Below are 144,179 nucleotides of genomic sequence, written 5' to 3'. Positions count from 1 at the left end.
CAAAAGCAGCACTGCATAATCTTCCCATGTATTTTAGTCAAGCTGACCAATGGAGACTCCCTTTGCTTTAATGCGCATATTTTCACGTTTCCCACAGATCTGCTACTTTTTCGGGCCCTCACTAAACCAGAAATGCATCTGACTTCCAAACAGCCCCTGACTTAGTCAAGTTCCTTCCCATTACTTCATTTTTTCTTTCACACATACATCAACTGATGTTAAACAATGAAGACAACCAAAGCAGAGAGTTTTGGTCACAGGTTATTAAATGACCATTAATCTTTTCCTTTCGTTTTGAAGTTCTCCAAATCACGATGGAGTTGGCCTAAGTTTGGACGTTACACAGTCAGAGATACAGATGTGAGAGCTGGAACAGAGAACACGGCTGCAGCGGTGACCGAGGCGGTGTAGCAAACCAACAGGCATGTTTGCATAACATCACAGCAGCCCCCTGAAAGGCACAACTACAAAACTTGCCAGAGCAAACAGATGGCTACGCAGCATGTGAGAATATATCTCTTTTGCACAAATTCAGCTGAAAGAATATAAAATAACGAGCTGATAGTTAAAGAACAGATGATTAATGCCAGGTAAACAATGAACAGGAAAAATGTGATTAGTCATCTTTAATTTATTTCATTGGGCCTGATATTTTTTCTTACCTAAATCAATAATAAAACTACCCTCAACTGTAGGCAAGAGAGTCTTAAATCCATTGTAGGTACTTATGTCGTGGCAAGCTTCCAGCCGCACCTGCCAACATGTACTTTCACGCACTTGAGCAATTCTTATGGAATTAGCTCAGTTTGTCAGGAATAAGACTATGGGCTTGAAGAAAGAACACAAGCAAAGAAAAGGCAGTGTAATTTCAAATGTCAAAATACTCTTTAAAAATATTCTGAATGTTTAACACAAAGTTTTAAGGCCACCTAGGACATTTGATACCCCGTTCCTACGTTGCTCCTAATTTTTTTAGCAAACACCGCTGCAAGCTGCTGAACAGGAATAGCTGCATTTTCCTGATGGAAGTAAGCCTGTAAACATAGATTGGGGAATTTAGGGCGAAAGACAGAAAGGGAGAGGGCACATGTTAAGGAGAAACAGAGCAAGAGGGGCTTAAAGACCTCAAAGACGAATTCTTGGCTCCGCTGAAGATTATGGGAGTCTAATCAATTATTTCAGCAGGATCACTATGGTAATCGTGGCTGAAGTGCACTTGGATCTTGCACAACAGATTTCGGATCAATGTCAGGTATCGTTAGTCCACATACAGTTAATGAACAGTACTTTCTCAAAATTGCCTTTGTACTTGAAATACATTATCAAATTGCTTAGATAATCGAATTAAAAACCCTTTTCCCATAAAAAAAGCAGGTAAACCATCTCCTCAATAATGTCTTGAACAATTCACTAGCTGTGGCACACTGAATAGAAAGCTGACTGGAAAGCATGAATTGGGTGATGAAAACAAAATAATTTGCTCCCTCCTTCATCAAAAGTTTCAATGACCATTCCAGAAACAAATTTCTGTGATTGAGTAATTACCTCTTCATAATCACATAATCAATGAAATTAAAATAAAATTTACACATATACATGTCTGTGTAGCTAAAGAATGGAAGAGAAAGTAATACAGAGGATATGAAAATATAGAGCAAGAGTCAAGTTAGATCATTATAAAGACTGTGAAGTCCCTTTTAACTAGAAAATACAAAAAGTTATCTGTATTCCTTACAGGAAGTGAATCCATATGGGGAATGGTCACAGAAAGTCTGGATGTAATAATAAGTTCCATGATGCACAGCTGCTGGTCCTGCAAATAACGTCTTAACACCTTTCCCTCCAACTGCGTAACACCTACAGGCCACGTCCTTTCCCTTGAAACAGATTGCTCACATTGCTCCATGCAAACACCTGTCCCTACAGACAGCCTTCTGAAGCTATAAACCTGATCTCATGGGTGAAGAAAATATATGCCTTTACCTTCTCAACGGAGGAACAATTAAAATACTGAGATTTATTTTCCGCAATGACACTTACCATCCACAATACTGGGAAACGTTAACAAATCTTTTCTTTGGACTGTTTTACGTTCAGCTTTCATGACACCTCACCAAGTCTGTCTGAATCCCATTTCCATGCTATTCGTGCCAAACTTGCCGGCAGACCACGCTTTGCACTGTGACAGCTCGGTGTGATGCAAACAGCACCGGGTGGCCGTAACCTGGCAGGCAAGCCGTGGCTCTTCCCGGGAACCCAGGCCCTGCGGCAGGAGCGAAACAAGGCGCTGGGAAGGTATCGTAACAACTGAGATCAACACAGATTAATGAAAAGCAGATCTCGCAGGAAAAGAACTGGCTTAGGTTTACAGGCTGATGTTTTTAGAGCTAGCCTGACACAAAGTGCTTTCTTCGCAGCTGCAATTTCTTTCCTGGTAGCAAATCCCAAACTTCAGCAAAATAATTTTTAAAAAGCCTCATTTCACTTTGCACAAGACAACCGAGCAATACTGCCCAGCTCACACACAAGGGCAATGTTTTTCCCACTTGGAAGTTCAGCTCTAGGGCTCCTGCAAGCGCTGACCGTGTCTGACATGGAGCGTTGGGGGAGCGGAGGGGCTGGGCTATCGCAGCAGAGGGCAGGATGCCGCAGCGGTTATTCAGTAGGTGGCACTTTTCTTTCTGAGGTTCCAGTCTGGCAAGTAGCCCTGGTCAGGCAGACCCCAGACAACAGATATATTGTCCAAAGGTTCCAAAATGGAAAAAAATTTTTTCAGTTGTTGGTTTGTTGGATTATTTTTTTCCCCCCGTGATGCTTTTCACTTGCAGTACATAAACATATGGTAGATTTCAGCTGGGCTGAAACAGAGAGGCGAGGAGCCCATCTGCATGGAGCTGCCCGCCGGACTGACCCTGCCGCTGCTGATTTACCGCAGGCAAAGAACTCAGCCTTGCACATCACTTTGGACCAGGCTGGTGAATATTGTAGCCAAGCCTTGTGTTTGGTGTCTTGACCGAATTCAAATCTGGTCAACATCACTCTGCCGTCCCAAAGTCCCTTTTAGGATTTAATTTGGCCGATCTATTCTTCTCTGCGTGCTTCCTACACACTTCTTCTGTCAACTGTTATTTCTCTAAGAGTGGCTGCTTTCCAGGAACGGAGAAATTGATTTCTGTATGCAATTAAAAGAAAGAGAAAGAGGGAGAGAGGAAAAAAAATCCAACTGAGTTCACGGTGCATCTGACACTGTTGTTAAAAACTCTGAGAGGACACGGTATCAAACCGTGGCCTCCTGAAAATGATTGATCAGGAATTAGATGATACAATAGTTACCTTGCTTTAAGAAAAATTTCTTGAAAGGGTTAATTACGGACCCAAAAAAAGACTAACAAAACAAAACAAAACAAACATGTGGAAGGCATCAAGCCTAAATTCTCAACATCAGCAACACTAATAGACCTTCTCTATAGCCAGGCACAACCCCTGTAATTCTACAAATTAGACTGAGCCCCTGGGAAGTATGTGCCTGCAGCTGCTACGCAGATGTGCAGATAGAAAATGAAGCAGATTCTTCCAAATAGCACTGGATGGTTCTAAGGCTAATAAAGTTACGACTGATCCAGTGGTAACTGACAACTTTCTTATAGAAAAGTTGTATATTTCATCTTATAGCAAAACACATTCAAAGCTGAAAAGTATCCTCCCATGGACGGTCAACAAATCTAATTCTTCTTACTTCAGAGCGAACCCCACCTTGTAAATATTAATTTATTGTTAAATATCTCTCTTTGGGAGTAAGGAAAGTTGTCCATGGTGCTTGTTTGGGAGCAAGAGCTCTTCCTCAGGAAGCTGGTTACTATTTGTCAAGACACACAAATGCACATATGCTCCTGCAAAGTTTTTATCCGACATTTAAACACAAACTTAGTTTCTGCTTTTGGAAGATGAAGGAATCACTCCGGCCAACCTGTGTGCCTGGCTGATTGTCACAAACCACTCAGAACCAAGTTCCGTGCACTGCCTTCCTGCTTTGCCATCATATGACAGCATTCTTCTCTGCTTTTCCTCCACTTTCTGGCTTCTACCATTGATTCATCGTGAAGTTTGGATTCTGCAACAAACACGGAAGCAGAGGTTCTCAACAGAGCTTTGAAAAACGAGGTAACCAAACCCAACTGCACAGCAACAAGCACCGAAGGCAAGCTCCCGCTTCAGGGACGGTTAGACAGCTCAATGGAGCTTCAGAAACCTGGCCTTGAGCGCTTACTTTTGGGCTCTTTTGACAACCAGAGCTCTGAGAGCTTCAGGATCTGATGGTGGCAAGTCTACGGTTGGCCTGGAGTCCACACAGATCCTGCAAAGACCTTTAACAATATGATTTTTAGTCATATGAACTTGAGTGACTAAGAACCTTTTGTACATAAGTCACAGGTGTTCAAGCACTGAACTGACTTCCAACAGCCTTTACAGAAACTCTAATTAACTGGAACACTGACAGCACAGCAAACACTTCAGAATACGACTCCTTGACGAGAGCGTATTCACTCATAGGTAGATCTGAAAGGAGCAGAGTGGAAAGAATTCCCCTGCGTCGGGGGAGGGAGAATCAAAAATAAACAGTGTGATGCTGGATATAGAGGGGGAGGCAAAAAAGGACAAGAAATAGAGCAACCAGAAAGAAAAAGGAGGATGAGGACTGCAAAGAAAGGAAAATGGAGGAAAGCTGAGAGGGAATGTCAGTGATGAGTTCACAGGCAGGCAGCAGGGGCAAGAGATCTTTTACCCATTGGGAAACACAAGGAAATGGGCAGGTGGGAAAGGCAGCAGAGGTATCTGACAGGAATTACTTAAAAAGCAAGCATCTTCCCCTCCCTGTCTCATTTTATTAGAAAAGAAATTCTGCAGAAATGCAGAATAGAAATTAATTTTAATTCATAAGGTTTTTTATATGCTCTTCTTGGAACCTGATCACAGTGCTGTCTCCTTAGTCAACATATTTCTGAAAGCCCCCAAATGTGCCTAAAATATTCCCCTCTGCTGTAACTCTAATGGCCTCCAATCACTTCAAGCTGCGGTCTCCTCAGTTCAGATAAACAACATTGTGCCAACGTCTGGCTGATGAAAACCTCCAGAAACATACCAGGAGCTTAAAAGGGAGACATTGTAATTTTGTAGAGGACACTCCTCCCTGTGAATTACTGTTCTGTTAGCATCCCACCATGCCATTAGGAGACACCACTCCAATACCAGCGGTAGCTGTCCTCGGGCTTGTTTACAACGAAGCGTATTTGCTAAGGCATCACCAGACCAACACAAACTGCTCCCTACCTGCTATCAATCCCTCAGAGCTCTGCGTTACGCACCACAGAACTCCCCGAGACCCCTGCAATCTTCCACAGAAGTGAGCAGTCTAACAGAAGTGCCCGGTGTAGACACTGTTAACAGGTGTCTTAAAAAAGTTCTTCCTACGTAGTTTCCTCAGAGCACAGGGCATCATTCTCATTCACTTCCAGGCCAGTGCTACTTACGTGGACTAAGGGGTCAGTTGCCATTTTCCCCTCTCAGCGGCTGGAAATACTTGCCCATAACACCATATTTTTAAAGTTCTTTTCCGGATAAATATGTGATCATATTTTTAAGGCTGTTTTTCTGTAGCAGTTTAAAACATCACAGACTCTGACACCTACCTCACGGGAAATGCACTCACGGCTGACACCCAAAGCAGCATTCAGGGCAGCATCGCAAGAGATGGTCCCGTTCCTAGTCCCCACCTCACAGATGACCCCCAGCATGTGGCTGATTCTGTGCATCCCCCACCGGAGATGCAGGTCAGGATGAACCTCCTGTCACGTCTGTTGGCACACGCTGAAGGAAGAGACACTAGTCCAGCTGCAGGTTTCACATCCCTGGCTTGGGGATCACTCTCTAGGGGCACTTGGGCATCAACGTGATGCCAGAATATGAGGAGCAGCTGCTACTTCTGCATGTCCCACTCAAGAAGCAAAGGGAGGGAGATACAGCTTCACTCGCTGGCTTTTGGCCCTGCTGTTTCTTTACATGAGAATAACTGGAAGGCTAGATGAGCCAGGGAGTTGGTAATAAGAGATAAAATACCTTTTAGACACTGCATATGCTTCTCATCAGGCTTGCCTGGACAACAGTCCAGGACTGTCATCCCTGCAGAACAAGGCTGCTTTATTTTTGTTTATTATTGGTAATGTGGAGGCAGCTCATGGCCCCAGCCAAAAGTCAGGACCACACTGTATCACACGCTGCTCTGTAAAACTGTCAGTAAAAATGTTTGTCCTCAAAAGCTTGTATGGGAGACAGGCAGTGGAAGGAAGGAAACGATATCTCTGTTTTACTATGGCAACTCATGTACCGGGACGTTTGTGCGGGGTCACATCGGAAATCTGTAGCAAAGCCAGAACCTGAACCTACATCTTCTGCATGCAATTAGAGCAGTAGCGCAACAAGTCCTTCCTTCCTCTCAAACGTTTGTTGTCTGACTTCTAGCTGGAAGCTTGAACCCAAGAGCATCAGCATGGAAAACAAGCCTTAAACAGTCGCATGGAGAAAGCAACGCCATCAGCAATAGGCAGCTGAAAATTCCAACGACGCTTGCAGATCAGGAGAGACAGCAGTCGTTCCACCAGCAGCTGTAGTCAGGCACAGCCTGGCTTTGTAAGGCTTCACATCACATGTTCCAGGAGGCACCTTTCTGAGCCAAGTCTGAAAGCCATCCACGAGGCAAAACTGCAAAGCTTGTTTCCCTGCTGTACCACTGCGCTGTGGAGGTGTGAACACAGTGCCAGGGGATGCCAATTCTGACCTACCCCTGCTGGGACATAGCCCCAGCTATTGTTCAACATCTCTCCTGGTTCCCTGTTCACTGCTAGTAGCTTTTTTTTCATCAAGGAGGCCTAAATAAGGTCTCCAGATATTACTGGCTCTTCCCTAGAACGCCATGGCAGTCGCAGCCGTGTGTGGGAAGGTCTGCAGACACACCATTGTCAGAACTAATGTCTTTTGACCGATGTTAAGCTTGTACAGAGCAGGTTGCCAGTTCACAGAGCAAGCACAGCAACAGAAAAGACAAAGAGCAGAAAGGGAAAAGCAAGGAAACTGATAGCAGCAGATACTGTGAAACCAATAGCCTTAATTTACTGCCTATCCTTTGCAGAAGTTATGGTAATGGAATGTTTAATTTCATTTATTCACAGCTGTGAACGAGAAAAAGTATGTGGGCTGACTAACAGGACAAATCCTAGTACTAGCCATAAACTAGCATAGCAAGTTCTACTTCTGAAATTTAGGTTCAAGTGCACCTTGCACTATTTCTCCCCAGCTGGTTACTGCTGCATGTCTCTCACATTCAAGACTTCCAGTTTACACCATTTTGGGGGGAAATTTTCCAGGTATCTGACAAAGTACATACATATGATGAAACGCTAATTCTTTCCTGAAACTAAACTGTTAACTGCACATGCAGCTTTGTGGCCTGCTGGCCTGGGAACCCAGAGGCTTTAACAAAACGGCATTTCAGAGCTGCTCAGTGGCCGTCAGAGCTTTCCAGACCTCCCCGTTCCCTTCCTGCTTCAGCCGGGACCCTTGGCCCACCCCAGGCCATGGGCTTCTGAGTTCTTGCCTCCTGCACAACCCTGGCAATGCAGCTTCTATGGCTTGGGAAGGTCACCTACCGTTCAGAGTGACCTGGCGATGGAGGAGCTGGACAGAGAAAGGGGCCAGAGACCATTAGAAACCTGCCTGACAGGCAGTGTTTCACTGGAGTTGTGCTGCTGGTTAAAAACCCCCTTCGTTTCTTCCAAAATCCACCTTATTCCAGAAAGTTACCCAACAGGTAGCAGCCCACACTCTCATTCTGTCAACAGTGACTGGGAACAGCTAAATGACCAAAGATGTTGATCTGATTTGTTGATCTGCCCAGCACGACAGATTTCAAAAGCTGGTTGCATTGTAAAGCAAAATCCTCAAAAGGATGGATGACGGGAATGTGGATTCACTGATTCTCCTGGATGCACTCCCGGAATTTTTTAAGGTGACTCAAGAAACCAAATTTTTTATGATTAAAAGGTGGTAGAAAGGTTTATGGGAACAAACAAGCTGTAGTGTACGAAGCACTGTACAGAGCTTCCAGCCAGAAGGATGGAACAGGGGATAACATGGTTAACGAAAAATCAAAACTGATAAATAGTGGAGTACTCTCTGTGGACCCACAAGATGTTCCCTGGAAGGGAAAGGAAAGGGTGTCTGAGGATGAAAGGATACATTTCTATACCGCTTGCCAAAGTCTTTCCTAACATACCAGGTCATCGGGAGGTTTTACATAACCCGTTAAAATGCCTTTTCTTCAGCTATTTTTGAGATGTCTTTCCATTAATGTAAGTGGGAATTGCAGGCAAATTAAACTAGTGCCCTCGGGCTACCGTGAGGCATGTCCCTGCCGCTTCCACCACTGGCTCAGCTCCACCCACCACAAAACCTGTAGCTGGAAAACTGGAGGGAAGAGACTATCAGCGACCTTGTGCACACTGCATCACCTAAATCAGAACATGCAAGGATCTGCTGCTCAAGGCTAGGGAGCCCAGTGGCTCTCTGTTAGTCAGAGCCCGATTTACTGCCAACACTTCCAGCATGGTTCCCTGGAGGTTAGCAAGCCTAGGAAATACGCGGGACTTTACGGAGCAAAGCAACTGGCAGCAAGGAAGGTGCACCGGCGGCTTCCACCACATCCCCCTCACTCATGACACAGGCCAACATCTGACTGCACATGTGCTCATGCCGTTCTGTGCTACTCAACTCCAAAATCAAAAGTGAGACTTTATCTTCCCAGTCTGATTTTTCACCAACATTTTACCAGTTTGCACACACTAACTCTTGAAACAATTACTGCGAGCCACATGTTGATACACTCAGCAGTGCAAACAGCCCCACTGGAGCCAGCAAACAGCCCCACTGGAGCCAGCAAACAGCCCCACTGGAGCTGCAGGGCACCAATATCCAACGCCAGAATGCAAAGCAAATCCCATCCTTAAATCTCAAGTGTTAAAACAGGAGGAAAAACTACCCATGGTTTTTAGTTACTATAAGACACTTTACCTTTAGAACTGCTTCTCATAATTGTAATCAATTAAGTGACTGGTTAAAAATCACTACATAAACCAAGTGCTGGAGAATTTGCTATAGTAATACTAAGATTTTTATACTGCAAACTGTATTACTACTCAGTAATTGTCCTCTTTATTGTGAGTATAAAAAAAATTACCTTTTAACAGTAGCAGAACTGCTATTAGAACTGAGAAAAGACTTGTTAAAGCATGAACTTTTGGAACTATTTGTTTCAAAGTTAGAAAAACCAGCTGGACAGCTGTAGCTATAGGATACAGTCTAACTAGGAGTAATCCTTAGATCCAGTAAAATTAAGCCCTAAACCTAGGGATTTCACCTGAATAATAAAGGAGATTAGGCTTTGATCCCATGTCCCCGAAGTTAATTTGTCACCCCACATTGCCTGGTGGTAAACAATTACGGGCCAATCCTGGAAGGCTGATGGGAGTCGAGGGAACTCCATGCCCATCAAAGATAAGGAAAGTCTATTGTTTCCTGTTTACACTGGACATGAGCTTTATACAATTATCCCACCAGTTAGGATTAACTGGGCAATTATCCTGGCAGACAATGGGACATTGATGACAGCAAAACAAAGGCATCTCAGAGCAGCTCCTTTGTCAGCGCTGCTGCCAGCCGGAGCCCCCGGACCGCCTCGGTCCTGGCTGCCATCCCAGCACTATCAGTCTCCAACAAGGGCTGCACAGTTACAGGGGGAGCAGCAAGGGAAACAGTTTTCCTAACCTGTCAGCCTCTAAGAACTCAAACATTTTTCCTTGCCACAAAAGGGGTTGAAAATTTGGAGGGAAAAACATCCGCAAACTATGCAGGATGAACAGATCGGCTGGAGAGAGCAGCTTTGCTTCCCATGCTTTTGAAATGTTTCCTTCAGATTTTGACCTCCTTTATCTGAGCAAAAGCAGCATTTCAACACCGGAATAGAAAAAAGAGAAAATGTCAGAATGGCAACGTCAAAGGGCCTTTTTAAATTGTTGGGGTTTTTTTCTTGGGTTTTTGGGGGTTTTTTTAACCCAAAGATCCTCTAAGCAGGAGACTCCTCTAGCTGAATCTTTCTTGGTAACAATTCCAGTTCAGTGAATCGACTCATTTTGTCAGAAACTTTCTAACCAGCAATAGCCCGTGGTTCATACAAGACAAAAGAATAGAACAACCCTGCCATTCCCATGACTATTTCTAGCACAGGGGACCCTGCTCATGGCCTGGCATAGCAGGCACCGTGCTCTGTGGTCGCATTCCCACATCCCTTGCCATGCTAGACCTAAACTAAGCCTGAGCTGTGGAAGGCAATCACTGTGAGTGCTGATTCTAGTATTAAACAAACCTTCAAAGTTACCCAACCTGAGCAGCTGTACAACACAATTTATAGAAATTAAACTATTCCCAATTTTGACACTGAATGTATACTTTTTCAGCAAGACATCTGAAGACTGCTTCAACACGCAGAGGTGCCTGCTGGCCCCTTGTTACCCCCAGAATCCCAAGACACCAGAAGTTTAGACTCAATTCATCATCTGGCCCATTATCTTTAGCCCTAATATTTTCTCTCCTGTACAGAGAAAAGGGAAAATCCACTTTTCTGAACGCAAATCAAGAGGATCGAGTCTATAGAACACCTCACACTAAATCTTTAAATACTACAAACTTAAATACTTAAAAACAAGAATCTTTAGAGATTCAATACCTATGGCAAAATAGAACTTTAAAATCCTCAGTATTCAAGTATTGCAAACATTCTTTTTCTAGAGCAGTGTTTATAGCCACCATCACAAAGGAAATCAGAGCTGGGAATATCTATTAGTTATCCAAATTCCAGATTTTGCAAGACCAGCCGAACCGCCCCGCTGGAGCTGGTGCTGTGTAATTGTGCCCAGTGCTTATTTCAGTCTGGATCAGCTCGCTTCCTCACTGGGGCTTAAGTAAAACCTCCAGCAAAATAAACTTGTGCCTCAACCATATTACAAAAGGGGACAATTCTCAGTGTGAGTTGATCCTGGTCAAAAATAAAGTCTAAAACTCCATGACTTCTAGAATTCAGGTTGCTTTTATTCCTCCTATTTTGTCCTGGAGACCCATAACCACAGACTCCTCAGCCACTGCAAATATACACTATGCAAATGGAAGTTCCCTTCAGCTTAAGGAAACTAGTCCCACAGGTACCTATCCCTTCCCGAAACTGAAGACAGCTATGAGAAGATAGGATGGTGTCTCTTATCTCCTTTTGCCTTTTTGTGTTTCATTTTTGGTGGAATTCTCTTAAGGTGAAGACAAACCACGAGAAGATAGGAAAAAAAATCATTTGGAATTGGCGCGGGTTAACAAAATACACTGGAGAAAACAAGAGAAAGGGTCTTTGTACTTTCATACCGCCAAGCAGGAAAAAAGCAGAAGATAAACACTTCTTAATGAACGTGACACTACTTTCACATCCCCGTTCTCTCTGGAGACTTCTATGTACTTTTAAGTTTTGCCTGATAACAAATAATAGCTTTCCTGCCACTAACAACAAGGTACCTCTCTCCCCTCCCAGCTTCACGGGCTCTGTCCAAGGGATCCGGCCCTTCATACACAAGGGCTCATTCGCTCAGAGCCCCTGCAGAGGCGTGCTGAAAGCACACACAAAAATATTTCTTCTGCTTTCTTCCTGAACTTCTTAAACTCTAGGTGACCCAGAGTAAAATCCATTTTAATGGGGCCTTAGTTAAATCAGTCAACTTTTGAGTCCTTGTTAAACTAGGCAACACTACGCAGAAATAAAAAAAAATAATGAGAAAAAGACATTCTTTTGGGAATCTTGGTTCTTACTTTCCTTAGACAGCAAGGAAATATTTATGTTCCTGTAGTTCTAGTCCTCATTTCACTGTGGAGCTCTCATCAGCAATATTCAGATGGTGCAGCTACTGTTCGTTACACAGCAGTGCCCTCGGGTTCAGGGCAGCACTCCTCCAGCGCCACCGCAGACGAGCTCCTGTTACTCTGCTCAACCATTTGACACACGCTACTGGTTTTCACTCAGTAATTCCCTCTGATGGTGACACAAGTCCAACGAGCAACAGTCAGGACTGAGAATTGGTAAGGAACACATCCAAGCTGTTGTTAACGTACAAAGTAAAAAAGACTACATCTCTGTATTTGGCCAGGACAGCAACTTTTTCATCTCTAATTTCAGTCTGATACTGCAATGAGAGAAGCTAAAGATGTTAATTACTTTAGATAATTTAGATAATAACAAAGATATTACAATAGATGTACTACTTGATCTCTGTTGTGCTCTTCTCCGGAGCAGAAGCTGTATCATGTTTAAGTGTATGGCTACTCCAACCATTTTAAGACAAGTGCGTAGAGTAAATCCAAGAGACGTCAGATGTCTTCAAAAATTTATGCTCTTGTTATTATAAACTATGAGTGGATCTTCACACATCCAACCTCCTGGAAGTACCATGAATCTACAATACCAAAACAGTGCATTATTGAATCAAGTTTTCATGTGGATTAGAGTAACAGCGACAAAAGAGGCAAATTTTGCCACAAACACAAATCTTGGCTGTTGATATTGTTATGTGTATTTAAACAAAATTAGTTACACGAAAACAAAGCCAGTCAAGAACACACCTTCCCTGGAGCACGAGCACCAAGTACAAGGGGGTGTAGGAGACAGCGGAGAGACCCTTCTCATGAACCATTTCTGCCTTTCATCGACCTCCGGGCGTGCTCCTGTGAGACACGAACCAGCCACGAGCATCAGGGCAGCAGCATCAACCTTCTGTTGAGTGATTTGTCCCGCAGAATACGAAAAGCTTAAATAAACCCCGCCACACCCACCAGTCTTTCAGGACTACACATCCACAGTTCCTCACACAATTGCGCGTTCTCTGGATTTACGTGTATGTAACGCTCCTCCTTATGACTGAAAGACCTAAGCACACATTCCTTCAGGTCTCCCTTGCCTTCTAAGGTTTCTGCATCAGCAGCCAGACAGAGTCACTACCGAACCACAGCTACACAAAATACGCTTCTTTCAGGCTGGCCTTTCATTCTGTTTTCAAAAGCATTTTTAGGAATGAGGCCGAGGCAAATAAATTTTCTGAAGTATTAAGCAGTTCCTGGTTTTGAAAAAAATCTTACCACATCATTTAGACGGCCAGCCTATAAGCCCCAAAGCAAATTTCCAGTACTGAGACAACAGAGAAGACACACACTCCTTTTAATACTACTAGTACTTGATCATTTAAACAGCCACATACATTTTGAAATGCAGTCCCTGGAATTTTTACTCTACCCCCCAGGCACTCTTTAAACAAAGGGTGCCTACATTTGCTGCACAGGTCTTTATACAGAGGTTAGGAAAAACTTCTTACAGTAAAAACCACAGAAACAAGGAAAACACTAGTTTAAATGATGAGCCACAGCTGGGGATCAAACGGTCAGCATTTTCACCAGAAGGGAATCCCTCTTCCATTCCTTGTATTATTTATCAAACTAATTACTGGACTTGACTTCAACGAAGAGCACTGTTTCTCTCACATTTGGCCTCTAAATTTCAAATTATTTAGCAACAGTTGGTCCAAGTAATAAAGCTGGTAAGGGCTACTACAAAACTAACTGCCTCTATTTTCCTTCTGCCTCTCCCCTACCCCATAACCCACATGAAGTTTTGCTCTCCCCGTTACCCGTAACTTAGATACACTATATTTAGATTAAACAGCCACAGTCCTTAGAACAAGATGCTTATCTCCTTTCAACTGCTCCAGTCTAAAAGCAATCACAGCCCTCAGTCTTTGCGAACTTTACCACTTGTTGGATTTTTCTTGTAATGTGTCTATTCTTAAAAGCCAAACCCATGGAAAAATAACTGAAACCAAATGCCATGTGATCAGGGCCAACCATAACACATGAGAGCCCTAAAATAACAGGAGAGATACTGCGGTAATGCCTGACCTTCTGAACCGCGCATATGGGTTGAAGCAAAACAGCCCATGTTCACGTCTTAAATGGTGCATGCTAATAGTTTATTTGTAATGCAGAAGAACCCAGTTTACAGAGCCACGATTTTAAAGCTTCAAGGACTCACTTTAGATGCCAGAAATGACTTCACTTTTGGAATAAGCTTAAACAGCGTTCACAGTTGAACTTTATTAGCTTATATGGTCAAAATCAGTTCAGCAGGCAGTGTCAATGGCTGCAGGCATTCCCTCTTTCTCCTATCGCGTTTGCACCTCAAAAAGGAAGGTGCTTTAGCAGATTTTCTCTTCTAAACATCTTTGAAATATGGAGTTATTCTGGCTGGCCTGAAACTAGCAGTTCAAAAACTTTTATTCAAACTGTACAGGCAACACAGTTTCAACAAGAAGTTTCTTACAGAGATGTTATCAACATGTTCAGAATCTGCACCCAGCCCTTAGCTGAAGTGATATTATCCATTACACTCCAATTATCACTGTAGAAACAGAGTATGTGTAATCCCAGTAACCTAAACTGCAGGTTATATGGCTGCTGATGAAGATGACCGGACCCTTTCCTATACATCTATATGCAGAGCATAATGCCACCAGGATACCTATTGAGAAGAAATAGTGATCTTTGCAAAGATAAACAAAGGTGGCATGATATGCCAATACACACTAACTTGAGGCAACAAAGCTATGGCAGCGTGGGGACGATGGCCACGGCTATCTGAATTACACGTACACTCCGTCAGGATGTTCAGTAGCTGTTACCAGCCCAGTCAAAGTTCTGTCCAAACTATGAGTGCCAACGGCACCCTCTATCCAAACTAAATGGTCGAGATGGCCAGGCCAAACCGAACCACAGACACATCACCTACACGCCGAAGAAAGTGTACTCAGGTTTGCTCAGGAATTAGTAGAGGCGTTTCCCGGGAAATATTCTAACAGGGTGTGCAACTGTGACACCAGGACAGGAAAAAGCCAGGGGGAAAAGGACAGCTGCATCAAAGATGACAACATCTAGGCAGTTGCCAAAGTCGTGGCAGTGTGAATAAAAGGGAAAAACTTTGATAAAGTTGCTGGGTCTGGTGCTAGCTGAATGAGGGTGACAGCTGAAAGCAAGGCAACCTTTGGTTATTACTCTTACCCTGTTTGCAGGAAAACCAGTTGTCCTACTTTCCATGTAAATGAATGGGATCGCCTTATAGACTCCTCAATCCACAGCCATTCTGTCTTCCCTGCAGGAAAAATTTGTAACACCCTTGGCCTTCCAGACAGGCACACAGTCAGAAAAGTCAATTTTGTTGCCCCCTAACACCGTTGGTGCTACCTACAGCCTTTGTGCTACAGACGTACACGGAAATCCGGATCCCATCCTAGCTGAAAGCCCTACCGCTGGCAGCAACACTAACAAGATTTTCTTTTTAAACATACCTTTACTTCATTAGAAGGTTTGAATAAAGAGAAATGAATGAATAAAGATAAAAGCATGACAAGAACTATGTAAGGTAGTTTTTCTTTCCCTCTTCCTAGGTCTTGAGCACATACGTACCTACATAGCTATGCTTACACGACTCTTCCAGCAGAAGCTACCAAAGATCCTGGCAGAGGTGGGCAAATCAACAGGTAAAAGACACCAAACCTGTGTGCACTTTGCCATGCTCTGCTGGATAGGTCTTTATCTGAAGCAAACAGTTTTAACAGCGAAGGTGAGATTTGGCAGCCGGACCACAGAGGCAAGGAGGAGAACAGTAAAATGTCTCTTAATGCATGAAGAATTCAAGCATAAAAATGAAAGCACTTGTTATGCACAGATATAGAGTGGCCAGAGGATGAACCGTTACAACAGTTGGTTTTGGCACAGTATCATACTTCGCTGTACTGCTTCCTTCAGGTCAACTCCTGCCAGGAATACTGCTGGGCAGGATCCAGGCTCATCTGACCAGAATCACTGAGCACAAGCAGAGGCCATTCAAACCGAACCCCAGAGAAGGGGTTAAAAGTATAAACCACCACTTCCTACAGGCCTCAGCAAACAGGATCACCATAAAGACATACCTTCTTTGAACGACCTCACTTTAAATCCACGCAAGTCAGTGGACTGGATGCTTCTGTTAACAGGGATAGCTTGGTGTTTTGGTTCTGGATTTCAGTATCATCCACCCAGAATATTGATTTCTTTCTTCTCTGTTGGTGACACCCGCAAAACAGAAGCCGAATGCACAGAGCTAACCACGGCTCACACGAGGAGGCGCAGACCGTACGGCAGGCTGACCCCAGCTGATGGCCCCTTGTACCAACACGCTGCTTCACCATCTCGTACTGCATCTCCCGCTGGCAGCGTTGACGATGCTGCCAGCGTAACACTGCTCAGCGTTATTTCACAGAAACACAACTCTGCAGGGAAACAGAAAGAACAGTTGCTGCAATGTATTTCTTCTGAAGTCAGTAATTATAATAGAAAACCCAGTTATTTAACACGATCAGGACAGAAATCCTTCACCTCTGACATCTACCCAGCCCTATAACATGAAGGATGATGCTGATCTTTCCAAAACCATTCATTCATGTGTCTCCTCTCCCATCCCATCAAACCACGGAGCTGTTCTCAAACACTTGTACAAAAGGGAAAAGGAAACCGAACTAAGATGCTCCTCTTCAGAACGGAGGTAGTTCCCCTGCGCTGTATCATTTTCTCCCTTTGGAGTCCTGATGAAGTACAAAACGTAACAACACACAAAAGTTCTGCTCAACCCTAATTTTTAACGTTCAAGTTTAATTCATAGCTTCAGCAAAGGGATCTTACTCCAGAATTTTGAATTATCTACACAAGACTTTAAAAGCTGTAATTTCTGATTTTAGCAAAATATTTTAGTTCTGTATACTGTGGCCTCTTTCTAAAATTAATCTCAGTTTCCTGTCTTAAAAAAATCTGCCTTCAGACACAGAAAAATGATAATTTGGAAAATTTTTCCTTTATTCATCTGATGCTTTCTTAAGTGCTAGAGGGCAACAAATAACAGTGCCACTCTTCATAACAATTTTGATTATATCAGTATCCTGTGAACTAAAAATTAACCGTAATGCAGAGAAGTCATGCAATGTACCCTATTAACAAACAACACATACTACCTTTATACATGTCCCGGGTGGGACATCACTGAACAAGACAGGTCAGGGAAGGAAAGGCAACTCCGGTTTAGCCTGGTTAAGAAACATTTACTGAAATTTGGCACAGTTATGCTTTTTCCCAATAGATACAGCACTCCTTGGAGCAGAGGTACACGATACTGTGCCAGCATCTGGCTTTGTTAGCTGCATTTGAAGGCAGCCTTGTGCTTACAGAAGCTGCCCTGGAACAGTATTGGCTCATACCTACAATAGCATCTCAGTCCTCTCCATTGGCAGCTGGCTTTCTCTTGCCCTACTGGCGTACCTCTTTTTATGTAGATTGGTAGAATTGTCTGGCTGTTAGACCCAAATCACCTGGAATGAGGCTTTTATTAACCTGTAGCATCTGAATGAGCTTGTCAAGAATGGGCCCCGTGGGACCCTGCAGTGCAGAAGTGCAAGGGCAGAGCCCATTGCAAAGCATCTGGTTCCCCTGAAATGCAAAATTTCAGAACAGACACCTGCCGTCTCTTACATGAATCTCCCCTTTGCTGAGGAACTTGGATCTCAGGAACCATGCACGTTCCTCCTCCCTCCAGTATCAAATATAAAGATGTGCTGACAGCAGTGTCAAAGAGAAAAAAAAATCTTCCTTTCACTCTGACAAGTTATCTTTTTAGTAACAGCATGTTCTTCTATGGATTTTTGTATGTCTCATGACAACAGCTGGAAAACAGAGCAAGAAATGCACAAAGCAAGCCAGAAGAAATGCTGAGGGCTGACAGTGACCCAAGAATTCAGGGAGCACAATAAAGGGCTGCACGTCTGTAGCTCCTTTTGCTCATTCTATCAAGTAAACCATCACCCAAAGAACATTTTCCAAAGGTTCCATTCACCTGGATTTTGTGAGCTTTGCAGCCATTGAGCTCTTCCAGGGAGCTACAGCATGTAGCCACAGGAGCAGAGGATGCTGCAGAGCCCTGGCTAACCCTACAGTGCTGAGTGGGGTAAGTCTCCTGCCCTCTGTTACCTGAGTGTGTGTGCCAGAGGCTAGATCCCCAACTCCACAGCATGGTTTTCATTCTTAGAGACAGTGAGCACCCTTCCGAGTGATGGCAATGCAAGATGAGGATTTACATTTTAAAAACATGACAAACAATTAACGCCTATGTTAACATGTTCAAGTTTTTACAAGCTGGAGCCTGAATATTTGTGATCTAAGGACAAATGTAAAAATTTAGACATGAGATTTGACATTTTACCTTCATCGTGCTGATCTAATGCACAGAATGTAAATTCTTATCTTTCACATGTATATCATATATGTGAGATACACTTTGGAAAATACAGCCAGATCCTTTGCCAGATATTGAACTGCTCTCCTCAGCTGCTTTTAATTTTTCCGAACCTGTTTAAAATGTGCAGATTAGCTCTTTTGTAAATACTTAGCCAGGCATAAACATTCAGCATTATGAAGAACAGTAAGGTCAAATTCTTGCTTTCCATAGCAGTTTATTCTTTCCACATTTTATAAAATATTTTGTGAAAATCAAGCATCTGACAATCTAATTAAATATCAACTCTCTCTGCCTTTGTTAGATTAAAACACACAGACTAAGATTTATGCAAACAATGAAAGGAACCTCGTGCAAGACTGAAGAGTTGCCTCCTTAGTCTGAAGAAGTCGGGAAAAGTTTTGTTGAAAGAATGTATATCGACACAAAACTTTATATGCAACGTCTCTGAGAAGCATACTACCTTCCTGAATAAATCAAAAGCAAACCCATAACTGTATTCATTATATATGTAGTTAAGACCGTGCCAAACTCGTTCTTATCTCATGACTGACTGTACATTAATTGTTGCACCCCTCCTTTACACTGGTCTGGTGATACAGGGACAAAAGGTAAGTCCTCATATTCCCTTACCTTCCTGTAACATCAAGACTTCCTTGGGGGAGGAGAAATAAGAGATAAAGAAAATATGATTAAGGGGTTAAGAAGTCAAGTCCACAAGAGAAGTCCTGGAAGGCAGGCAATATGCTGCGTCCTGAAGATGAAACATTTGCTTTTCAAAGCAGTTGAGGAGAATGAGCTTCCAACACTGACAAGAGAACGTAAAGATCCATTAGGACCTAGAGTTCAACTAGATGAAAGAGAAGTCACACTCATTTCTATCAGTATTTCCATCTAAACAGAATATATTGAAAATCTCTTTAGAGTCAAACTCCTTGACGTTTGCCTAATGCACTGATTAACCGATATTTTCTTTGCATCATTTGCTTTGCAATCTTTTTATTATCTAAATCAAGCTGAACCATTACGTATTATAAAAACCTAAAGCTAATGGGAGCAGTAACATTAATCTTCCACTGGATTCAGAACCGGACAAACATTGCAGAGCTTGCATTGATGCGAGGATTGTTTGGTTTGCCAGAATCATTCTCAGATTCAAAAAGTATGCATTCCTTCCTAAAAAGCAAAATTACTGCTACATGGTACAATTGTGTAGCCATATCCCCCATCACAGAACAGGCAATGACGAACATACATTCTAGATCCTAAATCCAGAAAAGGTTCTCAGGTGGGTGGGACTTGGGCTAACAAGTATGGTTCCAAAAAATTCAACTATCTTGGTATGTCTCAGGTTCTTTTTCAAGACTCAGTTTACCAAGAATCATACCACGTCCGGAATATTACAGAGCATCAAGACATCTAGTGCATGAAAAACATATTGCAAGTAAAATAACATTACGCAAACAAAACAGTGTTGAGTTTAGTTATTAGATAAGTGAAGTCTCCAGGATCACTGCTAGAACAGCATCATTACCATACAATTTCTTCACTGTATGTTTACAATTCCTAAAGTTCTCAGGAAAAGAAACAAGCGGAAAGGTGTTCCATCAAACCCCACCTGTGGGGGATCTCAGACACCCAGCTGTATCCATATCCTGCATTCCACTCAGCAATGAAAGGAAAAACTCCAGTTCCACTAGGAAATGCGTACCTCAGCTGGTGCTTCTGCAGCTGCCCCTTCCCCTGACACAGAGAAGGTAAACCCTTTAATCGATGGCTCTGGGTGGTGTTCGAAGTTTGATTCTGTAATGTTTCTAATCGTGGAGGCTTGTAGCATTGCAGTGTTCTGGTCTTTTAGCAGGTTCTTGGTTTAGTTAAGACCTGGTTCCATAAGAAGAGAGAAATAATGTTTACTGGTTTGGCTGACAGCACAGGTCAGGCATTACATCCCACCCATTAAACAGACACCCGACACATTTGTCACTACAGACCACACTTACTGCAATAAAAATTCAGAAACTGTGATGAAGCACATGGCACAAGATGCCTGAACCTTCCTTTCTTTTTAAAGGAAACACAAGTTTTCCGCAACTGTATTGACAAAAAGAAAAAATACAAAAACCTGGAACAGCTGAATCCCTGAATCAATAAAAAATCAAGCTAATTATTTTCCCTATGGGCCTGGCAAACACAGTTCAAGCAATCTACTATCATCAGCTTCAAATAGATCAAACCTGCTTCTTGGGGATAATAAAACAAAGAGCAAGCAAATTAGTTCAGAGAACAGAACTCCTGACATTCTGCCAGAAAACCATGTGTGGAAGAATACGTAGGAAAGACGTAACAGCGACACATTCATCACATTTGAGAAACAGAAACGTACCCTTTCAAATCACAGTTGAAATTATCAAATTATCATAACCAAAAATGGAGATTAAAAAAAAATATCAATATATTGCTTTGATTATATATAAATCAAAATATAATCAAAATCAAAATTAAAATATATATTTTATATATATAAAAAAATAAAAAATCAAGGTTTGCTATAAATTGCAAGGGTTGGTAACGATAAGAAACATTCAGATTCCTCAGAACTGGAAAATGAGTCAGACTTATTTACATAATTGTCTTTATAAATTCCTTTTTTTTCTTTTAAACAAATTCACATCCACCTTTCTACACAATATGTAGCATATATTGAACATACAAAGGGAAACAAATGTAATGTCGTGTATCTTCCATGAAGAAGAAATACTCTTTAACAAAGGAGCAGTGGGGCAGGATTTTTTAGATTTTTTCCATGCAAGAAATTCAGGGGGAAAAAAAAAAAAAAAAAAAAAAAAAGGTGTTTTCCAACCACATAATTCTTGTTATGTTCAAGACTGTCTATGTTAGTAGGGGAGGAAAGGCTTAGAAGGAATTTCTGTTTGTCAGAACCCCTTGAAAACAGACCCCTCGGTCTTTCCGCCTACACTTTATGCAGCCGTCTGCTGAGTCAGAGACAGCCCTGCATTACCCATTGGCTGGCCTTTTTGCTGGGTCAGGCATCCTTGACCTACTAAACTGCTTAGGTTTTAATTGCTTAGGTTTAATTGCTTACGTTTGACCTGGTAGTTTCAGATTTTTTGGTATGTGAACTTCGCTTTTTGTGATGTTGTGAGAAAATTTTGGGTTGAAAGAAAAGGAAATCCCGTAAATCTCGAGTTGAGACTTCAGTTGTCTATGAGTTTCTTCTTCACATTGATTAGGATTCCATCATTAGTTATGGTTACATATCAAATTACTTCTGACAAATCTCTTGTATCGCAGCCCAGCCAGAGGCTCCTAACCCAGGGTTTCGCAGAAATTCCCAATCATTTCACTAGTTGCAGCATGTCTGGATTTTTAAAGGTGTTCACACAGCTGCTGGAAAGTGTGAGGAGATGGATAGTTAGGTAATCTAGTAGGATTGGTGAGTAACAGTCCTGGTGATGGTGAACAAAACCAAGGGTGATATACAGGGTATTGTACCGCTGCTGTCAAAGATATCTCTTTTATAAGTAGGTTAATTAGGTTTCATAACAACCCTTCTGTTTTTTCACATATGACAACTCTCAATACTGCACTATCATCAGTAAACTATATGCTGACAATTTATGCATGTCATCAGCAACCTACCTCATCGTCACAACTGCACGAGCTTCACGAGTCTCATACAGATTTCTTGACAACAATAATCTTCCAAACTCCTTTTACAGACAATTTGCAGGGTGTGCAATTTTACAGAGTAAAGAGGAGACACTTTTTTGTTTCTTCTCTTTGTTATGTTGCTTTTCTTGCAACATACAATGCTGCTGGCCTCATTATGCACAATCCGTACTGTTCATTGATTTGTGACAAATTTGCGTCCTGCTCAAAGTGATGCTGAAAACTCCATAAGGACTGAGCATATGGGGCTGTTAGCAACTCTTCTGTCCTACCAGAAACCTCCACAACCACTTAGGCAAATTATGTCTTCATACTTCTAAGACCTGCTCCATGGCTGTCTCCATCTGACAGCGCAAATGACAGCTATGAGACCCAGTAACAGCTACAATCTGATAGACTGGTGCAATTTAGGTCTGGGAGGAACTGGCACCCAAACAAACAGAGATTTAGTTTGGATTGACTAGTAGCACTGCTCACCAAAAAGCGCAAAATGTGTGAGTTGATTCTCAGTAAAGTATTGGGGCATTAGTTTAGAAATCATACCACCAAGCTTCCTCTGTTCTCATACTATTTTGAGGTGGTGGTGGTGTTTTTTTTTAAATGAACATGAGATTATAATTCAATACGGGATTTTAATGAAAAAATACCGAAACCAAGACTCGTAATGAAGTTGTGACAGTGACAGTAATCAGACACAGTTTATCTCAAGTCTCAGCTAATGCTACAGCACCTGTGAGCTGAAATGGCACAGGTAGGATAAACCTGACCAAGAGGCAGAGACCTCCGTGGTAGATACCCTCCAAGACAGTAGCTATACACACAATGGAAAGAAACAGACACTTAGAGAGATTAATTTGCCTTTTTCAGAGACCATTGCTGGACCCTAAGCATGCTAACATGCATTCGTTGATATAAAAGAACATAGTGGGAGTAGTTTACCAGGCAGGTGTCTAAAGTTAGGTGAGGTGAAACTGGAACCAAGTATGTTCGCTTTTCCTTTGTCTCCGATTACTTGAGATAAATTTTAGGAAATGTACATCCGATTTAAACTGATGAGCAATTTCTCAAAATTCACCCACTTTGAGGCATATCAAAAGTCGATCACCTGAGGAAAAAACCAGCACTTAAGCCCACTCCTGAATGCACACAGCGCTGTGACCTATCCTTGACGTTGTAAATCAAGTTGCATTGGAAATCCATGACACAGACTTTCATCTCTCCCCTCCCTTCTGCAGCAACAGGAAGAACTTGTCTTTCCATAAAAGCTGGATTCTAAACTATGCCTCAGGCTGCAGTGAGTCAAGGTTTCATATGGGATTGGTTGAGCGGTTCTTTCTTTTTTGCCTTGTGGTTTTTGTTTTTTCTTTCTCTAAAAAACTACCAAAGGGATTTGGGGTGGACTTAAAAGTTTAGAAAAGTTACCATGTTTTATAACTGGTGAGAGACAGGAAAACTTTTACTAAGTAATAACTGTTCTGTATGTAGCACTTATTTGTGTGGTATTGGACATACAATTGGTTATAATTTCCTTGGTTGCCAAAGGTGGGTGGTTTCTGGGTTTTTGGGGTTTTGTTTGTGTTTTTTTGTTTTGTTTTGTTTTGCTTTGGTTTTGGTTTTTTGTTTTTTTGGGGGTTTTTGTTGTTGGTTTTTTTTTTTTTTTTTATGTCCAGCACTTCTGGCTTAGAAACACAATTAAAACAGTCATGGAAAACACGTAGTGATCTGGTTTCTAGATAATATTTAATTGCATCTGTTTGAGACAGTGCCTCTTATAGCAATGGATCATCAGTGCAGTTAAAGTACTACTGTACATGCCAGCCATTATAAAATAAGCCAGACAATTGGAAGTCTCCTTTATCACTCAGCTATTCCAGCCTCCTACACCCTGTTTTATATGTGTGTTTTTACCTGGCAATCAAAAGTGCTAATTTATGAAAGCTAGTATCTTTCAGACATGCTCTGACTTTGGCAGAGAGGAGTTACTTAGCTTGTCCTAGATCTAACAAAGAGTCAGAGTCAGATATATAACTCAGGAGTTTTAAATCAAGTTCTTTGATTTCATCACAAGACAGCATTATTTACCCACTGTATATTGTCTTGTTAATTAAAGAGTATACTATGTAATTCTACACACTATGCGCACCTAGACAAGAATTATTTTTTGAGATCATGATTCAAAAGCTTATAATTATTCATTTTACTTCCCTTTTGTGTTAAGAAACCAAAGCAACACTAAAACTCCGCCAAATGTTTTTCATATATATAAAAATACACGTACTATATATATATATTAAGACTCCAAGAGAAGTACATTTGAAATCTTTATGCAAATAAAAGTATAATTTCATACATGTTTCTACTCTTGAACAAGTCTCAAGATAAAACAGAACCAAAATGCTCCATAATATTAGAAGGAAGAAGAAAACAAACCAACCCCTGGATACACTTTGTAGATCGTATCATTAACTTGTGAGGCGTGGTTTTTGTTTACCAGCAATTTGGTCTAGAAAGTCTAGATTGCAAACTCTTTTTATGCAGGACTGAAACATAATTTACGCCTGAACATACACAAAATTAAAAGGGAATAGCAGCACAGTATTGCAATACCTTTATTGCAAATAAAGTCCAAATGCTAATTAATCCTATTTCTCTTCCTAGGTAGCCTCTCTGCTGGCCACACAGGGAAACACAAGATGCAGTGCACAGATATGAGTCACCCTCCATGCATTCATACCCTGCCAGCCAACTATGTCCAGCAAAACCATAACTGTAACTTAGATGCTAAGGGACAGAGTTTAAAAAATAATGCGGGTTTTAGTATTAGTAGTGGAACCGTATTTTCCCACCTCAGTCCTTTCCCCAAAGTATCATTCAAACTGCATCCACACACAAGCTAAAACTGCCCTGATCAAGATCAAAACCCTAGAATATTGTCCACCCAACATTAAACTTCTGACATAAACCAATTTTTGTTACTATAAATAAAATATAAGACAATTAAATGAGATTTTTCACAAAACCTCTGGGAAACAAGTCAAAACACTTTATTTCCCAATGTTCAGCACTTACCAGTGAATTCCAGTCATTTCTCCCATGAGTATTCAGCTAACTGACCTAGTGGCCAAAGGAGAATATATTACCTGGAGATGTTTAATCCCTTCTGCTGGAAATATTTTAGGTTGCATACAAAACATAAAATTTCATTGACCAGAGACCGAAACATATCTTATTTTATAGGCCAATGGCTCTGGCATCATTAATACTTTTAAGTTATTCAACAAAAAACACAAGAGTTTCAACAGAAATGGCCGAGGGAGGTCAAATTCTGTGAATTTCTGGCAAGGACACCAAATTAACCATAAATCACCATTCAAAACACTGAACGAGGCACGAAGTAGATTAATATTTTAAGTGACTATACCAAACATTTGAATTGCTTTACAAGGAGTTTATGCTTTAAAAGTATCAAAGGCTTAAGGGTAAGTTGAAAGGTGCAATGCCACTTTTCAATAATTTTAAAAGGCATAATGTTGAAGCCTAGTTGCCTTACTCCTGTTTAAGCATTTTAATCCTGAAATATTATACCTCTGAAGCAGTCTGAGAAGAACCCTAACAATTTTATGTATGAGCAACACACCCAGACCACCTGAAATAACAAAAAAGCAGGGAGGTTTTTTCAAAGATTTGTTTGTGTTGGAATCTCATGAAACATGACCAGTGCGTCCACTACATTCAGGAGATTACATAAAATCTTATCAATTTTCAAAGCTGTTCAGCTTAACCAATATGACAGTGAAAATAGTTCCATGGTCAACATTTAACGGATTAACATTTAACACAGACTTTACAAATAGTTTGATAACAACTTCAGCTTAAAAAACAGGAAGGAAAAAACAAACAAACAAACAAACAAAAAGATAAAAACATCAGCAGCACCTGGATCAGAGTTTCTTCAAATCATAGTTCCTGTAACTTTTTGTATTATTAACAGATTAAACCAGTAAGAAAACACTTTCCTTGCTAAATTCATTGGGGTTATATTAACCACTTCTCTACACCAAGAACCTTGGTACAGATAAACAGACTCACCCTTCCATTTTCCTTCCTGACGAGTACAAGAATTTGGATATGAAACAGCACCAAGTTCTGGCAAGCCAGCTGAGGATGAAGTACACACCAGGAAACCAGTAAGTTTCGTACAGTTTATGTCAGCTGCAGTAGCCTGGAACATTATAAACAAGCGCTAACCAGAAGGTTGAATATCCCACCCTGTATCAGCGCAGCAGCTTTGGCTTAATAAATATCACACTGCCTAGATTCTACTGATGAGGTATTTCAAGCTGTTGTCAGTCACGCTTGGCTTGGGATAATTTTGATACACCTCTAACAAACTGTGCATAGCATGGCTTAGAAGAGAGTGCTGGATGAGCACCATCACCCACTTGATCCCGTTCAACATTGTGTACATTTCTATGTCATGCAAAATAAATAATGCAACATAGGTATCATATTCTGCCCATTCACAGCTGCAGCCTCAGTTGCCATCTGCCTTTCATCTTGGTTTCCTGCATCCCCGGCAGTTCCATCTGCTATGGAAATTGTTTTTGCAGACTTCGCATGTCCTTTTATACATTTGTCATCGCTTAACCCAACAGGCTGTGAGGTACGCTCAATTGGAACAGACATCCTAACAGAGCGAGAAATGGCTTCTGAGCAGTGGAAATACAAGACCATGCTGTTAGCCCTTTAAACCAGGGCACTCGCTTGCAAGAACACCACAGGAATTCCTGGGACCCATCCTCTAAATCTTGATTCACAGTTTTGCTAGCAAAGGCTGAAGTGTGGATCTACACTGGTATCTTTGAAGGGCTCTGAACTCAGGCATACCAGTCATCCTGCTTTCCTCCTGGGTACTGATAAATACTCTACATAGCTTTCAGTAACTATTACTTTAAGACGGATGCACGTGTCAATGTAAAGGGGAAACCGAAAAGCTTTTTTCTTACCCTGATCACCACCTCAACAAAAAGGACCTATAAATTATTGATTTCATACCTGTGCTGTCACATACAGTGGCATTGCATAATAAAAGTTGTAGGGTGTTTTTGCTTTTAGAATAATGTTATTGTGCCATGGTAATTTTAACACTGAGCTCAGAGGTCAGCAGTGTCAAAGAAAGCATGAATATCTATAAGAATAAAGGCAACACCGCTCAATCAAAATGCCCTCTTTCCCATCTGTACCTGTCATCTACAGGTTATATGTGTAAGTCCAAGTCTCAGGCAAGTCCAACACCAAGTACCTTCCCTACCCGCCCATTCAAACTCTGACTCTGACGGCTCTACAAGCTGACAGAAAGGATGCCACGCTGTTGTCCCTCTCGTCATCTCTTATGGGAGTGCTGAGGGTTGTGATTTTTACAACACATAGAGAACATTTGGCCTTAGTTAGCACAGGTAGAAAGACATACGAATGCAAAAGGGAGTCAGACTCAAGTTATGGAGAACACACTCTAGCATCCATTAACATTTCGGCATTGCTGGGTTACTTATTAACAACTTGTTGCCTTAATCCCAAAACACACACCCTTGCATTGTTTAAACAAGTGAAAGTCAAAAGACCCACCTTTCACAGAAGCTATACACAAAAGCACCTATTATGATATTTTTCTAGCTGGGTTAACCACTTACCATTGTTTAGCACTAATAATACTGAAATAATTTCAGTCGGGACTTCAGTAAAAGAAAGAAAGTCTGAGTCCTTTGTAACAATATCATCACCATTAACATAATCGAATCCACCCTTGCATCTGCCCACAGCACAGGAAAATAGATTTTGACATTAATAGCTTCAAGTATCTTACTTTTCAAATCACCCACCCTGCCAGTTTTCTGTAAATTCAAATTTGCCTGCGAATTAAACATTTCCAATTCCTGTTTGAGGCACCAAGTTAGACCAAGCAAACATTTAAGACCAGATATTAAGAAAAAAAAAAAAAAGTCTTCACATTTTGCAAAAAATGTACTCTTACTTAGCTACCACTTTAGAGAAATGTCTAATAGATCATTATAAAATGAGTAACGTGTGAAAACATGGGCATAGCACTATATAGCTGAATTGGAAGCTATGCTAACTGAATAGGCTTTAGGTCCTAGGCCTCAATCCAGGAAAGCATGACCACTTCAGCCCTGCTTTATCAATGATCTCTCTAACACATTCATACTCAATCAAATGTTTATACACTTTACTAGATCAGGGTGCTCAGATTTCCTTTTCATTACTGAATTTAAACACAGCTCACGATGTTGCCCAGGGCGCAGCAGGCTGGAACGCTCACCTTTTGACCACAGTAATAAAGTGTGAAATCTTCCGTATTTACTCACAAAAATCTCAGAGAGAAAATTATATCAGGACTACTGACTGCTCTTCGATATGGTTTTCAAAATGACAGATTAAGAAATAATTTTTGCAATTATACATTACACTAACAAGCACATTAGTAGAATCTGATGCAAGTATTGGGTTCAGGTGAAGCCTTGGCTCCTCACCAGAACCAGTAACAAAGCTTTCAACAGTGAAGTTGTATTACGTTACATTAACAGAACTACTTCCTAAGGATGCAAGGCTGACTACAGTAACAGTGGCCTCTTGCTGGTCATACGCTCTTCTTTGACATCTTACTGCTCACAGTCTTCCAACCCCAAAACATCTGTGTGAAGGTGTCAGTTACTGGAAAGCCACGCTACCTTACAGAGCGCCTATACAGTAATTTTCAAAACCTGTAAAAGCGCACAGGGGATGTAATCCTTCACAGTGAGGTTGAGCACGGCACTATTTATGACTGACATACAGGGAGGAGGAAAGGTCGCGAATCCTACAAGGATGCAGCAGCCAGGATTTTGAAGTGGTCTATGAATTCTTATAGCCACAAGTTCTGCAAAAACAAGATGAAAATCAGCTGGGGTTAAGTCTCATATTATTTTAGCAGCATGGACATCAAGATGCAAGATCTTGGACTGTTTCTAGTGAGTAATTTGAGATTCTGCAACTCGATCTACTGTGAAGTTTCATGAGCAGAGAAATTCAGGAGAGCACTTCATGAAAGGCTAGAGAACGTTGTTTAAGCTACAAAAAAATGTTAAGATTTTATCTTTCTAACATCTGAGAAAGAATGGTGTAAATTATTTGCCACAACAGCATGAAATGATGGCTTTCTGCAGCACACAGTCTTAAATTATGCTACAAGGCCAGACCATTTTACCGTGTGGTTGAAATCCTGTTGGAAAAAAATACAAACAATATTTGTCCTCTTTGCTCAGCAAAACCATCATGTTGATTGAATCAGAGCCAACGTGTACACTCATGAGGTATCTTGCCTTAACCTTATTTGTAATTGTAATTTGTAATTGTAAATTTGTATTTACAATGCTGTAGATAAGCTAAAGCAACAGCCTCATCTTAAATCTGCTATTTTAGGGGTCGTAAGTCCACTTGAAGCTGGCTGTCTTCAAATGAAATGTTGCTCTGATTCTGAAGACAGGATAAACCTTTCCACAGAAAATTTGGTGGTGGAAAAAACCCACTATCTTTGGTTGGCAGAAAAAAAGAATAAATGGCTTTGGATACTTATAAGTATTTTCTAATATCTCTAAACCAGAATTCCAACAAGTAGTTCAACTTTTCTGGCTGAAGCATCTGCAAGAAAACTACTTCGCTTCAACATTTACTGCTATACTCCCATTCCTGAACCAAATACACGTTTAAGATCTATTTAGCCCTTCACCCTGGGTGCAGACATGCAATCCTGACGGACAACTCTATTTGGGTTAGCATAGGAACCCCTGTTAAATTGCCGTTTATCACTGTTCAAGCCAACAGATATCTTGTCAACAATGTGTTACAGCAGAATCAAGCCACAGATTTTTTCATACTCTGTTAATATAAATGTTATCAATGCTTATCTTCCTTTAAAGGGCTATTTTATGTCACTACAAGCAAATAAATGCTAAAACATATACAAAGTCATAAACAGACACTCAGGTAATTACACCAACATACCTATACTGGTGGCCACATGCTATTTCAGAAAAACTATTACAGAACATACTAACATGATTGTACATGGCTCTTCAACTAAATCACAGTCTCAAGAAACCTCTGTCAGCTAATTCAGAATTAATCATTTACATTACGGTAAAATGCTGTCCCTTCATCTAAACACTAATGAGCTTCTGGTAGCCTATACAACTGTCAGACTTCTGACTCTCACTAGACATCTCATCTCTACATGGCAAGGTCAGCCGGAGAGATTAACAGCTAATCCATTAAACCGCTACTTTCACACCAATCCATCATGGAGGTCCTTATAGAAAAAGCCAGACACAGAGTTCTATATCCTCAAGATAATGTTCTGACGACTTCTGTGAAGCCCATGTTCTCCTGCTTAACATAGTTTGACACTCCAGATATTTTATGGAGTTCAGACTTCTCTTAAGTGTGTATAGTAAAATTAATATCGAATAAACACCAGAACAGAATAGCATACAAACCATTAAAATTATTGCTGCCTTAAAAAAAAAAAAAAAGAAACAAAACCCAAAAAACCCTAAAACCAACACCACAACCTGCAGCGAACCAAAAGCTTCACATACTTTAGAATACGGAAATAACCTATAAGCAGCATTAAAAGAACATTCTGTCAAGTCACGGCAGGGGCCTTGCTCGGGGTTTTTTATTGTCTGTCATGAGAGCTCTGTTAGGTGTCTTTGTTTTATTTACAAATTAGAATAACAGGAAAATAAACTGTTAAGTAAATACAGCATTAAAAAACAAGTTTCTACTCTATATGCCCTATGACAAATACTAGGCTTCAGAAAACCAGGTGGTCTTAACAGACATCCATTAACTAATATAATGATAACCCATGTTGTGTATTCAATATGCATGAACATGTTTGGCACCTGATTTACACCCTGTTACAGAAGTAACAAGAACAGACCTGTCACTGACACTATGGAGCCTAGATAACTTAGTGACAGCATAAGTGAAATGCATCAGATCAGCCTGTGCACCCACCATATATGAATATACTTGTACTAGCTGTTCTCTTTTTGGTCAGCTTAAACGATAGATCTTCAAATAGTAAAACAGGCTTCTGTTTGTATTTAAAACTGTAGTATACAGCAGTCCTGATTTCAGTTATTTTTAGCCACTATTATAATAAAATGACAGAACTGACTTGAAGAAGAAGAATAGATTGCTCTTCAAAGCATTTTTGCTTTCTTTTCATTCTGATGAATGTTTTATGTTTTATGTTCATGACTTCACAATGTAAAATGAAAAATTAAACTCAATTGCATAATGTCCTTTGCACTGCTTTAATAGGTGAATGTGAAGTACTTTGTGAAAGTCTAAGTATGTGAGGCTTCACACTAATTCATATCATAAACTACTGACAAATATAAACCAAATAAACTATTAAGATTAACTACTGAGAGATGTTGCAGTCTTGTTAGCATTTGGTATTATCTAGAAAGAACAATCATAGGCATATTGTATAAACTGAATCACTCCGAGTAAGGGCACAAGGAATGTTTTAAGTATAAATTTGACACAAGGTAGTTCAGTATTTTTCACTATTTGCTGTGAAGAAATTAAAACCGATTAGGATTAGAAGCAGAATTGATATATTAGAAAACTTACATGCCAAAATGTGGCACGTGGCAGTGACCCCGCATTTCTCCCAATTTCCCTTTTGCAAATGATATGCCTACAGAAGACCTTCTTGTTGCTTTTCACATCCCCCACTGGTTTCAGATCTAGATAGGCTTTGGCTTTCCTATTCCCATCCCAGCACACTTGGACAGCGTTCCTATATTCCATCAGGGTCACCTGTTCCTGCTGTCCCCTTCTGTATGCTTTCTTTTTGTATTTACATTTAGTCTGGAGTTCATTGTTCATCTACACAAGCTTTTTTGCCACTCTTCCTTGACCTTCTGTTCCTTGGGATAGACCATCCTCGAGCTTGGAGGAAGCAAACCTTGAAAATCACCAGCTTTCCTGGACTCTTCTTCTCTCCCTGACCATACTCTATGGGATTTTTGCAAGCAGGATCCTGAACAGAACAAAATCTGCTCTTCTCTCTCCAGTTCAGGGTTGTGATCCTGCTACTTGTTCCAAGATCCTGAATCCACCATCCAACGGTCATTATAGCAAGGCTGCCCCCAACCTTCACGTCCCGGGCCAGTTCTCCCATGTTTGTACATCATATCAGGTTCTGTGAAGAGCCTCCCCTTGTCAGCTCCTCTACCAGCTACGTCAGGAAGTTCAGGAAGGTACCAATGCTCTCCAGAAACTCCCTTTGACTGCTTGCGCCCTGCTGTGTTGCCTTTCCAGCAGATTTCAGGGTGGTTCAAGTCTCCCTGAAACTCTGGGATAGAAGCCTAAGGCTTTTTCCAACTGCCTGAATCATGTCACACACTTCTTCCTGATCAGGTGGTCTGTAGCAGATGCTCAGTCCAACATTGGTCTCCCTTTGTAATCTTAATTCATTAGGTTTCAGCTGGCTAATGATCGGTCCTCAGGCAACACTTCATGCGTTCTTCCTGGTCTCCCTCCTCCTCACTGTGCCAGCCTGTGCTTCCTCAAAGAGCCTGCAACCATCCATTGCAGCACTCCAGTGATGTAAGCTATCCCACTATATCCCTGCAATATGAATGACATTACAGCCCTGCAACTGCATGCAGGCCTTGAATCCCTTCCACATTAAGAATTGTTTTAAAGTCTGTTATAAGTTAGCATCTTTAAAATAACCAAGTAATACTTTGCCCAAAAGAATAATCACATACACAAAAAAACTCCTTCACCAACAAAAGAGGAGGAAAGGAAGAAATAATCTTGTGCGTTTTATTAGTATTGAGATACAGTCCCATTACGATTGGCTAAATATGCCTTTTTTTTTTTACTAAAATGCAACATATTAAAAAACCATATAAAAAAGCTGATCAGTCAGTTAGCTGTAAACACAAAACCTGTTCACAGAAATAATAATAAGAAAGCAGCCTGTTTTGGACATATAATTGCATATAACTTCACATTTATGGCACAGTTCACTCAAGATCATAATAGTTTTGTTTGCTGTACTATAACTGCTTTCTGCACAAGGATCCAACACAAGGGTTGCTCTTGTGCTTATAAATTACCATAGGCGAAGATGCATGTGACTGACATGATACAGGTCTCTTACTCTTCTTCACTGTAAGAACTCTGTCTTCCTTTGGAGAAGGCACATGTACAGGTTTCCAAGGAATGGGGTTACAATATGTTGGAGCTGGATATGAGTTTCCATCAGCACACCCTAAAACATTTAGAAATTACACATAATTAAAAAGGAATACTTACACTACAAGCTTCACAATGCAAGCAGTTATAATTATCTGGACTAAAAAAGATACATCATCTTGAGAGGAAGACAGCATAGGCACATCACAATTTAAATGATTCAAAGTAATAAATCTTCCACTTTTTTTTTTTTTAAACCAACAACTCACATATTCTTCACCTCTATTTAAAACAAGCAGCAGGTTGAATGCTGTGTAACATACAGAATGCTCAGTCCTTTCTATACTTAAAAGCTGTAAATGTCTACCAATTGGCTAGTTAGCATTATTTCAAAGCATTTATTAATAAAATTTCCTGTCACTGCATAGTCAAAGCTCACATTTTTCCATCTTTGCTTAATCGTTATTCTTCATTTTATCAAGGAGAACAATACACCAATTATGCACATACATTAATAATCTGCAGTTAAAAACCTAGGGCCCATAAAGCAATATCAGAAAGCCTAAAATGCAACAGAAGGCACATGCTGCCCTATCAGTCATTTGTCTGTAGTGACATTTCAGTGAATACATTACATGGTTGAGTAAAACAAAGTCTGTAATATATTCCATTGCACTAACACAAATGAGTAAAGAAATATTTTTCAAAAATCACTTAAAGAAGTGATTGCAGCTGTGGGGAAGCAATGGAGGTCTAAAACAAAAGGCAAAGTGTATTACCGTCTATAAACAGCTGTAAGCAAAAGAGCAAAGGTTGTTCACCCGCTTTACGCATTTTTCCTTAAACATTCAGAGCCTGGAATTTAGGTCCCAAAATATTTTCTGTTGCTAATTCAAGTAACAATGATTTTAGTTTGATGAAAATATATATATTTATATATATTTGAAGAAAATTTAATTAAGCACTCAAATGTAAAATGCAATACTATTTCTTACTGCTCTCCTCATTTTGTACCATGGGGGATGACAAAAAGAAACCCCAAAATAAAGTGAGACTCACAAAACACCACACTATCAACGGCATTCCCTTTAACACTTCCCTTTGAAACAAAAAAGGAATAGGATTACAGAAGCCAAGAAGGTGTGATGCAGGTGTACAGTTAAATAAAAAGGAAATCTTAGCTCAGAACACAGGTTGATTCCCACATCTCCTTTTTCAGACAGGACTTCTGTCAGCCTCTTCAAATCTCTGCATCTCAAAAACCCACCTCTTTTCTAAGGAGGATTCAGGTGTGGTAAGGTGGCACACACCTTCTGTAACACAAACACTAACTTTACAGGGATGCTAACGTAACTGATTTCCTTCACAGGAACCAGTAATTTGCTCTAGTCATTCCTATGCCCGAGAAGGAAAATGAGATCAAAATCAGTTATAATTTGGCATGCCACATTACTCTCTCAAATATAATTTTCGTCCCAAATAACACAAAGGCCTACAAAAAATGCACAAAGGGTCTGAGAGTAAAAGCTTCTCTTGACTTGTATCATACGAGATACTCATTCCAATGTGCCAAAATCAGACACTGGATGAAAACCTTAAACAGGCTTCATTTTACACTAAAAGATTAGAGGGAAGGAACCACAGACTGAGTCACTACATACGTGTAGTAGAAGTACAAACCTGCAGACTTCCCATATGGGAAGCCGTAACCATTTAAAGCAGGGCGTGGTTTATTTCTAGCATTTTGTAGCCATTCCTTAAAGATCTTCTCTGATCTTGCTTTCTTCTCCTGTAGCTCAGCTTCCCTTTCTTTTTCTTTTTCCTAAGAATACAACAAAAATTAAAAATCTAAGACACTTACAGACAAATCTCTGTACAATATACACAAAATGCTAAATAAATCTTTTGTAGATTGCCAGACTACTGGATGTATTTAAAATATGTTTACAAAAGCAAATACATTTTCCTGCCAATAGAAAAGTTGCACATTTTACTTTAAGTCTAAAAAAAAAAGAAAATAATCAACCTCCACATTAATCCAGTGTTTCTCTGAGAAAAAAGCTCTCAGAAATCTTTTGGAAGGCTACACGTAGAAGATATTCTGAACATAATGGGCAGGTGACCAGAACCCACTGTGCTGCAGTTAGCCTAAAGAGGCTATTGCATCTGGGACAGCTGTCCACTCTTCTCATTTATCCATATTCATCCAGCCCTCTATCAGCCATGACTGGGTGGCCTCCAAGCCTGCCAGCAGGCTTGGGGAACCATTAATCAGAAGTAAACCAGTATGTTTAGGCATGGCATTTGGATTTCAACTAAGTTGAATCAATACTGTGAGCATAGCTTATAAGAACCTGCATAATGAAGATGTGACTAAAAGAATGCATGTGGTTAAAATCTGCCTGATAACTTTCATTTTCTTGGCTTCCAAAGTCCTCGTGCTGTGTTTTTTAGAGGCTCGGAGGACTTTCAGAGAAATTCTGGACAACTCCTGCAAGTGCTGCCTTGTTAGACCATTTGTTCTAGTGAACTAGAGGACCTCAAAGCCCATACTTTTGGCAGCTTACAGTAAGAGGTCTTCTGAAGCTCACTATAAAAATACATAGGTGATTGATATGAAATAACATTTATATTAGAACTCCCAGCATGAGATTGGTACAGCCAGAGATGAAGAAAAATGTGTTTAATTAGAAATATGTACAAGTTTAATAAGAATATAATGGTGGTGCTGGGAGAAAAAAGCACTTAACGCCACATGCTGTCTCTGTGTGTCACCCTGCCACGGACCGACTAATAAAGGTGCACCGTGTGGTTTGTGTTTCTCTTTCTCCGACCATATCACAATTGCAGTGGGTTTGCAAAGACTTACCAAAAATGCATTAATATCCATCTTGCTTTGCTGACCATACATCGATGTCTGCAATGCACTAACATTAAAAATTTTGAAATTTTTTGTCAAGTACAACACTGTCATTTGACAAATTCTAATTGATTTACCCAATATATTTAACATCAGTTGCAGATTAGGTAACCTCATCCAAATAAATGATTACTTGATCAATACCTTTTCTTTCTTCTTCTTTTCTGCCTCTTCAGCTCTCTTCTTTTTTAACCACTCTTTATATTTTACTTCAGCCTTTTCTTGTAACTGCATTTTTTCTAGTTCCCTTGTGGCTTTTTCTGCCATTTCTTTGCTCAGCTTTCGTTCCCTTTCCCTTCTTTCCTACATGAAACAGATCAAAAAGACAGAGTAGAAACGCTTCAGTGTATTTCAATGGGAAATTCTTTTGCAGAATACAGTTAATTTTGTCATGCAATTACAAATAAAGTTATCGTAACCCCGAAAAATAAAATCATATTGTAAGCTTTTTGAAGACAGAACTATTCATCGCCATCCAGATAAAATAGTTTTAAACACATAAACCTGTCACAAAACATGATTAAAAAAATTACTTTCAGGACTCCGTATGCTATCGCGTTTGCTACTCCGTTTAATTTATTCAGATGCTTTTACACCACTTCAGACACTTCTCAATATTTCTTAGGAAGAAATATATTTTGCATTTCTTGACAATGGTTTTAAAAGTTTAAATTTTCAGTGAATCCAGAGCAAACTACAGTTCCAAAGAGAGGTGAGGCCAACCACCCTCTTTTAAGTGTCATTGAGATGTGCAGATTGATCAGCACTTGAGCACAACTGATACAACAATAAGAAGTTCACATGAGAATCCAGTTCATATTTTGTGGTGTTCTCTACATTTTTTATATTTTTATTTTATTCACACACGGACTTCTATGAATCAATCTATGCATTTCTCCGAAAACACATTCTAAGGCAGACAAAAAGTGGTAACGGAATGCAAAGTGAAATTGCTGCCTGCATAATTTGGAAGATACAATACACAGAGGTGTTGTTCACTTCTACGTCTTTTCAGTGTGTGTGTATCTAAGAGTACAAACACTGTTTTGGGAACCATTCTTTAAGTGAGAAAGCACTACTGATGGCCTTTTCATGATCTGGAGAGGAGGTATTTTCATCTGAAGAATAACACTAGCTCTCACTTCTATTCCCTGTAACATTTATGAAATGTCTGGGATTCTACTGATTCAGTGCCACTTCTGCTTATTTTGCTTAGCTCTGAAGAACATGCATACACACGTAGAATCAAAAATCTTTGCCAGAAAAGCTGTGTGCATGACTTGGAGGACAAGCATTAGACTTGAGATTAGATTTCACTTTATAAAAAAAACACTGTTGAATAAAAACGTTGTTTTTCTTTTTATAAATCTTTTTCTTGTATGCTCCCTCGCATACTCCCCTTGAACAAAGATGTGTAGTTTAGCAGGAAATTATGCTGACTCAGAATCACTAGTTGGCTGTATGGGTGTCAAATGCCTAGAATTACAACTGCAAAGTACAATAAATAAATGGGAAAGAGGAAAAGCACATTTACAAGAACAGGAATATACTTGCCTTTCCATTTTACCTCTTATAAGCACAAAAAGGCAGAAAAATGGACCTATGCCCTGCTCCCCCCATGGGTCCCTCCTCTGCCTTTTCTCCAGATTTATTGCCCTTCTGGAAAATCCAATTATGCATAATGAAGCAGAAGGCATAATACTGGCGCTGACAACCAGCACAATCCTCTCAGCCTGGCCTAAATAGGGTATCTGCTAGTTCAGTCTTTGTCCCCCATAACTACACTTACCCATATACTAATAAAGTAGTACCATACAGAATAAAAACTTCAGCTTATATTGCCCTGCAAAACATTAACTCATTTCTGCCATTTATTGGATGAGATGAGGAGGTGCAAATACAGGGCCATTAAAGAGAAAATACAATGCTTTCACGTTAAAACATTTGGTAATTTTTTGCAAGAAATACTACGGGATAATAAATGCTTTCATGTCTGAATCCTTATCCACGCTACATGACATAGCGATAAAGAAGTCATTCTAAGCATAATCTTAGCTTATGCTTGGCATTCACCTTTTCTGAACATGTCATAATGCTAAACTGCAGACTTCTTATCAGAAGCCAGTTGACAGAACTGCTTGAGTTGGTGTGTCCCATTCTGTGTCAACACTGGAAGCGTTACTACAATTTTAACATCAGCAGCTAAATTATGCATTAATTGTAGCGTTTCCCCCCCCCCCCCCACTCCTTTTACAAGCTATGCCTTATTAACTGTATTTACCATAACCTCCGAGATAAACTTTCTTCATCTAAACCATGACGATACCTTCAGCACCACTGTTTTGGTATACTCTTGGCAAATAGTCTCATCTGATGACAAACAGTTATTTGCGTGCACACTGCACACCATTTCACAAAACAATTAGCTATTAATTAGTATTTTTTCATTGGTTTGGGGTGGGGGGGTGGGGGTGGTTGGTGTGCTTTCCCTTTTTTTTACTTCTAATATATTCCAGCAAACATCAGCTGAATCTGTTCTGTAGGGAAAAGGTCAGATATGAATACACTCCATTTCCAAGCATATTCTGGAATGTAAAACTCCACAGAAATACAAATACAAAATAATGGATGTCATAAACAATATCATTTCACAACACTGTAAGGCCTGTACAGGTGATACAATTACTATTTACAGTTAAAACCAATGAAAAAAAGAACTTCATTCCAGAAAAAAGAAGTTGAGATTCTGAAATATTTTTGTACTAGTGAAGAATGGAAACAAGATGTTTCCTTACATGAAACAAACCCTTCCATGCTTAAATACATTAAAAAGGAAAAATAATCTATTTTTGGCAAATTATGCAGATCTTAAGTATCACCTGCCTGAAAAACCAATAACCAATTGTCTAAGCTTCTCCTCCTCCTCAGTCTAAAATTCATCCTAATCTCTTCTTCAGAGCTGTTCCTCTGTCCCTTCATTACCAAATATCCCCCACGTGCATCTCTCAACAACTCCTGTTTCAAGACAGTGGTAGTCCGGGGCACATAAAAAGCATTAATTCAGATGAGAAAGAGATGCTAAAACAGTGAGTTAAAACCATTGGCAAAGGTGGCTTACAAAGATTCAGATCTTTTGCTGTTTGCTGGCTTATCTCTGTTGTACATGAAAGCAAGTTACAAAACTAAGGATCTTTCAAAGCTACAGTCCTTAGCTAAGGGTCTTATTACATAACAGGCATGAAAATAAGTATAGGAGAAAACAGGAAAAAATGGGCCCCTTCCATACCTAGGGGAATTGTTCAATAATGGACAACAATTATAAGCAGAAAATAGACTAAAAACCTTTCTAAAGGCTGTAGTTAAAAGGCAGTTTCTGAAATTATGTATCTTTAATCACAATACTTCAGACGAGTTCAGCTACTATCTAGGCTGACCCAAAGTTAAATCAAGGTCCTATGTAAACAATAATATGCCATGCACACTACCATGAAAGCCACAACTATTGCTAAGTTTTACTTCCAACGAGACATCCTTGAGACGGAGAGACTCCCCGCAGAATTGCAGACTTTGCAGCTGCCTAGAAATTATTCTGCAGACAAATCAGAAATGCTTCCTCTTTCTCTCACGCACAGAACAGCACTTTCCTTCACAAAGTTAGTGTATACCACATTCCCAGCTGCTTTAATAACCTGTTTCATGTCAAGCTCCTGTCACCCTGGCCTTCCCAGCTTCCCCTCATCCTCATTACTTTCCCTTATGTAAGTCTATCAAAAATGCTAGGAATGTGCATATTAATGTATATGTTCTTCAATCCTCCTTCCACATATATATGGGGGGAGGGAAATTACATAATTTATTTATGCTTGGTGTTGTCAGATTGGGTTTTAAAAATTCTCTTTGATCCTGTGTTCAAAATAGACATGACCTATTCACTAAACCACTTGCATACTTACATACTTAAAAAAATATGATTACAGGTATTACATAAATTAAGGTATTGATTGTAAAACATCCAATTACTACTCCTGGCAAGAAAGGCTTGCTCTCCCTCCACCCCACCCAAGCACATTATTAAGGAGAAAGGATACAAATCTACCCTGCGGGTTCACTGCTCTGGGATGTGATCCTATCAAGGCTCGGAACCTAATGAAGCCTGGGCTGGGTCAGTTCTTGGAAATCCCCCACCCAAAACATACCCAGCCGTCCCACAAAGCCGTGATGGTGACTCAGTAGGCTGCATGTGTCTCACTGAGTCAGTACCAAACCAATGTCTCATCAACAGGACTACTAACATTTCAAGAAAAATCAGACCTATGTACATGTGGAGAACTGTCAAAGGAATTTGAAATTTGAAGCATCCCACTCTTCCCACTAGAAGGTAGAAATATTAAATAACTGTCCAGACAGAAAAAAGCCCAACTGCCACTGAAACAGAGACACTATATCCAACTGGAAGAAAATTAATAAAATATGTATTTCTGTATTTTTATATCAATGATTAAATGAAAGGCTGGAAAGGGTATAGTGCAGAGCTGCTTTCTGTTCTGCATTTTCTATGTAGATTGTCACTGAGTAGAAATATTATGGTTTATATAATAGAATATATGGTTTATGTTTTTAAGATACTTCTCACAGCAATCCTTCCCCTTTTTCTGGTTTGCAGAATGTGACAACATTTTCTTTTCAGAGATAACTGATGGTTCTATTTCACAGCTGTTTGCTTTAACATCTTAGCTACCATATTCCAGCATAATTTTTTGCTGACTGATAGCAAAATATAGGAAAAGTCCACACTGCCAACAGCAGAACATACGTCCAAATTTCCTCATTTATCCTCATAGTAATCCTGAACGTCCATCACATTTAGCTGCCTCAGAAATCTGGGTTGTTTGGCCAATTGTTGTTATCTTTTCAATTTAGCCCTATTTACACAGCTCAGTCACCAAGCCTAGCCCACCCACAAAAATACTTCTTTAATCTCTCCAGAACCGACATGTAAAAGAACAAGAGCCTAGAAAGGAGGTCAGCGAAACAACATTGGACTGCAGCTGCCTACTGACAGGCAGGTTTATAACTACTGCTGAAGTTCACACAAAGTCAATGCAGACCCCATTGCAGTCTAGTAATTGGAGAATTTTAAGATGGTTGCATACGTGGATCTTTGTCCCTTATTGTGTTCCTTTCATGTGGGTACTCAACGTAAATGACAAGCAGAAAGTCTTCGTGTACTTGTCCCTGAACACTCTCGGGGTCTTCAAAAGAACACAGACTTCATGAACGCTGCTGACTTACACCAGCACTCATATTTTAATCATCTGCCACCCTGAATTCCTCCTCCACAAGTCTATCTAAAACTCATTCTAACACTGAGAAATTAGTGCATTCTACTTACAGAAATCTAAGGGTAAGTCTGGAAACAATTAAGATTCAGATACAACCTAAAATTGTAACCATGGTATTGGCTGCGCATGACCTGACAGAAAAGTTTTGTGTAAAGATGTATCAACACTGTGCTAGGAAAAAAAAATAAAAAGCCTCCTGGTCTAGATGCTGACAAAACCACAACAGACAGAAAAATCCCTTAAGAAATTAAGCCCAGAGTTACAGAAAAAGTTTACATATCTCAAGACAGACTTGGGCGTGTCAACGTAAAATTTGAATTCTGAAACGTAGGTTCTCAAGATTGGAAAGTCTTTATGCCAGATATTTAAGCTTCCCTCACAAATGCATTTCTTAAAAGGGTTCAGTCCTGAAAAAAGTGAACACCTCAGCACCTCTTTCAAGTCTAAACTGTCAGCAAAAACCACAGCACATCAGGCTTTACATAAAACCAGGCAGCAACCACTGCTTTGAGTCAGAACAATAGTTCAGCTGTTAGAACATTAACCTAGGACTGGGAAGATCCGGATTTCATTACCTCTCTGCCCGAGGGGATTCAAACTAACACATCCCACTGCGGAGAGAAGACTCCGTCTACCATGCTGCAGGCTGGGATGACAGGATTCTCCACCCGTTCTGCTGAAGCTGTCCCACTCCTCACGAAATAATTAACAGTTCATTGGATGAAGGAAAATGAGCAAGAGCGAGCATAACTTTTTAACTTGAAAGCCATGCTCAAGCTGCTGAACAATTTGTGTCTTAACAGTGATGAGATAAAGTATGCATTGAACAAAAAGTCTTTGGAATAAGTTGGAATCTAGGCCTCTCTTCTGGGAGGAATCACGCCGCACACCAAGAAAGGCAAGTCTGCTCCAAGAACATTGTCTTTCACCATTTTATAGCATGTTGGTTCTAGGGCTTCATATTTCTTACTTTTTTTCTTCTTATAAAGAATATCAGCCAATAGAAACATCATTGTTAGAACAAAGTTTTCAATTACAAAGCAAACCATAATTTTCCCATCCTGTACCCGTTTCTCTGTTAAAATTGTATTTTTTCAGTATGTAATGGGGACCTAATGAAAGAAAACATGAACAACAAAATAAAAAGTTGAACACCAAGGTTCTATGATTAATGCCTGCTTCGCTCATATTTACTTTTAAGAAAAAAAAAATAATGCCTTAATATCTATTCAACAATGCAGAAAGTATTAGCAACGCCACAGTCAAATTAGGACTGGTATTAGCATAATTCATTTTTCCAATGTAAAATGTGTAACTTTACTACTTGTACTCTTACAGCTTTGCTAGGTATCACATTAACGTAGCATTAAGTATTACATGCAAATTAAAGACTAAAGGATGCTAAGAAGATGAGTTTCAGAATTACAATTATTTTGGGATGCAAGCATTCTGCTTTTGAGATTTCAGTTATTGTTGCAAATACACGTATTACATACATGTACTGAGTTTTGGCTGGGACGGAGTTCATTTCCTTCATAGCAGCTCCTGCGATGCTATGTTTTGGATCTGCAACCAAAACAGCATTGATAACACAACAGTGGTTTAGTTATTGTTCAGCAGCGCTTACACTGGGTTCAGACAACAGCTTACATATTTTTGAAAACAGAAGAGAAGCTTTTGTCTAGCATCTCCAGAAACTTCCATTAAGTAGAACACAGTAAATTATCAGGCAGTGGAACAAGCGCCTGGTCACACTCTGAAGGACCTTGAAACTGAACCATACTAGAAAAATTCTAAATAGTGGTGGTCTTCAAAGGAAGCACTACAAAACAAAGTATAAATGAACCATCGACTCTGAACATCTACGACCTCACCACTCACCTTTTTTTTCCTTTTTTCTTTTTCCCATAATTCATACCCAGCCAGAGTTTTATCATCACATATTAATCCATCAGAATTTAGATGAGAGAAAAATATCCTTGGCAGGTACCGGAAACGTGATACCCAAATATAGATCTTAAGCAGTACTTTTTCTCTTCCTCCTTAAACTGTAATTTACCCAAGTCTGTAAACAGTCTACATACCACCTACAGCCTGCTAAGCCAAAGAGTCACAAAACTTTTGTTTGTTAAGCAAGAATGCATTTGACAAGACACAAATCACAAAGATGCCACTATGGAGAGAAGACTTTTAAAATGTATCACGTATGTAGGTCCCTCAATTCCAATAACGACAAGACACAGTTTAGGGGGATAAGATGAGAGATCGGTTGGCTGTTCTTTGTTGCTTTAAACTTACTCGGTGGAGAACAATGACCGAAGTTAAGACCTGTTCAGTATCTACAGGGCATCACACAAACATGAAGTGATAGACCTTGAAGGTCTCTTTTTTTTTTTTTTTTTTTTTTTTTTTTAAATGATAAATTCTAGCTATTCTTTACCTTTTGGTTTAATTTTCAATAAAATACTTCATTTCATTAAGAATGGATCCTTTCTTGGTCACACCCCAAAAAAAGAAAACACACACATAAAGTGCCAGAATGAGCAGACGTGGAGAAAACCAGCCTTCACAAACAATTTTAACCTAAAGAAATGTGACAGTAGTTAGTTTTCAACACCTATTCAAAGTTTAGTTCTATGATGAGATGGGGATTGAAGATATCAATTCCTTTTCTTTTTAAGCTTCGCAATTCAGCTCTGAGTTATTGACACAGAGCTCCTTACCGAACTGGAGTTTACCAACTCCAACCACACCGGAGTTGAACTGCTTAAGTACAGCAATTAGAAATCAAGCACACATTTCAACATTCCAGAAAGATTAAGACAGATTCTAATGGCTTTGCTGATCTATATCCAGTTCTGCATTCCACTTAAATCAAGACTCATTTAATAATGAGAACAGAACACTAAACACCAGCTTTGCTTGCTCAGCATATATAATCATACCCACCTCATTTTTATCAATAAATTTAACAGTAACTCAGAAATAAAAGTTTTGGTTACATACAAAATCATGTTGTGTTCAAGCAAATTTTCTTCTGAAATCAAAAGCAGCTTTGAAGATATTTTAAAATACTTTGATTGATACTCCTGTGACTTGTTAAAAAATAGAGCTGTATTACACCTAAAACAAGTCAAACAGGCAATTTACTATTTGCCCACAAAATGACTCAACCTTAGGAGAAACTAAAAGCATTTTTCTCCAGCAGAGATCTGGTATGTTAGTGAAAATTGTAAAGGCAGGGGTAGCACCTCACAGTTGATTTTATTAAGCTTTTAATTCCCAGTGAGCTGCAAAATTTTGCCATATTTGGGTAAACCCATTTCACAGCTTAGAATGTTCTTTGACAGCTCATATTTCAAGGTATTACTTCTAGTTCATTTACAACCTTTAAAATCACAAAAGCTATTTATATAGAAGAATAATAAATCGTTATGATTCCTTTACTTTGCAAAATAGTTTATGTAAAATGATTGGAAGCATAAACAACCTGCACAGCATATAGTTTTAAACATATATTAAACAACAAAAAAAACACAAACCTGCCAGTGAAGAAAAACAGTACTTGAGCTTTGCTCCCTAACCTGACCCTAAAGGACTGTACTTGAGAGTAAGAACATCACAACTGACACTGTCATGCAACGAAACGCAAGAAAGGTGGCTTGGCATACAAAAAAACAGCAGAATTCTTCTATGCACATACAAACATTCTACTTCTGACAGAAGTGTCTCTCATATTCATGGTATGAAGATTCTTCCAGCAGCATCTGCTGGTGCTGGATGCTCAAGATGATGGAAAAAGTTTAACGTACACTCAACCATGCTTACGTCCTTCGTCAGTACAGTGTTCAGCAATGGGAAAGGATACAGACTTGTGGAGATCATAGAGTTAACATCCCTGAAAGTACTGCTTCTTGTCAAGTAAAGTATTTTCTGCAGTTTACACAAAGGGGCTCAGAATCAGTAAATAGATATGAAAAAGGCGAGTGCTTCACGCACATTTCAGTGAAGAATACTCTGAGTTTTGCCTTAAGGAGCACCTTTTCATGCTTCTAGGAGGAAATGACGTGAGCTTTCCCATGTATGAGATGTATATACGCTCCCCAAGAAAATCACAGCAACAGTAAGTGCTCACGAATCTGACCTTAAACTTCATGTGAAACCTTCACACGATTTTAAACACCTTCTTAGTCACTGGATTGGCATACTTACCCTTCAGTCAGTGTCCAGATCCACAAATAAGCTTGTGGAAACTTGAAGTGGTAAGGTCTGTGCAGCACAAATGTTAATATCCTAAAGGCAGCTAAGCTTTCCAGTTCAGTTTGTTCCTGATTTGAGTGTGGTTTACAGAAAAGACTAGCCAATGAATCATCTGATTTAAATGAAAATCAGATTACTTTTGGTAAAAGCTTGGGACATGGCCTAAGGATGACCTTATCCTTCCAAAATATAATATGATAAAGTCCAGACACAAATATGTTTTCTCCTCTGTCCTCTGGGGTAATATGATTACTATAAAAAAAGACCTATTCCCACTGACAATAGAAAAGAAATTAATCATTAAATCCACAAAGGCAAAGGTCCAAGGAGGACCCAAATAAGTAGAATTTTAAAGAAGCTGAAGGTGGGTGCGGGGTGTGTGTGTGTGTGTGCGTGTAGGACAGGGAGGGCACAGACCAGGAGTAGAGAGCATGAGAATTTCTACTGTTTTGAACTGTGAACAATTTTATCTGGCAGCCCAAACCCCTTCAAGGCAATGAATAGTTACAGACACCTATAATTTAATTTGTGTTTTAGAAGAGGAAAACTGCATTGTTTGTGCTGAATTAAGTCTTCCACTTTTTGCTGTGTACTTTACTAAGGAAAAATCCTTTCTACATCACAATAAATGCTTAGAGCAGGATTGGTTTTGGGGTGGGTTTATGGCAATCGTCCAGTCAGCATTGAAGCTAAGCATAATTAGGTTAGATCCAAACACAGATTATTCTAGTGCTTCCAGACTGAATCTGAAGGAGGAGTGAAATGGTAAAGACAAATGTGTTAGGTCTGGATATTTAGCCCAACTAGTGCCATTGTGATATTTTTAATCAATTTTAATTTGATTTTTTTCAAACCAGAAGTACAGAACGGTAAGTAACTGGTATTGCTACAGACTGTAAGACAATGAACACATATGCCCACGAACTACCAGGGGCTGAACAAGCCCAAGCCTCCCAAACGTTCCCATTTCTGCTTCCCAGGACACATGCTTGTTCCGTGTGACACAGAGCTGTACAGTACGCCCTGCTGAGATCAGGATTCTGTCTGCTTTGGTCTCAAGCATCCCTCTCATGATAACTTAAACAATTTTTGGGTCCCACTCAGAAATGACATTTTGGATGAAGAAATGAATTCCCAGTTGCTAACTGTGGTCTACTGAGAATTTCCTGAATCTGGCCTCACACCTCAATTATCCCTCTAAACTCTACCATACTATTTGCCTGTCCACAATGGTACTTAAGTAAATCCTTCTTCTAGCTCTACTTGGTGTACAAGACACTGCATACAGTCAAGATGTACGCTTCACCCAAAATGCTTGGGCATTGATCCTAGGAAGTCAGAAAGAGTAGGGTATACTGAAGACCAGAACCCCAGCTATAATTGGCAGAAGGCTACTGCACAAGATGCAAGCCAATTGTCAGTTATCTGACTACTCAGAAAACAGAAGAAACCTCTTTATACCTTCGAGAGGGGAAAAAAAAAATATCAGTCTTGGAAAAACGTTTATATGTGTTGGCATGGTTTTATAATTTTCAATTGAAACCGACATTCATTCAGGAAACTAAAAACACGGTTGTCCGAACAGTCTAAGTAAACTTTACATCGGTTTACTTAAGCGTGGAACGCACTAGAATATTTGTGGCCAAAGCAATATTTACCGCTTCTCTTTTTTTTTGGACCCATTCCTTGTGCTTCTCTTCAGCTATCCTTCTCCTCCTTTCATATTCTTGCTTTTCCTTCATCTTCTCAAGCTGCATACGTATTTCCTAATTGAAGAAAAAGTATACAACTTAAACCTGTGATGACCATCTACACCAATACACTCAATACTGGAAACAGTGCTGCAGTTAAAACAATGTAAGCATTAGATTTTGATATTTTTCCTTCATTAAGATTCTGGAAAAGACTGATGACAGTCAACACAGAAACATTATTTCACGCAATCAATGGAAATGTATCGTTTTTAGAATATGAACTGGAAACATGTATTTTAATTAGGCTTTGGAAACAATTCAACACAACCAAACACTCCTCAGCTTATCTAAATGCCCTTTCAGTCAGTGCAAGCTTAAATTTGCAGCAGTACTTTTCTACAACACTTACACTTTACATGGTGTCCTGCTCTGCATTCAGGAAGGCATCAAAGGCTAAGTGTAGTATTACTCACTTGTGATTTTTAGTACCAAACTACTAGAACTTCAGGGCTTAACCCAAAGCTTATTAAAAGACAAAATTATTGCAGATTTTAGCAAATCTGGAAACTGGAAATTTATTTTGAAGATGAGAGAAGAAATTCCAACGTATCTTTATAGGACATCCAGCGTTTATGCAACCACTTATACCTCTCCAAGGAAATGAACCGATACAGAAGAAACACGACCAAGACAACAATTTGAGATGTCTGGCTTCTCTAACAGTATCATTAGCACAAAGTGCTGTTTTCCAATGAAAGTTCACGCCTTCAAACATAGATAGATGGAATTATTTCCATGAAACTGACTTTATGGTCCCTACACTGCAGTCAGTTTCAGAGAGAACCCTCTCTCCATATGACAATGAATTTAAATTTAGTAAGACATCAAGAAAAAGCAGGAGCCTACAGACAGCACAAAGAAAACACAATACAGACGTAGTTTGAAAATACAGTTGTTGCTATACTGAGGCAAATTTACAGCATCTAACACCTCCTTTCAGTTCTGGGACATCTCTATTGCAGGGATCCTGGTTTCTGCATAAGGTGATGGCACTGTAAGTACCTTAGAACACCCCATCCGCTATCCACTCCAAGCATTTACCCACATTTCTGACATTCAGGGCAGACTTAGTGCTGCTGTGAGCAAAAGACAGTATCAGAGAATAATTTAGGTTAGAAAAGATTTTCAAAGATCTGGGACTTCACAGCTGTTTCTTAGGATATCAGTTTAGCATACTTTTATATGCAAAGATAGTAATACATTTTAATACCACAATCACATACTTTGTTCTCTTCTGGCATCCTACAAAAAAGGTTGATTGTATTTTTCTCCCTGATATAAGCTATTTTTGTTGCCTACATTGCAGTTTAACGTCTAATATACTCAAAATCTTATGAATTAAAAATAAAACAATTACCTATTTCACTGATTTCTACATGGCTTTAAGTAATGCTTGTCCTTTGACTGCTTTTAATGTATCATTGAGATACAGTACTAAATATAATGTAGAAGTTATGAACACTATTGTGTGATACACAGAAGTAAATTGCTTTGGTTCCTCATCAAGACCACATGAGAAGTTCATATACAAACCACATTTTCTACACGACACCAGAAATTACTTTGGCTCATTTTTCTTATATTTAAGTATCAAAACAGACAGATGATTGCAGAATCAGAATCTAAAGGGGAAGTCATGAAACGTGTGGTGAATATTAACAGAACAAAACATATTCCTCAAGTTCAACAAACTATTTTGGTCTTATGCTGACCTCCAAAAGACTGTTCCAGAACCTTCCAGCAGTGGGTCTTTTATAAACAACATGAGATAGCCCACATAAAACAGCTGTATGTTATGTTCACTTTGCAGATAAAGTGAATCACAGAAAGATTAAGACACTGCTCAAGGTCAAATAGTAAATCAGTAACTAAAGTGAGAAATACTCTAACTTGGATGTGATTATTCTAACCACTACCCAATATTTCCAATTTGATTTTAAACAACAGCTTCATTTAATCAACTGCAACTACAAACACATTAATCAAGAAAACATATAGCGTTCTTACTTAATTCTGCCCAAGCCCCAGTATTCAAGAACTGTTCATTGGCAAGGGGGCAAAAGATAGGAGGGGAAAAAAAGCTGGGACAGGGAAACCTATCCTGGGAAAGGACACCTAACAGTTGCATAATTACACACTAAGTGGGTAACAACACTGTGCCTCATATCTAACCAAGTAGCTTGGCATACTTACGCCCAGCACACACCCTGTCATGTTTTAATACCTACATGCAGGCCTATGTACCCATGATGAAAATCAAGGTACCAATTATATCAATATGTTTTAATCCTTTAAACTTGAAACATTACCTGACAGTTGGATAAGCAAAATATTATACAGCACCACTTCAATGAAACATTCAGCAAAAGAGAATGCACATACCATGAATCACTTCAGCATGGTCAACCACACACTACGGAGGCCCAAGACACTAAAAGATAGTGGATGAAGCTACTGGTGTTCCCACAACCATTTAAGAAAAAAAAATAATTCCTGTCCTTGCTATCTTTGATTAGACTTAACATCAAGCCTATTAGATGCATTCACCTCTGCAGCTCTAGCTTGTAAGCGGGCACGCAGTTCCTTCTCCTTGCCAATGAACCATTCTTCCCATGGTGAAAGGTTGTCTTTCAAAGGTGACTCTTTTTTTCCCCCTGCTATTTCAGAGTCTTCAGCCTTCCTGAATTAAAAATGAGAAATGTAGATAAACATTTGATGTGATATATTTAATTGAAAAGTTAGGCAGTGCCACTGCCTTGAAAAATTACGTTTCTTTTATGGCAGATTGTGACAATAAGGACATACTTTTATTGCTTGCTTAGTTATCTCCAGAATGGATAAATGGCACTTATAGTGTACCTGTGACCATCCCCTTTACATTCTACTTATTAAATTCTAACTTGTTCATTTCCACCACCCCCCCCCCCCCACTTTTAAACTGAGGAACAGATTCAAACACTACCTTTTATGAACTAAACAAAAAACATGAAACATCAGTGTCGCCTTCCTTCTCACGTATGGAAACTGAGGGAAATCAGAGATTTAACATTAGCATCCTGTCCTTGGTCACAGAGCGGTTCCATGTATCAAGTGGCCTTTAGCATGAGCAAAGGATAATAGAGAATATTTTTTTTCTTCTTTCGAGTCCTACAGAATTGGATTCATGATAGCACGCAACCTCAGCATTAAGAATCCATTCACTCTAACAGGTAGTCTTCCACTCTAAAAAGCTTTCACAGGAAACCTACTTTAGAAATACAGCTTGCATACAGTACTTGCTGATATTATACAAGGTTCTGTTGGGCTTTTAATAGGATACTTGCATAACACACACGTAACTTCTTTACTCATGAATAATGCAGCAATCCTAGCCCCAGGCCAGAAATATCTTTTTAATATTCTATACGTGTACCATCTCAAACGTAAAGCAGTATATTAGGCTCGGCATCAACAAAAATTGAAAACATGCCAATAGATTTCTTTATAATATTTCCTCTCTCTTATAGACTTTTTTTTTTTCTTAACAACAGGACAATGTAAAACAACAAATTAGACTTCACTTTAGTATTTTATATGGATGTATGGGCTCTGGAAATACCCACCTACTTTACGACAGTGAGTAATTCTATTTGCTGAATTCAAGCTACAGAAGAGGCATCCAACCAAGCCTATTATGTTAATGCTCCTGAAATAAATCTTTTCAGCATAAGATATCTGGTTTTTATCAATATGGAAGTATTACACATTCACAAGGAAGAGCAACACCCTGTTGCAAAATGGTTTATGTCTCAGAAATCTTTAGAATAGATCTCCGTGATACAAAGCATTTGGGGACAATGTCAGTGCTAGGGAGCCCTACGCTCCTCCGTTGCTGTTACCCACATGTGTGTGCACTGATGTGAGCGTTTGCTGGTCAAGCCATGACACGTCCAAGGGAACAGATTCATGCTGAAACGAACCTGGAAAAGGGTTGGGGTTTTTTCCCCCCCACGCAGCTTCAGCCTGCAACCCTCTTTATACTGTGCTGCCACAGAGACATAGAACAACAGAACTGACAGGACACCCTGACACACAGGCAATGCGTGGGCAGAAGCAGCACAGGCCAAGCACACCCAAGCCCAGCACTGTCCAACATGTTCTGTGGCACCCTAGGGCTTTTATGGTACAGTGTTAATAAAGACCAAAATGTAAGAGAGAGGTTTTAAACAGGTACATATAATAAGGGATGCAACCTGAGAATGCACAGTAACACATTTTGTTAGAAAACAACTCTCTTAAAGTTTATGAAAGATAAGGATAAAAGTATTACACATTCAAATTCGGGAAACCAACGCAACTTTGTCCAGACTTGACGTTTGGGGCAGAGATACTTCCTCAATACATTCTTTTGCTGTGCACAATTTGCATTATGGCACCTTGTACTAGAATAATGCTGACATATTAGACCAACCTGAGGAAAAGTACTAGTAAAAGGAATGAATTAAGAAAAAAATTATTTACTATGTGTTTTCCTATATCAGTACTTGTAAAGTTCAAGCTGTTAACTTCTAAAAAAAATTAATGCACAGTAATAAATTAAAAACTTACTGTATACAAGTAAAAAATAACAGAAAATTGAGTTTAAACGGAGGAAAACACAAGCTCAATATGAAGAGCTGTTGGGAGAAACGTTTCTCCTTTTCTGTAGCAGTGTGCCTGAAGCTCTCAGGTTGCACCAGAGCACAGACTGGAACACAACCCTTCCTAGTGTGCATCCCAGCCACGAGCTGCATTCTCCCTGACACACTTATTACCTATCTTGAGCCACAGAGACCTTGAATTTCATGGGACCATTTTCTGAAATGCTAGCATGTTCACAGCTATGACCTTCCTCAGAATAATTAAAGTAACAGGCTTCTTGAAAGTACCGCATTCTGAAGCACACATTTGTTTTTAAACTAGTAAATCAGATACATCTGGCATTAGAACTGAAGCCTGATTAATAGAAAACAGCGATTATCATTCACCATATATTCACTTAAGTCGTGCCATCAAATATAACACTGATCCATAATGAAAGTATGAAAATGCCTACCGCCATTACACAAGGCCTTGTTTTCAGCCTTTCTCTTTTGCAAATATTGCATTTCCCACATTAAATGTCTGCCTCCAGCTGATTTTTGTGCAGTTTTAAGAGGACAACAACAACAAAAAGACTCTTTGAGACAGCATGTGCACATGTGTGTGGGGGTAGTGGCTGTATAAGAAGGTTTTTTATTATTATACTACTGAGATCTTGGCAGTTATACACGGAAGCTGCTGTAAGAACATTTGGTAGACGCTTATTACAACACAGCAACAGCATTATTCAGATGCAATGTCTGCATGAGTGAAGTATGTATTGTGCCTGCAGAGCTTAATGAGATTGTTCCAACTCGGGCCCTAACAGAGGTCGTCTTCAGTTGCATTTTACCGCTGCCAGGGAATACCGCAGCAACAGGCCCAAAAACTGAGCGCTGTTTCAAGTCGCATCTCAAGCTGCAAAGACATGTAGTAGTCAGAAATGAGTGCTTCAAGAACTTCAATGTACACGAACAAAGTTGCTTACTGGGAAGCAGTAAAAGGAGAGATAACAGAAAACCTCAAACAGGAAGAACCATAAACCGGCTAATAGCCTTTTCACTCTGAAGCTTCTATTTCTGACTATATTTGAACACTTTCCCTGGACTTTCAGCACCTTCTTTGTGAAATGCTTCTAAGAAAAGTTCAGTGTGGTCCATATTCCTTCACTGCTCTCCATGGAAGTTTGGGAACCGCACTAGAACCCTGCACCCCTGTGAAGCTCAGCTGTCCCTCCCTTACCCCACTGGCACCTCTGGCTCACTTCAGTCTGGCTAGTTACACCCATCCGTTTCTGCACAACTCCGTGAAGTTTCCACTGCAAAGGTTGTATTCCAGAATAAGGCAGATGCTGCCTGCTTTCCCCCCTTCCTTTTAAAGGAAGGAATAAGAATCACTTATTCTCCTGTCAGGCAGAGGAGAATCCAAAGGAAAGAAGACACATTAAATTGCATATAACGAAACAGGAATGACATTAAGCCACAGGAAGAAGAACTGTGCAATGCACAAAGGTAAGACTGACTCTGAGTATAGCTATATGCACTAGGCCAAACAGCCCTTTAGTCTCTAAGAACATTTTAGAGATGACAGGAATGGCTGTACCTTTTTAACTTGCAAAGACCTTGAGCCTCAGGTCAACAGCTTAAAGGTATTTTACGAACCCACAAAAATACCCAACTACCTGTAGAAAAGACTGCTGTAACCTGCAATGTCCCAAAGCATCACAAAAAGGGAACAAGGTGCCTAAAGTGCTTATCTACACAAATAAATCTATTTTTATGTGAAATAACGTCCTGTCCCCAGCAAAGGCCTCACGCGGAGAGAGACAAGGACAGAGGCCAGCACCCCACACAGGGGCAGCCCCGAGCTCCTGCCCCAGGCGTTACCTATGGCCTCGCCGGCTTCGGGAGCACGCCGCCCCCTCCTCCTCCTCCTCCTCCTCCTCGCCGCTCGGGGAGCTGGGGCGGGCCGCGGGGGACAGCGGGGAGCAGCCGGAAGAACTGAGGGGCTCCTCGCCCTCGGAGCTGGAGGAGGACGGCGGGGCGAGGCGGGCGGCCCTCCTCAACCTCCTCCTCCTGCCGCCGCTGCTCATGGCGGCGGGCGGCACCTGAGGGAGAGGCGGCGGGTAACGGCCGCTCACAGCTGCGGCCCCCGGCTGGCGCCACCGGCACGGCGCGGCCCGCGCTCCCGGCGGCCCCCGCGCTCCCCCGGCCCCTCCCGCCGCCATGGCAACCTGGACGCCGCCCGCCCCGCCAGTGGCCGCGGCGCGCCCCGCCTCCCCTCCGCGGCGGCCACCGCCCTCCGCGCCTGCGCGCGCCTCGCCTCAGCTGCCGCCGGCCGAACGCGCGGCCTGCCCCGCGGGGCCCGGCCCGGGCCGCCCGCCCCACGGCCCGCCTGACCTGCCGCCACCGCTCCCCCGCCGTGTCCGCAGCCAGCCGCCTGGGGAGAGACACCGGGAAAGCACGGGGTCAGAACCGGCTGCCGTTGGCCTGTGGGCCGGCAAAGCCCCCCCAGCACATGCTGTCCCGGAGGCGGGGAGCAGCCCGGCCAAGGCAGGCGGCGGGCACTGCAGCTGGGCCCCGGGCAGCGCCATGGCCACCACGGACACTGTGTGTGCGCTGATTTGCATAACTCTTGGCAGTTTTTCTTTCTTTACAGTTTGGCACGTTTACTCATTCAGTAACCTGGAACCAGCAACCTCATCCACAGATGATGATTCCAGTACATCAGAGGGTGGCGTAGCATTTCCCATCAGCAGAGTCAAAGTCTGTAACCTACCGCATCCCATTTTGCAACATCCCACTTCAGTCCCCACAATCAGAAACTTGTTCCTGATTTAAAGTTCTAAAGACTAGGTTTTCATAAACCTCTGCCAGGCTAATGGTTTCCTTTCCTTTTCCTCCTATCAGGTATTTCCCTGTCCTCCCATCAGTTAATTCTCCACTGAGTCTACAACTATTTGTTCTAAGTAAAACATACATAAATATATTTAACATGTTCTTGTCCTTTCTTGCTTGCTAATAGATACTTTGTCAACATTTCTTCCTGGTTCCAAATCCCAAGAGTGCACTCCCCTCCTTCTTTCTTCACTGCCAACGCTGGGCCACCGGCCACTTTTTGAGCTGAATTTTTAAGCAGGATCAGCAATAATCATATGTGTATCACTGAAGCTTTTCATTGCCTTCAAATCTCATCGACCAAGAAGGTAACCACTGACTAGCAGTGGGTAGCTTTTTAGAACTTCATGGAGTTAGTTAGCTGTGACAGACTAAGCAGAAGCCTTGCTGATATTAACATGAGACATAGAAGTTTGAAAATGCTTATAAATTTGGTTGCTGTAATGATATAATTGTTATTGCCAAGATTCTCCAGGTAGGCAAGTTTAACAAGAAATATATTTTTAGTTGGACTGGCAAACTGAAAAATAAGCAACAGTAATAAAAATGCTTTGTCTAAAATGGGAAAGTAATTTGTGACTTTCGAGGCAACTATCTTGCTTATAGCAAATTGAATTTCACTGGCTCAATGATATAAAAAGGCCAAACCTATACAGCCATTAGGTGTGCCTAGACATCATCAAAAGTAAGTGCCATGAGGTGGGAAACATTTCAACAGCATCATTAACAACCCCAAAGAATGCCCAAACGATCATACTTGGGAATTTTAAAATGGGCTACTTGGTGCTTGGGCTGCACATTTATGGGCACTCCAGTCCATCATTTTTCTACCAAAAAAAGGGTCGCATCTCTCCTGACTCTCAGAAGCATGTTCTTCCCCCTCCCTCTTCTCACTGGACCCTTCACCGAGCCCCATTGCCTTACTGATGTAGAAGAAAACCATCCAACTCTTTGACCCCCCATCAGCTTGTGATCTGAGCAAGTTAAAGCCTGACAAGCGCTGAGGCCCAAACAAGGTGAGTGCCAGGAGCGTGCGGCCACAAAGCGGAAGGAAGGGAGAGTCAGAGGTGAGGTGTGAGTGATTTCCCCCTTCCAGTGGTGGAGCTTCTTAGTTTGGCTTACCATCTCATGGGAACTGCAGTTTTGGCAGCTGGGAGAAATACCACTATGGTTCCTGTAAAGAAAAAACAAATGTTACCCTATTGCTGATAACCAGCTGATCATCTGGAACGGTTTTCCAGCAAGCTGAAAAATAAAAAAAATAAAAAAAAAAAAGCCTGAATGCATCCCTGATCTAAGCAATCCTACAATATTGACTGCATCACTATGCAGCAAATTGATATTCATGATGTAAAAATAACTCTAGCCACTTGTGGTCAATTGTTGAGCTGATCATCATCAAATAAAGGTTCAAGTAGTCCTAGCTAGCGTTTAACAGACAACAAACCACACATGTTAAATTAATTGAAGCTGATGATTTGAGTATTGGAGACATCAGAGTATCACGAGAACCTAAATTTCATACCGACTAAAGTTAGACAAGAAAATTTCAAATCTGACTGAATTCTTAGGATACAAGGTACACAATGCAATGCCTCAGCTCTGCTAAACACAAACTGCCGGTGATTTTACATGAACATTTGCCTATGTGCTGCAAGCAGCTAAGAAGTGAAGTTGTTTACTGCTTGGCTAAACAAGCTCTGTGAGCAAAGCTCCACGTCATGGCCAGCATGAATACTTTTAAGTATTTCAACAGGCTGCAGACCAAAGTAATTTCAAAACATCTTAGGAAGGCTTGAACATCTCCCCCAACCTTAAAGCCCATCTCATGGTGAAGATCAGCAACAGTCTTGGATAGAAAAAAAATAAAAAAAAAAAAAAAGAAACACACAACCCCATCCTGTCTCAGTGATTTGAGGAACTTGGGCGCTTGCTGCATTGGGCATCTCTCACTTCTGATGAAGCCCCACAGCTGCTCATCTGGGATGGCCAGAAACTACGAAATGGATATGTCAAGGCAAGGCAGCAGCCAGCTGTAATCTTGGCAACGACACAAACATTAAGAGTCTTTTCTTCCCTCCCTATATTGTTATACAGCATAAGATAATTCTTTGGGAATTCAAGAACAGGAATTTGTTAAATAGCTTATGTTAACAAACCTTAGTATTGTGAGAAGGTACCACATTTTATGCATCAAGACTTCCTACACAGAGGGAGGCAAAAGCCAGTTCACCTTTTGGGGAATTACGGCTTCATTACTGGAATGGCAGAAGCATCCAACTTTGAAGGAAAGTGAAAGATAAAATAATACTATTGTTATTTCTCTTTCTACCCTCCTCTGCTAGCTTGTCAAGCCAACCCCACAGCCATTGTGCCCAAATTAATACAGGCAAGTTAAAAGAGCCCAGACAACATAATTTTGTAAAACACTAAGGACTGAAACAACAATCCTGCATGTTCAGGTACACAACTCTATGGCTACGGGCACGCTGACAAGCAGACAAATAGCACATTACAAGGACATGCTTCGTAGCAAAACCTTAATTCTGTGAACTTGGCGCTGTAATAGGAAAGACTGCCTCTAAAAACACCTGCCCTCGCAGGAATTAAACAGCAGTGCTGCTGAAGTCTACGGGCAAAATGAACCTGACACAATGAAGTACAAAAGTTGCCACAAACCGAACTGAGCATAGCAAATAAGTACATATATACGCACACCCCTACGGTTGTTACCCATTATGAAAAACCAGCCTAACTTCTCACCAAACAAGTGACAAAACCAAAACTCAGTCTTTCAGTGCAAACTGAACCAACACCATCACAAACTACGGAGCAAGTACTTGAAGCTACCTAGCAACAGGGAGATAATTCAGGGTAAACAGAGCGATATACTTGCAGACCTATACTTTGTCTGTTCAGTCAGCGTGTCTGAACATCCAAATGCTCCTGACAAATTGCTCACAAGTAATCCCTAATTGCCATGAACAGTATTAAAAAAAAAACATTTTACATAGAAAATTATGTCAAGAAAGCAATTTCACAGGAAACATAGGAATGAATTAAATTTAGGCATAAATCAACCACCTTGAATCACTAACCACCCTGCCTTGACAGTGCTATGAAATACTTCCATTTGCCAACTCTTCTTTATGAAATAGTTGAATTTTAGAAAATTAAACTGTAATCTGATCAGCTCGGTCTCCAAAAGCATATAAGCCATCAGAAGGAAACCTCTCAGTTCAACTTGATTAATACTAGCCAGATTTCATGAAAAGAATCAGGCAAGATTGCTTTCAGATGTAATGTCTAGCTCCACTTGCATTCAGAAACACAGAAAAAGCATGAAAACAATCCAGCTGAAAAAACCCTTACTAAATTAAGGCACAAACTAAGGCTTAGGCAACATGCCTTAAGCTTGAAGAAAAGAACGTGTATCTTAATTTTACTTGCAACCTGGGGGAAAAAAAATACTATTTCAACCAAATACAGTAAAATTTAAGAAGTCTTCCCAAGTCTTCAGATTTTCCAGCGTGGGGAAAAATGGTCCAGCAGCCACCGAAGCGAGGAAGAAAGCTACTCGGCTCACACCCTGTGTCAGAGCTGAATGAGCGCTGCCTATACTTGTCTACTAGCTATTTTTATACCTGCATTTGTATTTCTTGATTAGAGGCTGTGAAATCTGAGAGGTCTTGGATTGCTTCAGTTTGCCTTCCCGGTACGGTGTATTCTCATCTTTGCCATACACTGTACCCACTGCTAGTCCCCGTCTGGATTCTGCTGGCTGCAGATACGGAGCCATCTGCTTTCAGGGAGCGCAGCCCTGAGATGAGAATTTCTCTCTCGTTTAGGGAAATGTGCAAGAACTCTGTGCAACACATTTATATAAAAATCCCATCTTTTTGAATCAATAGCAGGCTTCCGACTCAGTTGTTTTATTAGTTGGAGATCATAGCCACCCTGCTTTTTTAACGGCCTTTGCTTCTTTAGCTACTTTACACTTCTGCACTAAACTTTTCTCTCTTTTACAGCGTCAGTTAGTAACCAATTTACCTGCTCAGTTTTGGGCTGAAATTTCCAAGATGCTTACAGGTTATGCTTTTGTTACTGGAAAGCAGCGAGACACCTCATGTTTTGTTACCCTTAAATCTAAATAATTTCCCTATAGCAGATGCCACAGTGACCATTAACTAGTATTTCTTAAGTAAAATCTAAACGGTATTTTACAGTAGTGTACTGCCACAAATACAACATCTGAAATGTGCCTATTTGCCCTCCAAGTTCTTACAGTATACAACAGTAAAGAAAACAGTAATTCGTGATGTATTATCCCCCTTCAGATTTCATTTCCTTACTTACTCAATCATCTTCAACTGAACTCTAGTGCTCAGAGTGGATCAGTCAGACTCTACGATATGTACACAGTAATATTACAAAAATCTCTTGCTAAAAATAAACTTATTATGCTAGCTGTAAAAGATCAAAAGCATCTATGTAATTAAAAATTATTAAATTGAGAGTACATATGAAACGAACTCTGCATTGTGCTTTTAATTAAAAATATTACCCTGTAAATTAAAACTGAAGGCTTAAAAACAGTAATTAAGCTGGAAAGAATTATTGGAGAAAAGGATCTTTGTATAACTTTGAAATCTCTGAGTAAATTTACGATTAAACACAGGAAATTCTACTGGAAAGAAATGAAAAAGGGCAAAACGGGTCTAGACGAAAGAAGTTGCTAAGTAGACGCATTACTTTTGTAAGAGAATAAAAAGGCGCCATTTCAAATTAAGAGATCTCACCAGCACGCCGCCTCAGAGCAGGCTAATAGCTGTCTGTAAGAAATTACATTTAATAGGGGGGAAAGGCAGGGAATGCTTTAGTAACAACCTGGGCAATTTTGTTTGTGACTCTGTCGCCCTGCAGCAAGCTGCTTCTCATCAACAGAAGGAAAAAACCCAGCAACGCTCCTGTTGCCCCAAATTTTCCTTTAAATCAAGTCAACATCGAGTTCTTTTCCTGCTAAATCCAGCATTGGAGCTCAGTACAACAGTTGTTCAGAAGGGTCTGGAAGCAAGGTACGTGACATTGTCACTGTAAGAACAGTTTCAGCTAGCTTTAGGCTCTAGAAAAATCAGAGGATGTATTTCCCATGGACACCCCAGAAGGGTGTAGCTGGTGAGGTTTCAGTCTCCCAACTGACCTTGGTGACCTTGGGAAGCTTTGCCTAGTTGAGAAGGAGACTGCCTGGGTGACAGCGCAGAAAGCCACTTGTATAGAGGTAACGGAAAAAATCACACACACACACCCCCTACTAACACAGCACAGCTTTAAGGCAATTCGGCCCCATCTATCTGACCCTGCTTTTGGAGTCGGGGGAGAGGGAGCGAGTTCCCAGGAGGGGCTTTCCCACTCAGCTGTGAACATCTGAACATCACGTTACACCCTGGTACCGAGATCAGCTTGCCCAGCAGACACAACAAAGGAGGCACTAAGTACCTGGTGGCTGGATTTCTCTGGGTTCTCCTTACTTCACCGTCCAGAGGTGTCAGGCACATGGCGATGCTGAGACAGGCAGGGTTTGCAGCACTGTTTCTTGACAAGTTGGTTTGAGTAGCTACTGCCTGTATTCTTCCACTCCACCAGCAGATAAAACCCGCACGTGTTGGAAGACACTGGGCTGACTGCATCGAAAGTTAACCGTTAGCATAACCGTAAGTCCAAAAACATCATGATGTACAGTGAAATACTAGAACTCCAGATGGATCACATCTAACCATTTTAATAGCATTTCAGCAAAGACTCATTTGTACAACAGAAGGAGAAATAAATCCATACTCGAGAACATTGTTTGAAAATACAACGGGCTTTCTGGAAGCTTGATGGCTGGATTTCCTTCCCTACAGATTATGGAAGAGTAGCTGACATGTACTGTCCTTTTTGAGAAGCGTTCTTGTTAGACATATTCTCGTTACCTGCGACTGGTGGGCCAACAGAAGGACTGTGGAATAGACTGGGACTGTTACAAAATTAAGGCTTAAAAAAAAAAACAACAACAAAACAACAAAAAAACCCAACCATAACTCTCAGCACAGCAATAGTATCAAAACCACAATAATAATCCGTATGATTTTCCAAGCCATACTAAAAACATTTCAACTCAAACACAGTACATATAACGTCTTTATTAAAGAGATTGTTTTGTATGAGGGCAAACACTTCTCTGAAAGTTTTAACCTTTTGCATGCCAAGAGTCAGCATTAGTCCGAGATCATAAATCCACCTGTAAATTGGCAACTTCCTTATTCTCCGAGCAATTCTTTCCCAAAAATCTCACCTCGTGTAGCAGAGAGCAGATGACACATTATTCATGCTCAGTAATTTTAGATGTGTACTGTTCTCAGCCTCAACTTTTGAAAAACAGAGATAAATAACAATCAATAGTCACGTGCCCTTTATTTGCTTTCAGTGTAACATTCCATGCTAATTGCAGATGTAATATTAATGAGTGTAAATATAAGAATTAACAACTCTGGGTTGGTTTTCTTCTCTTTTGTTTTTACATACGAGTATTTTGGCTTACAAAATTAACAGCATACAGTAAATAATCCTCCCATACTTTGTACAAACTACATGATTTTGATATACAAGGATTCTGTTTTTATTACAGTGACAATATACAACCATGTCTATTTACAATGCAAAAAAGTATATAAACCACATTTAAAACATTCTGCTACTGGCAGCCACTATTGTTTAGGAGGTAGCTTTAATTAACAAAATGAACTGAAGCCACATTTCCCATCATGTGTTCTATCAAATAATTTACAATACAAAGATAAAAATTCATTGTATGAACAGTATATACAGTTTAATTCTCAAAACAGCAATCTACCTTTAAATCCTACCGAGAATGTCTCCAGAGTAACTGGGATGGCAGTGGATTTGCTCTTGATTTAGCGTATTGTTCAAGAAACATACATAATTACTTAATCATGCATTCCTAACTTCGTATCGATCAGATTTCAAACTAAATATAGATAAGCAGATCACTGATTGTACTTAGAACATTTGGGTCTCAGGACTCGAATGGTTTAAAATCGTTACACTGATTTACATGAGAATCAGTGACTTTGCACAGTGTACTTCACTCTCAGTAAAATAATTGGAAAAACGCTTTTCTTTATTGCAAGATTGCTTTCTCTTTTCCCTCCATTTGCTAAAATGTCAGTCTATTCATAGCTGTTATTGGGGCGGTGTAACATTCAACAGGCTGCAGGGTATTAGCCAGTCTTTCTGCAAAGACACAAGCCCTACACACTGACAGCACTGCTCACACCCCCAACACATTGATATTCCTTCCGATAGTGTGACCAAACTGCGTAATACTGAAGAAAGTTGCTGTGGTTCACCTGAAGTAACACATCATCACTGGAAAAATGTGTTCAACCCTCTTATTCCTGACAGCTGTCAATATTATCATTTCATAAGTCTACAGGTATTGTGGATTACAAGTGCTTTACTGTAACAAAAACTTTAAAAAATTGAACGTTGGCTTGAAATACAAAACAAACATGATATTCCTATATTGCTGTCACAGTTACGTATGGGAGAATTAATCCCTTTTTTGGCCCTGCAGTAAAATTCATCCTGAGATTCAATGGTGAATACACTATACAAAGCTAGCAAGAGAGGGGTTTTTAGCTTAATTATAGAAAAGTCACATTTAAAAATAATTTCTTTAATATTAAACAGCTGTCCTTTATATTGTGCTTTGGCAGAAAAAGAAAAAAAAAAAGCCAAAAACCAACAGAACTTACCTCGCCAACAGCAGAAGCAAAGTACAACTGGAGTACAACACGGAAACACACCACTAGGTAAAAAACCAAAACTGTATAAAAGAAACCACTGTTGCGTGGAAAGAGTAAAAACATAGGGTAACAAATCTGGTTTACCAATTATTTACAGTCAGGGCAATCAATTTATTTATTTATTTTTAAAATGTATGGCTCAAGAAGTTACTGCCCGCTTCCCTTCTTTACAAACGACACTAAACGATGATTACAAAAGTGCTTCCTGCTCAAAAGGTCAACACAGGCACCAGCACACCAAGCCTTGTACCTCTATGCCAGAACAGCTGATGGCAAAATGCCTTTTTCAGTCTTTAATTCTTGGTATGTTGTAGGCGTAACGCACCAAAGGGAACCCTCGGCTTTGGTAGAAACAGGCACGGCCACAGGCCTGCACTTGGTCTGAGCTGTCCGACACAAAGGAGTCGTCCTCATCCGCATAGTCGGAGTGGGCAGACTGGGTGCCGCAGTCCAACCAGTAGCCATCCGGCCGTTGGCAAGGCACCACCGCCAGCGCCGGGCAGCTGTGTGACTTTATTAAATGTTTACAGGGCATGGGCTTGGATAAAAGGAGCGATTCGCAACATTCGCACACGGTGATGTTACCCTGCAAGTGGGTGTAGACGCCACAGTCGTAGTAAAAATCCTGCGTCACGCAGCCCCCTTGAGCGTTGACAGCAATCGCTACCGCTCCGTTCTTCCTGGTCAGGTGGCGCCTGAGCAACTTCCAGTCTTCCTTGAACTTTGGGTTGAAGAATACGTACAGCACAGGATTCAGGCAAGCAGGTAATGGGAAAAATATCAAAGTAACAGACTTCATGATTTCAGGGCTGATAGAAATCGCAGTGATCAACGGTGCAAATGAGAAGAATGCAACGGGGCAGAAAAAGATGCAGTTCGTGAAGATTAACCAAGCGACATGCTTAATCATGCTGGACTGTGAGTTTTCGGAGAGGTCCTCTTTTTCCAAGTTGCAATACAGTTTCGTGTAGATAATAGCCATTAGCAAAAATGCTAATGAATTCAGGAGCACTAAAGTTACTGTGAAACCTAACGAAGGCGTTTCTCCAGTGGGGAAGGGCAAGCAAAGGGGTGACGCCGAGTACTCCGCTTTGTAAAAAAGTGGTAAGCATCCTGCTACCACAGCACACAGGAAAGCAAAAACTGCCGCAATCTGAAATTGTTTTTGGTGATTGCTTTTCCCCTTTTTCATGATCTCCTTCGCAGAGAAGCTCCGTTCAACAGCTGCCAACATCAGGAAAAAAATGGCACTTTCTGATGAAAAGACTGCAAGAAACCCAGCAACTCTGCAGCCACTGCCAGTCTCCCACCATATGCCAAATTCAGCAAATCTTCCCCAAGAGACAGCATCCAAGAAAGTTAAAATACCAGTATAGACTCCCATAAATAAGTTAGAGACAGATATCAGGCCTATGAACAGTTTGGCTGATGGCAATGGAGTACAGGATGCAAATATCGTTAACATCACAAGCAGGTTGAAGAACAAAGCAACCAAAAAAATAAACCAGACAGTAAGTCGAATCATCCAGCTCCCCAATAAATATTCACAAGGCTTAAAAGCACCTAGAAGAAAAAAACCAAACAAACAGAAAGACAACCAATTTAGGAAAAAATCATGCCTTAATAAGCAAGATTTTCAAAAGGTATTACAAGAGCACTCCTCATTAATTCATGAATAGAGTACACAGCTGAATTGCTGAATAGGTCAGCTAAAGTAAACGATTCTGCTGAAACTATTTACTAATTAATTATGCTTGAAATAATAATTACTGCAATGAATGGTCACTTGAGAATACTTCGTATAAACAAACTAGCTAAACAAACTTAATTACCTTTCAGCTACTCAAAATAGCTTTTATTAGTGCCACCTGAATACTTTTTTATTTTCCTTAGATTTCATACTTCATTAAAAAAGCTGGTAACAAAATCAAAGCAAATGTTCACAACCAACTTGTAAGGGGAAAGAATTTTTTAGAAGTAACATATTCTCTCAAAAAAGTATTCACAAACGTGCCCTCTGGAGTAACTTTTGGACACAAGAAAAGTCTGTAAACCAGCCCACAAGTTCAATTTAATCAGCTTTAACACAGACAGGAATTCAGTGCAACCCCTCTCCCACAGCCTCGTCACCGAAAGGCACCATGAGCTTGGAAAGTCGTATAGGGAAAACTATTCTTTTTCTTCTTTTGCCACTTAAAAATACTCAAATCATAAAAACAGTCCAACAAGCAAAATGATATCAGGTGAGATAAGGAAAAAAGGTCACTGCTACTGCTTACCCTTCTAATCCTTCTAATTGGTATTTATTCCATAGGGAAATCCTACCGATTTTAAGTAACAATTAGAAGAGTTTAACCTCTCCTACATCCCCATTAGGCATTGCTAATTGTCCGAAGCGCAGCAGCTGGGGATCCCTCCCTGTGACCAGGCACTCCGGGGGCCGAGGGCAGAGCAGCAGGACGCCAGCCTGGGCCCCCACCTCGGGCTGGAGCTTCCACACCGCGTCCAGCCCCGCTCGTGCCCTCCCTTGAGGCAGGGGAACGGGCAGTACAAGCCAGCCCTAACGCGGGCTGCAACGGCAGCTGCGCACAACTGTTAAACGCCAGTGCAAGGATCTCCCAAGGCCTAAGGCAACTTCCAGAAATTACTGAACTGACAAGTCAAAAAAGAATCTTTTTGTTTCTTTAAAGAGAGCAAGCTTCGTTCCTGGGCAAGAACTAATGGTGTTAACTGGATTATCAAGCAGTCAATTCAGCAGGAAAATCATTTTTTTTTTTTTCTTTTTTTTTTCTTTTTTTTTTTCCCCCCCAGGTATTCCCAAGTACAACATCCTCACCACAGTAATTATTTTTACAGTACATTCCTGTGATGCAACAATACCTACTAATCTCAATCTACATGAAATAGAAACAACTTCCTACTTCGGAAATTTTAAAATGTCTATGCTGCACATCCAAAACCAGCCTGTACTCTGTTTTCTAGTACCTATACAGCGTGATATCCTTAGACAGATAAAACCCACCACACTTTCCTGTCTTTCTCCCAAAGTCTACCTATCCTTCAAGTTAAAAGCTAATATTCCCAGCCCACCGGGGGAAATCCATGCTCAGAAGCGTGAATTACACGGCTTTCAGTGCTATGCCACTGGAGTGCCACCGTTCAGCGATCCATTCCTGCCATTAGGCAAAGCAGAAAGTGGATCTACGAGATGAGCAATGATTCAGACCTTACACGGTGGGTGGAGTGTCCTACTTATGACCAGACGACAGCACGGCACAGAAAACAAGCTGTTAGTATGGGAGGGACTGGTGAAAAACAAGGCAAATGGTGAACTTGTAAAACAAGCTCTTCCTTGCTTTTAGAGCTGCAGCATCTCTGGCATGGGCAAAAAGAGAGTGCTAAAGGCTTTCAAGATTTAACCCATGTAACACACTACCCGAATTCTCAGTCTGTGATCAGGAGATCAAAAGTAAATAAGCAGCACCGGTCAAATTAATTCTCAGGTCACGTACAGTTACATTAATAATATATTTGACTTTCTGACCACCATTTTTTTTTTTGGCCGTGATCAAGAAATCCTTGTGATGTTCTGTATACTAAGACTAGAGCTAGCCCAAAAGATGAAAAACAAACAGATTTCCATAATGGATATAAAATACCCCTTTAGGAGAAGGGAATGAAACAAGACTTGGAAAGCCTTTGCTCATCCAAAAGTAACTTCACTGGAAGCGTGCTGTTCCCCCCATCTACGTGTTCCTGTTTATGCAGACAGGAGGGTACGAGACATGTAGAAGGAATCCTCTGGAGAGCCCATGGCAAAGGCAAGGAAGTCAGAGGCACCACAGCAAGTGCTTTAGGAGCTGCGTGGATCTGTGTGTGGAAATTTTCAGTTTGAGGAAGAAAAGCAGAAGGGCAGCACCGAAGCTGCCTAGAATGCAAGTATTCGTTTGCAAGATCAAAGACTTTCAACACTCCTGGACTGTTCAAGCCTGAATTGGAGTAGTTCTGGTGTGCCAGTAAGACTACTCATCACACAAATATCTGCAGCAGTTTACGATGCTACTGCGTGTTCCAGCTACTTGTAACAGCCTTCTGCTGTCAGTTAATGCGGCTGTAGGAGGGCTGGGGAACACATCACGTGAGCGTTCCTCATCCTCTCTCCTGCAGAGACATCAAGCTTAGTTCAAACCACCAATGAGAGCAGTTTGAGTTAAGCTTTTAAACCACAGGCTGACTTCTCGCTGCAACAGATGAGCATTTGTACAGTCTGCTCCGCAGACATTGCTTTGGCAGGAGTAGCGCAGAATTAGGGGGCAGTACATTAAAGACAGCAGGATCTAAATACAAGCATTACAGTCTCGATTGTTCTGCTTACAGAAACAAACTTCTGTTTTTCTCCTAGCGTAGTTCTCCAATACAGGGCTACGTGTCTAAAGCAGAGCCAAATCTTTGTGACTGCTCATCCAAATCAACACTGAAATCAAATGAAGTTTCACCCAAGCATTGTAGAATTTAATCTTCTGTGTACAGAATGACTACGAGGAATGAAAGATGTAATTCTGCAGACAGCTATTTGCATAACACCATGCCTGAAGTTCACAGTGTGACTAAAGGACATTATAAAATTTACCTGTTGCTGGTGTACAGTGAATAATAGTCTGTCCCAGTTCCTCATTTTCCTCATTTCTCAGAGCATCTGCATCGGCTGTATCCAAGCAAAAATGAAAAACAGGTCAGTTGTAGGAAGGGGGAAAAAACAACCAGTGAAATGCAGTGAAGTGAAGCTGCCTAGGATCGAAGTAGCCCTGTGAAGGATCAAAGGCCTAACACTTCACCAGCATTCAAGCCTTTAATGAGTGGAGCTGTCTGGTTTGCCACGTAAGGTTGAATGCCTTGTGCAGAAAAATTGCTGCAGCGGTTTGAGTTAGCGCTGCCTGTCCCAGCTACTCATGATGCTTTATAACAATGCAGCAACATCCTTCATCACCGGGGAAAGATCTATGGGCCCTGAAGCAGAGTGTGGAAGGACAAGCTCTTTCTGAACAGGAAAGTCGGAATACTGAGAACCATAAAATATTTTCTGCTCTGGCAGAAAAAATACCGGCAGTTTAGAACTTTTTAAAAAATGGATTTTTTTTTTTATTACTTTTATTTTTAAAAACAGGCACATCTGACACTGTCAGGATAAGTCCATTTCACCGATTTAGGAGGAACACGGCACTGCCATTCTGTAAGCAACTGTGCTAATCACTTTCAGAGACAGCTTTTGTATCCCAATGAAGATTTACATTTTCCCAGTTTCCTTATCCAAAACCAACATGCACCGTGTTATTTGGTCTAGTCTGGCCCAGAATAATACTGCCGGTTTACCACAACGAGGCACTTACCCTTCTCACGATCCATCGAGGCACCTTGATCTTGGTGACTGGAATCTTCAGCATTAGAGTTTAAATAGGAATCGCAACCCCAAAACGCACAGCACTGGTAAGCATATGGTACTGAGAGTGACCTGCAATACAGGCAGAACAAAGAGTGCTACCCACTGTAAGCAACGTTAAGACTACCGTCTATTATAAATATTTAAGTGGTGCATTCCAGTGCTAAAACTGAACCTTGTTTTTGTCACAGTCGCTAACAAAAGCCTATTTCAAATTGGATCAGTTGTAACCATTTCTGATGAACTTTTGCAGTGAGATAAAGGATAGATGATGCACCCAATTCTTGTCTGCTGCAAGGAGTACAATGAAAATTCTGTGATGTTTAGCTCTCTTTCCTACTCTTTCTACTCCATACACAAACCAAATTCTGATCTGTGGTTAAACTGAAAACTACTAAGGCAAATTAAAGAGTAACTGTTTTGTAAGAAAGTTAATCCCCAGATAACCAGAGTGTTAAAAATTACTTCTTTCCTCCTCAATCTTCATTTTGTGGCCCCAAAATAAGATGTTTTGGTTTGGGTTTGGGGTGGTGGTTTTTTTGCTATTTTTTTGTGTGTGTTCGACAGAAATGGTACACACTGTTAATCCTGGTAGAGAAGTATTACAGCTGCATACAGAGTTTTAAGAAGTCCACATAAACAATGAGATAATAGCAGACCAGAAGCTAATTTTTTCTGACTCAAGACTACAGTATCAACTATCTGCAGTATTGTTCCCGAATTCTGTTCTTGTAAATATTGAGAAGGATCGTCAGTCTAAAGGATCCTACAACGGATTAGTTCTGAAGCACAGATCAAAACCTAAAAACCAGGCTGCTGTTTCCACAGGACTGCTGAGGCATGATTCTAAAAGCAACATGGATTCCTTTGCTGGCCTTGGGCAAATTAACAGTATCTTCATCTCCATTTTTTCCATCGCATAGTACAGGAAATAATTTTTAACTGCTTCTTTTTAATGTGCAGCAAGATCTTTGAAAACGCAAAGCAGTTCATCACTGTCTGATCCACCTCCCACTGAAATCAGTACCAGGTTTCCATTTGAATGATTACTGTTGCTCTTATCATTTGTCTCCAAGAATCAACAGCGTACGTATAAAGCGAGGCGGTTACGGAATCAGACACCTGTGCATCTGCTCCCATTTTCCACACTGAAAGACAGATGTGCTCAGTTCAATAACAAATGGAATCCAACCAAACCACTATCGCAAAGTCAGATGGTATCTGCCTGAAAAGTGGTGGAGGGAGAATATAAAAGGTTCCCAGAAAATTATCTGCAAATAGCTTCTGAACCACAAGCGTCAGATGCTCTTTCATATATGCCAACATTAGGGCACTACAGCACTCGGCAAAGGGCCAGATCACAAGTGTTGTGGAAACTGGCTTCATTTAGTGTCACATCCCTCGTTACTATCAAAATAAGTGATGTGCTCTGTGGTGTTATTTACCAACGTACCGGAGCTTTGCAAAGTTCTTCGCTGCCAAAGCTTCTTTCAGCTCAGAATTGCCCGCAAGTTTAAGCTGGTTCAGTCCACTCAACCCATCCGTTGGAACTGAAGTGAGTTCATTGAAACTGAGGTCTCTGAAATGTGAATATTAAAACAGCTTTACAACAAAGTAAGTTTGAAGACCCTATAGCATACATTTCATTGAAGTAGGAAGGCTTTGCAAAGTCTCACACCGAGGCTGTGGTTTGGCAAACACCTGTCCGTGCAGCAGTATTTTTTTAAATTTAAACTTTAAAGCAGCATGCCCTGCACCTGTTCAGCTAGCGAGAGGTTTCGAGATTCACAGAGATGAAATGCACGATAGGCACATATCAATTTTAAGCTGACAATATTATTAAATACCTCAGCAGTTGCATGACAGAGAGAGGAGGTCACTGCACAGAATAGCCTACCACTTACAGGTTAACGATAGCTCCAACAGTGGTGAAGGCTTCCTTGTGGATCTGATGGATCCGATTTCTGCTGAGATCGCTGCAATGAATGCCAAAGGAGATTATTATTTTAGCAGTTTCAGAAACTGCATACCAGCCACTGTACTAAAGAAAAAAGCTAAGGTGACAAATACATTATGCCTCTGTTGGAAAAGCTAAATGACCGACCCTTCCATCTCCCCTGTCCTCAGCCAGCCAGGTGCAGTAGCAGCCAAATCCCTTGATAAGGCAGCTGTATCCCACTTCACCTCGCCCCCACAGCAGAATCCACCTCGCATTCCTGCTCCATTCCCCCCGTCCTTCTTGGCACCAGCAGCCCAGCCTGCGCTGCCAGCAGAGCACCCATTCCCGCGCCGAAGGTGCCAGGACAATCCCTCTGCTGACAGCCGCACCTGCGGCAGGGCTGGGGGAAGATGAGAGAATAACAAGCAGAAGGGCATCTGCTTTGCTGGATTTCAAAATCCAGCTCCCGCTCCTGCTGCGCCACCATGACTTATGATATAAACATTTCAAAATTAAGATTAATAATAATAAATCAAAATGTAAACCACTTGTCAATTGGTGGATTATTTTCTTCCTGATAATTTCAGTGTTCCTAGATCACCTTCATATAGCTAGAGATGTAAGGGGGGGGATAATTCTGCTTGCTGGTCTGCTCCTCCTGAGGAAAACAGATAGGATCTGTCCAAAAAATATTATATAACAGAATAATATGGCATAATATAATGCAAAATAGTGGACTACTGAAAAATAATCTCCCTGTTTACCTCCTTATGTATACACACACACATATATATACATGAAAATATCTTTATAGGCTAGAAAAACAGAAATGGAGACTAGAAAAGGATGGGACTGAAACTGGCTGCTGCTAACGTATCTTGTACATGCTCCACCTTAGGATGCAGCATAGCTGGCCTTTTGCATCAATCAGATTTATAACACCACACCCTGACATCAGTTTACACGGGAAACAAAAACATCGTTTTACTCAGTATGCAGCTACGTACACTTACAGGATACGAAGGGAGGACAGTCCTTGGAAGGTATCCTCTGTGATTTCATGGATTTGATTATGCTGTAAGGAACTGCAAAGTGAAGAAGCAGAAACAGAGCTTTATGGGCTGGCTGAGCTGATTTCCAACCAAGGGGTAGCTTGGTGCCTGCTAACACATAGACATAGTTTACCAATGGCTAGATTTTTCTCTTTTCCCCTTGTGAAATGCTTGAACAGTTTGCCTGCATTAGCCACGTTAATATAACCAGAAGCTCTTTCCCAGCACCTCTGCCCAATGCCAGCTCACAACTCAATTTAGAGGACACTTAAGGGTGGACTGAATTATTTCCAAGCTGAAAGTAACACCTTGTGAACTTCGAAGAGTCACACAGATTTAAAACAAACCTGCTCCATTCTGCAGGGAACCTTTAGGCACATTCTAACCCTGGGAACACTTTCATTTCTCTAAATACAGATTTAGGAAAGGAAAATGTTGAGAAACATTTCAGAAGCTAATGGGTAGATTACACTTCCAGTTGACTAGCTCCCTCTACAATGAGCCCTAAGATGCCAATAGCGTAACAGTAAAGGCCTGTGAGAGTCTATTTGCCCCACTCCGGTTAAGGGGAAAGAAGCTTGAATGCAGCAGAGGTAGAAGGAGAAGGAAGAACATCTGCAGGTGGAAAAATTGTGTAGGGTCAGGAAATTAAGCTTAAGAAGCTTTGAAGCAATGAAGTAAGGAAAAGCGAAGGTGGGTTTTTAATGTGTCTTACAGGGGCTAGAGGAAAATACATTTTACACAAGCGTGGGCTGATGGTTAGAGGAAACTGGAGAACAGCAGAAGAGGTAAGAGGCGGGAAGGAAAAGACATAAATGCTCATTCCATTTGCATGTATAGCAGTAATACCATGAAACTCAAGATGATGTCATCTTCCATTCTTTTTTGTGCCATAGGAACATCTAAACCTTAGCTAATTAAGGAAAACACAAGCGGCTGAATTCTCTGTCCAGCACATTCCTCACATGTGATGGTCACGTTATCTCTCTCTGTCCTTAACCTTAGAAACTTATGATCAAACACAAGGCAAAAAAGTTTCTAGAGACTTGGACTCAGCATACTAAGGAGGTAATAAAACAACAGGTACTTCTACTTACATTTCTTCCAAGGAGTGGCAACCCTTAAAACTTGGGAGGTCCTTAATATTGTTATAAGACAAGTCCCTTCAAAAAAGAAAACAGAAGAAAGGTGCTTAGTTGAACTCTTCTACTTGAAACATCTCATCACTTGTAACCACTAAATGGAGTGGCAGAAAAATCTTCCTGTTAGTAACATTCTGCAGAAAAACTAAGGCCATTTTAGAGAAAATCATGAAGGGAATTGCAAGTGCAATCTCTCCACAGTCATCCTAACTAGCCCCGCTATGCACTTTGATTATACATATATACACCCAAAGATGCAGAAAGACTAACTCCTATGTCAAGCTTGCAACAGCCAGCAAATAGCAGAAATAAAGTTGTCTACGTAACTCTGCAAAATGTTGATTCGTTGCCTTACATTCACCATATTCATGTAACCTTTTCAAAAACTGCATTTCTCCCCCCCGCCCCGTTTTGCCTCTGAGTTCAGTGAACAATTTATTTTTTCACTTCCCAAAATATTCAGCCAGTGATGTAAAGCGAGCATTACAAAAACTTCATCCCAAAACTCTATCTGACAAGCTTTAACAACTGAAACTAGTACTCTGTAATTGAAAAGTAATGGAGGAATAGGGCATGCCTTTGTACTGATTTCCACAGCTCATGAGATCCCCCCCAGCCAGACTTTTGATTCTTTATTCTATTTCTATATTACTGCTTTCAGCCCTGCATCTGGATAAACACATATCCCCAAAACACTCTGTACAAATTCCCTGAAATCCGAGAGTTGTCACCTGAAAATGTTTAATGATAATCCACTTTTTTAGAATACACGGGATGGATGGCATGCAATGCAGAAATTCGGTGAAAGTTTTGTTATAGTGTGCTGGTCCCTCCCTAAACAGAGGTAGGAAAGTTCAGAACTTTCTGTGAAACTGTGCAGCAAAGAAGGGAACTAGGAACTTGAAAACCATCTTCAAATTTCTGTTCAAAAAATAAACTGACATTTGAAAATAAATCCTGCCTCACCGTTCTTTTTTCCCAGTTTTTCTTCTGTAAAATCTTCCTGCGTGTATCCTTTGTAAACAGGGCTTTGCTTCTCCCCTCCCAATGGTTTCATTTACCTGCTCAGGGCTTTCCTGCATTTATTTTAACATATCCTTACTGGTTTTCCTATCTCGCCTTTGCATTACTAACCCCTTCCTAATCCTCACCTCCATTTCTCTTGGACCCTGATGCTCTCTCCTACATTCCCAAACACAAAAAGTCAAAGCACTGTACCTGAACTGTTCCTCAACCTCCGAACATAGATGACTACTGTTGTGTTAAGAATGAATGGTGGCGGAGGGAATCTGAAGGTGCAAAGACCGTTCTGCAGCACCACCTTTCACGTCTTTTATAACACATGAAAGAAATACAGCATATCCCTATAAAGGGGGGCCTGTTTCAGGAATATAAGGCATTATAATTACATCAACTCTGCCATGAGTCTTGAAGAATCAAGAAACCAGAATCACATTTCCAACTTCCAGAGAACTACTTGGATGAGAAACTCCAAGCAATACTGTTGCTTGAAGGTAGATTTACATTGCTTTCGAAACATTTTGATTCGGATGAAAATAGAAGTATAATGTGTATACTTACAAAGTTCGTAGCACCTTTTGCTCTTGGCATAAATTCACAGGAATACTGTTTATCTTGGTCCCTGTTAGAGTTCTGCAGGGAAAAAAAAAACAACAAAAAACCACCATCTATAAATGTTTGCATTGTTGATGGTACATGGCATAACAAGCATATGTAAGAGCAGAATAAGGATGGTGTCTCAGCTATCGGGATGATAGATTCACCCAGCAACACTGGTTTTGGTTTGGCTTTTTGGAAAAGGCCAACCTTTCTGGTTTTGAGTTCTGTGAGGGGTGAGTTTAGTATCAATAGCCTTATCATAGTCTGTTGTCAGCCTACCCTGTTAAAAGAAAAAAGTAAGAGGCACCCAGGTATCACAGAAAGTAGAGCTACATAATTACATTTATTGGCAGAAAGAGAGCATATATCCACTTGCTGGATCCACTAATCATGCTTCGATCACTTCCCAAGAGGCAAAACCAGAAAATTAGTGGAAATTACTTCTGTATAAGATACTTACAAGCTCTCCAGATAAACAGTTCCCGTCAAATTAGGAAACCACTGCACCATGCTGGCACCCCGAATGACCCTAAAAAAATCCCCATGAAAATCAGCTGTAAGCTATTACACAAATGAATTGTGACATCCAATCCTGCTATCATAGATATTTTCACTAAGAAGACTTGCTAACGTTCTTACTGCTTTTGTTGAAATTTTACACTTGAATAGTGTGTAGGAGAATTTTTTTCACTGCTTCTTATACTAGTAATTTGCTTAATAAATTACCCCTCCATTAGCAAACAACTGGAATTCATCAAGCTGGAAAGAGTCCTATCAATGCACATATAAAAAGGGCATAAACTCATAGGTAGTTTGTAGTTCAAAGTTTGAAGTCTCACTCTGTTTCCCTTACTCGTCACCCCCAGATCTGATAACTTTTGAGAGCATGCATGCACCAACCTGCAAAACATTCTCACAATGTACATCCCTGTTCAAAAACCACCGAGGACATATTGCAGTTTAAGTAAGAACCTGAGCATTTGGCCTGAGGTTATGTGTCTTATGCAAGGTAATGAAGATTTAAAAAAAAAAAAAGAAGTTGCTAGAGCTTCTTAAGAAACTAGATATTCCCAACACAAACCAGTGTTTCTTAAAGCTTACTACAAGAAAACTGTAAGGTAAAAGTCAGTCACAAAATTTAGTTACTCCGAGTTCTTTGCCACAACATTTCACATCCATTTGTTGTACTAAATAGTTGAGAGGATACTTACAGGGAATGCAGATCTGACAGATTCTGAAATGCTGAGTTCCCCACAAAAGACAAAGGATTATCATACAAATGTCTGCAGAATGAAAAACATGTTTCAGTCGTCGTTTTTACAGTCACTGTCTGCTAAAAGCTAAAAATAGATGCATGAAAATTACTTACATCGTTCTTAGAAGGGGGTTTCCTGCAAATGCACCATCGGGAATTATGGAAATGTAGTTACTGTGAAATCCCCTAAAGATATTAGCAAAGAAGAAAACCAACATTCAAAAACGTACTGGCAGTAGATTCAACCAATAGACATTTTCTTCACACCTACTCAATTCCCAATCCTGCCAAAACCAGGATTGTAGTTAAATAGGAGTAAGTCAAACTGTAGGAATAACTTTGAAGGTACAATCTGTCTACTGCACATCAACTAAACCGAAAATACTTCATTAGAAGGAAGCTATTCTGTCCAAAACATGATCTTGTGCTTTCTTCTCCTCTTCATCCTCTCTTAAGGAGGGGACAAGGAAAACATGTGTGATCAGTGAATACTTAATTCTGCTACTGGAGGCCAAAACAAGCTCGTGATTAAGATCTATGCTAATGATTCTCCTGAATAAATTGCGTGCTTATATAACTCCAAAATAATTTTCAATAGGTTCCCTCTCTAGCTGATTATTATATTTTCCTTTAATTATAGCCTCACTTAGCATAACTTAATCTGATTTAAGTTGCTGCATAATGAGACAAGCATTCTTAAACTCAGGAATTTCTTCTCTTTTTATTTATGGAAAGGAAAAAGAGAACTGCTAAAAAGGGAGAATAAGGAATACTCACAACTCCTTTAGACTTGGGAGTGCTTTTATGGCTTCAGGGAACTCCACCATGTTATTATAATTCAAATCCCTGGAAGAAATAAAGCAGGAAAATTATAAAATTCTTAGTAGTGTTCAGCAATTGTCAAAATAGTTTTTGTTTAAGACAATTCCATGATAGTAAAAAGTTCTCAGAACTTCTTTAACTAGACCATAGAATAACTTTTAACTTAGATTCAGTCTTCTGATGTTCTACATGCTTTATAACCAGCTAATAGCTTAGGTAAGATATTAAATATTATGCAGATTATTCATATTAAGTTAAATGGCATTTCCTTACAGCAAAGTTCAGTATTTTTCAACACCTCATAGATCTTTCTTCAACAGAATTTACATGGAAATGAACTAAGATTTCAAAGCTTTTTTTTTTTTTTTAAAAAAAAAAAAGTAGACACAAATGACTACTCTTTATGAGCTTACAAAGAAAACATTTCTTTCAGGTTTTATGAAATCACTAAGTAATAGCAGACCTTATAGCAAAACCGGTTAAAAATACTGAACAGAAAGAAGCAGAGGGAAATATCACACTGATTCAATCCACATCGGTGATGGGGGATCTGCTGAAATCTTGGTTAACCTGTCACCATTCTAGCCGTAATGCCAGGACCGGCCACAGTCTTTTTTCTGCAAAAGGGACTCCTTATGAGCAGCAAAAACATTTTGAGAGTCTTACATCAGCTGTGTGTATTTACATAGCAACTCGTTATTACTTAATTGAGGTTCTAAGAGAATGACAAGGTAGTCAGAGTAAGCAGCATTCCTGGACTCATCCTCGTGTTAACAGAGGCTGTCACTGGCTTGCCCCTGCCTTCCTTCATTTGCATTATTTATTTAGCATTCTCCTAAGTGTAACAAAGTGTGCCACTGAAGGAGATACCACCTATTAGACATGCACTGAGTGAGCCGAAGGGAAATGGGGAACATAACCCAAGCGGCTGGAAGCCATTCCTCTCCAAGGAGGCACTCTGGATGTTGAGGAGCACCATGGAGCCGCAATGCAGCCACCACGGACACCCAGTTCTGCAAAGAGTTCAAGTTGTCAGCGGGGACCACAGACATGGGGAGAGGGGAAGGTGAAGCTTCTCACCCCCATCCCCTGTTTTCTGTCCAAAGGAACATAAGGCTCACCGTTTCACAGAGTCATGGAGTGGTTTGGGTTGGAAGGGACCTTAAAAATCATTCTGTTCCAAGCCCCCTGCCATGGGCAGGGACACCTTCCACTGGTTTCAGATCAACCAGTTCATCATCTTAGTATGTGTCAGTATTTGGAGTAAGGTCAGGTGAATCTCTTGTATGAGAGGCTGGGAACAAGGAGCTGGGCTGTTTTCTACCAGCTTGCAGAGAACGGGGTCAGGAGGTGTGGGGACACATGAGCGACATTCTCCTTGGCAGGCACTGGAGCACATCCAGGAACGGAGGAACAGCGAAGAAACAGCCCACTGGGACCCTTGGAGAAACCTCCGACTGTCACACTGCAGTTTTAGCTGTCTATCTTAGCATATGCTGAATCCTACAGTAAATCTGAGAAACAAGTATTGGACCCTTATCACTCACAGGACCACTCAAACACTTCTGATACATCCACCTGACTGAGTGGAGTGCTATGTGAAGACACACCAGCTACACCAGGGCTAGGAACATCAGAGCCACTTCATCCAGCCTGACATTTCACCCAGGCTATTACCTACCTGCTTCTCAACATCATTCATTAGTTTTGGTGGAGCACTGCACTGGTACTAGCCTTCAGTTCCAAAACCTGAGATGGACCTAAGTGTTGGTAGTATGTATTGTGTGGTGCACACGTGCATTATTTGCAAAACCTTTACCATACCAGTCAGGTAACCTTAATTAAACTGGGAATGACACAAACACCGAACAACGAACTACTTCAAGAAGCATACTTACAAAGTTTCAAGGTTGTCTAATCCATCAAAACAGTGTTTTCCTATAGTTTTTATTTTATTATTATGAAGATGTCTAAAAAGCAAAAGAAGTACGAAAACAAGTGAATGACTTCATATAAGTTAACTAAGTAGCAGATATTTCTATGAAATCAAGACAGTTAAATGGTTTAGAAAAAACATTGCATGGGGTGAATTTTGCAGAAGAATGTCTTTCACTTCCAGACAGAAATATTTCATCCTCGCATGGGAACAGCACAGACTGCCTGCAGTCAAGACAAACTATTTTAAACCTTTACTCACTGTCCAGAAGTGTGATAAAGATATGACTTAAACATATAAATCAAACTAGTTCTTCATATTCAAGCATGGAGATATTTACGACTACACAAGAACAGGTCTGTAACAGATAATATTTTCTTCTTTTAATATCTCTGAAAGCTTTCTCTGACAACGATTGGTTTGATATATTCATCACTAAAACAAGATGGCAGGAAAATATATGCCAATATCACTACCCACAGCCTGTTTAACTTTCCATTTAGGAGTGAGTCTTTAGCAATCCTTCAGCGGGTTGCCCAGTTGTACACGGTATCATCTCATGTCAGCAGTGTAGGCTCTCACCAGACAACTGAGCCAAAACACAGCAACGTGCCATTTGCAAAGCCATCCCAAATTAACCACAACGGTAACCAAGGAGAGAATCAGCGACCTACGAAACGCAGTGATAAGTACTCACAGAACAACAAGACTTGAAAGGTTTGTAAATGCATAGTCAGGAATGTGCGTTATTTTGTTGAGCGCCAGCGTCAACGCCTGCAGAGAGGGGAGGTTGCTGAGCGGGTAGATGGGAACTTCTGTCAGACTGTTGTCATCCAACCAAAGGTGACGCAACTGCACCAGACCCTCAAAACTGTCTTCTGGTATGGCGGTAATATGGTTAGCATCTAAACGCCTATATTAAAACAGAAAGAATTCAACAGTCAACTCACAAATTACAGGTAAGTAAAAGTATCAACTGAAGTCCTCTTACTCCTGAGTATTTTTTTAAAGCTTAAATATGCTTTACTGATATAATTTAATTTTGGAAAGGCTGCATGTTTACTCAATGTTGTATGAGCACTTTTTCAAGGAAGAGCCCGTACAAGAAAGCTTCGTAAAAAAATTCTGGTCAGACATTTTTAATAAAATATTTTAACAAATTCCTATGCTTATAATCAACTTAAACGGAATTGATAAGTCTACAGACATTGCCCCAGCCAACCCCCAGCTGCTAATAGCGGAACAAGTCTTTAAATTGGCAGTTTGATGGTGTATGCAAGATTGCAGAGGCATTTGAACTGACCATCCCTACAGCTACCTTATGTGTATATATATATATATATATACACACACACACACAGAGCACATATACTGTTACGTGCTACGTGGTACTGCTATACACCCTAGGTGACTACTTTGGAGAACAAGATTATTAAAAGCAGTTCTTGAACAAAGTCAGAGTTATGAATTATCCTGACAAATAAAATTGTATCAGCAACCGAGAAATTTCTTTCACTCTTGTACCTGATCCTTTCTTACACACTCCACAACAAAACGCAAAATGACATGTTAGCATTGCTGACTACTGTACGTGATTGGATTTGCCATCACACTTTTCCACTGAATGACCTCCTATCACAAACATTAGTGGTAGTAACACACGTGGAAAGCGATTATACCGTCTTTCATATAGGAAGTCAAACCATGTGCAACAATTAGTTCTGCTACAGTCACTGGCTCACCTACACTGTGGGGTTTCACCACTTCATGTTTCAAAGCAATAAAAAAAACAAAAAAACCCCACACAACCAAAAAAACCCCACTCCACACCTGGAAACCTAAGAGGCTAAAATGCACACCCTCAGCTCCGGCTCCAGATGTGAAGCCCTCACAACAGGAGGTGCAGGTGTTACTGTCAGAGTCTCGCCCAGAATCCTGATCCACGACAGCTGACAAACCTGATACTGCAACTCCTTCTCTGATGGCTTTGGCAGCCACAACAGAAACTCTCAGGCAAAATGACACATGCTTTTTCTTCATGCAATACGCTCTGAACCGATTTGTTTTTTTCATCTTCCTCCACTAGCAGCGCAGTTATTTGACCAGCATCGCTGGCCACCAGGGCAGGCAAAAGACAGACACGGGGACCAGTTCAGGTCTGTCAACACTGCACCACGTAACCAGATGTGTTAGGGACAAAATGGAAGCCCCAGGAATGGGCAGCAGCAAAGGATGACCAGGATTACGCAAAACAGTAACAAAGTGCTGTTCTTCACACGGGGATGAGAGGGCAGGTCAGCAGTGATAGCCAATGAGATGGAAAAAAAATGGATTTTAACTGATGCAAGCCAGCACAGGGCTAAGAGCAACAGGCAGTGTTTGACCATCCTCCGACCTAGAGGCTGTCTTCTCTAGCTCAGTGCACAACTGAACCACGGTGACTTGGCTGCAAACATGGAAGAAAACACCTTGCATAACCGCTTTGAAATGCCTGGTCTACCAGCCACGGTACGTATGCTGCTGTCCAGGCAGCCAAAATACATACACCCTCCTCCATCAGCATCGATGCTCATTACGATACTAATCAGCACAGGTTTTGAGTTACATTAAGCATTCACTGTGCTTCTAAAGCCATGATCAGACATGCTCTTGAAAGTCTAGCTGGGTTACTTTAAGAAGTCATTGCCTCTGGCCATTCGCCCCATCCCTCCCTGGGCTGGCAGAGCCGACCAAGTGACTGTGCTGCATTTGTCCCGGGGAACAGTCAAACAGCTTCATCGGTCATGGAAGTGCTTCTGGACCCCAATACTTGGAAGACATTCTGAATTTAAAGGGAAAAAACAGGCTTGATCAATAATTAATGCACTTAATCTACCTCCATCAAAGTGTTTTGTTGTGATTTACATGGTTTACGTATTTCAAATTATTAGGAAAAAAAGTCAGCAGCCGAATTTCCATGTAATAAAAAGTGAAGAAATCCATCACATTAGGCAGCAAATACACCAATACAAGTGAAAAGTTACAAAACTATCTGCAGTCAGAGGCTCTCTCATAAGATGAGTGAATGCCATGAGCTGCAAATCTATACATCAAAGACCTAATTCCTATGGCTCACATACTGGCATCCCCTTATCATTTGCCCCATGGTCTGACAGGTGTGTACACCATTCTGTTTGAACACTTTTAGGCTGCACTGAGACTGGAACAATTCAGAGAAATTAAACACCTGATAATAGAGGGGGAAAAAAAAAAAGGGGGGGGGTGTGCGGCAGCGAGGAAAAAAGCCTGCAGCTCTGCTTCAGAAAAAAAAAAAAACAAAACAAAACTAGAAATTACCTGTCTTTCTTCTCTCTCCTAAATTCACACACCTCCCAGAAGATCAAAAGAATTGTTTTCTAGTGGAATAAACATATCCGAGTTTTCTGCAACTCATTTCTCCCTGCTCCCCCCATTTTTATTTTTTTTGTCTTTTTGGCGGGGGGAGGTGGTAGTGGTGGGGGTTTTTTGGTAAAAGCAAGCAGCAGCATACTCCAGAGGCAGGCCTCAGTCCTTGTGACTACTTGCCTATACCTATGTTTGTACTTTCACTGCGCTCCTTGCTCAATCCCATTCTCTCTGGCCGACTCCGTGAAGCAAAACCACAGTGAAGCCTCACGCCCTGCTCCTCCTCTCCCACCCTTAAAGTCGACCATGACCAGGGGAAGAATGGATGCATGCAATGAGGGAGTCAAACTCCCAGCCAGGGAGAACAAAGAAGGTCACGGAGAAGGTGATGGACCCTCCATCCCCAGCTTGCTTTGCCAAGACCTCCATCCCCCAGCGCAGGCGGATTGAGTACCCAAGTAACTCCGCATGTTGAAGCGATGGCTCTCCGCAGCCGTCCAGCCTTGCTGTGTTCATCATCTCCTGCCCACGGCAGCAAAACTGAGGCAGGGGAAGGAGAACACCACCCACCAACTGTCACTGAGCTCGGAGGGCGAAAGAGGGTGCTTTTCTGGCTCTCGTCACTTCTTTGCAAACTTTTGGCATCATCTTAAGAAAGGCTATGTCTGAATAGAGCTGAAAGTAATTTCCAATGCCAAATCATAAAGCTGAAGTCCAGCAGAGAGGACATCATGCTGTGATTACTTGTGTGTCTCCCATTCTGTGTTTACATAGCGACTTCCTGATCTCTGCGGCTGAAGATCTCTGTGCCAGCCCAAGATTTCCCCAGAGGCCAACGAATATATCAGTAAAAAAGCTGAAAATAGACGGTTTGCCCAGAGTTTTCATTGACCTGCATTTATAGTTTTAAAGGGAAAACCTGTGATTTACAAATGCTATAGCAACAAGCACAGCATCAACAGAACCAAAGTAATTGTTACTATGATTGCACAAAAATATTTATTGGTGCTGGATTTCTGTTATTAGTTGTCATACCTCAAGACTTATTTCGAACTCATTTGGCCAGTTCCATCTCATCCACATTTTCTTGTGTCCCTCTACACCTCTTGGTGCAAGCCTGCTGTGCCACAGTTACTTTTTCTTACCTCTTCCAAACAGTCACAGGTTATCACAGCTGAAATGCTTCTGTTTAGTGTGAAGCACACATAATAGAGTACTTTGTGAAACAACTGAAATGCAAACCTAAAATATTTAACTACTTCCACGAATTATTATACCTCAGGACCACACCTTGTCTTTGAGATAGGATAAGGGAGTATTCACTAGCTCAAATAACTAGCAAAGTATAAGCAATGCTCTTCACTCGGACCGAACTTTTACAAAGACCGTCCTTTTCCATTAAAGTGTTAAAGATAAGACTCTGCTCTTTAGAGCTTGCAGCGCGTACTTAAATTCCTTAATCCTTCAGAAGCTACTCCAATTCCAGCTTCCCTATAGGCATTGGCTTGTGAGAGACCTTTACAATTTAGTCTATAAATTACAGTTCACTTGCAGAGCTGTCATCTTCACTTTTAGTACCTGTCAGGTTCCCTCCTCACATGAACTCCAGCTCCACAAGAAGAAAGAGCATGAGGATGACAGAAACCTATACATTCAACAGCCCTTGTATCAGTATTTGACATCGTTAAAACAAGTAAAGAACACAGCAACTTAAAGGTCTTCAGACAATCGACTCTGCTCAAAGGAAATTGTAAAACCAATATGAACTCCTACCTCAATCCGAGTGAATAAAAGTTCCAAAGTCTAAACACATGCATGTATTGTTGATTTTTAATATTTATTTATATGGTAATAGAAATGCACACAAAAATATCATTCTGACTCCAGCACATTTCAAGTTTTCATAAAGCTTTTCGCTACAAATCCTGGGCTGTGCCTGCCATGCGTAGGCTGGTGTACGGAGAGCAGACAGCTGGCACTGCACAGACCTGGCTCTTGAAATGCATTGCACTGGGGATGGGCAGGGAGAGTCAGGAAAACACATTGCTACGTTTATTCATTTCTGGAGCACTGGGAGCTTAAGAGAAGTGTCAGCGCATGTCCTGTTTCCCCAGGACCTCCCCGGAGGCAGCCAAGCCCCTCCTGCACCGCACCAAAGTGCAGCAGCAGCCCTGCTCGCCAATGGAGCGGGCACAGCAGCGCTGGTACGGGGTACAGTGCCCACTTATGGGGTTAGCAAGGCTCAACGGCCAGGTGACCACCCAGGAAAGGATAGTGGTGGCCCCTTTTGGGCTGCCCAGCAGCACGGCTGAGGACAGGTGCCCTACAGCCTGTGTCCCCAGCAGGTAGCACCAGGGAGGCCTCCGGGACCACACTGACACATCTCCTCCAGCTGCCCTGGGCAGCACCGGAGGAACATCTGGTTTATTCTTTCCCCATCCTCCCGAAGGGCCACACAGGCAGGGTCACTGTGCAGCCAGGCTGCCAGATCTGCAGCTCTGTGTGACCCCCGCTGGCCCAGAGGGCTCAGGAAGGCAAGGGGCAGAGCCGGGCACTAAGCTTGTAAGGGGAGAACCAAAAAAAGGTCTTTTGCTCTCATCCTGCCGTCCCTCCAGGCTCTCCTGGGACAAGCCACCATCGCTGTAGAGGCTCCCCAAGGAGCCAGCCATGCACCTCGCCGCAAAACGCACCTGGGTGTTGTGGATGCAAGATACATCTCGTAAACGTCACCTTCGTAATAATATTCGTAATGAACGTACTGCCACACACCGTGTTAATGCTCTGTGCCTGGGAAGAGGAGACCGTCGCAGATTTGTTCTCAGCTCCTATGCCAGCCTCACTAGCTCTCACCTGCGACCACGCGCAGCCTTCCAGGCTTCAGCCACTAGGAAATTTTAACAGCCTTGTACTTAGTAGCAGGAGTTTAACATTGGCGTTCATGAAAAGAAAATCACTCCCAACTCATGTTAAACCACTTCGGCTCAATGGCAATCGTTAAACAACTTTGCTCTTTTTAAGTGCTCCTTCAAAAACCACAAAGAAATCACTCAAATAACAGTGGAGTAGATTTTTAGGTTTTGAAGTTGAGTACTGATAAGCCTGGTACCTAGGAAATTCTGCTACAATGCGAGGCAATAAACCCACAGTGTTAACAGAGGTACTTTAAAATACTCGGCACGTTTGCTCGCTTTATCAAGCGGCAGCTCTCTGTACGTTAGGTGTTGAGAACATCAATACAAGGATTTGCTTTATTCAAAGACAAATTTACAGCAGCTCTCAGACACAAATGATACATGCCAGAGCTACTGCAGCCACCGGTACTGACGTGCCAGCCCATTTATTTCTCCAATTTAAATGTTTAAGATGGTACCAGTCAGAGATCATACAAAGTTTGCTGCAAATTACTCATAGAGGATTCAGCTGATCTTTACCTACCTGCTGTGTAACTTGCACTGATTATTCTGTTCCTAAATAATTTCCTGATTTTTATTTAAACATTAGCAATTCCTGAAGCAAGCCCAGACAACTGGAGAGTGCGTGGGGAGAGGGAGCTACAAAAATCCCAGAGATTCCTGATGCTCACAAGAAATGCCCCTACCTCACTTTCAAGAAACCAGAACAGCTTCTAAAAGTGAACATGGCGCAGAAAAATGAGGCTCTTGTCATTCAGCAAGTTCATAAAGTTCATGAAGCAGTATACTTAAAGTGCTGCATATTTAAAGATTTTTCAGCACAATCAATTATGCTTAGGAGAGCTCTTATACATACTTTACTTGAAAATAAAAAATGCAAGGGAGAACAGCATATTCAGCATATTTAAGTTTGCCTTGGTTCTGCAGGTGAAAAGAAAATGTGTGTGAACTTCTTCCTTTCCCATTCTGGTGCCAATAGTTTAATCCTGTAGCTTAAGGCAGACTCACTTGAGGGCTGGTCCGCTTTAACCTTTTAATAACAGCAAAGCACAGAACTAAAAAATCCTCTGAAGACAACTCATTAAAAGTTGGGTTAGTTGAAAAACCACCTGCCACTGTTAAAGCTGCACACTACATGCAAGACCATATAACACTTCTTAACTTCATTTAGCCACTGCTGTTAATTAACATCTTCCACATCTCCCTGACAAGACCATCCTCCCAGATACCCCTGTCTTTCAAAACTCTATAATCCAGAATCACAAAAAAAGTCACAAAACACTCTTAAAAAAATTAGCAGAATTGGAAAAGGACTGTGTATTTTTCTGATACAAGACAGCGTTTGCACAGTCCTCTTCAAATTCAGGGATCTTCCGTTCTGACACCTTTCAACGTACTTATGGTTTATGCTACTAAAATTGTCACCAAAGTTAATTACCGCCTAGAGCCGTGCAGTTTCATTACGGTACTAGCAGAGTGTTTCTAAATTAGATTTGGGTTTGGGTTTTTTGTTAATAAAAACAGATGTAACTTGATCAGTGTAAGAAATCCTTCCTGAAATTAGGAAAAGCTAGAAATGCAAGGCTGTAGCACATATGTGCTACAGCACATATTTTAAATGTCCTGACTGACTGCAATAACGCCTCCATCCTCTGTCCCCACCCTTCTACTGTACATCTTTACCCTGCAAAGCAAGGTCTTGCTCTCGCTCCTTTCAATCCCACAGCAGGACCACAGTCTTCCCTGCCTGGGCCAAGCCAATTGCCTCTCCCAGAAAATATAATCACATCCCAGTTTAGCATGTTCGTGTCTCCTGCCTCATCCTGCCTCCAGCCTGCTCCAGCCTTCTGAGATAGGAAGGCAGACTGCAAAACTGGTTATGATGCCGCAGCGGCGGCAAGCAGACCAGGCTCGGGAGCCAGAACTGCTACCGGGCACCGCAGAAAATGACTGCTGACCACATGCATGAAGACACTTACCCTGCAGCTCAGGTGAACACCCACACGAAGAGAAAGGCTGGAGCTATCGCTGTTGAGTACCACACTGGCAGCATCCCAATACCCGCAGTTTGGGAATCTGGCATAACAGCGTAGCTGCAGCACTTTGAACTGCTGCTGCAGAATGCCTTCATATTGTCTGTGTGCGGGCATGTGCGCACATGTGCAGGGACAGTAACTCGGTGATTCCTGAATACAATTAGCATAAATCATCTTCAATAGCTCCGATAGCAGCTATTGACAGGCTTTCAAAAACGACTCCTGGATTTGATGGCAAATGCTTGCTAAAATTAGTGGCAATTAGGGTTTTTTTTGAATTTAAATGGAATACAACACTCCTTTCCAAAGCATGTAGAAGTCTTTAAGTAACATAGTTCTAGTATTAGTCACACACTGAGGACTGCGCTAGAATATTCTGTGCTACGACTCAGAATTCATAGCTGGGTTTCTGGGTGAATTAGAGCAACCCTAGAAGTTACTGTAGTTTACAGAACCATTTTACAAATCCCCGCATTCTGGGTCAAAGCTCAGAAAGAACAAGCAGCGTTAACGAAGTCAGTCACCACCAGTCAAATACGCTAAGGCACTTAAAGCCGTGACCCTCTGAAAAGGCTTCCTGGTCCTTTCAGGCTCTGCCCAGGCTGCTGGAGCAGCACACCGCTTCCCTACCTCCGGCTCTCCCTGTGACCCTTGGGTCGCCGATAAACTTCACCGACACCACTTCCAAATCTAAAGTACAAAGTACGCCACTTCGTTACCTTGCGATAGCAAAACCTCACCTTCAATGCTTTGCAGGAATTGAAATGCATCAAAGACTACTGTTTATAGTTGCGAAGCTCCTTATTTGTCAGGTTTTTCTGCTACCCAAAGCCAGGGGCACAAGCCAGGCAACCAGTGCCTTCTGCCTCAGTCATGCAGTCCCACAGCCCCAGGTATCACGGCGTCTCACAACGTGAGAATACATCCCATCAGATAAATTTTTCTGGGGTGCTAGACAGTGAGCTTCCACTCCGTAAAACTCATTTTGCTAGATTTCACCTCAATAAAAAAAACCACCTCTATTCCAACTCTCCTTCGGAGGCCAAAGCTGGGAAAATATCCCATGTAAACAGAAAAATAAAGAGCTATCATTTAGTATTCTGAACCAGAGTGGCTACTCGCCAGCTATCATATAAACATCACAGATCATGAAGCTCCTGTAACCATCTTCTTAATTTCCACCCAGCTATGTTTACGGGGCTTGTTAATACATACAGTGTGGCAACCGTCTTCCTACACAGCTAGGAATTGGAGCACATTAAGAGAGAAATTGCAGAGTTCTACAGGGGCTGCAAACCAAATGATTATCAATATACTATGAAGTTTTATGAGCAAGTAATTTGTGCCTTCACCAAGAAAAAAAAAAATCCCCCTAAAGATGCTTCAGAGCAAACTGGGAAACTGCCAAGACAGAGTTTGTTAAGTGATGTTTAAACTTGCAGGTTTTGGAAGGAGATTATCTATTAAAAAGGTAGAAGCAGGTTTTCTAACATATATTCTGCAGAGTTGTTGGGTTTAGAAGAAGGTCACAGGAGCTCAGTAGCTTGAAATTCATTTTTGACACAAATTCCTTTGGAGGAAAATAACTAACTCACTGTTTCCTCCTCTTTTTTTTTTTTTCTCTCCTTCTTTTGAAATTAATAAAGCAGCATGCTGACACTTAGGTTACCATGCTCACACACAAAATTCAGAGGACCAGCCTGACTTTCCTTTGCCAGAAGGCGCTCCTGACATTAGCAGGGGATATGCATAATTACACTGTAAGTTTATGAGCGAGGCAATAAACTGAGAGTTTTCCTGAATTTTCTTAAAATGACAGAAGTGCATTCTGGTGAAAATTGCATGGGAATTCAAACAAATTGCATGGGAAAAAAGCTTTACCTTTCTCATTATACTTGTCTCAAAACACCAATTTATTCTCAAATTGCTGCCATTTTGAACAAGTTACGGAGATCTTGCAATACAGACAGATATCCTTCTCAGGAACAGAGAGAGGCAAAACGCAAAGCCTGATCCACAGCAGTGGGAGGAGGAAAAAAAAAAAATCTTCCAGAGCTTCCGACACTGATGACTTCCAGTTTGATTTACCCACCGTATTTATAACACCTATTCTGAAATCTCAATTTTGTTTTCCTCAGAGTTGATACAGTTTATCATTTGCCTGTGAAAAATGAAGCTCCCAGAAAGGGAAACCTCACCAAGCTTTAAATTGTTACTATTGTATTTAAATTACAATAATGTTCTGTCAAGTGCTTATACTGGTTACATTATACAGTATTACACAATCATTCCGTTAATTTTTCCAACAACTGTCTGCTTTTTTTTTAAATGGCTCTAACATCACCTTCTTTCCAATCATTAAAAAACAAAAAAAAGAACGTAAAAGAGAGTGGTGCTGGTTTAATTTATATACTCATTATTTTTCCCTTATTTTTGTCCCTTCCGCACATAAAATTATCAGCAAACCAGCAACTGGAGATTTACTGTTTTAAACTTTAATTAGGGAACAAACATTACTGTACATAAGTAGAGAAAAGGCAAGTTCATTGAAAACGAAATGGATGATTTGTAGACAACAAAAGTATTTTTTAAAGTAGCTTGTTTTTCTTTTTTTTTGGCATCACAGAAGTGCTGGAAGCCAGGAAGGAGTTTTGTTTTTTTAAATAATTACAAAAGGGTTATTTCACATCAAGTAATTTGAAGGATTTTTATTACAATGCACTAGTATTTGCACTAAGCAGACCGCAGCCCTCAAGACCAAGCTACTCCCTCTGCTACACAACGCACTACAGCAAGAGGGAAACGTGGACATTAAATTTGAATGTGGCTGCAAATGGAAACCTGTATCTATCCTACTCTTGAATCGAAAAACCTGGACAAGTCCATGCCAGCTGGTGGCATCCAACCTCACCACTCTCTCCTGCTGCGAGCCGTGACGTGTGGGAGGTCCTGGCTGGTAAGCAGCCCAGCAGAAGTGGGGCCGCGGCTGCGCTGGGGGGTGGCACGTCCCTGCACTGCGCAGGCTCCCGGGATAACCTGCGGCCAATCCTAGCCTGCCGCGTGCTCTGCTTACCCTGCTTTCTTTAGATGGAAAAGGCGGGAATACCTGAGCAACTATGAGAAGAGGCGGCCAACATCCAACTTCAGAGAAGGCAGAAAGCACCTTTACAAAAGCTGTGCAACAGTTTGTGAAGTTATTTTGCAAAACTTTTTTTTTTTTTTTCCCAAAACTATTCCATAATCTGATGCAACACTGAAAGCAACAGGATCTTAGGCCAGGAACCTGAATTTTGGCACCGAGAGAACAGATAATCTGCCCTCTCTCTCTGTAGGCAAGCAGAAAGGAGGAAAAATTTTGAAGCCCTTCCCCGCTCCGCCTCTTCATCACAGTGATAAGCATCTACCACCTAGACAGCTGTAACTAACTATTAAGGTCTGATTAAGATGCTTTATAAAATATAATAAGCCATAAGATAGTATAAGCACATATGAAATATCTTATGAGCAACTAGCAATAATGGCTGAGGTATTCATAACTGTCTGTCTGATTTCAACACCTTCCCATAAAACCAATACTATGCGTGTCTCAAGCAATACTCCTTCCCAGAAACCCCTTTTCCCCGTCCAGATACAAAAGACTTGGGCACGATTCACTTTTGCACAACATTTTAAAATTGCTTAAACACCTCAGGACATGCAAGAAGGATGATAAATGTTTAACTCCACCGCCAGTGCATTTATACAGCAATCTTGTACCTTTGCGTTTGGGTTTTGAAAGAGTTTGGATTTGGGTCACCCCACCAAAGGTGACTAATAAAATTCTTCATGGACTTCAGTTGGGTAAGTTTGCTCCAGTTGAAAGTGCAGTATCAGAAAGTCCAGGTATGGCATTACACATACATGGTTACACTTCAAAACTCTACAGAATGAAGCAAACGGGTACAAAGGGACTGAAAGTGGAACCTGGAGAAGAATACAAGAACAAAAGCAAAGTAAAAAAAACTTACAGGGACTGTAAACCACTTAATCCTCTGATGGCCTCATTCGGTACAGTCTTCAGCTGGTTGTTCTGTAGTGTTCTGCAAAAAGCCACTGTGTCAGTAAAGCAGAATTTGACAATAATCTTTATCAACAGTAAAGGTGACAGAAGAGCCCATGGTCCTGTTAAGGTTTCACAGACTTCTAGCATACTCAAAAGCACGCAGAATTATCCAGACCAGATACCCAAAGGCAACGATGAAACAAAAAAATGGCCTATTTCAGTTTTATTTACAACTCATTAATTAACTGCATTAATTTGCAGAGAACAAGCCTCTGACATAACACACTGAAATTCCCCTGGGAACTCACTGAAGAGGTTGAACAACTTAACACTAGTACAAATTTGCTACAATGAATGATATTTTATTATTTTCTTGTGAAATCACCCTATACATGCTACAAAATACACAAACCTCTAATTTTTCTTCAAGCCGCATCAATACACAGTGCATTAACAATTAATTTACAAAGTGTGTTCACAACAAAGCACCTCTGGGCACAACATTAAAAAGACACAGAATGAAACTAGAGCCAAGCTGAATTACGTTAGGCTGGGGTTTTGTCTTTTAAGAACTTCTCTTATGGGACAACATATTACTGCATGATGAACTCTTTTTTTATAAAGAGAATGTAAATGACTGAGATCTCGCACATTATAAATCTTACTAGATTTTGGGGCATACTGGTGTAAAATGCAAATGGACAAGTTAACAATTAATATCCAAGTCCCAAATTTTTCAAGAGCTGCTAGAATTTCGGGCATTTCTAGTGCCGAGCATCCTGACGGATGTACCTTCAAGAGCCTTGACATTCTGCATTCAATTTACAAATCATCATAAGTAGTATTGCAGATGGGCAGTTTCCTCATCCATACCCCACTTATGCTGTCTCTTTGTGCTTCTTCTGTTACAACTTCTGGGTCCTTTTACACTTTTTTTTTTAACTATCTGTTTAATTAACTATCTGTTACCCTACTAGCAACTGAAAATATTTACATCAGCATAAATGCTACCATTTCTGGAGAGAGGTTTTCAAAATCCCCAACAACAGAAAGCTCTTTTTATCCTTAGCTATGGAAAAACAGTTGAAATTAATATCCTTATCTCAGAAAGGAAAACAAGATATGGGAAACAGGGCACACAATTCTAATCTTTTTTTTTTTTTTTTTTTTTCCTAGTAGTCATTTTCACCTACAGAAGCATCAAATGATAGGACTTATTTCTTATCAGTGGTATGGGATGGTTTAAAGGTCAAACAGTGTTTTAAATCTCTGTAGATACTAGTACTACCTGTTAATGTCTGGGCACCTGTAAGTGTAAGTCATAGTAAGATGAGGGGGTGGAGGAGAAAAAGCTTTACATACACCTTTTAGGATTCTTCTGCTACAAAATATACTTCAGAAGCAAGTAACTGTTCTAATTAAACACAATAACTACAGTTTAGTCAAGTTCACCACTGCTCATCATCACCACTTACAGCAGGCTTTGTAACAACAACAACAACAAAAAAGTAGTGCTATAATTTGGCGGGGGGAGCCAAGAAAAATTTTCCTCCAGCCTACCAGTAAAGAGGTTGGCTGTGCACTAAGCAAGCATACAGCTAGCTACGAAGCTCTAAAACCCGATTACTTACAGAACTTTGAGTTCTTTCAACCCAGACAAGGCCTTTGGATGGATAAAAGAAAGGTCATTGCCAGCCAGTCGCCTGGAAAAAAATTGCAATAATAATTTCAGTCACAAAATACAGTACTTCTACAACCATCTAACAAGGAAAATCACCAATATATCAAATCTTGCAAGCAACTAGCATTTTGCATTCAGTTATGCCATATTCATGATCTTCCAAGTTTGCAACAGTTATTTTAGCCACTGCACATTTTTCATGACAAGAATGCATTACTCTGCCTCAGGGATACACTTTTGCAAACATCCTAGGAAAAAAAACACAACCCAGAATGATTAAAAAAAAAAAATCTTCTTATGGTACTAGGTTTGCAAAGTGCATTTACCAACTATTAACGTGATCCTCCGGCTCTGAGCATTGCTCTGCTGAAACACATGCTCTGGTACCCATGTGTTTTTAATTTATAGTTTTTAATCTATAGCAGTTTCTAAAGCAACTATGCAGTTCAGTACAAATGGCTAGATGCTAGCACAAGGCAGGGGAAAGTTTCTACGAGAATCACAAATGTGAAGATGATATTCACATGCAGGCAGTACGTTCACAGTGCTGACAATTGACAGGATGCCTGCTGACAATACCAAGACGTAATCTTGGTAATATTTCATCTTTTTGGTCAGCTATTTGGACAAAGTTTTTCAAGAAAGAAAACTGTTTTGGGGGAGGGAGAAAGGGAACAGGATCCTCAGCCGTGCTCTCTCACGCTCTCTCTCAGGATGTGGCCTGTTTCTAACTTAAGACTGCTCAACACAAACACAAAGTAAATTGCGAAAACCCCCACGATATTGAAAGTAATAAATACAGGAGACACTGCAGAACACAAAGCAGAGAGCAGCTAGAACAGCTGCTTTCAGACAACTCATTCCCCCTTCCCCCGCTCTTTTTTTTCCTTCAATCTTTTTACCCTTTCCCTGACCGGCAGACCTTGTGTGGTCCAGCCTTTGTTGAGCGGCTAATAGTTGTGACACAAGGTATTTTTTTAAGGGTAAAAGACAATAATGCAGAACACCTGGCAATCCATAGCTGCCAAAAGATGCCATCGCTTCAGCCAAAGTATCTGCTTTCAGACTTGGTTCCATATCCCAGCTAAGCAAGAGCAATGGTGGAGAAGGTCGTGCAATGAAATCATCTCGTGGAAATGCTCCGTACAATGCAGGAAGTGTTAATAATTAAAAACCAGTCGATGTGCAAAGGTTACAGAATATCAAACCCCACCTCTGCTGCTACAGGGTGCTGTGAAGCAAGCCAGCCACACTAAGGGGAAAATACTATTTCAAAGAGGCAAGTGAAAGAACTAATAAGAGCATCATCTCAAGTACCAGCGTGCCAGAACATAGGAACATTATTAAGTTTTTATTTTAGTCCCTATTTCTAACTACCTAAGAGGTTACCCAAAGTATTTGATGCCTACATAAAGGTGCTTGCAACACAGCAAATGACTTAATAACATGCTGCCTGATACAAAGGATGCTAGTTATGTTGATCAAATCTATTTGTCAAAGGTAGATTGCTTTATTTATAAGCCAAGGGAGCAGAGGATGGCTTCTTGTGAACGGGAAGGTGACCACAGCAGCAGATACTATTCCACTTTAGAAAACTGTGTTACTGTTATTTGTTAAAGTAGACCTTGCTAATTAGCCTTTGTATTCTTACGCCCACTCCAATCACTACAGCTATGGCTCCAACATTCCAAGCTTAAATCTCAGCGTCCTCTCCTAAAAAAAAAAAAAAAAAAGACACCTCCTGACTGCTGAGAAAAAGGTTGTCTGCATGGCTTGTGTATAACCAAACAGCTCTGAAGCCAGAAGAAAAATTAAAAGAATCAATTTATACTTATTCTTGAAATCTCCTGTCTGCAAACAACCTCAGGATTTCAGGGCTGTAACATTTTTCAAATACTTCGAATTTTTAACAGGACAGAAAAATTCTGGATGGCAACTCAACACTCCCCTAAAACCCATTTTGTTGTCAGTAGCTGCCAAAATCAACTGTATTAACTTTATTGGGAGGGATGTGGAGGGAAGTTTGCAGCATTTAATGGCTTTCTTTCCCAAGAAGTTCACTGTAAACAGAAATACTAGTGGCACATGCTGGGTCCCTACACCAGAGCACCACTAATCTAAAAATAAACACCTGTTTTGCAGAAGTGTTCAAAAACATCAAAATAGAAATCCTTAAATCAAGCAAAATTTAACAGAGGGTATAGCACCAAATTATTTTGGCACTCAGACACTACTAGTTGATGTTGATTACCTACCACAGGATTCCAGAAGCAGCAGCTCTGGTAAAGGCTTCAGGCAGCTCTGGCTGCAGCTCTGCCGAGACTCCCCGTTAACTGGGCCGGCGGGTGGCTCGGCAGGCATCTGCTGGAACTTCTCCCTCCCCCCGAAGAGGTGGGGGATTACAATTTGTTTTAAAAGAGCTAAACTAAATCCAGTTGAATGGCCTCCCCCAACCTCACAGAGTGTCACTAACATGAGCTACAGAGCACTGGAAACAAATTACAGCTGAGCCACAGCAAGGCTTGCTTGACTTCAAATGGCAAGACTTTGCCTACCTCAAGGCAACTCCTGTTTATTCAGCCTTTTTGCAACCAACCAACAGAAAAAAAAACCCCAACACACAAAACCAACCAACCCTTGCAATACATTACATTTCCGTTCCTCCTCCATCTGGCAACCTTCCAGGAAACAGGATACAACTAGCCAAGTGTGCAAAGGCTTTACTAATCAGTTTGCCAAACATACATTTATCATTCAGGCCCTAGCCTTGGGGAGAGTGGCTGCTTGTTCCACTGCAGCTCTCCAGCAGGCGAAGCCCAACGCATCACGCGCCGCTCTCAGCGCGCTTCCCTCTGCCGCGGCATGCAGCACCCGAGAGGATGGAAAGATCTCTTTACCTAACCAGGTTTGTTTTACAAGAGAGAAATGAAAAAATATGAGCATGCAATATAGCACACGTACAACATGCAAATTAAGACATCACTGAAATCGTCCAGTCAGGTTTTCCACATTACCCCCTTTCAGCATGCCTCAAAAATAGTTGCATTCAGATTTTCAAATATCATGTATAAACCAAGTGTTTTAAAAGGCCCCCTGTTTCTCTCTCTCTCTCACACACACACACAGAGTAAACAGGCTAAGGATAATCACAGCTTCACCAAGCCCCAAAGGCCAGCACAACAGAAAAGCAGCAACTTTCCTCGCTGCAAGACTCACTAACCTGCTCAGGACCAGCTCTGGAAACTTCTTCTCTGTGGTGGGACAACTTCATACCACCACGAAGCGGCACCCGAAGGCAGCCCTACATTCATGCAGCAAAAGCGATGTAACCATCCCTCTCTTCATCCCGAGTGGAAACAGGTTCAGAGACCTGGTCCAAAAGTCCATGTACTGTTATTGAGTCCAGGCACATCCCCGTTAGTTAGAGCTCCTTCTCCAGAAGGGAGAGGACTGGAAAACAGGTTCACCCACAGAGACACTACAGGCAGCACAGACCACTGTCAAGAGCCCTGCTACGCTACAAAAACTTCATTTGCTGTCTCTTCTCCAGGCATCACCTGAAGTGGGGTGTAAATGGGTATCTCACTGGACAGGAGCTTTCCTGCTACCTCAATCCTGACTCCCCTCATTTGGAAACTCTGCCCAGGAGCACAGGTATCCTGAATTAGTGGATCTGAGTTACACCCTGGAGGTTTCTGCAGCGGAATCACAGCTGTAACCTACAACTACATTCCGTACCTTCCTTCTAGGTCAGCAATCTCCTTGTAAAAGCCTAGTATTGAACACTGTAGTCCTCTATTTTTACTTTAAAAAACTGAGTGTTCCAATGGGACAAAATTTCTGTGAGTTTGGACAAATTCAAATAGACAGAATCTCTTTCAACACAGCAGGACAACAGAGTAGGACATACAGGGGACAAAATACTTCCGCTATCCCATCATATACAGGTGAGCAATAGCCTCTACTCATTATTTTAAGTGACACGGCCAGTGGTCTCCAGCTGCAGAGGTCACTGTTGTTACTACAGAAATCATGATACAGTCTGGCTGGGGCATTATTTTCCATGGTATCTCATTCCCAGAATACGGAGCAAACATAACGTTTTGCACTGAAAGTCTTCTGAAAGCAGCAAAGACTGCCTTCTCTCTTCTGGGAACTTAAAACTTCTGCAACTATGAATCTGGCAACCCGGCTGCATGTTAACCAAGCCAAGTTGATCACTGATGTCACGCCAAAATCAGGGAGGATGTCCCAGGGATACATTTTTGTCTCTAACAATTAAAACCATCACTCTCGTTTTGATAGGATGAAATACAAGCTACCTGGAAACCTCTCTTCTTGTCTTGCATGCCAGATGGCGGTGAACGTCAGGTTACTTGAACAAAGAATTAGGTCTCCTTCTGTCCTTCCGGGTATCTCATGCACATACACAAAGTGGTTTTGCTGTGTTGTTTTTTGGGGGTTTTTTGGGGGGTTTGGGTTTTTTTTTTTTCCCCTCCTGGTGGTATTCTGGGATCCTCCTAACCTTATCTGTCCATCTTGTCTCTGGTAATAATACACTGTCTACTTTTTCCATGGATCAACTGTAATCGTACTTCAATGAAAACTCGTATTAAGGACAGAGATTGCAATCCTGGCGTGTCATAGTAAGTCACCTGATTTATTATTTTTATTTGTACATCAGCTGCTTTCTGGTAAGACCTAAGACTCCTAATTCAAGATCAAGTCAAGGCTGAGCTTTCCACATCCCTTACAGACCATGCACCACTGCCCCTCTGCCCACTCAGGATCTTTTTAGCTCTCCAACTTTTACCTACCTATTTTCATCCCACTGGAAAGTATTTCATTGCTTCTCCACTTGCACTTTTGCGATTTCTCTAGGGTTTTGCTGACTTCAAGCTATTCTGCCATCCTCACATGCCTGTCCCTAACATCACCATTTTCAGGGTTCTTTGTGCTTCCGACACCAACTTGAATTTTACTTCATGCTCTCCTGAAACAAAAGTAACCTTTGAAAATGCCTCAGACACACCGGCTGGGGATCATGGATTCAATTTTCTCAAACTTAAGGAAAGAGCTTCAGGTTCCACCTATTCCAGAAAAGCAGCCACTGCGGAACAGATTTTGGTTTCCTTAAGAGGTGATGCACAGTTAGTTACGTGCCACCATTTATTCATCAAAGATTGAAGCTTTACGTGAGAGGTACGGTCATCTGCAGGAGAAGAGCAGGGGCTCACCACATCCCCCGAGCCGAGACCCCCTTCCCGGCCAGGGCGCATGCCTGCGCTGACGGCTCCCACCCAAGCTGGGCAGCTGTGCAAGGGGCCGGGCTGGTCAATGGAAGCCGTTATCATCGGACTAAACTTCGTTTTGCTTATCTGCGATTAGCAAACAGCCCCTTTGGGACTTTTGTCAGCTGCAGCCTGCTACACTGCTGTGAAGCCATCAATAACCTACAGACTACTACTCCCAATTTTTCCACGCCAGTTTAACTAAATGGATACTTTATTCTGCTGCTGCTAATGGAAAATGCATTTGTATCCTTCTCCTTTGCTTGCAGTACTTTCAGTATTATACAACCTCACCCACTATTTATAAAATCATGAGTACAGAAGCCAAGATGCATCAGGACCGAAAAAGAAAGCGATTAACTACAACCAGCACTGAAACTGCACCAACTCCATCCAGCTGAGTAGGCACTTCTCCTCCTGAGCTTTTCCTTTCCAGCATTTACAGCCCTCTCACAGTTATACTGGACTTCAGGGTAATAACTTGTTTTCAAAATGCATTCCTTGTCTAAAAAATTTAAAATGTCTAAGTAAACCGAACTGATAGATTAAAAGCAGTCTAAAGCTTGTCCATAAATTCTACTGTTAAACTGTCAGCAAGTCGCCAGCACCCACTGCAAGACAAAAACATGGCTCTATGATATTGCTTTTCAGGGATTATCAAAGAATATTTATAATTATATTATTTTCTTGTTAACAGGGACATAAATTATGATGGATTTTGAAGAAAGCAAGCATTCCCATCCATGCAAAACATGCTCTATTTTTGAATTTGCAAGTGGTATCTGCATTTGGGCAAGACCTCCTTGAAGCAGAGCCCCCAGGCTACACCACATTATGTGCTGAAGGAAATACATATAACCTAAAACAATTATACAATCAGAGCTGTTGAAGCAAGCTGCCTTTGTGGTCCCAGCTAGTATTCTCCAGCAAAAAAACCACACGTTTGTACAAATTTTCTAACAAGGACATGTCTTAAACAATCAACAACACCATGTCTTGAAAATTGGAAGCAACTCATCTACAGCAGTAATGACAAGTTGTTCCAGCAAGCAACTTCGATTTTTCTCACCTCCAAAGCAGAAAGCAAACTACATTTTTTTTTTTTATAAAATGTGCCACCATCTCCCTAATTGCCTTTGCACATGTTGCCCTGTGGTAGCCCTTTCCCTCCATAGCTACCTCAAGGCGCTCGGGTGAGCCTCCATATGCTGATGATACAGGTTCTGCCGCTCTGGATTTCCATCTCCCTCTAATTTCTCACTGCACAATCATCAATCATTACAGACATCACCGTGTTTACTCGAGAAAGAGCTAACTGAGACAAACATTCCATGTTTCTCACCATGACGCCCAAACTTAAGCACTTCAGTGGCAGAGTAGGGGGGAGGCGGCTGGTTTTCAGGATTTTATTTCTTCTTCCCATCCCCTCAAAAAGCCATATCTAATATTAAAATTTCTGCTTTTCAGGGTGGATGCTGAGAGATCAGGGGCACTTCGCAGTGCTGTAAGAGCAACCTCCACAGCAGTGCGCTGCTGCGAAAGCAGAGGGGAATCTGTAGTGGACAGATCCAGTTCAGAGGAGTCCGGCACTCAGAGATCTGTGGATTCGACACCAGCCTCATCACGAGCAGCACAGAGGGCAGCACATGAGGGAGACGGGCTCTCTGCTGCCCGTACGGACCAGCAGATGGGCTGCTACACTGCACTGACAGGAGCTCTTCCAGCATCAACACGCTCCTTCCAAATGATAAATAACATTTCACTTACCTAGTCTGTACAGCAGAGACACAGAGATGAAAGCAACCAAGCTCGGCCTTGATCAACTAGGAAAAAAACTGAATCAACTACAGATTTGTGCTTTTAGCAGAGAGTGCTATTTAGAAGTTCAGAAGATTTCCAAGATCACGAAATACGCTGATCGTTAGACACGAGAGTGTGAGAAAATGACTGCTGAGATAGTAAATCCACAAAGTTGCTCCAATCTTTCCGTACCATCTCTTGCCTTGGTATTTATTGGCTTTCCAGGCATGGGATCTTTTGCACAGCTATGCATCTAGCAAGTGACACTGCAAAATGTGGAAGCGGATCAAATCTACGTGTATTTGGCAATTAATCCTCTGTTACCAGTTTTCTAACCACTTCAGATACATACTGGGTAAATACAAGCCCCAGGTTTTGTTGACAGCTTCACAATGAATGACCATAAAGAAATGGGAGTAATTTTCAGTATGATTCTTTGTTTCAGACTTAAGTCAATTGTTAACCTTCTCTCAGCTGGGGGGAAAAAAATTAATATCAGAATCATCTAGAATTTTATTTTAATATAGAAGGCCAAGAAAAGAACTTTACGTGAGTACTGTTACTACTTCCATGCCAGGACAAGATCTGCCAATGCTAATTAGGCAAGAGTACCTCAGTACTCACAAAAAACTTAACAAAATATAACCACCCAAGAGGAGGGGAGGAAAGAAGGTAAAAACAATTACTTTATTCCTTATCATGCCTTCTTACGGTGACGTACAGTGTTGCACCACGACACTATGATGACAGAATGCACCCAATTACTTTCTCAGAGCACAGGGGCAATGCATTTACCTCCAACATACAGGATTTTTTTTTTCCCCTGCTTTTCCATCTATCTAAGGTTTTTGCGGAGCTACATGTGACTCTTTTTGAGGCCTGAGCCTGGAACCGGCCACCTGCTTGCCTGCACACGTACATCTTTTGTCCCACACTCAAATTCCTGCACCCAAAAGGTGGAGGTAGACTGCATGGGACGAGCACTCTTTGGGGGACCCTACCTGGACAGACGCAGCATGAGAGCTTCTGAGGCGACTGCTCAGCCTCCAGAGGTTTCTTATCTGGTTTATACGTTTTGACAGCCCCAACCTGGCAGCTCAGGCAGCATAATAAATTCAGGCTCGTAAGACAGGTCTTGAAGCATAACACCACCACAAAATTCAGCCTCCAGGCCATTTAGCCAAGCCAGCTCCTGTGTGCATGCGCATGTGCAAATAACGCTGAACGCTGAAACTCGAAGACGACAGATAAGGAAAAAGTTTCGATTCCCTCTAAAAGTACTTGCAGCAGAATAACCAGCGTTGGGAACCTTACACACAACCATGCCAACATTCGAAATTAACATGTAGAAACAGAAACTGGAAAGAAACTTCCTCATCTTCTAAAACCAATGGAATTTACTCAACCTACTAGCATCTGTCCCCACAAACAGGAAAAATATGCAACTGTTAGACACAGTAAGAACCTTCCAAGCTACAGAAATAACATTCTTGTATCAGAAAGATTGAAACTCATCCAGAATCAAACTGATTTAGGACTTGCACGGTAAGAAAACACTAATTAAACACAGGTTGCCCAACATGTTTTTAAACATCATTTAGCATCTAGTGCAGACCAAGTAGGTGAAGTTTAAAAATATCTTAGCTGACTGTGGTTAATTCTACTTGGGAGTCTTTGCCTAAAGGTTTGTCTTGACTAGAATTCGAAGGTGCAAGTTACAACACGCACTTTCTGAAGCTCCGGTGCACACAAGGCAGCAAACATCTCTAATGTATGCTAGCTGGTCAAGTCAAAGCTTAGGCTTTAAACTTGCTACCACACGTGAAACCTACACCTTGCATTTTCTTCATTAAAACGTTACCTCTCGGAATTCAAGCTGAAGTAACTGAGGAAATTACCTCCTCCAGCTGTTCAAATATTCGGAGCTGGCAGATGGATGAAGAGCACTCATCGGCTTCCAACCCAACGTCACCCGGCTATTTTTGAAATATCAACAGAGGACGTCTACGCTGGCTGCCTTTGTAACACAGCAGCTGAAGAGAGCTCTCGTCTCGTTCCTCAGTCTCTGCTAGTGGGGCTGAATAGCCAGATATGGGGTGGTAACGTCTCCAATTGTACCAACTAGTTTCACAGGAGAGTGTTTAACCACAGCCTCAGTTCCCACACATCAGCTAGCTAACACAAGGCATCAGGACAACTTTCCTCATGAAGATCCATCATTACCTTTTCTACTCAAAACAAGCCCTTCGTCTCCATTCAGCTTCCAATGACAAATCCTGAATGACTCGTGTTTATGATAGGGAGAGAAACTGCACCATCTCATCAACATTCACATGCCACCTTCAAGACACTATGCTGAAGGACAGAAAAAAGCCTCCTTCCACCAGACGTTCCAGAGCCGGGTGAGGAAAGACACTGCATCCCAAACTAACAGCTCAGCCTTGGTGGCCTTGGCTTAACTCCAAAACACGTCTTATTCATAAAACCAAAGTAATAAAAAATGACAGACACTCCCCCTCCCTCCCCAAGGATAATACAAGTTGGTGCCGATGCAGGTATTAGAAGGAAGGGGACCATCTAAATTACACACTGAAACAGATACTACAAAAGCAAGCAGCTGTGACATTTCAGCCAGGTGGTCATCTTCAGCTGCAGAGAAGAGGAAAAATAACTCTAGACATTTCCCTTGCAGATATTCCCTGATTACAACCTTATGACAAAAACACCTCATTTTCACTGCCAGTATGCATTTTAATTAATCCTTAGGTTCTTAAAACATGCTTTGTCAATTAAAAGCTGTGATCAGAGACTCTCGCTGAGGGTGGTGGTGGTGAGGGGGGAAGGTAAGATGTTTAAGCAGGACCTCTTAGTGCTGTAATCAGCATGGATATAATTAAATAGTCAAGCAAATGCTCAATTGCACTATTTCTTTCCCTGAAAAGTCACAGTTGCATGCGTGCGGTCTCTCACTTGCCATTTATTCACCTCTCCAAAAGCAGATTAGCATTGTCTTTCAGAAAAGCGAAAACTTTCTTCCTTTTATCACTTGATTTCCCTAACCATTCTCACCAACCATTAAATAAAGATCTCCATGAAGTTCTTCCCTTGACTGGAAAAAAAAAAAAAAAAAAAAAATGTATCTCTGAAGGTAGCGTCACAGAAGCGAAACTATGAACAAAACCCAGAAACGCAGCAGACCCTGGCATCAGCACACATCTCGAAGGTAACTGAGCACTGCTGCCTCTTGATGCTTTTCAGGAGGGATTATTTTCCTCGCAGTATTACTGGGCACAATACGGTCTTCAAGACCACAACAGTCAGAGAGCATCCTCCCTAACCCTTGCTGGAGAAGGTCACAGCGCTGGCCCAGGACTGACCGGTTGCGGGGTGACCAGGGCTCCCCTTTGGACAACCATGTGCTTCTGTCACGGACACCCCACTGACAGAGAGCAGGACAGCTTGCTGCCCTCTGCCTCCCCACCGCCTCGCACGTGGACCAACAGCCAGACAAGCCAAACCCTCATCATCTAAACCTTTCCCGCCAGCGCATAGCAAGTAATACAACAATATTTTTAAAGGGTTAAGAGTGGAAATCATAACAAGGGTAAAAAGTCATTAACTCAGGGAGACTTTCGCCTTATTCAAGTGGTTCGACTGTCTGAAGCTAGACTGGAAAACTGGCCAAAAATAAAAATAATTTTGATTTGCGTTCCTTGATGGGAGAGTGTCTTTTTAGGGATTATCATAGAGTTCAAATCCTTCGGATTACTTTAGAAAACAATATTAGAAGGAACTGCAACCATTTAGAAAAGCATCAAAACATAACACAGCCTGGCTCTCCTAGTTAAAAATTCACACTGGAAACTGGTTTCTGCTCTCCAAAAAAACCCCATTATCTAACTATATTTCCCTCTTCTAGCTTTCTATAAATACTTTAAGGTGTGGTTAGAAAACTGTGGCCAAGTTCTTCAAGGATTTTTAGTTTCCATATCAAGTTCAGGGCTGCAGCATATTTATGTTAGCATTTTCTGGAGAATACACTTCATTAACTGCTGTGGCAAAACTGTTGGTGGTCTGCTCCTTGCTGACTCTGACCATTGCTGTTTCAATCACTTGCAAATTACTTCCAGATGGGTATCAGTTACACAGAGATGGAGAATTTTTATAACAATTATAAATAGTGCAAGGATCCTACAGACATATGATAAGCGTGCTACACGGTGACACGCACGGCGAGGCTGAGAGCAAGTAGGGCACTTTCTCAAAGGTACAAGAAGTGAGATTATACTGCAAATTTGGTATTTCTCAGGGGAGTCAGTTCCCTAAACATGGCTATTTAGCTCCATTTCAGTTGTCCTCTTCCACCTGGCCCCCAGATTAACCCAGCACATCTAAAAACAGGACAGGATGCGTAAGTCGAAGCGCCCAGGTCGCTCCCCCTTTGGTGACATAGAAGGCACCTTTTAATTGAGCAGCCAGCTTTTACAAGTCTGGTACGCTGCTTCTTTCCTTTTATTTGCTAGTGTTCACTTTAGGATTTGGAAAAGCATCCTCTGAAGTCTCTTCAGACTACCAAATAATTCATTGCATTAAGGAAATGACAAACCCCTTTTTAAATGGCTCCTACTATGATTTTTTAATCCCATCCTCTTTATATGTGCTCTGTGTAAGACTCAGTTGCCTACATAATACATCTAATTGCCTCCCATTTACATTCAATTAAATTCTGCGATACTATTTTGCAATATTAATTAACTAACTCTGCCAGGGACTAACCTCCCGCAGCATTTGACAAACGGCAAGGCTAAAGCACGGAATAAAGGGAAAGGTATCCGGGGCTGTCTTCTGGACAAATCGCTTCTCCAGTCCATAGTGGTGTGGGTACTTAACTGCATTCCCATTAGTTCGTGGGATTTTCATTTGCTTTAGACATGCAATTCTGGGGAAAAGCTCCAGATGGAAAAGTCACTTCTAGCACAGATTTCAACACCACTTTGCGTTAACTATGTCTCTTTTTCTTTGGTGTGGAGACTCACACCCAGGTTTCTGTGCTGAAAAAGCAACTTTTCCTAGTGCCTGGCAGTCAGAATCTGGATCAGTTCAACTATAAATAAAAGCCAGGAAAAAAGTTTGCAATCATCTTTAGAGTGGAGAGGGAAAACTGTGCTTGTACCGTAAGAAGTACGACAGTTTGGGGTTTTCTGTCCACAACCAGCAAAAATAAAGACCCTGAAACTTCCGTGCCCTGTCCCACAGAGAAAAAAAAATGGGCAGAATATAGCAAAAATGTGTCCGGTACTGGTGAAGGGAAGCTGCTTTTGTTTCAATCTACTTTGTAATATTCCCTCTAGGAAGAACATTAATTGAAGCAAGGGAACCTGGAGTTTACTTGTGCATGGATGACCATAACCAGGTCTTTAAAGAAAAGGAAGAAACCTTCCTCATTTCGCTCTTGATGGGCATGGCCAGAGCCTCTGCAAAGAGGCTTCTCATTTAACGCAGGCTGCTGCTGCAAAACGTCACTAACAGCTCACAAGTCTCGGTTACCGGCTTTCAATTGAAAAGTACCACACACAGATACTGGCTACTCACAGCTCTGCTCTCACGGTCACTTTCCTGTCTTTCTGCATCTGTGAGAGCTGTTGAATTGGAGAGTTTTTCTTTTTAATCTTCCTGGAGATTCTCCTACCTCTGCAGCTGCAGGAGCTAACTCGAACATTAAATGAAAACTGTATTTTTTTCTTATTGTACTAAGGAATGATCATCAACTCAAATAAGTCTAAACATTTGGCAAGTATTATTTTTACTGTAGAGTGGTTGGGGTTTTGTTTTAGTTGCTTTAACATAACAAGTAAGCGTGCTAGAAATGATTTAAAACTTCTGGGTGTTCACAGATAATTCTGAGCTTAATGCTAGCCTGTTTTTTTCACAAACCAAAATACCAGAATTTAGGGGGACAATGAGGTACACGTAGCAAATGGCTCTTAGGCAACAAGCACAATAGGCGATGGCTGAAGGCTCTGCCATTTCTATTTACCTCCTGACACACCCCAGGGTTTATGGAAGTTACACAACATGCACGCTCACCAGTTAGGTTTTATTGCTTAATTACTTATAGGGAAGAAATGAAATCTCCCAGTCATCTGGAGTTGGGAAAACGGAATTCTTTGGGTTTTTCAACTTTCAGTGTAAGCCTAACTATGAAGAACTTGGAAAAAAACTGGACTACAAATGCAGTCTAACAAAACATACAGACATACGGCAGCTTTATAAAGCACGTAGGGAATGCTGGCTAGTGTATATTCTGAGCCAAGCAAGCCTTCCCAGGCTTCCATTTCTTTTTTTTTTTTTTTTTCAAATTAAGTATTCAAGCCATAGAGCCTTTCTTAAAATTGTGTCCTTTACATACATGCAGCATCTGAAATCCTAGATCTACTTTCTTTCATGAGATATTTTCAACTATATCTCAAGTTTAAATAATACCCAAGACCAGAGGGAATAAACCAGAACCTGTTAAGCATGAAATAAGGTATCACAGACAATTCATCTGACATAAATAAGCTCAACTGCACTTCACAATTGTACTGACCCAAGTCTAAACTACTTAAGAGCCAGGGAAAACACAGTTATTTAAATGAATTAGTAATGGTAGTTGCTACATTATCAGGATACGAGACACCAAAATTGTGAAGGAGAGGTAGCACACCCTACTAGACTAACTAGCATAGCTGGAGTGCAAGGAAGAAAAACAGAGCAGCTTTCAGGAACGCAAGCCTTTCTTCAGGAGCAAGTGATCCATCTCTTACCAATTTCTCAGTATCTTTGTTCCAATGAGGTGCAGTGGTTGTACTGGTTACAGCAAATAATCAGAGTCAAAAGGCTTTATTTGCCATTTTGCTATGGGGTTAATTTATCCTGTTGCCCTCTACAAATGGCTTAATTTCTTTGCTTGAGTTTCCTCACCTGTCAAGTTGGAAGAATGCTTCCCTACTTCCTAAGGGTTTGTCTCTTTAGGGACACGAGCTGTTCCTTCCCCAAGGTGCTTTTATTGAAAGATCTCTCAACACAGCATTCATAGCTCCAGTGTAGCCAAACTCACAAATAAAGACAGCTTTACTTTATATTTTAAATGCCCTTTGATATGAAAAATGCCGACACTGAAAATTCAAGAGAAGCAGAGCAAACTGCAATGGTGATGGCTTATGTCCTGCTTATTACTGGAAGTTCTCAACACTCTCTGGCAAAGGTTGAACCATTACCCTCTCCTCATAGATAAGGAAACTAAGGCACACAGAAGTCACTTGTCACATAGTAGTACTTACTGAAGTAATTAAAAGTCAAAGCCTTCTCCCTGTTCACTGACTCTGAAACCCATCTAATTCAGGGCGATGCTCTGAAAGGGTGCTTCACCTCTGCAAAGGCATCTCAGTTACCACTTCAGCAGAACACCAGGCATGTGAGCCTCAGTGCAGCTCAAGGATTCACAAGTCCAAGTATCACCTAAGTAAGATCTTAAAAAAAAACTAAAAACAGAGCAGGACAAGAGGGAGATGGGAACTGGAGAAATAATTTCTGCCCGAGAAGCTGGAAACAAGCAGCCCTGTACCAACAGAGCTTCAATTTCTGACATCGGTCAGGATGGGCTTGCGAGCACTGCAGCTGCAGCCTACGGGGGCAAGGAAAGCAAGCTGTTCAGTAAATGATTGTTTTCTCAGTAAATGTTCAGTAAATTTTATGGAACTTATGCAACAGCTATACTGTAGCTCCTTCGGAAACAATGGTAATTACACACCTCTTGTGTTATCTTTGGATAACACCGTAATTACTATGTGTCATCGCTCTAGCCATGATTAAAATAATTACCGTAAAAAGTCCCTTGTAAGTAGCATTTACTGTTCCGGTTTCCAAACATGTACAGGATTTTCATTTTTTTTTTTTCAAGTATATAATTGCTTTTCTCTGTTCACAGCTCAACTCAACACTATTTCCCCACCCACCTTCCACTTCACGCAGCCATCTGATGTTGCAGCAAAACTCTAACATGTGTGAAATACTTACAGCTCTTCCAAGTAGGGAAAGTTCTTGAAGGCATCCTCTGGTAGCCTTGTGATGTTGTTCATGCTGATATCTCTGGAGAAGAAGAAACATAAATTTATCAAAAAACAGTAAGGGAATTTTACACTCTAGGAAAAGAAGGAGAGAAAAAGAAATCCCAAGCAGAAGGTATGATAACAGAAAAAAAAATATTCTAGCATCACATGGTAATCTCTCTTTCTAGAAATACGCATGCTCAACTTTCAGAGCACAGTAATTTGAGAATCCAGTCGCAACAAAAGACCTACATAATGGGAAGCTGATATAAAAGTTTGCTGACACCTTTAAGCAAAGTAATTCACTGTGAAACTACAGGGTATGCATGTTTGGAAGAGGATCTACAGTACAGTTATCCCCAGCATTATTTTTTACCAACTTACACATGCATACAATTTTAACACAGATTATTAAGACCGCTCTAAAACCACAGCATATGAAAAAATTAAAAAAATAAAAAAAAAGATTGTGACCACCCACAACGCAAATTTCCATCCCACAATGTCTTTAAAAAAAATAATAATAATGCATGCATTGGGTCTTAATAAAGAGCTTCTGGCAACATGGCTTCTGGAGCAACTGACAAGAATAGCAGAAACATGTCCTAGCTCTACCACAGTCATCTTTTTTCTACAAAACCTACAGAAGTCCTCGAGGTAATAGTTTTAAGCAGATTTCACTCAGTCCATGAGCAGAGACAGGCCAGCAGCAAGTGCTTACATGATAGGTATGCAGACCTGTTCAGCCTTTTTTCTTTCCGAAGGAGCAGTAAGTGGCAAAACTTGGTGCCATCACCTCAGCTCACACCTACATAACCATCACAGATAATCTAGTCCTCAAGCAAGTTATTACTCAACGTGAGTAAAAGTAGCAAGAAAACAATTCAGTTTGATAATTAAACTCATAACTGCCTAACAATTCATGACATAACCCAAGTTCTTTCTACTTGGTTACTGGTTTGGTTTTTTTTTTTTAACATGTTGTTTAACAAGCAATTCAGTGAGACTCCTTAGTACAGCCCTGTGATTCCTTCTGCTTGTCATCTTCCACACATTGTTCTCTAGCATCCACATGCCACCTCCCCACATATTTTGGGTCAAAAGCAAACAAACCAAACCAAACCACCCCTTCCATCTCACTGACTGTCAACCAGTACCACTGAAGAACCTGCATGAACACTTGGAGGGCTGGTGACTGCATGCAGGACAGCAGATTTTGTTTGCCACCTAAAAAGCTCGGCCAGCCCTCATCTACTGCTGGGGCATATGTTCTTCACTCATCCATAGCCACCGCTAGTTTTCAAACATCTGCCTCAACTGGAATTACCACTTCTGATGAGGCAGAGAAAGGTTAATTTAAACTCTTCTCGCTATACCAGAAGGGCACAAATCCTTGAAGAATTCTGTAGCAGCAAGAACAACCCCCCTTGACAAATTAAGGAGTTCACATTCAGGGTACCTTCCACGGCCCCCATCCGTGACAGGACTCGGCACCGACCCTCAGTCAGGCCCTGAAGGGGAGCAAGGAGCACTGGGGTGGTAGGGGTGGTGCTGCTGCTTCTGAGGAGATGGTGTCGCAGGACATTTGTGCCTTCTTTCATGCTGTGACAAACCAAATGCCACGTCAGTACCACAGAACCTACCAAAACTGTTGCAGCAGCTGATTAAACCACTTTTTGCAAGGAGTGCCCAGGTTGTTCCTCCAGTTGCCAGACCATAATGTCTAACACAGCTCATTAAAATAGGTTTCCTTATTTACACTAACAACACAAGGCACTGTATTTAAAAAAACCAACATAGTTACTGGGGAAGAAAAAAATAAAAAAAAAATTCCCCCACAGCAGTTCACAATGTCAATGAGGCCAGTGAGTTTGTGTTGAGATTAACCGTAACTAGTAACTGGTCTGCTGCCCCCAGCACAGCAGCACAGGACCCCAGCACCACTGACACGAACGCTGCACTTCTACATTAAACCTAGATGCAGTTGTTTCTTTAAACTTAATGTTTGTTGAAGAGCAGGCCAAAACTTCATTCCTCATACCGCAGTGTAAACCAAGGGAGCCATTCCTCAGCAGCTGTAAAGAGTATACTAGCGTACCGCAAGAGCGGTGGAGATCAAAATAAGGCTGGCTCAGCACATCCAAAACAAACCCACTTGTGAGAGAATACCAAGAAAATCCAGGATGGCACAACAGACAACTTCTCTAAGCTTCAGAAGGACCTGAACTGGAGATGATTTATTACTGAACTCCACAGCCCGCCTGCTTTAAGCGGTGCTTTGTGTCTCAGCAGCAGCTTGGGTACCGTGAGATGCTGCAGTTGCTGGGGGGACAGGACATTTTTCTTGTGCAGGAAAGTAAATAAAGGTATCAGATACATGAATCGTCAGCTGTCTGCTCCACGGGAGACTGCAACTTTTATCCTCCCTACCCCTCAACATACATTTTTCAAATTGTCACAAAGATATGCATTTCACACATTCAGGGTAGTCGGCTCCTCTCCGGAGGACCACACATCCTCTTCCCAGTACTAACTGGGAAGAGCTGATGAATAGGGCAGAAGGGTAAGGAGGGAGCAGAGACCCTACGTGAATCCTAAGAAACAGCAACTTGTGCAAGAAAATCACAACTCTCTCAAAAGACTGTCCAGGGGATATAAAACCCTATCATCGTATATATGTATTAAATGGTGGTAGTAAAAATAAGTCAATGGTATGTGTCATCAGAAAGCACTTTATGAATGGCTGTACATCACTTTGTCAAGGATTTTACTGCAACCACATCTGTTACAGTATGTGATGGCTCTTTAGGACAGAAGAGGAAATCACATCCGTCTGAAACCAATGGTCTTTAAGTTTTTAGAGCTATAAACACCTGATTTTCCAAGCGTCATGTGCAATCCTAAACAAAACGAATGGAAACGATGTAGGTACGCAGCATGGCCGACATCCAAATTCTACGTAATTTCAGCTTTCTCTGGGATCTGAAATTAGCAAAGAATCTTTTTTGCCTGTAGCTCCAAGTGTCAGCATCTACCATTTTAGTATGGTGAATAGACTCTTCAGATATAAGCACATAACAGAAGACCTTAACAATGAAGATCTGAGAGGCATCATCGATATCCACAGATTCTATTGACATCTATTTTCAGTGAAACTGCGTTTATTACAAGAACAGGCACAAAGACGCTTTGCAATTCTGTCTTTAGCATTATTGTGTGAATCTGCAGGGACTGCTTATCATGATTTCTTGCTAAAAAGCTGCAACTACTACACAGTTTCTGTATTTGCCTTCATTACATGTGATAGTAACTCCTACTCAGTAAATAAGTCAATCTTCATAGCAACAGTTCCCAGACTCTGAGGAACATCCAGCCACCAACTATCAAAGTTTCTTAATGATTGCCATACAAGTTTTAGAATAATTTTTTTGTTTAATTAAAAACATTACGTAAAAGCAGTTTTGCTGCAGAAATTACAAACTGATTGCCAGTGCTTCACCAATCAACAGACTTGGGTAGATCATGCTTTGAAAAACTGCCAAAAAGAACCATTTTAATGTAGTAGAAGATTAGTGTGTTTTCACCTTCTCATATCTCAAGCGCACTTTCAGCAAAAGAAGCAACAGATATAGAAGGGGAAAACCACAAGGAATTGTAGAAGCTGAAATCAGACATTTGGGTTTTTACACAATATCTGCTTGGGGGTTTTTCACACACAAGTTTATTTTCTTTTCATTTCACTCTACAAAATATCCTCAGTCAAAGAATGAGTTCATGGGCACTATTTGCTGGTTATGAAATATTAAGTAGTTCATAAGCTTCAGTGGAAGAATTTACAAACAATATTAGCAAACACCCACGTTACTAAAATTAGATGAATTAACAACTCTCTAAAAAGTTTACTCAGTTAATGTCAAAGATACTTTTAACAAGGCATAATGTATACAATTACAATAAAAATGGACTAGCACCATATATTAAGACAAAATAATGGCAAACGTTCCCCCCAAAACCACTGTCCAAAAAAAATAGTTCTTGCCAATTTTCTACTGCTTTCAGTTTAGAAAATATTTACTATTCCTAAAATTTGAAACAAATCAGTTTATGCAGAATCAAGAAGGCTGTCCATGTAACAAAGATAAAATCTTGGTATAGATCTTGGATATGTCCAAGAAATCTCCACTGAGAAGCTGCCCTACCTACTCCACTGTACCAGAAAGGCTTATGAGCCCAGAGCTCAATTAAGGTCCTAATACATAAAATGAAGATCTATGAATGAACAAAACAAACACCAAACAGTAGTTTCCCAGCCTCTAGCAGTGTCCACAGGAATAATGCTATCACCCAACCGAGGGATCACATCAGCAGTCGCCTAATGCCCCATTTCAGCAGGACTAAGCTGAAGGAGCCATTCTGGATTGGCTTGTTAAATCCAGGCATAAGTTCCCTAAAAACAGCCCAACACCCACAAGCCTTTTAAATTGCTAACAACAAAACCCCCTAAAAACAACAAATAAAACAAAACACAAGAAAACCCCACATACGTCCTAAATTTTAACGGTACGCTGAAGTTCAGACGCAGTATCTGAAAGGCTTATCTTAAATTTCTTTTTCTTTCATCACTTGCAAGCATGATCTGTCAGCCCCAGCAACCTACAGCTCTGTCTTGAAATTAAACTCAGCCCCATGCTTATATTTGGGGCATTTTCCCTGAGAAGCACAGAAATGACACAACAGCTTTAACAGGGAAAAGAAGGTGGCAGCGATGCCATCGTTTTACACCATAGATCTGTCAGGAAAACGAAGGGGAAGCTGGGGTAGACCTGCACCTCCCAGCAGTTAGCCATGAACCAGCCTTATCCGTACTCAGCAGCCAGGCTTCAGCCAAGGCAGAGAGGTGGTAGATGCCCCATCCCTGGAAACATTCAAGGGCATGATCGGGCAACGAGCTGGCATCGGAACTAAAACGATGAGCAGCCAAAGGTGGTAACCTCTTTAGCAAGAAGAGGCTGCATCTTGGGGATCACATGAATCACAGCCTTACGGTTACGCCATTTCAGGTAGAAGAGATGTAACACCAGAATATAGACGCAACCAAGCTCCCTCCCGCAGCACTGTTGCTGCTGTCGCTGCAGTTCTGAATCATAAATAAGGCTCTTGCAGTCAGTCAGAAGTTTTGTCCTTCCAGGAAGGTACTACCAAAAAAAAGAAAAGGCAAAAAAACCCCACAACCAACCACCAAACCCCAACTAAAACAAGTAGCTTGAACAAACCTACTGAAGATGTTATTCAGCATCCCAGGTGACACCATCACCATCTGCAGAGACTGATTTTTACAGGCCAAAGGTGAAACATCAAGCCACAGTACTCCAGCAGTCACTTGCTGTTTTCAGCCTGCTTCAGTAGATCCCTTCAGGTTATTCTGACAACGACTTCAGTCTTTATTTCCAGCTTAGTTTAGCGAGGTCCCCTGCTTCCACCTAACACAGAAACACTTCTAAGTCTTTAAAACTACTTGTATGTATACTAACCAGTAAGGACGCTAAAATCTAGAAGAAACTCTGTCTGTTGAAAATGGGCATCAAATGAGATAAATCAGTTGGGGAGAGGAAAGCACCTTTGGTGGACACAGTAAAAACACTTAGCACCACATCTCCTCTCTGAATAAAGCAGATTTGAACCATCTCTTAAAGCAACCAGCAGCAGAGACTTCAGAAACCTGAACCAGGCAATAGAACGTACTTAAACTTTGTTATTTTACTCCTCCTGTGCAAGAATTCCAGTTCCTGATGGAAAGTTTTGGTTGGGTTATTGGGTTGGGTTTTTTTAAGGATTCTTTATTCTACCACTAACCGAAGTCAAGCTTTCCTAGGCTTCAGGATGAGCAGAAATACTTTGTATCTTGAATGGCAAGTTACTAATTCTCTCACTTTTTAAAATTAGAAACTCTTATTTATCTTTAGAAAGTGGCCTCAGTCACAGCTTTCATCAGTGGTACCACGCAAAAGAAAATTAGATAAAATGCACAGCGTGTCACAGCATCTCCAGCAGGGCACAGATAGCTTTCTGTCTCATTTTATAGTACTGCCTCTACCATAAAGCAGCCTGACCCTTGCTGGATTTATCCTACATGTCTGTCTTACCGATTACCAGAGCAGCATTCTAGCTAGAAAGGACAGTTGACTGGAGATGATGGAAACAGAGGAGGGGGACAATAATTCTTGCACGAGAAGAAAAGCTGCAACAACAAAAAGGGACCACAAAATGGGAAACACAGGCTTCCTGTAGAGGGGTACAGAAAGGACAGGCAAAAATGATAAACAAATTAGCTCAAGATATAGGCAGAGAATGGAAGCTAACGACCCACAGTAACCAATGGGCACTGAAAGGAAAGCGATGCCCGTCTCTTTGGACTGAGGGCCATTTAGCTGCAACAGGGTTTTTTTGGTTTGTTCCCACCCCACCCCCCACCCCAACAATACCTACTGCATCTCCCCAGCCAAAAGGTGTGCACATTTTAGGCACAGAAACCTTCCTCACTACCCAGCTCTGGTGTGCTGGCACATCTACAACTCACAAGAAACGCTGGTGATATGCTTTCTATCCTGCGTTGCAGCCCCAGCTGTTAATGCCTGGATCTGCACTGAACTGGGGGCACACGGACCTTCCCACCGCATTTGTACATGGCATCCTAGTACAGAAGGCACGCTGATGACTTAAAATACTCCACTTTGTAAAAAAGCTGGAAAAACATGAAGTATCTAGTAAAGAGAAGGAAAATTACATCTCAGCCAAACCCAACTGAGATTGGCCATTTCAAAAATAAAATCCAAACACTCCCCTGTGCTTCCCTGCACTTCATTAATAGCTAACTTCTTTCTGGCTCTCCACCTAACCTCTATCTTTTGTGAAATTTAGAAGGGGAGAAGGAGAGGGGGGAGTGTTTGTTGAAGAAAAGAAGATCATGTTTCAACAAGGCACCTTTAAAATCCTATAAAATACTCCCTCTGAGCAAGCTTAACCTGTTTGCTGATAGATAATAGCATGTAATACTGTAGGCTCCATTCAGTCTTTTCCAAGGTCTGGGCCCTCTGCCACTGAGTTATTTAATTATAACACTTACAAAATGATTTAGGCAGAGCTATCTGTATTTGAATAAAGCCCTCCTACCTACTTGTACAAAACCATTAGGTAAAAGGTCTTAATCTCATGTAAAATTCCCCAGGTAGTATAACCCTGATCCAGCTTCAGTAGTACGAAGAAAAGCTGGAGCTGTTAATATTTTTAGAAACTACATTAGATAAGCCAGGTTATTGCAAATGCAAGTCAATGTGACACCAGAAAATGCTGAGGAACAACTAGCCACCCATTACCACTGGGACCATTGATACATAAATCATGTCCTGATTATGTTAGCATCAGTGAAGGTCAACAAGACAAAACAACAGACATTTTCCTTAGTATGCCAGACCAGTAAGTCTTTGCTGCTTATCCAAAATAAAATAAAATTTAAAAAAAGAAAAAAGGGACAGAATTATATGTAGCTCTATGGTAATGCTCAGTGCTTTGAATTTGGTCCAGGTCACCTCTGCCAGGTGTTGTGGCAGCAGGGAGAGGCAGAGTTCCTGAAGAGTGGGCAGCGCGGAGAGGATAAATCAGGGAAGCTCGAGGTTAGACCGATCTAAGATGTACTGCGGTGCTACGGTCTTGAAGAAACACATTCAGTGCAGAACTCCTTGTAGGAACACGCTCACATGTTGAAAAGCAATGTAATTTTCAACCAAATCACACACCTCAGCAGCCAGTCCCAGGGGAGACCACGAGCTGAATTACATCCCTGGGTCAGACCTACTTTCCTATTGAGCCAGTTCCTTCAGGTTGAACATAAAACCACTGAAGGGACGGAGTAAATGAGTTTGCGTTAATACTGTCCTACTTCTTCATCTTACTCTATATGTAATGAAAGCACAGAAAGCCTAGAGGATCAGCAAGGAAATTCTAATTAAACTCATTCAACCAAAAAGAAAAAAAAAAGCTTGGTTTCTTGTTTGCGTTTTATTTTACTCTATCTTCCTTATAACAAGAAGCAAAGGATTCTTCTCCCAGAAGCACCACCTCACAACTGCTGCTTCGAAGGGTAATCGCCTGCACCGTGAATCCAATGAACACAGCTGAAATCCCAGGAAAACCCAAACAGCAGGCAAACGAGTATCAGGCTAAGGAAAGATGATGTTTAGAGAGGAGCCTACACTCGGAAAGTATTTGAGCTATAAAAGAGTTAGAAGTAATACGCTAAGTAATTAATTTCATACCTTTTATGGACTACCGCCATCTATTACTGCAAGGTTTGGCTACCTCAGCCCATACTATTAGCTAACATGTATATATTAATAGGACACCGATGCCCCAATTAGCTAGACTGGTGTTGTATTTAAAATTTATGCTCTCCCCGTTGGCGACAAGGCCTGCACAAGTACAGTTGCCCATTTCCCAGAGGGAAGGTCCCAGCCTGAGGGCCCCTCTGGGTATGCCAGTAGCTGGGACTCCGCAGGATTAACGATCCCATATCTCCAATCCTTACTGCCACGGCCCAACGCATCTCTCCTTCTCTTATTCATCTGCTGTTCCTTTGAACACCAACAACGTTGTTAATGATAAAACAAAATGGAAGATTTAAACCCATTTTTGCATTAATGTGGATTTTTCTCCTTGGAATTCCTTCTCTCCCCAACTATCTGAAGTGTGGTCCTACTACCTCTGACACAGTCACACAGACCTGCAGCACTTCAAAATCACAGAAACCTGTTCTGTATTCACAGCCATTTCGCAGTCACGAAAAGCCTTTTTTTCATTTATGAGCATGTTTCCTTGTCCACATCTTCCAGGAAACATTCTTGTAAGAAAGGAAACGTCCAAATACTTAAAGCCTTAGTCAACATGGGCTGTGACTAGCTAAGACACAGGTCGAATTCCCACCCAGCAAATACATTACCATTTCCTAAGTACTCCTGCTATCTCTCTAAGGAGCACAGGTCTTATCATCTCCTGTTTGTATTGCAACAAGAAGCTAAGGGCCCTAGTTCAACATGTCAGCATGATTGGCCTGTACAAATACAGTTGGAGACACTCCTCACCTAGAGGAGTTTGCTGCTTAAAGGGCCAAGACAAACAGCCCAGGAGGGAAAGCAAGCAGGCAGCGGTGCAGTAACCTGCCCAACATCACCAGCAGAGCCTGGAGCCCCCTCCAGCTGCCCCACGTTGGTCCCATTTTCTATGCCCACCTACCAGTCACGTTCTTTTCAAATCAAATTTACAACCTTTATTTCTCCTTTTTGGTAGCAGAAAAACAGGACAGGAGACTGTTCTGACAGTTCCCTGTTCACTAGATATGTAGCTTCACGCCATTTGGTAGCCAGGAGCTCCAGAAAGGAATGGCGCTCCAAGAGCTCCGCAAGCAGCTGGCATGCAACATCTGAAGCAACTTTTCTGTGGCTCAAACTAACGTTTGTGTGACCGCTCCCTTGGGGATGAAGCACTCAACCTACTTTTTCATGGAAGCAATCAAACTTCAGGCTACCCACCAACCCTGGCTATTAGAGGGGATCGAGATATTCAGAGGTTTTAGGAAATAAGGGTATACAGAGCCCTTTTTCAGTGCAAATACCAAAAAAAAGCATATAAACCCTGACGATTCCAGTAAGCTTTCAGCATTTTGCTGAAGCAGGACCTACGACATTTTCACTGACAGCCACAGAAAGGCTGAAAAATTTCAGACAGGTCTGTTCCCGCAAGAGAAGTAACATCCCCCTCTTTCTCCCACCATATTTATAAGTTATTTCTCCTGCCTCCTCCTTCCCATGTCACATCAACCTGTTGTGTTTTTTTTCCCTTCCAACATGATGTCTTAGCTTTCTTTCAGACACAGTAACTAGCTCTAATGTACCCTATTCATGTGCCAATCAAGCCATCATCAAGATCTTAGAGAGAACAATACTTGTATGCAAAGACCTATTTTGAACTGGTATTTGAGTCACTGCAGGCCAGCCATTAAGCAATCACACATACTGTTAATGGCCTATGTTGACACATGGTGGGGAATTAACCCAGAACAAAAAATTCCACTGCATTATTATGAAAGAGATTGTATCCCGGAATAGGAATATAGCAGCACAAGTTAACGTGCTCTTCAGTTAATTTTTAAGAGCCACATGTTTGGTGCACATTACAGGCTGAAGGAAGGGCTCGCTGTAAACTGGAGGAAGAAACAAGATGTCTTTCAATGCAAGAGTATTTTTCTTACATAGCTAGAGATTATTTGCAGCAGATATAAAACTATGAATAATGCATAATTTTCCTAATTATTTACTCCCTGGCATACAGTAACACCAGGGAATTGAGTACAAAAATCAGGCTGTGTGACAGGCACGTTACATGGACAATAGCACACTCCAACATCCCCTTTCCCCCTCCCGCACCCCAAAGCAGTCTGAGGGCAAGCCTGTACCAAGACACCCGTCCTACACCTGTGAGTATCCATCACAAAAGTGAATAACCAACCTGTGCAAGACCATGAAGAAGTCCACAGACAAAACCGAGTGGGAACTTGGATTATCCACCTCCCTAACCTGTACCCAACCTCACATGTCCTGCTACCATCCAACATCCTGGTAGGGAAGCTCTCGGCATAGTTCCGTCACAACCACCCTCTGCCTTGGAAGTTTTTTAAAATCCTTTATAAGTAGTAACATAGTTATCCAAGACTCCAAGAGTAACTACAAATTAAAATGATAGAGAAGTCATGAAGTATTTGGCAACAATCCCCTCCGATTCATAGCCACTGGAGGTGACACAGACTACAGGGGGACTTCAGGAGAGCAGCAGAGCAGTTAATACCTGTTAAAGGTCCAACGTTTTTCGAAGGACCACTGCAAAGCATCTTCGCCTGGCAGACTCATCATGCCCTGCAGTTGTTGAGGGGGATCAAATCTAACAACGTAATTATTTTATGCTGATGGCATCTTCTGCACTTCTTCCAGCTTGCCTCCTGCCTCCGGACAGCACGGCTCGGGCTAAAGGCAAAGCCATGGCAGTCAAGCCTTTAGGTTGCAAGTGTTCAAAATGCTGTCCTCCTGTTAGGTGATACTCTTGTATTTCACCAACATGCCTTCCAGGTATGGGAAACTGTGAGGAATACTTTCATGTCTTCATGCCATTTAACAGTAGTCCCAGTAAACTGGCCAGAATAACAGCTCTCGAGGTAAGGGGCTTGAACCTGAGATCATCTTAGCCAAAAACATGTGTGTCTAAGCCATCGTTTTTGGTGAGACTGGGGATTATTTGTAAAAACCAGTAAAGGTAAGTAGAAGAGGTTTTTTTGTTGTTTGTTTTTTTTTTTTTTTTATAATACATAGGTCTCCACACATAAAGGGGAAAGGAGAAGGCAGCAACAGGTTACATACGTAAGGCTCCAACCTACTACACCCTCCAGGTTGTAGTGGCACCAGGTTTTTTCTTTCTGACAAAGGAAATTGGCTTGTATTTCCATCACTTTCCACCTCCACGGTGGAACAGTTTACAGGCAGCATTCTGTAATCAGATCACTGTAATAACCTGGATTTAAACAAAACCACTTCTGGGTTGTGGCCTGGTTTAAATCAGATGGGGTTAGCAGTCTTCTATACAGCATGGCCTCGGCGAGCGCTGTATCAGCACAGCTCCGGAGCAGCACACTTCCCACGGCAGTAGGAAAGAGGAAAGGTACCGAAGGAGACAATGGGAACTTCACGCTAAAAGAAGACTTAATATGTAGCTACGCCTGCAACGAGACCAACAGCAGATTCCCTCAAGGAGTTTTACAGAAAGTTATTTGTCATGTTTTAAGTAAATGAAATGTAACATTATGTTTGCCACCAAGTTAAAATAGGGCAGCACTGCCAGTTGCAGCAATTGTCCTTACCATCGCAGAGCCATACCGAACCATCAACCACCACTGCGTCAGTTTTAGATGACTCTAACCTGGATTTTTCTTTAATGAGGTAAGTCAGCCCCAGGTCAGACATATCTGGGTTTTAATTTAAAGCACATATTGCTAAACCTGACACAGGCACTTCATGTATAGCCAAGCCAAGGTTTTGTTCGTTACTGCTGAGGAAGTTCTCAAGCATTTTTTCGTTATCGAAAGCTTCTGTGAACAACCATTGCTGAAACGCTAGGAACATCACCCAACTATGTAATCCAACCAGTTTAATGAGATCTGGGTGTCGTCCCCCCTCCAGTCTCAGGTCCCTGCTACGTCACCATGAGCACCTACAAGGCACGTTTCGTTCCATTTAATGGCTTCAAGGGCAATTCCATAAAACTTAAACTGCCTCAGCAGGAGTGCAAAGCGCCACGCTCACCCTTTGGACTCCAGGGACACCACATCTCCCTCCACCTAGCAACACAGTGTTTACTACAACAAACGTTTCACAACGAAAGCTCCCCGTTACAACTCTGGACACAGACCCGACGAAGTTCAGTTCCTTGCCCCCGCAGAGATTCATTTTGTGAGTTTGAACAGGTTGCTGCCCCTTTCCAAACTCCAGGTTCAAAGGAGAATAATCTTTTCTGCATCTTCGCCAGGAAGCGGGAGGATAAAGCTACTAATGTTCCTGAGCTGTCCAGACACAGCCCGGCACTTAAATCTGTTTACACCAATAGAAAAGCATATAAAAGATAGAAATGTGCTACCATTACACACATATATTAAAAAAAATATCTTCTGTTGCATTTCCAGTCTTGTTTTTGCTCTGTTGCAAAAAGAGAACTCCAAGAGCTACAAAACCAATTTCATAAAAATTCCAACTTTAGTAACTCTAAGTACTTTGAATTTTATTTATTTTCTTCTGGTTTATTTTGGTCTCCTGTCCCACCCAATGTTTAGAAAGCAACCTGAGCCTCAAAAGTCCCAGTAAGCCCTACATTTTTAGAAGGCTAAAAGCAAGAAAGCAAAACAAAACTCAGGTATGAACAAAGTCACTGATACAATAAAGCCTGAAGACAAAATGTAAACATCTCAGTCAGCCCAATCCCATACACAACAGCTTTAGCATTTAAGAACCTTTTTTCACGTACATGTAACACGTAACTTGGATGTAACCAAAAATTATTTCTGGCAACAAGAAAAATTTTTTCTGCACTGTGCACTATAATTATCCATACACTGTGGGAAAACTAAGGCCACAGTACAGCTTTCTGGTGTCAAAATAGATTTCATGGCAGCACCTGGAATGACCTTTACAGAACCAAACACGCTTTTACACAGGAATTTTCAAGGCACCTTGAAGTAGCTGAGGAAGCACAAATAGTTTTGATAACATGTAAAACTTCGGTTTTGGGAATTCCTGATCATCAATTATTGCACGGTACTCAAACAGAAGAGTGATTCCCACTTTATGACATTTGAAGGATTAAAGTCTGCCCGAAGTCTTCTGAAATGGCAGCATTCACGTGTGCTAACATACAGCCCTTGCCTTTCACTCGGGAAACGGTACATTCAACAAATGGTAAAGCGAGGCTTGCTGCCTATTGACAAGATGTATAGCTAAATACAAAAATCCAGACAGCTTCACTAGCTTTGTATGAGCTTCCCAACGTTTAGTTATATTCCAGTTTCAGCTACATTCCTCTTTTTGATTTATTGGAGATGGATGGCCAAGTCCCTTACACACACAACGACTTGGGTTGAGCATCCACCTTCCATACCAGTGAACTTACAACAGAAATCAAAATTAGAGCTGCCCAAAGTGTCTGCCAGGACACTTTTAGAGAAGAGCCACAGGTTCAACTTCTACTTCAACGGTACAGAACTGAGTACAGGGTAACAAGGAAGTATTTGCAATCAATTTTATTTCTTCTTGTATAATGAGAGCATCAGGAATTATCTCATTCTTATCTGACTTATTAGAGAGCTAATTATTTCATTTCAAGAAGCAAAATTTCCAGTACGCCTTGCCTTGTGAAAACACACAACTCCTTCCTAGGTGGGCAAAGTTCTGTGGCTTTCATTGCCCGCCCCCCGTAACCTGCATTTGTGGTCATGTTAAAGCAACATAATATGCATCAAAGTTCAGGACCTACACTGACAGCAACACCTGTGGTACGCATACACATAATGGTGGGGGTTTTCCCCCAAAACTAATTAGTGTTACAAGCATTTGAGGGAGGAAAAAAAGAGAAAACCCACCAAACCAAGCAACCAACCCCAGAAGACAAGTCATTACTCCACTGCTTTCCAAATCTGGCCACCAACTGGTCCTCTCCCCCAGAAGACAGACAGACTAGCTCTACTGCTGCAAGCACCCCTCAGACAAAGCCTTCTCCCCCAGGCTCCCACCAGACCGAGCAGGGTCTCACACCTAGACACCTCTCTTCGGAACATCATACTGTGGGACATGGCTTCCCCAAGAGCTGGGCTGCTCGCTCCCTCCCTCTCAGCAGGGAGCCAGGCCCGTGTGCCCAGGAGACAGTCACCCTTGTCCCTGACGACGTGCCTGCATGCGCAGCCATCGCTGCCAGCCTTGTGTGGGCAACTTCACAGCATCGCACACACACATATGCATCTCTGCTGTCCTCGGGAACTTGGCAGAGGTAGGGCTCTACCACTGACACCAGTCAACAGATGCCAAGTGCCCACCAAGCTGCCTCCTCTGACGTTTCAAGAGCCTCAAGCCAGGCTGCCTGCAGCATGCCAAGCTCACAGTGAGCACGAGCAACATCAGTCACATGTGTGCAAACTGGCAGGAGCAGTCACATCTGCAGGTAACAAGTCACCTAGTAAAAAACAGTCCATAAAGGAAAATAAAAAAATCAGGATGGACAAGGAGAGAACAACAGCACAATAACTCCTCTTTATGTCCCAAGACGCAAAGAAGAACTGCCTCATAGCACTTCCACCTCCAGAGGTCGGAGGATAGCAGGTGGATTCTCTTTTCACCTCCAACAAAAAGCCAAGTAAGATGAGGAACATCGCCTCTCCCCCCCCTTTTTTTATACTACTGTTATAAACTATGCCTAAACATAGGTTTTAGATGGCTATGAAGGAGGCCACCACAAGCAACCTACCACAAGCACTGACAGGCCTCCTGAGCAGCTGACACGCCACCAAGTCTTTTGGCATAACAAGCTATGATGGATCAACTCTGACTGAGACATGGGTTATTACTCAAAATTTGCCCCAAGCGGAGGAAACTTCTCCAGAATCAGAACAGTCAGTGAGTCTTCATGCATTTAAAACTACAACTAGAGGCTCAAACAAAGGAAAATTGGGGAGAAAAGAATAAATTTTGTATTATACAAGCAAGAGTTATGGAAAAAGATTTTATGATATACTGGACCCAGCGAGAGAGATGGGGGAGAAGGGGCAGCAAGTTTCAGGCACAGAGATACTTTCTGAGGTCCCTAATGGCATGCAGACACGAATTTTGCCACTGCAGGACTCACTGCTAACCTGCAGAGGCTGTCCCTCCATCCCTATGGCACACAAAGCAGCCAGCACAGCCTAGGCTAGCAGCCATAAGAGGGTTAATACACACTGCACACCAGTGAGAAAAGCCCTATAGTTAAAATCAACTGTGATTGCAAAGAAAAAAAAAATAGAGGAAAAAAGAAACCCAAAAAACCTCACTCTCTCACACACCCAGAGAAAAAGCTGAGTACACTTAGCATGGGGAATCCAGCCCTTTACACATTCCCATTCCACACCAGCATATTCACAGTAGTTTTCAACAAACATCTACACAAGTCACTGGAGTGGGAAAAAAAAAATAATGAAAAATCCGTTTTCTTTCATACAATTCCACAAAAATAACTGTCATCACAACCATCCTTGTGGCAGAAAAGTCCATATTTGCCTGCAGTGAAATCCGTCTGCAGCTGCCCTGTGGAAAAGACAGCCAATAATTGGCTTCTTTCACCTCTGTTAACCACGAACAAAAGTGTCATTCAGCTCCCAAATGGACAGAAGGCACCAATGGATGGTCAGCTCGCTGAGCCAATGGGCTGGAATAACAATAACCCTGTAGCATTTTCTTTTTCCTTTTGTTTAGTCTTTCAAAGCCCTTAATTAAGACCCTCACAAAGCACCCCTACAGGCTTCTTTCAATGAGGCATTACACGCCTGTTTTCTTGTATTTAAGGAAGAAAAGTAACAGGGATTTCTGAAACACATTAAGCAGTACACACAATTTCCATGTATTCACTACTGAAATACTGTTACATTTCAGCTTTAAAAAATTATCGTCAATAAAAAGAAGTTCAGGCTTACTGTGCCCGCTCTTTGTCATACATCCTTTGCTATGCCAAGAAAAAAAAAAATTAAGTACGGGCAGTCATAAATCTGGTGTAACTGCAACAGCTCGCCCAAATGCACCGCCAGGCAGCAGCTCCCAAAAGGAAGGCAAGTGGAACAAGGCATGTTGCTGAAACATCCCTGGGCATCCTGGAGCAGACAGCTGAGAAAGGACCGGGCAATGCAGGGAACTAATTTGTTGAGACTGCACATGACGCACTGGCATTGTCTGAACATCAGAGCTCGTGATGGCCAAGGTATATACCCCGCTGGGTTCAGCGGCCTCGCGTAGAATTCAATATCTGCTTGCATTTAAAATACGTGAAGATAATCTGTCCTCCATTATTTACTACCAAACTGATATAATACCAATGGCTGTACATTGAACAGGATGCTTGAGGACTGTCTCTGCTTTTCAGCAGCACCGGCAGCCTCTGCTTAGCAGAAATGCTATAGAAACTTGCAGTATTTGAGCAAACAGCAGCTCTGCTTCCCTGAAGAACCCCTCCCTCGGGAGAGCAGGAATAGGAAACAAAACAGTTGTAAGAAAACACCATTGGAGTATCATCCACGTAGGTGCAGGCTAGTTGGAGGGAACTTAAGGCCCCCGGTCTCACCGCAGCCCAGCCCGAGCAGCAGGCCAGCATGGCTGCTGGGTTCACGGGCCCCCAGTGCACGGGGCGAAGGGTACAGTGCTGGGGGGGGGGGGGGGGGCGGGGAGGAGCACCAGGTACAACCAGCACCTAACAAAGCTGTCACTGGTGGCGAGGGTCTGAGCCCCCGAGCCTGCCCTGCCGCTGGCTCCCTCCATTGTCTTGCAAATGCCCTCACCCTGTGAAAGGTGGCATATGGGCGGCTATATGCAGGCTGCCTGGCAGCAGACCGACCCACCAATGGAAGGTGCAGCCAAAACCTACCAAAATCATTAGCAGGGGGTATTTTTCTCATCAAAGAACCATAGACTGAGGGCTCTGGTAATCTCCAAGACGCTCGCTCCCCTGCAAGAAAAGGGGAATAGCCTTTTTCTGACTGACAGAAAGCCCACACAACACGAAGAGAGACCAGAACAAAGAAGTTTTTATTACTAACACCAATCTGAGTGAACACAAAAAGCCATGGTTTCAAATCCTCCTGTCTACACTACCTACCTATATGGAGCAAGCACCGCTCACTATGAAGACTGCATGGGTCCTGGCAAAAGGCAACTGCGTATAGAGCAGCTGAGACATTTTTTACGGATTTTTTTTTTAATAAATCGAAGAATTAGCTCTGTATCTGTATCCACACAGTCAAGGAAGTCCCTGCCTTTCAGGAACAGCAATCTAGCAGCAGTACTCAGGGATTTTGCTTTTCAAAACACAGCCTGCCTATTTAGGTATTACACACCAAAATCTCTTCTAGTCTTACCTTCCACCACTGAGTTAAGGCCCTAACAAATAACACGTAGCTGTCATCTGCCCTAAATATGGTGTTCCTGTTTCCTACTACTACCAAAAAATATGATTTATGTGTATTTAAAGATAGGAGGAAAAAAAAGAGACAATGCCTGCATGACCTGGTTTTGGAGGCCTAACTCCAAGCACACGTTTTTTGGGAAGCCTGTTCACAAGCCTTCATCAGAATCTGTTGTATCACCGACCTTGACAGAGCTTCGACATCGATCAAGCAGGAGTTTGCTCTCAAGTTCTGTTGTATTATTGACAATTTCTGTGATCATTTACCACAGCAGGTCAGGAGGGACTGCTCTCCAGCAGCAAAGAGCAAGAAAAGTAACAAACTCTGAAGAGGAGCATGAAATGTCATCTAAGGGCATCCAATGCGTCAGCTACAATTCAAATTCATATTGTGCTGATAAAAATCGCACAAAAGTATCTGATAAAACTACAGTATGTGAAAATATGCCACTGCAAAATACTGTAAAAAACCCAAACAAACAAGACCCAGCCCCCCCCATTCCCCCCAGCCTCAACTCCCAGTAGCACACACAGAGGGTAAGGCTTGTCTCGCACTAGTTGCGTGGCTCAGCATCCAGGACAGGGGGGTCTCAGTACCTAAACTGCTATGGTGTTAAAAAAAAAAAAAAAAAAAAAAAAAAAACCCACACCACCAAAAAGCAAGCAAAAAAACCCCACGGTCCAAAAAAACACCATTACTGCCCCAAAAAAACCCATCCAGACAGCAGAGGCACTCACCAGTACGACCTTGTTGGTTAGGAATGATATCCCAAACTAGACAGTCGTGCTAACCAAATTTATTAGTACGGTTCTGGCCTTATGGATTCTGCCCTAACATGAATAAAAATACTAATACCACTGCTGACTCAAGAATATACAGCAATTAAAAAACTAGTATTTTTTCTAATTTTTAAGGAAAAACATATATGAGCAAAGGAAATCTTTCACAGAAACCCTCAGCCAAAAAAAAAAACCCCGACGGCCATCACTTGCCATTATAAAAGAGGTCACAGAAGCACTTACTACTAGCAATTTTCTTGAAAAGGTTAAGTTCTCTCTTCACTTTAACTCTGTTCTCAGTATTTCTCTGACTACACCTATTTAAAACTAAGTAGATTTTAATCACTAAACTGTCAAGAAAAAACACCAGCATACTTAATGCAAACAGAACATTACAAGTATTTACATGAAAAACAAAGACCTACCACATTAACTATCAAGCCCACACTCTTAGCAACAGAGATTAAGCCTTGTCAAGTTTAATCATGTACACAGGATCAATTTTTTATATAAACACTTCTGATGCGCGTGTGATGTAAAAGTAAGCAACCCACAAAAGGCAATCAAGGAATCCACCTAGATTTCTAGCCTGCTTGTAGACAGAAACAGCACATGCATTGTCTGGCAACATGCACTTTACAGATGAACTCCAAGAAGAAAATTAGACTTGTGAACCCTCGCCTCCCTGGCTATCTCCACACAACAAACTTGGGTGTATTTTTACTTCATCAGAGCCACCCTACAGCCAAGGAAATACAGTCTAGCTCTTCCCTGAAGGCCACCAGTCAATGTAAATTCCTTTTTGACACATAAATCTATGTTGCGGTGAAGACTACTATAATGGATGCAAGGGGACAAAGAATACCCCTCCCAAGCTCCGTTAATAAAAAGATCTGTTTTTTCTTGTTCGTTGCAAAGAAGCCTGGTTTCTTCTGCCTTGAAAGACTATGGGTTTTGCTGAAACAGTAAACTGGGGCCAGTAAAACTCACCACACAGCTTGAAACCTACCTCTAATAAAGACACCTTAGTGCTACTGACACCCTGTTTTCCCCATTACCAACTTCTTCATTTACTACCATCAACACATCAATTTTTCCAATCTATCAGCAGCAAAATTGTGAAGATATTATTAAAAAAAACAAAGAAAAACCCTGGAAGTTGAGAGAGGGCAAAGGTTTTTATTGAAACTGACAAACCATAACACCTTTTCATTTTTAATAACAATACATCTATTAACACCAATATTTAAGCTACCAGAAATGAAGTAGTGCTCTGAAGTTTTACTGTCATATCCCACAATAAATACCAATACATCTTATACTCACTATTAAATCTGGCAAGTATAAAGCAGATATAGTAATTTATTTTAACTTTTTGTTGACAGGACAAGTAATCCCTTAACAGATCAGAGATTAAACCTTTAAGAGACAAGCTTAAAATAAAAGATGAGAAAACATTTGAAACACTATCACTTTTTGTCTGTGTTTAAACAAACATCAGGATATAACAAAGAAGGCAGTGTAGTTTAAAAACATACATAGCTTTGTCATTTTCAAAAGAAATTTTTTCCACGTACATAAAAACTGTCAATTTTACAAATATATTTACTTACCAAGTAATTAACAGTAGAGTTAATATTCCATCTCAATAAGAGCACTAAATATTCAGAGGTCCAAAATGGAACCTTTTGCTACTTTTCATTATATTTACCACAAAATAGTTATAATAACGTAAGGACTATATACAGTAAATGTGACAGAGAAGGAAGCATCCTCATCCCTTTGACACATCAGATTAATCTGTATGCTACACAAAATCAATGTAAACTGCAGAAGACAATTTTCAGACCTAATTCTGTACCACCCATTCCAAGAAATGATCAGTCATACCTCCTCTAACTACCATCGACTAAAAAGGAAAAAGATTTTTAATGAAGAACTTACACATTCTATTCCTGTTGGTCTTTACTATTCATCTTTTCTTTTCTTTCCTCCATGCTATGTTTTAGGAAGGACAGCACAAGGAGCAATCATAAGGATATAATCCTGAGAAATTTCTACAAGATTAAATATGCATTTCTTTGCTATCACAGCAGCAATCAGTCTGCAGCATTGCATCACATTCGTCTCATAAGGAGTCATTCTCTTCTGACATTTAAATAGTGTATGACTAAACAGCAGCTGCTAGTAGAAAGAAATGGTTGAATCAAGGGATGTTATTTGCTAACTTAAACATCCTTTCCTTTTTACCCGTATCACCCTACTAGAGTGTCCAAGCACAGGGTAAACTGGTGATTTTCTGCTTAACTCATACCACCTCTAGTTACAGGAGAAACGTTTAGAGCTTGCTAATTCAGTACATCTAGCAGCCAAGTTTCAGCAAACTGAAGTTTAACATGCTATGTAAAAGGTATAAATTATGTTTCCAAGACAGCTCCAGGCACTGCCTTGTTTGGAGTTGCTTACCAAGCGACTATGTTTCTCCAAACAAACTAATGTGCAGAAGGGTAAAGGGCAGTGAAGGTAATTATTGGAAGGAAATCTCTCCCTAGGTCAGAAAAGAATAATTAAGCTTGTGCATGTTAAATCACATAGGGGAAGTGAACACTGAAGCAACAGAAGCAACAGAGTGTGAGTGATGGCAAGGCCTATCTACAATCTTCCTGAAAGGAAATTAAGGCAGGGGGTAATCTAAAGCAGGATTGTTTAGGCAACACGAAGGCAGTATCCCCAAACTTCATTCACAGTTCTTTGTATAGATGTACATGTTCTCCCTACACTTACACGCACATAACCCCCCCTCAGAGGAGAAAACATTCAGTAACCCAGTAATTAAATGAGTGTGCTGAAACCTAAAGCAGTTAAACAGCATTCTGCAAGCCTGGATCCAACATAGTTTACTTATTGCTCATTAATCTCTCCACAGATATTATCTTTCAACAGATAAAAAAGCTTAAAATATGACAAATATTTTCACCGTTTAAGGTGTCTCTTGTGCTTCGACTGCCAGTGTTTTGGAAATTGCCTTGTCTAAACGAATGCACCATGGGAACAGTGTGATGAGTTTCTACTCCTTCCTCAAAAGCCTTGGGCTATTCTGTGAAAACTTAATGCAAGTAATTTGCACAACCCTGAAAAGCCAGTGAAGAAAACCTGCAACAGAATGTTCCCCTTCCGAGTTGCATATCGGGGGGAAAAGAACCTTTCTGAGTCACCAGCAACGCACTGTTGCTGCTGGGAAGATGGCAGCAGAGGAGGGGTTGTCTGCGTTTTTAATTGCACACACTCTTGGATGTTACCTGCTGAAGCTTGGTTGATCTGCACATATCCTCTGGTGATATACTATGTGCTAACTGCTTTAAAATATAAAGCAACTACCAAGCAATACTCCATGTTTCTAACATCCTATGCCCTTCAGGGAGATCTAAACCAAAAAGAGCCTACTTTGTTACAACAGGTTAAGGAGCAATCCCACTTAAGGCCATGCTTGTGCATTTGAGTTCCTAAAGCAGAGAAGCAACATGTATAACATAGACAGGCCTTAAGGCTTTCCCAATAATTTTGCAGATATGAATTGTTAAAGAGATCTGCTATCAGCCTCAAAGGAAGCATTCACTAGCACTGCTCTGCTTCAAGAACCCTTCTGCCTCCTTTATCAAATCTTAAAACTTTGTAACTTGTCTCTTAACCCTTTTAGCAAAGCCCTTAGATTAACTTTCAAAGCTGGATATCTCTACATACCAAGAGATTTCCATCGATGTACAACAGAGCTAAGCAGGTGGTGTTTGGGCAGGAAACCGCACCGCTAACATACACAAGGTTTGCACTGCAATGTAAGCACAGTCAGGGCTCAAACCGTGCAGCAGGGTGCTGCTACTCAATGTTTCTTCTCCCTTTAAATCAGAGATGCAAAGGACTTCCGTAACACTGGAAACGGTCATACGCAAAAATACCTCTGCATTTTCACTGTTGATTCACATTGTGATTCATCTGTTCTCCTAAAATCAGAATTATTTTTTTTTTTTTTTTAAGAATTTAAGAAGGGCACCAACAATTAAAAGCTACTTAGCACATGGGATGAGTGACTGCACCACTATCTACTTCTCTTCCTTTTTCTCTGTAACAGCATAATGCAACTAGTGTTACCACCTTTTCAAAGAAGCAGTTTTTTTCCAAAAACATACATGCGTCAGAAACACACTGTGGAACTCTCAGCTTCCCCAGTACCTCTGAGGTGTGAAAAACCACCCAGGGACTGGTTGAGCAGGAGTCATCAGTGAAACTCCTATGTTCAACTAGTGCCTGTTGAAGAGAAGTACTCTGGAACAGGAATAACGCCTCAGCGGTGCCATCAGTCCTGAATGCTGTGACACACGAACAGGGCAGTAAAATAGGCGCAAGGTGTCACTTTAAAAAAGCCAGCTAAAATTCAGAACAGTACCTGTTCCTTGTTCAGCCATTCCACAGATCCAGCTCCATGCAGGTGACTCTATACCCATTTTTGCCGTGACTAATATTTACTACTCCAAGACTGTAGAAAAAAAGATCAAAGTCCAGCTGTACTCTCAACAAATGCGGGGTACTCCAGTGAGTGTAACATGATTTTATCAGACATAGTAAAACAGACACCCCCACAACTTTGCACAGTGTTGTATAGAACAGCCCCAAACCAGAAGGGCAAGAGGAACCTCTGGCAGTATGTGTATTCTGGCCAAGCAGGCTGCTGGACTGTACAGGCACGACATCCAAGTCCCAAGCGGTCAAGCACACATCTCACAGTCACTAGGCAACAAAGCACGTGAACTAAACCCTGCCCTTCCGTGCCCTGGGACATTTATAACTACATATTCTCCACCAGCATAACTGAAGTTCATAGAAGATTTCATATTGCCATGGTATGGCATAAATTCTCAACTTGGTGATTACTTGCACATTACATGCCTTATGGTTTGAAGCATTTGTTTCTATTATATTTATTACAGTAACAATGGCCAAAAAAATTATTAGCCTGGCATGGACATTAAGACAGCAAACAAGATCAGTCCAAGATCAAACTGCACAAAGCTCCCCAGCCATCCCAAATACCTTACACAGAAAAGCCCAAAGGGCCTCAGCGGCTCCATACAAACAAGCCCTGAGCCGTGTCTCCTGCCAGGCACTGGCAGGACAGACATGAAACTGTCCCTGTCTGCTCCGCCAAAGGACAAACTGGTAGGCAGAGCAATTTGCACAGCAAAGGATTCTACAAGATCAATCTGACCCTTTTATAGTAGAATAAATCAGACCGGACACCAAATCCACTGAAAAATGGTACTAAGGAGGAATATTTTTTATGTTTATTCCATTATTCTCTGTTCCGGACAGCACTGAATCAACTGAGACCAGGTGATGCATTTTGCTTGAAGGGGGAATATATTTGGCAAGATAAATATCCAGGGTATCTAGAAATATGCATCAATCTGATGCGTGTTACAGAATTTCTCCTACTGACATAGTTACTTATTAGGGGGAAAAAATATCACCTTATGTGAGTGAAGAGACAATGACAGTGGAAACACTCCTACTCCTAAGCAGGATTTATGATATATTGTCATGTAAACAATAGCCTTCGCTTTTGAACATGTTGTAGATTTGACTGGTATAATTACTGAGGACAGTTGAAAGATTGGGTTTTTTATGGAGGAAAAACTGGCATTGCTGCACAATTGCAGAGGCTTCTGCTGAAATAATAAACAACTGCCATTTATTATGTTCAAAATAGATCAAAACACTGCTTAAAACTCCTAAACACCAAGATAATGATTGTTTTTGGTCTTTGCAAGAAACAGGTTAAAAAAAGCTCACACATGTAAACAAGCTAGTTGAAATTTTTGAAAACTAGATGTCAAGCAAGAGCAAGTCAATTCTAAAAAATGATTGACCTGAATATTGAAGAGATTTAATGCCTCCACTAAATACTTAGCACAGAGCCAGCAGATTTGCCCTTGAATTTGCTACACCTAGCAAGACTCACACTAGTTCTGTAAAATATTAACAGTTTGGTCAATATTAGCACATACATTTATTTATTTAAAAAAAAAACACGCACACACACAGAAAAAACAAGTGTTAAAACCAACAGCAGTAAAAAGCATACCAAAAGGTAGAAGCCTGTCCAGGTCCAATCCACCAGCAACTATGTTCTCAGGGCAGGGCCCCTTACACAGGACCATATCCTTGTCTCTGCTCAGCTCAGCTTTCTCCCCTCTAATTCCATGAAGGCCACCAAGACCCCAAGGAAACACAGCAGGGTAAGCATTTAGCGCTTCAGGAGGGCAGCCGCTTGAGTGAAACTGCAACTGAGAGATGAAGGAGTTGTTCGTAGATTGCTGCTGGTGACAGCTTTGCAGAATTTCCCTTACAGAATGTGTAGGTCTGGGCCTAAATGCATCCATCTTCCAAGCCACACGGGGCTCCCTTCAGTAGGTTCAAGGGCTCCCAACCTGCAGCAGCAGCTCAGAGAACTGCTGAGAGTGCTACAAGCATATTTCCCAGTCTGGGAAACCTTGCCCAGACCCACCAGTTCCACCTAGCAAAGAACACCAGGCAGGTTTCTGCACAGAAAAACACTCTGCCCCAAAGAAGAGGCCTGTGCACCAAAGTCACAGGTTTCATTGTCCCTTCGCTTTCCCAGATAAACCAACTACATCCACTACTGACCAGGATCAGCATTTAGAAAAACAGCAAGGAGACTTCTGAAGTAAGAGTTATTTTTAAAAAACATTAAGAAATGGAATTCTTAAAAGGATAGCCAGGACATCCCTTACATGACATTTTAGTTAACAAAGAAACGTCTGAAGCTAGGCACCACCAAGTCCTTTTAACAGACATGGAGCAGCAAGCTTCCCCAAATGTCCTCTCCCAACTCCCACCATCTCCTTCAAGGCGGTGCTGCAATGGGAGCAAACCATCCCTGCTTTCCTGCCACAACCACAAAGCCCTGCGTGCAGGGAAAAACTCTCACTTCCCAAGCTAACACACCGTGGTGTCCTGTTTGGATGATGGGGAACAATTTGCTCCCATTTTGTGCTCTGAAAGGGGAAGTAAGGGGCATAGGAGGAGACAGACCTCAAGGCACATTCCAGCGGGACCCCTGCCCCTGCGCTCGCATCTTCCGCACCTACTGAACACCAAATACCAACCCACCACAGCGCCCAAACTGTTCAGAAAACGAAACACTTAACATTACATATCGGAAAGAACGAAAGGCAACCATGGTGAACTCTACTGCATGGCCACATTGTTAATACTGCAGCGCCAAAATGGCTTTGCTCTACAGCTGGGGTTCCAGTCCCATGGCAAAACACAGCACCATGCAAAGTACACCACCTTCAGCAAGAGCATTTTAATGGCTCACAGCAAACCTTGTGGCTAGTTTATGGATCTACCATGAAGTCTGAAGCCCCCAGCCCTCCGCACTTACAGCCCCCTACACCACTTGCAAAGACGGGAATGAAATATTCCATATGTTTCCTTTGTCAGTGACATGCCTATTGAAAGCACAGCCACGCCGCTCTCCCCGCTGGGGCGCTGGGTCAGGCTATTCATCTGTAACCATGCAGATGTCAAGAAGGTAATGGGAAAACTTGCAAACAAAAACACATTTTCACAGAACAAGGTTATAAAATACACAACTACATTTGCAGCATTATTAAGCTAAATTAAACAGGTTTAGGCCTCCCCTGCATACCTCTGAAATTGCACATCCATTATGATTCACTGCTAATTGTGTACCATTTAAAAGTCCAAACACATTTGTTCAAGAACTTTAGGGTGAAAAAAAGTCCTTGCAAGACCTAGCATTCCTCCAGGATTGGTTGGGGAGAGACAAGGAGGAGGGGTACTCCGCTTAAAAAAAAAAAAAAAAAAAAAAAAAGTCTTTATATTTTAGGAAGAAAACACGCAGCTGAGAGCTGCAAGAACAGCTGTTTACTTTCTGAGGGCCTGACTTCTCAGGGTGCTCTGCAGAGTGCTCTCAACTTCACCTGACTTGGGATTCTTCTCCATCTTCTCCTCAAGAGAAAAGTAAAATCTCTTTTTTTTTTCAGCCCCAAAGACAACACCTTCTGCATAATTTGTATCCCTTCTTCCAGACCACACTGATGGTTTGAGGCTCCTCCTGCATTTTTAGCATAAAGTTTAAAGGAATTAGATACTGTATTCTTAAAAAAGTGATTAAGAGCTCTTCAGAGGTAGGAAAACTATTGCAAAACTTAAGAAAACAATTAACTTCAGTATTTTCTTAACTTCAGCTCAAAAAATGCACAAGAAAGTTTCAGACTCAAAACTTGCTTCAGTTATATCTTCACCATGCTAAAATCTCAAGGCTGAGTTGTCAAAAAATCACCAACCTTTGTCTGAACTACCTACAGGTAACTAAAACAAGACATTTAATTACACCTGTATTTATCAACTAGATTTGAACAACGTCAACAACAAAAATACCCAACACTGATTCACACTGGGCATCATATTTCAGCAACAGACTTTACATGTCTTAATCTCATGTTATATCAACAAACATCTGGCTACATTTAAAACTGCTATCACTTAGGACACAAGAGAAACCTTTTTCAATAGTGAAACAAGTATCGCTCTTATCTTCTGCACGCTCATTATTTTACATGTTTCCTTACTGAATTGTATGTCAAACCAAAATGCAAAAAGCACACAAGGAAAGCCTAAGGAGTTTATTTTTCTTTCTGTCATGCTGTGAAGACCACTCTTCCCTTGAGAGGACATCAAATTAAACAAGGTCTATTGAATAATATGCTTGCTTTTTAATAATAGGTTTAAAAAAATTAATGTCCAAAGCTTAGCCAACAGAGTTTCACTAACTCCAAAACACATTGTATGAAACACCACCTAAGAAAAATACAACTTGCCTGTAACTCAGTAAGTATAAACAGCGGATATAAAAGCACACCAGGAAAAATGAGGCTAACAAAAATTCATGAAGCGATATTCTCACTTCCCAAAAACAAACACATCCCTCACAGATGTCAGACCCCAGTCCACCTGAGAATATTTATCGATATCACCTGTTCATAATTCGCTATCTGTTTTTAAAACGTGTTACCATACTCACTGACATGATGTATAATGCCATCAGTTAGCTGTAATATCTTCCAAAACAACAATAGTTTCAGAGACCTATTTTAAACTGTTATTTTTGAGAGTGCTACGGTCCTCTCTGTTGTTTTGTAAAAGATGTATATCATTTAATAATGTAAGTTGACTGGCTGTATGCAGAATGTGCTTTCAAATTCAGAGTGAAGCTGAAATACAGATTTCCCCTAATCTTTCGGCAACAGTAATATGTTTCTGGGAAGTGGAAAGTTCTGACCTTGTCACAATCCTGTAACAGTTAAATCATTCAACAACAAAATAAAACTGATTCTGCTATTTCAACTATGTATTTTAAAATAAATGACATACTATTTGAGAATACTGGGAACTTTCAACTTCGGTGAAACTCACTGACAGCTGCAGTAACTCAGCACTTTAAAAAAAAAAAAAAAAGCAGCAAAAAGGTCAACCTTTTTGCCAGGTAGATCACATGCCATTTCTGCGTGATTTAATTACACTTTCCAGGCACCCATACATCTAATGCTAGATGTTTCCGATTTGGACATACCAGCTTTATTTGGAATACAAAATTGAATACATCTGGGCTCGATCCTCAAACAAAGGCTTTCAAACACGTTTATAGGGAGGACAGTATCTATATAGTAACACCAAGATACTCCTCTCCTCTGCGTGAGCTATTGCGACGCCCATCGCTGCATGCAATCCTACATCAACTGAGCTCGTTGCCAGTCTTTCAGCAAAGGAAATACCAACAGCCACCTCCACATTTCCAGAAGGGTTGTGCTGGGCAAGCTGGCAGTGGGAGAGCATCAAGAACCAACATCACGTGACCAGAAAACTCTTTTCAAACTGAAGTTTGAGAACATCTTATCAGAGAACTGCAGCAGGACCTGAAAGGGAGGTCTGGAAAAAAAAAAAAACCACGGACAAATATTTCCCTGTAACAAAATCCTAGGTCACCGCTGCAGCAGATGGTGAGTCTACCAGGTGGGGAGGATGTCCAGGGACCTCTAACCCATGAAAAGCTGTTGACTCCTCTTTTAGCAAAGGTCTCATAACATTTAAATATCTGCTGCCCTTATTTACAGGTTTCTTCCAATAGGGATGTCTTCTCTTATCCTCTCTTATGTATTCTCTCCCACCTTTGTCTCCTATTTCTAGGATCATACAGATCTCTCTTAACTCTTCCTTGAGCTATTTTTGACTTTCTGCTTCTTCCGTAAAGAACCCCAAAACCACAACTTGGCAGCACAGAGCTGCTGCCTGACACACATTCATCCCTTAATAGAATAACTGCTGGCCATGAAGTCCCATGCGGCCACACTGAAACTAACCAGCCCCATCCATTTCACTCCCTTGTTTGCAAAACAAGGAGGCAAGCAAACCTGAGTTGCTGGCAAATCCTCCAAAACGTAAACACATCAACTCCTGCCCATTCCCAACAAGAGGACCATCTTTAGGAACAAGCTTCTAGGAGAAGTGTGAGAGTGACCGAGAGGAGGGTCTCTGACACTCAAAGGCGCTCCTGGAGCCCCGCAGCTCCCATGCTCTCTAAAATGAGGTATGGGTGCTCAGCCCTTCTGAAATCTAGGCCAGTAATTTTCTCTGGGTAAATAAGAGCTTGTGTTCTGCAAAAATTGCTAGCTTAGATGTAGAATACAAAACAAATAAAGATCCTTGCGGAGGAGGTTACTTTGGGGTTTGTTTTGTTTTTCAGTCATTATATTACAGTTTCCATATTTTCCATCTCAAGCAGATAGTTACTAGTAAATTCCTCTCAAGAACTGAAAAGGTAATTATTTACTAGCATAAACTTGCTTACACCGAAGTCCAACTTCTCTCCATGCTGCAGGCTTTACCTTAGTATTTACTCCCCCAAGTCACACTTAGGAGCCTCTGCCAGTAAGCATCAAATCAGAAATGACATATTGCTGATACAAGCAAGCTCAACGTACAAAATAAATGCCAAATACCTGACAAGTTACATGCTATGGCAGAGCACTGGGATTTTTGGGGGGGAGGAGTAAAAGGTAAAGAGGCTAACACCAAATCTGCTGCCAACAAATAACATGAAAAGGGTAAAAAATACTTAAACTTTGAAACAACAACAACTTTACTTTCCTGCACACTGCCTAAGAGCATCTACTTTTTTTAGAAGACCTACATGCAAATCATCCAGTTTAATCATGAAGGCTCTGGAGAATCCTCAGGTGAAATCTGCTGGACAGACTTGCCACTGGAGCCACCGGGCTCTGGTCCAGTCACCAGGTGCTGGATGCTGCACCAAACTCAAATCCCCCTCTTGGTGCATGGGATTTCACAGGCCTGGACAAATTTATAGCCATTTCTGCCAACTAGTAGAAATATTCATATTGAAGTGACATGACCATGCCTTTCTAAAAGAAGTATGGAAAGCATGCTTTTAGAAAGACAGAATAAGCCTTCTAATACTTGCCATCACTTCACCAGCATGTGGCATAGACAAGTGAGAAACTGAACCGTGTAACTGTAAAACCTTCAAACCCCTAATTAGATAAGGCTTTTCTATCTCAGGAGGACTGCAATTATGCTACATTTTCCAGACTCAGGGTCATGTCTGGACATCTTTACTTTTCACCATAATAACTCTGCTAGACAGCATTCATAAAACCTCAGCCAGGTCCTTACTGTGCTTATCTGACCGTAGTCGGATGCTAAATATCTACGTGTTCATACTGGACGTATTAGAAGAAGACATCTCAGATCTACCTACTGTGTTTCATCACCACTCTAGAGAAAATAAAAATACCAGATGAAAAGACAAAAAAAATGTGCAAGCTCTGCTGAATCCAAACAGAACCGTATCATTTTGCTGTTTTCACACAAATGAAGCAAGACATCAACTCAAACGCGAGACAGCATAGGTACACTTCCAGATAGGACACATACTGAAAAAAAGATCGTCGGCTCTCTGCAATTGCTACAGCAACCTGTGGTGGTATGAAACAAGTAAAAAAAGAATCCTTCTCAACCGCCACATCTTGATCTTATAAAGCTAGTGCATAACACAGCATACCGAAAGGCAGCCAGTATTAGGTTAAAGGCATAATAAAAACCAAAAGACCAAGGTGACCATTTCATCCTGATGGCCTATCCTCTAGGGCAGCTGGGCCTCACAAGCCCTCCTTTCACAAGGAAAGCAAAATTAAAGCAAGGGACTGTTACCATTCCCTCAAAATACAAGCAAGAAGCACTAGAAGGAAAATTATCTGTACTGTTTGTGTATTTCAAGTGCCCAAAATATAACAGCAGGCACTGAGAAGAGATTACATTCCTCATGGTTGTCAGGCAAGCCCCTCAACCAGCTAGGCCCACGTAAGATGCCTGCAAAGTCATTATGTAGAATTATCTGCTTTTCGTCTCCTGCACAAGACTAACAGAAGTATTAAACACCCAAAACCAGAATCTGAGTTCAAAAGCTGACATCCATGAGAAACAGAAGTACAAGCATGCCCTACCACAACATTCTTCTAGTAACATGGATGTTTTCTAGCATACAGCACATGAAATATCATAGCAGAGATCAGGAGCATACTTCATTGATTAAAAAACCCAAACAAACACCACTTTCAAATTCTTGCATAGGCACCTCAACTTGCTAGACAACAGTTATTTTGCAACAAAGCAAAATCACAACCTTCATAAACAGAAAAACAGGCAGCTGGTAATTAAGAGTTACATAAACACCTACCTAAATTATACAGAACAAATGGCCGCCTACAGTAAAAGCATAAAGTAATTATCCCTGGTCATGTCCTCCTGACTCCCTCCGAGTTCCTTCCCATCCATCCCATCCCCTCCCCTCCAGCCCCTCAGAGTCTGGATCTAGTGCTGCCACCCCTCTCTTTTCTGAGCACGTGTAGATCTCCCAAAAATCTCTTCACCAGCATGACTGCGGTTGGGACAACGTACTCACCTTTCTTTATTCAAATTCCATCTCTCAAAGCACACTGATGACTCAAAAGTAATGAGCAGATACTCTGCCTTTCCAAGCTGCTCGGTCTGATGCAACTACGCTCACGTGACCACAATGTACTTAGGTAACCACATAACCCCCTTGCTATGACCCCTGTCCTTCTCCCCCTGCACCCCAACACCATGGTTATAACGCATTTAGCCAGGTATGAATGCAGCGGAGTGTCCATTCAATGCATGTTCCATGCAAACAATCTGTTGTGTTTGGAGGAGCTTTATAACCTCCACAATAAGCGAGGAATGAGCAGCAGATCAGCCAACAGCTGAAGAAAGGGAAGTAAGAAAAAAGAGGAATCTGAAAGGATATGCTTTTGAGGCTCCACAGAAATCACTGCCTGACCATTCATGACAGCCCAAGAAACATGGCTGTATTTTAAAAGTACAGTACACCTTGGAAGCCATGTTAAATTATTAACATTTATACAAAGAAATCAAGACTGCAGGAAAAGAGAAGCAGTAAAAATTAAATACCAACCCCCTGCTGTGGCCCTCCACTGCCTTGAAACTCATGCACTGCCAACTTGGGTTAATTGTGAGCAACTTTTCTTCAGTTGCTCTCTCCTGGCCACTTGTTCTCTTTCACTCTTTCAGCCATGTCTACACTATGGACTCTCTGCTGCTACAGCTATAATCAAAAAAAGCCCTGTAGCAATGCTAAAAGAGATTTCCCGGCATCATTATGCTGCCTGATCCAAAACATAGAAAAGCTTTCTTCTCTTCACGTAGCTAAGATGTTTTGCCATGACATAACTGTGTCAGCTGGGGGGGTGTGTGTGTGTGTATGTGTGTATGTATGTATGTATGTATGTGTGTGATCGTATTTGCTTTTTTTTTTTTTTTTCCCCTTCCACACAAGCCAGCTCAGCTTCTCTGGCAAAAGTATACATTGACCAGCCCAAGCAGGTCAGAAATTAGGTTTTTATTGCCTGGAAAACTTTTCTACATACCCTAAACTTCTGGTGGCCACACTACAACCGAAGCTATTCAAGCACAAGTGCCAAGAAATCACCTGTTTTTTCACTTCTTCGAAAAAGGAAACAGGAACAAAACACAAATGGGGACCAGGAGTAACCTTCAGTGCCACAGAACAAGACCGCCAGGAAGTTTCTGCTCAAGTTTAAAGAACATAAAACCAACAGTGACACAAACTCATCCCAAAACATGCCAAAATGTGCGCAGATCTCCTCTCACTTTTGCTGTAAGCATTAAGTCGGCTTTGGGCAATTTACCTGAACAATAAGAAGGAACTTACAAACTGAAACTCTTTGGCAACCTTATCTCTAATGGGTGTTGGCTAGGACGACTTGTACCCATTAGGCCAGTGCCATGTTGCAGACACGCAGGGATGTACTGAGCCCATTTTACAAGACAGCCAGACAACATAAGCAACCATAAAACCTTGCACTTAAATGCAGCTTTTGCCAGATAGGCTTCAAGTACTTTATGAAACTGGGTAACTTTGTAACTTCCCTGTTTTATCTGTGGAGGAAAGAGAAGACAGTTTACCAGCGAGTCCAAAGCTTCAGGGCGGCAGCTCCTGCCTCCTTACCCCACTCAAAAAACACCGTTTCTGCCACAGAAAAACCACCACGCCATATGAGCGCAACAAGGAACAAAACATTTAAGCGCAGGTAACAACTGAGACCTGTAACTTTTGCCATTCATGAAGCACTACACAAGCAAAAGGGCCAGTAACCTTTCTCCACCCAGCCTGAACAATTAAAAGAAAAAAAACAGTCCGAACAGGTAGGAGAAATTGGAAACCTGCTCAGTAAACAAAACCTTCAGTAACTAAGAATCAGACTCCCTTTGCATATTAAGTAAGGAGAGGCAAACAAAGAGGGGAGGAGAAAAAAAAAAAAAAAGTGACATTTTCGAAGGCACAGAACACTACAGTATTTTGACAACGCAGCAGTTCAGTACCGATTTGACACCACGCGCCCTAATTTGCTGTAGCGCGCTCTGCATTATATGTTGTAAACGCAGTGAAGCTTTAGTAATAGCAGACCTGACCACTGGCCCATACAAGACCTCGCTCCAGCCTGTGAAATCTTTGCTGAGAAGCGGGGCAAGACTGACAGGTTTTATTGTGAAACTTAACAGGTTTGTGGATTAGCAAAGCTACCATATTGAAAGCTGCAAATCCCTCTTCGGTCATGTCTCTACAGAACAGAGTGTTCATTCCTCAATTAAAATTTTATTATTAAAGTTGCCAAAACTCAACGCAAGATCCACCAGTTTGTGCCTGCTTTACAATATCATCACAGGACACCGGAGAAAGTGTTTTACGAGTTTGTATTTTCCTCCATCCACAAGCAAAACTTGACAAAACTCCCGAGGCTTGTTTATGCTGGTGGTTGTTTTTTTTTTTTTCCCCCCAAGGCTCAGCTGTGCATACTGAGAGATTTTCTAGAAGCGAAGGCATCCTTACTGAGCTGGATTTAGGCATGCTGCGGACTGGAAACGCGTTCATTTTGGGAGAGGCTGGGCTGCCCTGGGCAGCGGTTAGCGCAGGGGAAGGCGCTGCAGGGGAGCACAGCGGGCACGGCGCACACACGTGCGGGCATCGCTGCCCCCCCCCGCCCCGGGACCGGCCCGCACCCACCCGGCTTCCCCCCCGCAGGACCCGCCGCTCCCCCGGCTCGCTCTCCCGGCCTGTTCAATCTCCGAGCCCGACCGCGCCGGGGCCTCGCCGGGGTCCGCCCGACCCGCTCACCTCCGCACAGCCCCCCACCTCCCCCCCAGGAGCTCCCGGGCCGGGCCGCCTCGCGGGGCTACGAGGAGCGGGCCGGCGGCCAGAGCCCCCGCCGCCCTCACCTGCCCCCGCGGGGCCGGGCCCTGCTTGAGGCCCGCCGGGCCCCGCCGCGGCTCACAGGCCGCCCCCCGCGGGCCAGCCCGGCGGGGAGCCCGGCGGCCCCGGGGGGCGGCCGCGTTCCGCCCGCAGCAGCGACAACCACACAACCGCGCAATTACGGGGGTGGGGGGGGGTCTTAAATAAAAAGGGGACAAAGCACCCGGCCCCGCCGCGGCTACCTGCCCGCCCCGGCCCCGGCCCGACTCACAAGGCGTGTGTGAAGGCGCTGAGTCCCGGGGGCACGGCGGCCAGCCCCCGCCCGGAGCAGTCCACGCCGCGGTCGCCGTCGCAGCTGCAGGAGGCCGGGCAGGGCGGAGGGGACGCTCCGCCGCTGGGCCCGGCCCAGCTCCCCAGGCCCCAGGCGACGAGGCCGAGCAGAGCGAGGCACCGCATCGCCGGCCCCCGCCGACCGCCGGCCAGCCTCCCCCGGCTCGGCCTGCCGCTCTCCGCCGGCGCCCTCCGCGCACCGAGCCCCCCCCTCCGCCTCCACCAGCTGGCAGAAAAAAATATATAAGAAAGCGGTAATAACAACAAAAAATAAAATCGCGCCTCCGGCCGGCGCGGCGCGGCCCTGGGGCTGCCTCAGCGGCGCGCCCGGGAAGCGAGCCCTCCGCCGCCCGCACGCCCCATCCAACGCCCGCAGCGCCCGTTGCCGCCGCTCATCTCAGCCCAGCAGGTACCGCGCGGGGGCGGCCATGGCCGGCTCGCCGCGCCGCTGCCGGCGGGTGGCGGTGCCCCGGGAGGCGCCGTGCGCCCCGGCCCCTGCGGCTGCCTGCGGCGGGGCTGCCCTGGGCGCCCGCCCGCCCCTCCCGGCTCTCGGTCGCTGCGAGCCGCGGCAGCTCTGCGCCCAGCGCAGAGGTGCATATGCTAATGAGGCGGCCGCGGCCGCACCCCTATTGGCGCAGAGCGCGCGCGGGGCTGGTAAACATGCAAAGCAGAGCGCGGCCGCAGCCAATGGGCGCGGGGGGCGGGGCTGCCCGCCGGCGAGGACCGCCCGCTGCCCCCGCTCCCCCGCCGGCGCTGCCCGCGGCCCCCTGGACCCCCCCGGGCCTCCAACGGGCGCCCGTCAGGGGGCTCGTCGTTACCGAAACGGGACCGAACGGGCAGGTGCGCCGCGGGGCCGGGCCGGGCCCCGCCGCCCCAGGATCCCCTTTTCCAGCCCGACCTCCCCCGCGGCGGGGGCCACAGCCGCCAAACCGCCTTGCGCACCGCTCCCGGGACTCGCAGAGAGGGGACAAAGCCAGCAGCCGGCCCCTGTGCCCGATGCGAGTCCAGTGCAAGCGGACCCGGGCCGGCACCGCACGTCTATCTTCACGGTGCCACAGCATCCCTCTTCCCCATGGACCCTGCACGCTTCACGCCCGTTGCCGAGGCAGTGACTGCACCACGGAACCGTTTCAAAACCGTTTTACTATTAAAGAACCGATTCCCTGTCGTGCAAAACACCACCGGTGGCATCTGCCTTTTACCAGACCTATACATCACAACCAAACTTGTGCCAGCAGCGAGCCTGTGTCCTCTTTTCCTTACTGCCTTAACAAAACAAAACAAAACAAAAAAAACCCACACAAACCAACCACCCTGGTTATGACCCTCCATCACTGTCCGCACCGCTTTTCTTTTTTTTTTTTATGCTTTCTTTTGGATGCTGCTGACCTGCTGCCACCACCACGAATGAGCCTGCTACATGTTCAGCTCGGCTCACACACACCTCAGGCTCCATGCAACCACCATCTTACTGGGGATGGCACAGCAGCACTGGGGTAACACCATTTGGGACCTCTCACTGTTGACTCCCTCCGGTCCAGACCCGTAACGTGCTCTGAGCCAACAGACCTGGCTGAAACAAGCATTGTGAAGGCACCAGAGCCTGCCCCCACGGCAAACACTCACACCACCTACTTTGCATGTCTCGTTTGGATGCTCTGAACCTGCCTGGGGAGCTGCCTGCCTGGCTCTGCCACCGGCACGGCCCCCAGCTACAGCCTGAATGCCACTCGGGCAGGTAGCTGTGCAGCCCAACCTAAACAGTGCAGATGCCCATGGAGCCCACTGGAAACTGGCGCTTTCCTA

At 41.8% G+C, this 144,179-nt stretch overlaps 2 protein-coding genes across 4 annotated transcripts; both read right to left on the bottom strand.

The window, feature by feature from the left end:
* Window positions 1-33,080: 33,080 nt before the first annotated feature.
* On the bottom strand, window positions 33,081-54,582 carry CCDC34 (coiled-coil domain containing 34). The gene is made up of 6 exons (XM_027784149.2): window positions 54,231-54,582; window positions 50,293-50,425; window positions 47,650-47,757; window positions 36,534-36,692; window positions 35,150-35,291; window positions 33,081-33,545 (listed from the first exon to the last, which is right to left on the bottom strand). Exons 1-6 carry the CDS (start codon window positions 54,569-54,571, stop codon window positions 33,331-33,333), a joined length of 1,098 nt encoding a protein of 365 aa, XP_027639950.2. The 5' UTR covers window positions 54,572-54,582; the 3' UTR covers window positions 33,081-33,330.
* A 6,821-nt stretch (window positions 54,583-61,403) lies between these two features.
* Window positions 61,404-142,931, bottom strand: LGR4 (leucine rich repeat containing G protein-coupled receptor 4). 3 transcript variants are annotated; one of them, XM_055814019.1, is made up of 18 exons: window positions 142,315-142,931; window positions 107,517-107,588; window positions 92,318-92,389; window positions 90,652-90,723; window positions 79,010-79,225; window positions 78,275-78,346; window positions 76,332-76,400; window positions 75,669-75,740; window positions 75,511-75,582; window positions 74,760-74,828; window positions 74,261-74,332; window positions 72,635-72,700; window positions 71,499-71,570; window positions 70,451-70,522; window positions 70,000-70,125; window positions 68,497-68,618; window positions 67,740-67,814; window positions 61,404-64,672 (listed from the first exon to the last, which is right to left on the bottom strand). In XM_055814019.1, the coding sequence occupies exons 1-18, from the start codon at window positions 142,497-142,499 to the stop codon at window positions 63,396-63,398; spliced, it is 2,853 nt and encodes a 950-aa protein (XP_055669994.1). In that variant the 5' UTR covers window positions 142,500-142,931; the 3' UTR covers window positions 61,404-63,395. The 3 variants fall into 3 exon arrangements, with proteins under 3 accessions (XP_055669994.1, XP_055669996.1, XP_055669995.1); XM_055814021.1 differs by lacking the exon at window positions 142,315-142,931 and adding an exon at window positions 139,194-139,243; XM_055814020.1 differs by lacking the exon at window positions 142,315-142,931 and adding an exon at window positions 130,551-130,787.
* Window positions 142,932-144,179: the final 1,248 nt, after the last annotated feature.

Source organism: Falco peregrinus, chromosome 9 (genome assembly GCF_023634155.1).
Source record: "Falco peregrinus isolate bFalPer1 chromosome 9, bFalPer1.pri, whole genome shotgun sequence".
Taxonomy (NCBI): Eukaryota; Metazoa; Chordata; class Aves; order Falconiformes; family Falconidae; genus Falco; species Falco peregrinus.
The sequence above is the reverse complement of the archived record's forward strand: the minus strand, read 5'-3'. Positions and strand labels throughout refer to the sequence as shown.

Bases quoted from the DNA above. Each gene is read 5' to 3' on its own strand.
- CCDC34 (XM_027784149.2), bottom strand. From the start codon at position 54,571: ATGGCGGCGGGAGGGGCCGGGGGAGCGCGGGGGCCGCCGGGAGCGCGG. The intron at 36,693-47,649 runs GTAAATATTGCT...TGTTTCATGTAG, and splicing joins TCCAAAAAAAAAGAGAAGCG to GAAAGAAGGGAAAGGGAACG. The intron at 35,292-36,533 runs GTATTGATCAAG...TTGTATTCTTAG, and splicing joins AAAAGAAGAAGAAAGAAAAG to GAAAAAGAAAAAGAAAGGGA.
- LGR4 (XM_055814019.1), bottom strand. From the start codon at position 142,499: ATGCGGTGCCTCGCTCTGCTCGGCCTCGTCGCCTGGGGCCTGGGGAGC. The intron at 92,390-107,516 runs GTAAGTATTTCA...ATTTTTTTCCAG, and splicing joins TTTCCCTACTTGGAAGAGCT to GCGACTGGCTGGCAATGACC. The intron at 70,126-70,450 runs GTAAGTGGTAGG...TTCACATTTCAG, and splicing joins GTTGGAGCTATCGTTAACCT to AGACCTCAGTTTCAATGAAC.